The following is a 144,179-nucleotide window of genomic DNA, read 5'->3' as shown; positions in this document are numbered from 1 at the left end:
GAAAGTCAGAAGAACAAGATTCCAAACTAATTAGCTAATGTTAGGAAACTGGCTTTTGGCCTCCTGCCAAATCCTGCTCTCCTGCCCACTGCGATTCCAGTTGCTGGCAGGAGTGGAAAATTCCACCCAACATTTCAGCTCAATGACCTTTCATCGGCAATTCTGAAATGGCTTTGTCTGACATTGAGGTGACAATTGATTGAAAATGGAAAAGGTAACACTAAAAGTGGAAGAAAAGGTACTTGTGTCGATCCACGATTCTGCGCTGAGTTTATAGATCACAGCCAGGTGGCAGCTGAAGTGTTACAAATGGTCTCAGTGTTGAGAAAGGAAACATTGGCCATGCCTCCTGCTTCTGATCACGTCCAAGTCAACCCAGGAATTAGCTGAAACTAGCAACAGCTTCAAAAAAGCTGACAACGGCCCTCATTATAAGTCTATGGCATGTGAAAACAAGTAGATATAATGGCTTTATAACAAATTGTAGTGCACCCAACATTCCTTTACATACAGGAGGGAAAATCATAAGTACTTGAAAGCCTTAAGGAGGAAATAAAAACATTTAAGCTGAAAAATATATACCTGAGGAATTTCCAGGGCTATGTTTCCAGGGAAAAAGTGAGAATTTTTATGATAATAATGATGCCGAATGTTAATTTTAAGTACTTAGTGGTGAAAATTCATCTGGCGCCGTTTTTGGATCTTAGTTCTGCTCTGCACAGGAAGCATATATTGCAATGAAGAGGCCTGAGGCTGCCCTGAAATTGGGCCTAAGCTTTATTAACATTCTTTGCACAGGTTACCATCATCTGTTGCACCTCTATGTGCAGTTTATGAACTTGAAAAACTGAAATGTCAGGCCATTTGCCTTGCTGGAAACAACCTAGTGATCACATTGACCATGAAGTCGGGGAGCAATTCTGCACTTCCTGGCTCCACCGCAGCAAGTTATTTTGTGAAATAGTTTGCATAAAAAAAAATTCAGTGAGCTTATGGGCTTCAGAAGAATTCTGAGCAGGTTATACCCTGTGCCTACCCCACTCATTGCTGCTTGATGTTGCTGATAGAAATTAAACAGGCAATAGGCTCCTTAGACAATCGTCAGGGAAGCCTGAAAACCGTACAATTGAATTTCAGGTCCAACCTTTTTAGGTGTCCTTGGTTTTCAGGATATTCATCCATGCAGTATGGGTACGAGATGGTACAAAGATGAGAATGAGCGTGAATGTTAACTGTTCAGAAAAGGAGGTGAGAAAGTGCCTGGAGAGAGAGAGAGAGTGAGTGAAGTATCAAAATCTGAAGGCCTGAGGAGTGTTAAGCAAGAGGATACTCAGGAAGTCAGAGTCTGCATCTTGGCATTGGACCATTACTCTTCCTGAGATCTTTCAGCCTCTTGGAGTTCTGGTTCCAGGTTTGAGGGATTATACTCTTGCTGCTCATGTTCTCAACCATTCCAAACCATGACTGCTTAGTAGAAGAGTCTGGTCTCTTCTTCCCATCTTTGGAAAACAACATTTTATTCAGATTCCACAGCAGGGTCTCCAGGTAAAAGTCTGAGATCCCGGGAGCAGCCTTCCCAAGTCTCCTTTCCATTTTATCATTCCTAAGTCAATGAATAGTTCAATTGTTCTGATGCCTGCCAGCAACCCTTTAACTGCAAATATTTGCTTTGACAGATTTAACACTTCATCCTTTCCATCCTCTTTGATTAGTCAGGAACTCTGCAACTGGAATGCTAAAGCCATGGTTGTGTTAATTAGCCACTGCAAAGTCCACTTCAATTACAAGCGGGTTCTCAAACCATTACCAGCCTCCCTGCTGTGTACAGATCTGTTTAGTTAAATTTTGTCGAATCGTTGCCAGAGTTTTCATGAACAGGAATATGTGACTGATTTTGGTGAGAGTTTAGAAATCCATGCCAGTTGAAATCCTTTGCAATTGTTATTCCTGTTACAACTGTGAATGGAGGATTGCGCAGTTTATCGAGCTTCATTACTCCGCAGGTTGCAACTTTACTTTAGAAGTTTAATTCACTCACCAAAATGGCCAATTATTTGCCTTCTCTGATGTTAGATCCAGAAAGAAAGGGAACGTTAACCCGGTTTCTTTCAGTAAACTAGGAATGAATAATTTATTATAGAACAAAACTTACTTTTTTAGAAACAAATTTCAAGAACTGGCACACATAATTGTACTCTAGAAGTATGACTATCTATCCCTTTTTAAGAATACTCCAATGCACATGCACACACACATGCATGCATGCTCACTGAACAGATAGAATCACTGTGGAGATGGGTTTTGGAGGATAGGTTTTGTAAAATAAAGGATAATTTTTGCAGGATTTTAATGCTGTCAATCTGGAGAACCACATGTGAAGAAGACAGGTCTGGATTAATTCTTCTTGTGTCAGCTTTGTAGGTTTTCCAATGTAGACAAGTTATAATTGGATGGAGGTTCTCTGGCTATACATTAATAGTAAGAAGTCTGACAACACCAGGACTTAAACCTGGTATTGTCAGATTTCTTACTGTGTTTACCCCAGTCCAACACCGGCATCTTCACATCATGTATACATTAATAAGCACACACAGATTTTCAGGCAAGGCAAGGGGAGAGTCGGTTAGGGCAGCCTTCCTTCTCAGTTTCTTCCCCAAAGCTGAGTTTAAAAACAACAAGTTCAAAAATTAAAGCTTATTCTGTCATGATATCCAGTAAATTATTACTCTTTGCCTTTAAACCAGGTTTTCTCTCTCCATCAATTAAAATAATTGCAGTGCAAACAAACAACAGCTTGTCCCCTAAGCACCATGCTGGTCTGACTACCCCTTGACAAAGGCATTGTTGCCACCAGTCCTGAGGTGAGCATATGACTTTTAGTACAAAAATATCCAGGGGCCAAATAATGCAATGATCTTCTTTAAATTTTAAAAGTAAAAAACAGTTTACAAGTATACAGTTTTTCCAACATTTCCCACTGTGAAGCTTAAATCTAATATCGATACATTACAATGTTGAGGATATCTCATTCAGATCTGTGCCAGAGAAAATGAGTTCAACTGGAAAAGCCCATTACAATATTAAAGATGTAAAGACAACTTTTTTGCTTTTAGTTCTATTGACCCACATGAAAACCTATTTGATCCATATACCTAAATTAGCAAGATCAATTTCCCAAAAACTGTGCTAAGTTTGTAACTTTCTAATTTTTTTTGCTACATAAAGTTTATTTATTATTAAATTTATTTACTTGTCACAAGTAGGTTTACATTAACACTGCAATGAAGTTAGTGTGAAAATCCCCTAGCTGCCACACTCTGGCGCATGTTTGGATAAGCTGAAAGAGATTTTATCATGGCCAATGCACCTAACCAGCATATTCTTTGGACTGTTGGAGGAAACTGGAGCACCCAGAGGAAACTCACGCAGACACAGTGAGATCATGCAGGCAGCACACTGACAGTGACCCAAGCCAGGAATCAAACCTGGGCCCCTGGAGCTGCAAACCAGCAGTGCTAACCACTGTGCCACTGCACAATACTGCATTTAACATTCTACCATGTTAACAGTATTGTGAAGGAAAAATAATAAAATAAAATCTATTGTACCTTAATATGGTTCATAAAGGTTCCAATGTAACATAAAATGCCCTAAAATTATCATCTAGGATTTTAAAAACTTTGAATGGCAATGAACAATGAGTACAGAGAATAATACTCTTATGTGCAGTGTACATACTTATCTTTATATATATTCAGGATAGAAAAAGACTCTTTAAAGTTAGGATTGTATCAGATAACCCAAAAAAACACACATGTATGAAGCAATAAATATATATCATCAATTAAATGCTTTATTTTTCCATTTTAATTTGTGAAATTTGAGTTGCAGTTAAGATACGTGCACAATGTTGTTGAATTTTGCAACTAGATCAGGCTCAGAATAATAATACTTGACTTCTGTTTTGTATACTTGTTACCCAGCAACCTCTCATGCTTAGCGAAGTTTTTCAGTGATAGAAGGGATCTAATCTTCATGTTTGGAATTTATTTCTTTTTGAGACCAACTGTGGATTACACTTGAATGTTTTATGAACCATGTTTGACCCTGAATTGGCTTGATAGTCACTCAGACACTCAAAGTTTCTTGCTAATTATTCAAATTTTGAATTACTTTTTGAAGCCCTTTGATGTCAAAAGAAATGTATTACAATAAAACCATCTCCAATTAATTGCACTTTTGTCTCAGCAATTCTGCCAGGAACTGGCTGATATAGGTCAACTTGAAAGCTTTGGTGAAGACAGAACTCTTAAATATTTTAAAGCGCAGCACTGCTCTGATGTACGCAGAGATTAAAGATATATTGAGATTAAAATGCATTGTGTAACAGTAAAACTTTAAAAGGGATCAGTGTCACAGACACAGAATCTTAGTATTGAAATAAAGCAGCCGTAACTTTAAAAAATCTTTGGAAGTAATATTGTGGATTATGTTTTTTGCTGTTCCTGTAGGGTTTTGAACTTTGTATCCAAGTTAAAAGTAAGTTGCTGAAGAATAATCTAATCTAACAATTATACAGGTCAAACATCAACGTTGAATCCTCATGAGAACAATTTTGATTAATTGTAGAAAATCCAGTTTGTTATAAAATACCACACAATTATATACAGGTTTAAAAGCAAGTTTTCAAAAATGGGAACCTGATGACCTCACCTCTGAGGGGGAGGTCAGAGGTGAGCATGCAGGATGCCATTATCCATTAAGGAAGTACATGGGGAGAGAGAGGACTATGGCGTGGTGGGGGGGAGCCAGCTGAGGGGCTCACGCTGAAGTGAGGGGGTGGTGAGTGAGGTGCAAGTTGTGGGGGGGGGGTGCGGGGTGACAGCTCCATTCGGGACACTGGCAATTTCAGAAACCTGAGTGGCTGGCTCCACAGCAGGACACAAGGCATTTAAGTCTGCCTTGCCTTGGGACGGGTGGAGATTGATTGAACTGCGAGGGGAGTGGTAGACACCATGACACAGGGCAGCATGAGGGGTGGGCAATGTTCAGAAGTGAGGTTGGGAGGTTTATAGGTGGCTGCCAGTGGTGCTGGAGGGGTTGCCATTGTCCTGAGTCTGAGAGGGGCTGATGGTTTGGCCCCTTAAAGGAAACTGGACTCAGCAATGAGAGGGCAACAAAGCCATTTGTAAGATTCATCCAACCTGAGGGTGGAACTCACAGTAAAGAACCTCTGCCATCTTAAAGGGCTCTGGTACTGAGCTGGGGAGCCTGGGCAGCCAGGCTGGGTGGATGTCCAGAATACAAGGCTCATTGGAACCACTCACATTCCAACACTAAATAATAAAAAGCTCCTCCATGAGCTTTATATTAACCATGGGAAAAAAATAGCATCCATGGGTAACTAAGATTTGATTAATACTTGTAAAGCATGCAAAAAAAATCTTACTTGTTGTGGACTTTATTAGTGGAGCATAAAATCGTACTTTGGGGTTGAAATTGGGTTGCCTTGCATTGGTCTTTCAGGTGCAAAATAGGAATAAAGCATGCCAATTAAATAGTAGGACGGTCTGTTTCCAATCTGTGTGAGCCTTGGTTCCTTTGCTAAACTGCTGGGGCTCTTCTTTCAAGCATACTGCTAAGAAAGTAATTAAGTTGGTTGACAAGGGAAATCCAGAGATTCTCAGACACAATTTCAGAAAGTTTCTTATGTGAGTCCAAAATCCATAGATTAACTGGCAATTAGCTAATTGGATTTATAACTGGCTCGTCAGTAGAGGATGGTAAGTGAGAATAAATACACTTGTTGGCAATTAAAGCAGGAATTTGTTTTGCACTCTGTATTGAACTGATCAAATGTAATATCATCTCCATCTGAGCTGTATCATTTTATAATTCTATGATCTGCTATATTGTATTGATGTAATTAGCATAATAGGTTTTGATGGCATCCAAAGAGACTTTAATCAATTAACCTGTGAAAAATCAAGGGAATGCTAATGTTTCCAGCAAATAAGTGGATTATATATGATTGAATAAGAATAATGAAATAATGTGCAGACATTGAAGAAATGACCAATAAAAAAAGTTCAAAATATTTTTAAAATGGGTGTGATTATGCACCGTTCACCTAAAGTCTCCAGTTACAAAGTAACTAGACAAATCATGTATCTCAAGGGCATTAAATTATAAATCAAAAGCACATTACATATAATCTAATGTCATTGGTAAGTATCCAGTCAATGTGAGGCTGTTATCAGCAAGGTTAATCCTATAATGGAAGGCATCCCAAGGGCATATGATTAAAAAGTGAAACAAATTATTCTAGCCTTGAACAGATCATTGCTGAGGCCACATTTGGAATACTGTTTGAGATTCTAGGCACCAACCTTCAAAAGGAAATTGATATATTGGAGAGTGTTCAGAGAACAGCAACAACAAGGCAGGTTCTCGGACTTGAGGCTGTAAGTAATAAAAAGTGATTCACGGAAATAAACTTGTTTCCTTTGAGAAGAGAGATATATATTTGTAAAATGCTGAGGAAATGAATAATGCAAACAGCAGCAGGATATTTAACTGGCAAGAGCAACAAAACAAAACTAACTTGCATTTATGTTGTGTCTATAATGTACAAAAGACATCCCAAGGCACTTTATAGATCTAAAGTAAACACATGGTGAGTTGTGTGGTGATGGGGCATTTTGTCATGCTGTTTCCCAAATTCCCACCCCCACCTTGATTAAGTCTGTGATGGGAAGGCCCATGTACAGCCCTCCCACTCCAACACCAATTGAGGCCCTTGAGCGGACAATTAATACCGACTTAAGGGCCTCCTCTTGCTGCCAGTTTATTAACCTACTGGCAGATGGGAAGAAGCACAGCAAAAATAACCCTCACTTGGAGATTAGAGGATCCCTCATTCAAAGTTATTCTGTGCCTCCTCAAGAGATCTGACAAGGGGTAAGGGCGCCCACTGAGAGCCATTCTCTCTACCCTTGATGCCAAACCCATCCGTGCCTTGCAACAACCCTCTCCCACTATCACTCTCCTGGATCTGGGTCACCTCTCCTCGATCTGAGGTCTTTGGTGGGTGTCATACTGGCATCTTCCAACGTCTTTTTAGTGGGACTGCCTTTCAGTAGAACTCCTGGCCCTTGCTGCCAGGGGAAGGTCTGCCTGTTAAGTGACTGATTGACGCAAGATGCCTCAGGCAGTTTTGAAGAAAGCCAACCTGGGGCTCTCGCCAGCTCATCAGGCAGCTGCCAAGAACCTGGTGTGCTCCACAGGATTCTGTCTATTGATGCCAAGCTAATGAAGGTGATTTTTGCAGGGGTGATTAAAAACTTAGACAAAAAGGGTCTTAAATTGGGAGAGGGAAATTTAGAGGCAGAGGGAGTTTGGGGGAAAATTCCTAGACTGCTAGTGTTGGAGTGGGAGGGCTGTACATGGGCCTTCCCATCACAGACTTAATCAAGGTGGGGATGGGAATTTGGGAAACAGCATGATGAAATGCCCCACTACCATACAACTCACCATGTGCTTAGTTTAGATCTATAAAGTGCCTTGGGACATCTTCTGTACATTACAGTCACAACGTACATAAATGCAAGTTAGTTTTGTTTTGTTGTTCTTGCCAGTAAAATATCCTGTTGCTGTTTGATTTATTCATTTCCTCAGCATTTTACAAACATATATCTCTCTTCTCAAAGGAAACAATTTTATTTCCCTGGAGCAAAGGAAGGAACTTTGGCTTAAAACATTAGAAACAGCGTAACTGGGGTGGAATTTTCCTGTTGACCAGCCTTCCCACCCTCCCCCACAACCTCCATTCCGTAAATGCCTCTCCTGCCATCATTCGCTTTTTACCTTAGGATCCTGCAATGCCACTAGGCCTCAGCTGGCTGTCATACTGGTAACAGCCACTGTTCCCCAATGCCCCTGCTATTCAATTGATTGCCCTCTGATTGGCTGGCAGAGCTAGGTGGGCAGGACAACCACTTTCACCTTTCCCCGGGGAAGACTTGCTCTGGCCTGTCAAGTGCCTGATTGGCATTTGATGAGGTGGACCCTCCTGGCAAGAGGGGCGCAGAGCCCTAGCTGGCTTACCAGCCAGTGGCCAAGACCTGCCCCCCCACCCCCCACCCCCCGCACACCACCTCCACAAGATTTAGGCCCATTGAGTAGGAAACATACCTGCTGGATCAGCAACCAAATCAATATTTCTAACATTTTGAATTACAAGTGACCGAAGTTCTGCTGAATTAGGAGTTGATGAAATGTAATGGGTCAAATTTTACCAACTATGGAAAGATGACATTTGTGGGCAGAAGCAGGGGGGAGTTTCAAAAATGGCAGATCAGGTCTACCACCTGACATATTTCCACCTCTTGCCAACCTTGCCACAGGTAGCTGACCAATGGAAATACCTGCCGCCTGGCAGCAGCAGATAGTCAATTAGTGCCAATTAACTGACCACTTAGGGCTATTCAGCTGCCAATGGGATCTCACCAGCAATGAATAGGCAAAACACGGAGAGGGTCCCTGGAGGTTGCCTCTCAGTGATAGTCTGGAGGAGTCTTTATCATCTTAACTGCTTCAGCTTTTTTTGCCATAGGATCAGAACCCTAGCCGCAGACAATCCTGTGGGTGAGGTCTCCCTCTAGAATGATATCCTGGCAGCTGCGGCCACAGAACTTTTTTTAAAAATTCCTACATTTTAGCCTCCACCTCTTGGCCGTCCCAATGGCTTAGCTCATTGCCTGTTCAGTCCACTGTCCCTAATTGCAAAACTCTCTCACCTCTCTTATTCTGCCACCTCCAGTAAGATTACACAGTCTGGGCAGCCAGCCATCATAAGCAGGGTTGGGACACAATTTTGGTTCTGCCATCTGAACCTCTTTAAAAGCGGTAAGATTGCACCCAATTAATCAAATGAAGGGAATATGTGTCCTGACATTGCCAAGGCTGGGTTGGAATTGAAGTTTAAATGCAATTGCTTTCACAGTATTCAATCAGTAATATAGCAGACAAATTGGCAGACTTTAAACTTAAGTCCCTTTTTAAAGGGTTCTAAAATATTCATTAAAACTGCTAGCCCACCTGAGGCAGATGCCCCAGTGATAACATAAACAATTCTGTTATTTAACTGAAATAATTAAATACTTCTGATGCTGGAAAATGGGCTGATAGAATCATAGAATCCCTCCAATGCAGAAGGAGGTTATTTGGTCCATTAGGTCTGCACCGATTCTCCAACACAGCATCTTACCCAGGCCTTTGCCCCACAACCCCATGTATTTCCCCATTAATCCACCTAACTCTCACACCTTGGGACACAAAGGGACAATTTGCCATAGTCAGCCCACCTAACCTGCACATCTTTTGGACTGTGGGAGGAAACCAGAGCACTCAGAGGAAACCCACACAGACACAGCAGAAAAACTCCACACAGACAGTCACCCAAGACTGAAATCAAACCCGAGTCCCTGGTGCTGAGGCAGCAGTGATAATGATTGTGTCACCATGCTGCCCCAGCTGATGGCCAAGAAATGGGCAGAAGCCCTCTTAAAAGTCAGCTGTGGAAGTTAGAAATTTGACGTCCATGTGTTTTGTTGCATAGTCAAGCTTTAGATAGGGTTTGGAGATTGTCTAGTCTCCCAAAAGTATACAGTTTGAGCCATCGCCTTTTTAACCAGTTGCCAATCTTTAGTCTTTAATTTTGTTTTAACATAGAGTCATAGAGGTTTACAGAATGGAAACAAGCCCTTCGGCCCAACTTTTCCATGCTGCCCTTTTTTTTAAGAACCTCAAGCTAATTTCAATTGCCCGCATTTGGCCCATATCCAACTATGCCCATCATACCCATGTAACTATCTAAATGCTTTTCAATAGACAAAATTGTACCCACCTCTACTGCTTCCTCTGGCAGCTTGATCCAGACACTCACTACCCTTTGTGTGAAAAAATTGCCCTTCTGGACACTTCTGTTTCTCTCCCCTCTCACCTTAAACCTATGCCCTCTAGTTTTAGACTCCCCTACCTTTGGGAAAAGGTATTGACTATCTAGCTGATCTGTGCCCCTCATTATTTTATAGACCTCTATAAGATCACCCTTCAGCCTCCTACGCTCCAGAGAAAAAAGTCCTAGTCTATCCAGCTCCTCTTTATAACTCAATCCATCAAGTCCCAGTAGCATCCTAGTAGATCTTTTCTGCACTCTTTCTAGTTTAATAATATCTTTTCTATAATAGGGTGACCAAAATTGCGCACAGTATTCCAAGTGTGGCCTTACCAATGTCTTTAAACAACTTCAACAAGACACTGGTTATATTTAGGTTGAAGGATATCACTTGATGAGCATGGGGCAAAGCGAGGAGGCAGGCCTCCACAAACTACTGGACCTAAAGATTTATACAGAAAACAACCAGCAGTTAAAGGGACCATCCCTTTCATAGAACATAGAACATAGAACACTACAGCACAAACAGGCCCTTCGGCCCACGAGTTGCGCCGATCACATCAACACCTACCAATCTATAGACCTATCTATAACCCCCAATCCCATAAAACCCCATATACTCATCCAGAAGTCTTTTAAAAGACCCCAGCGAGTTCGCCTCCACCACCACCGACGGCAGCCGATTCCATTCACTCACCACCCCCTGAGTGAAAACTTACCCCTAACATCACTTCTGTACTTTCCTCCCCGCACCTTAAATCTGTGTCCTCTCGTAGCGACCATTTCAACCCGGGGAAATAGCCTCTGAGAATCCACCCTATCTATTCCTTTCAACATTTTATAAACTTCTATCAGGTCGCCTCTCAACCTTCGTCTCTCCAGGGAAAAGAGACCCAGCTCCCTCAACCTAACTTCATAAGGCATGCCTCCCAGTCCAGGCAACATCCTTGTAAATCTCCTCTGTACCCTTTCAATAGCTTCTACGTCTTTCCTATAGTGAGGCGACCAGAACTGCGCACAGTACTCCAAATGAGGCCTGACAAGGGTCTTATGAAGTTGCAGCATTACCTCCCGACTCCTAAACTCAATCCCTCGATTAATGAAGGCCAGTACACCATACGCCTTCTTGACCACCTCCTCCACCTGCGAGGCCGATTTAAGAGTCCTGTGGACCCGGACCCCAAGATCCTTCTGCTCTTCAACACTACTAAGACTCCTGCCCTTGATAGTGTACTCGTTCATCCCGTTGGTTCTGTCAAAATGGACGGCTACGCATTTATCTGCGTTGAAGTCCATCTGCCACTTCTCCGCCCAGTCCTGCATCCTATTTATGTCCTGCTGCAACTTTTGACATCCTTCCAGACCATCAACAACACCACCGACCTTCGTGTCATCAGCGAACTTACTTACCCATCCCTCCACTTCCTCATCCAGGTCATTTATGAAAATGACAAACAGCAAGGGTCCTAGAACAGATCCCTGGGGCACTCCACTGGTGACTGACCTCCATTCAGAAAAAGACCCATCCAAAACCACTCTCTGCCTTCTGCAGGCAAGCCAGTTCTGGATCCACAAGGCCAAAGTCCCTTGGATCCCATGCCCTCTCACCTTCTCAAGAAGTCTTGCATGGGGGACCTTATCAAACGCCTTGCTGAAGTCCATGTACACCACGTCCACGGCACTTCCTTCGTCAATATGTTCAGTCACATTTTCGAAGAACTCAACTAGGCTCGTAAGGCACGACCTGCCCTTGACAAATCCATGCTGACTATTCCTGATCATGTCAGGAATATTTCATTGGAGGTTTCATCATTTTAAAAGCACAATATAGCTAAGAGGGTAGCAGTGTTATCAGTTGCTTTATTTTCAGTACTCTTTAAATTTCTGTAGGTAACAGCACTTAGCACTTGGGGAGGTGATGTCTTAGTGGTATTATCACTGGATTATTAATCCAGAAACTCATCTAATGTTATGGGGACCCACATTCAAATCCTAGCGTGGTAGATGGTGGAATTTGAATTCAATAAAAGTAATTGGAATTAAAATCTACTGATGACCAGGAAACCATTGCCGATAGTGGGAAAAACCTATCTGGTTCACTAATGTTGTTTAGGGAAGGAAACCTGCCCTCCTTATTTGGTCTGGCCTACATGTGACTCCAGAGTTGCAGCGACTTGGTTGACTCTCAACTGCCCTCTTTAGGCCTGGTAGTTTGTGGAGACCTGCCTCCTCACTTTGCCCCATGCTCATCAAGTGATATCCTGTAACCTAAATATAACGAATTGAATCTCTCAGTTGGAGGGAGTTACCAATGTTCCTTTGTAGGCCGTAGCCAATTATCTATCTACTTATGCAACAATCCCAGGGATTCAGTGATGATATTTTCCACATAACTGTTAAAAGATATAAAAATAATCAAAATAATTGGTGGAGATTTTCTGGTCCCGTAGTGACAGGCTTGGAGGTATGGGAGAATGGTAAAATGGTGGGGAAGTGTTAGAATGGAACCCTTATGTCCTCCAAACACTGGATAGAAGTCTCAGGTAGCAGGATTGCAACTGTGCATAATGGTGCATAGGTATGGGCAATAATTGCTATCCAGCCAGTGGCACCTTTGTCCTACAAATGAATAAAAAAACTTACCATCAACAATACGAACAAAGACAAATGATTTTGCAGCAGACAGCAACTGACATGATTTAACCCAGACGAGACTTTCAAGAAATAAAAACAGAAAATGCTGGATAAACGCAGCAGCTCTGATAGCATCTGTGGAGACAAAAACACCACTTCAAGAGGCAATTTCATTGTATTTAGTATTCTTTCTATTTTTGCAATGACATCAGAAGTCTTATTGTTGAGCTCTCCGCATTCCTTCAAATAATTATAAAACTGCTGAACAGCTTCAAGCTTCAAGTTTGCAGTACACTAAAAAGGCCTCAGCTGTTGTCACATATAGAGACAGATGTGCACTGTTGGAAATAAAATGCCGCTGCAGCAGACATAAACCCTCTGTACTTTCAATGGTTCTTGTAATTTTTCAGACAAGGTCACATCTATTATTTTTCCCTTTAATTCTCAGTCATTGAGCAATTGTAGCAGCAATAATATTTCACATCTATAAACAATAAAAAATGACAACCTGCATTCATCACTTGCAGATGTGTAAGTCCCTGTGCTTAATCTAGCATTTACAACACAATCTGAAAGACTATCCTATCCTATAGATTGTGAATCATCCCCCAACTCCCATGAACAATGATAAAACTGTACACAACACATTTTTTGGTGGTGCAAAATGTTCTTTTGACAAAAGTGCAATATAGCTTTTAACTTGAGTGAAAAAAAGTGATTGGAAACTCAAAATTATATGGACTGTTTACCCATTGATTCACTAAATTGATAGTGAGAAGAAATCTGTGGTTTATTTTGTTGTAAATGGAGGCCTGACAATGATGCTGCACTAAAGCATCTCTTGAAGTGGTGTTTTTGTCTCCACAGATGCTATCAGAGCTGCTGTGTTTATCCAGCATTTTCTGTTTTTATTTCTTGAAAGTCTTGCCTGGGTTAAATCATGTGAGTTGCTGTCTGCTTCAAAATCATTTGTCTTTGTTCGTATTGTTGATGGTAAATTGATTTATATGATTCAGCAGCCTGGAGAAATCCAAAGTTAGATAATCAACAGAACTTAATGGGCTGCTATGCCAACAAACCAGAATACACTCAAATCACTTAAAACCAGTGACACTCTCAGCACTCTCTATTTATGAATGCTAAATGAAGAGATATGTCCGCATACTGTGGGTTTAGTTTTAATTATTGGAACATTCTGCATAGGAATGAGTTTAGAATCTTTGAATTTTACAATCTCAGGTTTTTTTTCTGGACAGTGAGACCAGTTTTGCTTTGTGAACCTGAGTGTTGCAGCAGTAGGACCCATCGGCATCTCTGACCCTGTGATCCAAGACACTCGTTCCCCCCAACCACTTCCTCAGACACTCTCTTCTCATGCCCTCCACATCTCCCCCCTACCCCTCCCCCCAATCTTGGACACATTTCTCTTCCACACATCCCCCAACCCTCTTACCTGGTTAGCCTGTCTCCTCTGTCCTGCCTTGTTACAGCTTTTGGTACCAGCATTCGAAATAAGCAAAGTTATGTGGGGTCTGCAAGTAGGTGAAATCAGCATCTACTGACTTCAAAGTCATGGAAGAAGTGAAGCTTACTAGGTGCATGCCACTTAAGATACTGTTGTAAAAATGAACATTCTACATTCCTGCCGGCAGGTAACTTAATTTGGAGGGGGAACTTAATTCCAGTGAAGTGTCCTTAATGAGGTGATAAGGCCCACAAATGGAAATCCAGGCATTGTTTGTCTGGAAGCTCATTCCGTCTTGAAAGTCAGGAGAACAAAATTCCAACAGTTTATTCTACAATTGGGAAATAGACTGTTTATGCTTCCTGCCAAGATTCCCACTGCTGGAGGGACTGGAAGATTTGTCTCTGTCACACAATCATGCCCCAACCTGAATTAAAGGCTTAAATTGCAGCCAGAACATTGAGTTCCCACTTCAACTAATATATTACCAGCCTTGTAATTTTCACTAAGATGCATTCCCCTTCTTGGTTTCTTTTTTTCTGAGTGATTTTTGATCTGTGTTCAAAACACAACCTCCACTGAACATATCCCTGGACTTATAACTTGGGCCAAAGTTACCCTGAAGGTAATTTCAGAAGTTAGTCGGAAAAACATAAGTATCTACATTGTGTTCTTATTCATTAACCATTCATTTGCAATGCAATGCCAATGTCTCCATGGATCCAAAGAAATTAACAGTGTTGACGGTGAAAATTTAGCCCTTTTTAATCAGTTTCAAGCCCTTTATAAAGAGCAATCTGAAACTAATCCCATTGTCATTATCTCTCCTGAAGTCTTGTATCTTCTTCTGCTTAATTTATCACATTTTCCCGTATAATAACCTTCTCTCTCTCAACCATTCTCTCTGGGAAAGTATCACACTCTCCAATAATCCTCTGCATTAGGAAATTCCTCTTGATAGCACTGCCTAAAGATCTTTTATTACTGCCTCACAACCAGAGGAAAGACTTGTTCTTATTTGCTCCATTCATCTTAATATTTTTTTTAAAAACTCAATTGAATCTTCACTTAGTCTTCTGTGCTCCAATAGAAATTGTGACAGTCCCACAACAAACTAAAGTTAACAACTCTTGGCATCTTCTGGCTGAATCTTTGTTGTTTGCCCTGAATAATAGGGTACTCAAAATTACACACAGTGCACACTCTGAACTGTTGCCTAACCAATGACTTATGGAAATCCATCTTTCCTTCTTGTACTACATAGCCCTCTTTAAAAAATCTAAAGCAGAATACCCAGAAGGTCATAAATGCTGTTTTTCACACCTTGAGGTCTCTCTGTACAAATGTTTCAGAATCTTCATATTCATTGTATGACAGGATTCTCCAGTCCAATGGAAATTCTTGCCCATAGTCAACAGACCTTGGGTCGGTACGTCACATTTTCCATCCCACCTGTGACAATCCCCGTCGCAAGAGGTACCAGAAATTCCTGGCCTATATTTCTATTCTCTGGCTGGAATAGAAATATGGGGCCCCCTGCAACATGTTTTCTGGCAGTGAAGACAGCTCCCCATTGAATTTTCTAATCCCACCAATGTCTCTGACATTTTGCATGGTTCGTTCCTCCTGTTGCAAGGAAAAGCCCATCCCTTGTTTTTCCTTCCCACATGTATTTGTTAACACATCTCCAAATTAAATTCCACTAGTTTGAGGTCTTCCACGCTCTCCTCACAGCCTTATTTTTAAAATTGTTTTCCTTACACTCAAATCCCAATCTCATTTATTGAAAAGGAAAGTGGATCCAGCATTTATCCCTTGGGGCACTCTTCTCCAATCAAATCTTTATTCTTTTCAGGTATCCAATAGTCAGCAGCCAGGTTGTTAGAATTACCCAAGTTACCTCCCTATCCTGGGGCTGTCTAGAAACTGAATAATTCAAATTTTCACCAGCTCTCCTGAGAAGCTAACAGACACCCAACCAAAGCCAAGTAATTGATATTTAGTGGCTGTTAATGTCCTGTTTTCTGCCTCTCTCCTTTCTTGAAGAGGGTTATATTTGCTATTTCCCAACCTGATGGAATTGTATCAGAATCTAACAAATTTTGAAAAATTAAAACCATTGCATCTATTATCTCATTAGCCACCTTTTTTAAGACCTTAGGATGAAGCCCATCAGGACCTGACAACTTGTCAGCCCACAGCTCCATCAGTTTTCTCAGTACTCAGTACTACTCAGAATCCTTTGAGATTCTGCTTCTTAATTTTTATACCTAGCTCCCAAACTGGGCCTGGTTGAGCCTGGTAATTCCGAATCTGGTAGGAAGGGTAGAGCCAATGCAGAGTTGTCAGAAAGGGAATGATAATTCATCAGAAGGAGAAAGAGCATTTGAAATAGATGATTTTCAGTCTTTGTGAAGAATTTTAGAAGATCAAATTGGATCTCAGGAGCTGTGGTGGCAAGAACGTGGTCATTGTCTTATGAAGTGAAAGTGCAGGATAAGTTAGTGAAGAAACACACAATCATTTGAGGAGGTGGGAGTCATCAGAACAGCCAGTGTTGCTTTCTGACCCAATTGTGCCAGCAAGCAGTCTTGTTTGTCCAAGGGATGAAATGGCTGATCAGCCAGTGGCAGGCCAAACTGCTGCTCACAATGCAATTGAGGAAACAGTGGGAGGTAAGGCACAGGTTCCAGAAGCAAGTCCAACCAAAACCACCTCTATAGTTGAATTTCAACCAGTTGAGCTATGTCGCTCCCAGAGAAAAACAAAGTCCCCTGACAGACTGAGTTTCCAATTATCTGTGTTAAACATGTTCATTATTGCTACTGTTTTGAAAATTGTATAAGTTATTCATGTATCGTACAATAAAAGGGGGATGAATGTGATAACTGGACCCTTTAAGGGGTGTTCATTGGCAGGGTCATATGACCTGATCACCCAATAGGGAACAAACACAGAGATCTTGGTGCAGAGTTTGAGCTTTTGCAGCCAGAATAGGTCCTGGAGCTGGAAGTGTTAACAATGTGAATGTACTCTGTTTATAGTATCTGCTTGTAAATAAACAATTATAGTTTATTATGCTAAATGCTGGTTTGCCAATCCTTGCAATTCCTACACTTATACTCCTATTTTTCCTTCAAAGGCAAGTGAAAGCAGGAGGCTAATTGCATTCTGAAGCAAATCTGCAAACATCTCATTCAAAATAGTCTGTTAATACCCAAAGAACCTAATATTCAAGTTTTAATACATGATCGTGTTTATTTTGATCAGCATTTACATGGCGCCACCCAAAGCATTTAGTGTGTAACTGCAGAAATTGTCCGAACGAATAGGTACATGGGCTGGTAATCGCCCAATAATGTAAAGTTAATCTATTTTCTGGTGTGCCTTCTAAGGGCAGCTCTCATGTTCTTCTGCAGTATACCTTTGATGATTTCTGACAGATGGCAGGAATAGTGACAGAGTCTTCTTCAGCATTGTCAAAGCGGTCTTCTCCACAATTCACAGCATCCTGGAAGAAGGAGCATGTTCAGGGATATCTGTATATTTACTATCGACACATAACTCCATAAATATGTTGAGGATCTTCAGGGCAGTACACTCTGTTAGCTAAGTATATATAGATATTTCTAAACCAATGTTCCTACTAACATGTTTTATTGTTGTTGTGCACAACCTGTTTATCTGACTGTGACATATCTTTAATCTTTTTCTGTGATCAGATGTGCATGGTATCTTCAAGGGGATAAAATTTGAATGACCTGAGCAGTAATGTCCTTAGAGAAAACATTACCTCTACACTCTTCCGCACGGTTTTGGTTTCTGTATTGGTTGGTCTCTTGTCACACACTAAATATTGCATCCACATACCTTGTTTCAGAATATATATATATCACTCTTTAAGAAATTGGCTATTGTCTGTTTGGTCTTGTTGTAACATTGTCTTTACTGTGAAGTAAAGAGTTAACATCAAGAGTTGCTGACACTGATGTAACTACTGGAGCAACTATGATACAATATCACATTATTAAGTAACCAAGATTTGAAGGGAAGCTGATGTAAAATATAAGGGGGCTAAGACCTCACATTCTCATGTATATTCTATGACTAACTTCTACAATTCTAAAACTGGACAAAGACCATTAAAATGGTTGAACTTTTGTTTGTCTGTGGTTCTCAAACAATACCGGCTAATATGGCAGTTTCTCAGAAGCTGACACCGCCTTATCTCTGAAGCAACCCTAACAAACCTCTGTGGGCTACAGAAACCAAATTCAGAGGGAATTATACAAAGACCATCCATATATCATGTACCAGACCTGGTCAAATGGGCCCATCTAGTTCACCAATGTCCTTCAGAGAAGGAAATCTGCCATTCTTACCTGGTCTAGCCTACATGGGATTCCAGACCCACAACAATGTGGTCGACTCTCAACTGCCCTCGGGCAACTAGGGATGGACAATAAATGCTAGCCAGCCAGCGATGCCCGTGTCCCACAAATGAGTAAATTTAAAAAATTTAAAGGGCCATTGTTTGGATCAGGTATACCTTCCTGCCAAACAGTCAATGGCTGATCACAAGAATCAGCTCTCAGGATCATGTTTTCTTTATAATTCCCTTCAAAGTTAATCTATATGAAAATGGGATCCTTTTAACACATAAACATTTCTTATTAAACAAGTTCATAGAATACAGTTAGGCACAGTTGCATTTGTTCATGATTGAATGGCATATATCTTTTAAACTAACCTGATTTATTTCTACATTTATGTCAGTTACAGTCAAGCACATAACATTGAAAAAAAAACATATAAATGTTGTTTATACTTATGGTCTCTCATAGTCTATCTCCATTGCTGTTAATTATTCAATTGAACTGTTGGGATTGATTATCTAAGCTTTCCTGTTCTGAAAAACATTTGCGCAGCAGTGATTCTAACAAACTATCTTGCTGTGCTTAACTTTACTCCTAATCAGTGGAGGAAGATTGTGTATTCACAACATGTACTTTGACTAGACTGTAGGAATTCATATAGAGTCACAGCTGTGGATAATATGACAGAATATGTAGCTTCTTAACCTTGAAAGAATATTTAGTCAGGATATGATTAAACATTGCTGATAAGGGGAAGTTAAGTGAATAGAACCTTTAATAAAGTCAAAGATTTTTTGTTGTTTATACTCATTGTATGCACATAAATTAACTGAGAACTTTCAGCTGCACATTCCTGTGAAATGAATACATTTTTGCTTAGATTCCAAATAAAATCATTTTAGAGAATAGTGGGCCATATATTCCAATTGTCAATAATATTAAAAAATGAATCAATGCCAGGCAGAAAATAAAAGGCTTGGCATGACAGCACACTCCCATGGTGCCTAGCCATGTCATATTTTCCGACATGGAGCCTTTTCTGTGGTAAACATTTATCATTAATGGACTTAAAAAACACTAATGGAGCCAATTAACAGAGGAGGGATCCCACTTAAATAAGCAAACCTTTACATCATTTGAGCTATCAGTCACATTTGAACCAGGCTTTCGTGCTGCTAAAAGTCTTAAGTCAATATGTTTTAAGTGTGAAACTCCTGGCAAGAGCAAACTATTCCTTTTATAAACACATTTCTTTCTTTAGTTGCAGTGCATCACAATGACCCAAGATGACTTGTATCTTTATATTCTTTGGTTCAAATATACACTTCAACTGTCTAATAAAGCTTGCTCTGACTATTTTATAAGCTTACTACTACTGTGCCACGTTATATGCATCTTAAGATGAATTCTGATATCTAGAGGGGACTAAATCGGATGAAGCCCGAAATCGGGCATTGGGTCATGTTGTGCAATCACCCTGTGTGCCTGTTCAATGTGATGGCGGCAGCATGCAAAGTTAGTGCAGCCTGTTAATTATAACAATTGTGGCATGCAGCCCAGCACCAACCACACTGCTAAATGATTGCATACTTCAGCAAGGGGCCCTTATTAATTTGATGCTCCCACCACTTAAAATTAGCTTGCCTGACTTAAAGTCAGAATCCACCTCTTCAAAGCAAGGTGCACTCTGGGTAAGCAGGAGCTAGAATTGCTTAAAAATGAGTGGAAGCTGCAGAAATTATGTAACAGGCCAGAAAGTTTGGCCCAAGATCCTTGGATGAAACACCATAGGTCTTAATGCAATAGGGACAAGGAGGAGAGAGTTAATTTCCTCCAGGGAGTCAGGAGGCAGAAACTGGGAACAGTGGGAGTAGGTAGCCATATTGGTCAATGTCAGTAGTCTAGCTCCAAGGACACACATGCTATGCAAAAATAAGTTTAATGACCTCACACAAGTGCTCAAGCTCAGATGCCATATTCTACTAACCTCACAAATTGTCCCATTCACCGTACCCATTTCATGCACTTTTCATAATATCAGCCACAATCTAAAGCGCATGTTCATTTGCATTTCCTAACCCTCATACAGTTAGTCCCATTGGAAACTGCACATTCAAACCTCACAGCTTGCACATGCTGCCAGCTATTCAACTGTGTCAGGCATATCACCAAAAATAATGTGCCACTTTCACAGACAGGCTGCCCTCTTTCTAATGGACATAATAGCTGCTAACTGGTGGGGTTAGTGATGGCTGCATGGCCTTAACCCTATGGAGGAATGCATCATCACTGAGGCCAAGTCAGCAGCTGTAGTCACCAAGGATGATGGTACGTCTCTGCCTAATGCACCTTCTTAAATCTCACATTATTCTCATCCCATAGCCTGTTATGATGTACAACCCACAGATGATGTAATCAGGCACCTCAACTGCACCTCAACCCCTCCTCGTCCCATTACCCCACTCCTGGCTTTGTGCCTTTATGCTTTCGAGCACCCGAGAACTGCTGTTTGGTTGCGAGTGGTGCAGAAGGCTGGAGACCTCGAAGGAGCAAAGGCTTGGAGGAAGGAACACTGTCACTCCATTTGATATCTGCAACTATCAATTCAGAAGCTGCAAAAAATTTAGAAGGTAATGTAGCGGTGTGATCAGCATGTGGTGAGTCATCAGCTAAGGGAAACATTAATGCAGGTGCCAGCTCCCAAAGGGCAAGGTCACATTGGAGTTGTGCAGCAGATGACTCAGATGAGGGCTGGAGCAGTATATAGGAAAGGCTAGAAGATATGAATTTGGAGATTCTTGGTGCATTGGCACACCTGCTGTTATTGTCACGGAGGAAGAGGTGTCCTACTTCAACTTGGCACAAGTATTTGCATAGAAGTTAGGACCCATCCTTTCCAGTGTTGAAGTGGCAGCCAATTCCCTGAGAACACTTACAGACAAACCATGATGCAGCGTCTAATGCTTCCATTGCAGCACATGCAGAAGCCAATCTGACTGCTGTCAGGGCTTTTCAGACCGTCACAACAATCTAAAGATCCGTCCTCTAGCAGATTACTGGATTGTTCTAATTCCAACCCAACGATGCAGTGGCTCACTGGTGCACATATCTGCTGTCCTCTCTCAGGATAACAGCTTTCACCATCACACCCTGCTAATCTGCCAATGCCCTTGCTGTTGTCTGTCAGCCAGTTAGTCCAGACTGCTACTATCCTTTCTGAGGTGATGCGTGTCCAAAGTTGGAGTTTCTAGGCCCAGAAATGCTTGAGGGTGTCCTGCAAGATAGAGTCTCCCCCATTGAATGTCAGCAGCTTTCCACCAGCCTTGCTAAAGCCACTGGGGTAATACTGAGGTGGAGCACTAATCCAGGAAAGGCACAGAGAAAAAAGGCAGGAGAGAACGAGCAAGGGCGAATGTATGGAATATTGCATGTTGGGTGTTGAGTTGAATGAAGTTAGTATGAAATGGTTGCTTTATGATGGCATTTCTTTGGGGATGTGACAAAGAGGATGTGATGGCTGCCTGTAACAGAGAGAAGGTAAGGAGTGGAAACGCTGAGCATTCAGAATCTGGGATTTTATTCAGGAAAGCTGGAGTTGAAGGATGCCCTCTGTTCCTCATCTTCTGCTTCCTCTTCCAGCTGAGGTTCACTGACTCATCAAGGCTGTGCCCTTGGTTTTGAAGGATGTAACAGGTTACTTGCTCCATTGATAAAATTTAAGGACAAAATTACGCATTTCACAGTAATATGAGTTATCCACTGAATTGTTTTTTCAGTAAAGTTTACACACAGAGCTCAAAAGTCTCATTGTCACTTTAACCTTGGCTTTGCGGAGAGGGTCCTGCTGCAACATAATCTGCTCCTCCAGAGGTGTTGAGGCAATGGAACCATTGCTGCAGAACGACACTTGTCTACTCAATATGATACCAGTCTGGATCTCATTACATGAATGCTGGCCACATATGGTTGGGTTGTGAAGGGGAGTCATCAGCTAAATATAGAATTGATAGTCCTTGTACTTGAGCAGCCACCATCTGGTTCTATGCAGTGATTGCAAGAGTGTTGGAACAATAGACTGATGCACGATGAACACATCATGACTGTTGCCAGTATAGCAGCACACACCAACATTGCATAATGGGAGATGACCTTTTTGGTTTTGGTACAACTCTGTTTTGAGCTCTTGTGTCCACAAAGCCATCTGCTGGTGACAGCCTGCATTGTAAGGAAGCCTGCTATTCTTGTAAGGTTATGAGCTGTGCCAGAAGTGGCACAGGTGCCATTTTTCAACTGAACTTACACTAGTATTTTTGGTATTGTGATGCTAGAATATTTTGGATTTATAGTAATAGTAAAGTCTGGATAATTACATTTTTTACCTTGAATGCCTACTTGTCCCAGGAGGCGAAGGAAATTCAGTATGTCCAGTACAATTCTTACCAATTTTTACTGATGCAACGTAAAAAGCATCCTTTCCGAATGTATCACAGGTTGGTATGGCTCCTGCTCTGATCAAGACGGCAAGAAACTACAAAGGGTTGTGAACGTAACCCAGTCCATCATGCAAACCAAAGATGTGCTATTAGGCTGATTGGCAGTAATAAATTGTCCCTAAATCAGATTCCCTCAATCTGGATGGCCATAAAACATTAGACAGGGGTCGTGGGTGGAGAGGGGGAGTGGTGGTGTTGAGACGGCGGCGCGGGCTTGTTGGGCTGAAGGGCCTGTTTCCCAGGCTGATTTTGTTCTTTGTTCTTTAAACCAAGCTCCAATCTATTGACTCTGTCTGCACTTCCCACTGTCTTGGAAAAGCAGCCAGCATTGTCAAGGACCCCACATGCCCCTGATATACTCTCTTCCACCTTCGTCCATTGGGAAAATGCTACAAAAGTTTGCGATAACGTGCCAACCAACTCAAGAACAGTTTCTTTCCTGTTGCCATCAGACTCTTGAATGGACCTACCATATATTAAGCTGATCTTTCTTTATACCCTACCTGTGATTGTATACCCTATCCTTTCCTTCTCCCTTATGTATTCTATGAATGTTATGTTTTGTCTGTATAGCACACAAGGAATAATCTTTTCACTGTATACTAATATATGTGACAATAATAAATCAAATTCAGATTCAATTAATCTACACTGTAAGAAGAAAATAATGTGTTATGATCTGATTCTACTTATGTTAAATAATTTTAAAATTATTCAAATGCAACAAATCAATATTTTGATGGAAAACAATAAATATTAGGCAAAATATGAAGGAAGTAAAGCTCATTTTGTTCATCAGGCCATATTTCTTCCAGAAATTGTACTCAATTTTATGCAGATGTAAGCATATTTAATTATTCTCAATCAGAGAGAATGCAAAGGTTGAATGCAAAGCTTGGTTAACTTTTTCCTTAATCATTCAAAGTAATTTTGTGAAACTCCAGCTTAGTAGTTCACCTTCATACACTACATTATTCAATCATTTGTTTTTACACAAAGCATTCCATGGTCTAAGCAACAATGTCTTATCAACTTTGACTATCTTACCTTAATAATGTTTATCTCATCCTTCATCGGATCCCCATCTATCTCTTCTTTAATTAATATATGGGAGAAATCATTTCTGTTTGGACTATTGGTTTGAGAGCTCTGGAGAGAAACAACAAATCTTTTTGCTGCTTGGCACTCCTTTCTACATGTGTCCTATATTAGCTTAATTGTTTCAAAGATTAAGATCCAGTCCCCTCTCAATTTTATCATTTAAAAAAATAAATTCCATGATATTCATAATTAGTGTTTTAACTGATTGTGCCAGTTACTCGCCTGCCGGATTATTATTGACATTATTATAGAATCATTTATGCCGTCAAATTGGCCATTCCACCCTTGATAACAAGGTGATTCTCGATGGAGCAATCCACCCCCCTTTCAATCCCTGTCACCCTGCAGATTTAATTCCTTCAAATGCCCAATAAATTTCCATTTGGAATCATTAATTGTTTTCCCTGATAGGCAGTGGGCTCCAGGTTAGTTTCACTCACTGCGCAAAAATGTCTGCCCTCACATCCCACCCAGTATCCCTTGTCCAAAACCTTAAATCTATGTTCCCTAGTTCTTTTACCATCAGCTAATGGGAAAAGTATTTCCTTGAATACCTTATTCAAACATATCACAATCTCGTAGACTTCTTTAAAATCTCCCTTCAATCTACTTTGCTCCAAGGAAAACAATCTCAGCTTTTCCAACCCATCCTTATGACTAAAATCCCCATCCATAAAACCATTCTGATAAGTCTCTTTTGCACCCCTTCAAGGAAACTCACATATTTTCTAAAGTGCGGTGCAATACTCTATTGGGCCTGACAGAGACATGTAAATGTTCGTATAACTTTCCTGCTCTGTATTCAATGCCTCTAAAAATGAAGCCTAAGATCCCACCTGCTTTGCAAACCACTCTCAATATGTTGTACCACCTTCAAAGATGAAGCACTCCCATGTTTGCCTTCCTTCCATTTGTGATGGATGATGGGAAAGCAATTTAAAACTTTGGCATGGTCAGATAAGATCATCTGCTGTACTGATCTTGATGGCTGTACAAGCTGATTCCAGAAAGTAAAGTCTGTCATAAGTGTCACACACAAAGCTGTCCCTTGGCGGCAAGGCAGGGTGATCTCTGCTGAACCCTTGTTTGCATGGATTGATGACTATTTTGTAGCTTCTGAAACTGGGGAGTTGGGAGGGGAGGCGGGGGAGGAGGAGGAATTCTACCCAAAGTGTTGAGTTGGTGAGAAAACTGGTCTAAATCACGACTGTTTTTTCAGTGCAGATTCAGACCTAAATTTCTCTACCCTGTGCACGGCAGAGGTCACAATTGGGAATATCATGAAAAACCCAGGGGACAGGGCCTGTTCACACGAGAGTCTGACAGTTCTGGTACTCTGCACATGTCCATTGGCCCTGATTTATCAGTTTCCCCATTTGCTGGCCAGCTCGATCCCAGCCCCCACAACAATTCCTGGGCAAGGCCCACCCCCCTCCCCCCACCGTCCTACAGAAGTCTAATTTCCAACCCACATCCCCCCCCCTCCCCACCCGACCCCTCACCACCACCACCCGCACCCCCCCTCCCGCCCCCCCCACTGACCCCTCTGGAGTCAGACCCCCTTCTGCGGTCAGTCCCCCCAGGAGGCAGACCCTCCCCCCAGCAGAGCAACCCATCCCACTCACCCCCAGCCAGTCCCAATCGCTGGCTTCCCTCCATCCCAGACCGATCCCCATGCAGAGTGGCAGCAGGATCCCCTACTCCCATCAAATGCCCCCTGGGCCCCACCCACAATAGGCTCAGTGGGGAGTGCCAAGGTGCCCTTTGGATATGGGCACTTTGCCCCTTGGGCAGTGCCGGGGGCATAGGCTGGCACTGCCACGGTGCCCATGCCCAAGGGGCACCACCCCCCCCTCTGCACAATCCCCTCGGGGGCCCCAATTGCCCCCCCCTTACTCTGGCAAGGTCTCTTGCTAGTTCCCCAAATGTGGGGAGCTACTTTAAAACCCCACCGGGATGAAGTACTCCTGGCGGGCTGGGGGTTGCTATCAGACCCAGCAAGTTCCTGTTGGACCCAATAATCACATGCAAAATATATTTAAAATACATTTTAAAAACATTTAAATCACTTACCTTTCTTCCTGTTGGTTTCCAGCACAGTGCCGACTGCGACTGTTCTCCAGCTCTGGGAGATGAATATGCATAGGGAACACATGCAAATCTCATGAAATGGCTGACACGTGATTCTCCCGACTAAACCTACCAGAAAATTTGCAGGTTGCAATGGGAGAATTGCCCCCTACATGTCATCATGGTTACAAACGCCTGCTGACAACTAGTGTTGACATTTGCACATTTCCCCCATGTCTCTCTCTTCTGGCACACGCTTTAGAATGATGTCATTAAATCTGTATTGCCTCTCTCTATTCCTTCTGCCAAAATATATTACCTCACACCTCATTATATTAAATTCCATTTGCCAGTTGTCATCTTGTTCTGTTAGCTTGTCAACCTCATGTTGTGGGTGATTCATATCTTCTTCACTGTTTGTTGTTACTTTTGGTTTGGTATCATCATAATGTTTTGAGCTTCCACTCTGAATTCTAAGATCCAAATTATTTATGGTAATAAAAACAGTGATCCTAGTACTGATCCTTGGGAATGCACTTTCTACCATACTCCAGGTGGAAAAATAGGCATTTATTACCACTTGCTGTTTTCTGTCTGTAAGCTAATTTTTTTTGTCTAATTAAACACAGATCTTCCTATTCCATGAGGTTCAGATTTGTCAACCAGTCTTTTATTTGGTACTTCGTTGAGCACTTTCTTAAAATCCATGTAGACAACATCCATGGCATTTTTTTTCACCAACATTCTCTGTTACTTCATCAAAAACTTCAAACAGATTAGTCAAGCATAACCAGTCTTTCAGAAATCTATGCTGGCTCTCAAAGAACAAAGAATGAACAAAGAACAGTACAGCACAGGAACAGATTCTTCAGCTCTCCAAGCCTATGCTGATCTCCTTGATTAACTGAAACCTTGGCAATTGCTTGTTAATTTTTTCCCTAAATATTGTTTCTACAGTAAGTAGTCTCACAACACCAGGCTAAAGTCCAACAGGCTTATTTGGTAGCATGAGCTTTCAGAGCATTACTCCTTCATCAGGTGTCCTGATGAAGGAGCAATGCTCCGAAAGTTCATGCTACCAAATAAGCCTGTTGGACTTTAGTCTGGTGTTGTGAGACTACTTACTGTGCCTACCCCAGTCCAACACCAGCAACTTCACATTATTGCTTCTAAAACTTGCTCACTATTGATGTTAAACTAACTAGCCTGTAATTGCTGGGATTGTTTTTCTCCAGCTTCATGACAGGATCAATGCATCGGTTTTGAAACATCAGTTCCAAGCTTATTTCTAGTTTTGTATTTTTTAAAAATATTTTGTTGCAACTACTTTAAGAGCTGAATGTTCACCATTTGCAATGAGACTGCATTATGGAGATAAATTTGCTTTGAATCGTGAAATATCATTAACCCATATTACGGTGAATACCTGCAGTACCAGTTATGACCTGATTCACTTAATATAATTGGTAAAATATAATGTTCAGACAGTCTAAAAATAGTGAACACACTGCATTATCCTGCTTTTGTGCCATGCTTTTTCTGGAAGTTAATTTTCTCATTCCTCTCGATTGTAGCCCATCTTTCTTTTTTAAAATTAAGTTTTACTCCATTCTTAAAGTTACAATGCCAATGTGTAGAGTGGGCCAGGCAGGCCCTTAATTCATCTCCTTGCTTACTCCAAAAACCAAATTCAAATTGGATCCAATTCATGGTCCCCACAAGAGAAACATACAAGATCCGAGCTGACATTGCATCCGATCTTCGGCTTGATCTGAAACTTTGACCTCAGACAAAAGGCCAAGAAGTATTCCATCTTCCTTGCGACATTTGCTGTTGGACTGACCTCCTTAAAAAAAAATCAGATTATCTCACTTGTTTTTTTTTTCTTTTTTTTCCTTTTTCCACAGGATGTTGAGACCTGGTTCCTGATCCTTCTTCACTGTCCAGAAATACACCCAAAGAGACTGCAAATCAAGTCTGCTACACCATGCTGTCTCTCTTTCAAACTGGTTTCATGTAGAAATCGACAAGAAAAAACATATATCTCCTGCATCATCCAAATATTTGTTAGACACCCTTGGGACGAGATACTGTTCTGGACAACACTATCAATATCAGATAAATGTCTACAGCTTGTCCTAAAACGAGAAAATTAATTTGTTTTTAAAACTGTCCTTTTGTCCCAAGTCTTTTCTGGATAATTGTTCAGAAAATCCTGAAACATGACAGAGATACAGATTTTTTTTAATTTTCAAACAAGGTCTGGATGACTTTTCCATGGAATAATAGATTTCCATGCCCAGTGTATAATTGTCTCTTTACCGAATGAAACAGAAATATATACAATTGTAGACTTTGAACCATTTCCTTCTGATGTATGAATGCACTGTGTTGAGGATTTTAAATATTTTTAACATGGCATCATTGTGAGTCACTACAAATTAGAAAAGTCTTCATCAAATGATTTATGTCTTTTCCAAAAAAATGCAGTTCAAAAAAAGTACATACAGTGAATGACGGCAATGCATGGTAGGTTTGGCACAGACATAGACAAAAACATTTCAATGCCCTGCTAAGCATCAACCTCTCGTGCCTTGCATTTTACTTCAATGGGTAACATAAAAGCATTAATCAGTAACTGAAACAAATCTGGATTCAATTTCATAACGTGCACGCAAGTAAATTTTTGTACAAGCAATCTTGCAAACTCACTGACAACAACTGGAGACACAAGTGCCTTGATTTTCCATGTGTTTGTGAACTCTGCAGGAAGTGTGGCAGAGGGTTTTTCACTTGCATTACATCACCTGTGCTGACCTTATTGGGGGTCAGCTTGCATTGAATAATAAAAATATTGGTAGTGGAAACGTTTGTCCTTGTTGTTTGAGTGAGTTGGGTGGAGACAGAAAATAATGCATTCTGCAGGATTTAAAGGACTGCAACAGCTTAAAAGGTCAGACATTATCAAGAGACTTTTTGTTGCAAACCAAGAAGTACAATGGTCAGAATGTCAAATGAACACATGTCAAAGGAGCTGGCCCATTCAGCCTGTATCATTTTGCCATGGTGCAACTCATGAAGTGGAGATGCCTTTTTTTTGCAAGAAATGGGGGTGTGGGGATGACCTTGACGAGATGTTCATCTTCATCAGTGATACGTTGAAGGTTCCGGAGAGGCCAACTCATGAAACCATGATTCCCTTTCATAAATCTGCTCTGAGGGCTCTGAATCCCGTTCTTCACCAGTGTGACAAACTCAATACAACTGCTGCTGATTCCGTCCTCTACATCAATCACAATCTCAGACAAATCAGACTGTTCTCAATGTCAACATCCTATTTGGCCTTGTGCTGAGTTTCCCAGCAATAGCTTTTCTATTACAAGGGCCAGAAATCTACACCACCATAATATTTCCCACTTCTATTCCTACTTCTGTTCATAAAGTCATAGAGGTTTACAGCCAAAAAGGCCCTTCAACCCATCACATCTGTGCCAGTCAAAAACAACCTAACTATTTTAATCTCATTTTCCAGCACTTGACGTGTAGCTTTGTATGCCTTGATAGGTCAACATGGTGGTACAGTAGTTAGCACTGATGTCTCAGAGCCTCAGGGACCTGGATTCAATTTTGGCTTGGGTGACTGTCTGTGTGGAATCTGCACATTCTCCCTGTGTTGTGTGGGTTTCCTTCGGGTGCTCCAGTTTCCTCCCACATTCCAAAGATATGCGTTTTAGGTGGATTGGCGATGCTAAATTGCCCCTTAATGTCAGGGGAATTAGCAGGGTAAATATGCGGGGTCACGGGAATGGGGCCTGGGTGGGATTGTTGTCACTGCAGACCCAATGGGCCAAATGGCCTTCTTCTGCACTTTAGGGATTCTATGATTCAATCACAAGTGCATGTCGAAATACTTCTTAAGTGTTCACCATCCTTTCAGGCATTAAGTTCCAGACTCCCACCATCCTCTGGGTGAAAATGGATTTCCTCCCATCCCCTCTAAACCTCCTACCTCTGTCTGTAATTCTATGCCCCCGGTCATTGGTTTTCCAAGGGGAAAAGTTTCTTCCAGTCTATCTAAGCCATTCAGAATGTTATGATGTGGAGACGCCAGTATTGGATTGGCGTGGACAAGATGAGAGGTCACATGACACCAGGTTATAGTCCAACAAGCTTATTTGAAATCACAAGGTTTCGGAGCTCTGCCTCTTCATCAGGTGAAGTGCAGAGAGGTACAAAGGCATGGAATACATGCTGTGCCTCCTCTCTCACAAACTTACTGGCCAACCATTCTACATACAAGTCTAAATCAGTTATATAAAATACAAACATCAAAGGTTCCAACACTGATCCCTTTGGGATCCCACTGGACACAGAATTCAAGTCAGCAAAACACCCCTCTGCTTCCTGCCACTCAGCAAAATCTGGATCCAATTTGCCATATTTCCTTGAATCCCATGTAAGACCTTATCAAAAGCCTTGCTGAAGTCCAAGTAGACTATGTCAAATGCATTATCCTCATCTACACATCTGGTCACCGCTTCAGTCAGGTTTGTCAAAACCATGGGCTGACTTTCTTAATTGAATCTACTTCTCTAAACACAGATTCATTCTGTTTTGCAGAATTGCTTCCAACAGTTTCCCCACTGTTGAGGTTAGACTGACTGGCCTGTAATTTCTTGGTTTATTCCTTCCTCCCTTCTCGAATAAGGGCTATCCTCCAATCCTCTGGCATCTTTTCTGGTGGCAAGAAAGGAATCAAAAATTATTGGCAGCCTTCATGCTATTTCCTCCCTTGTCTCACTCAACAGCTTGGACACATTTCATCCAGCCCTGGAGATTTATCTACTTTTAAGCCTGCCACACCACTCAGAACCTCCTCCTCATGTTCATTTCTTTAATTGCATCACAGTCCTTCTGCCTGATTTCTATACCCACTTTGTCTCTCTCTACTCGGGAACAGTGACATCTGCCTTGTTCGTCAGATGTCTTGCATTAAAATAAATACCACTCAATCTTACCAAATTCCCTTGTGCCTTAACTGGCCCCCTAACTTCTATACTCTCTTAACATACATTCTGTCTTCTAATTTTGGTTGTGGCATCCTCTCCTTGGAACTTTTTCTCAGGGTCCTACCTGCTCTGGCAAGTTCGTTTAAACCCTCACTGCAACATTCATTCATAAAAAGAAGTAATTAAGAACTTGGTCAAGGAAATGTGGTATTCTTAAAGACATTGAGATTTAGGGAGGAAATTCCAGGTCTAAGTGGTCTAGGTGGGTGAAGGTACCAGTGGTGGATCAAAGATAGATTGTTGTACATCAAAAGGTCAGAGTTAGAGGTACAAATAATTTGCAGTGTTGTTTTATATGGCTGAAGGAGATTAGAGAAAAAGGAAAATACAGAAGTTTTAAATGCAAGCAAATACTCAGCCCTGTGGAAGAGGCTACCATCAACATAATACACCATGTGGCACCAAACATTAGAGATTTAATAGATCCCTCTCCTCAGGTATTTACCTCTATCTTTATAATGTCCTGTCTTCATCAGCCCCCTGAAAAAATGCTCTTGAACCCATTGCGCTGACACACTTTTGCCCCATTTCCAACCTTATTTTCCTCTCCAAAGTCCCTGTTACAGCCTCTTAAATCCATATTTGTTCTTTCCAAAATTCTGTGTTTGGACAATAACAATATGAAGAAAAATGTCTTCATGCAGTGAGTGGATAGGATTAGAATGCACTGCCTGAGAGGCTGATTGAAGAGGAAAGAACATTCAGGACTATGGGGAAACGAGTGGAGGAGTGGGACTAACTAATTTGTTCCAAATTACTTCTTAAAAGTTTATTTATTAGTCACAAGTAAGGCTTACATTAACACTCCAATGAAGTTACTGTGAAATTCCCCTACTCACCACAGTGCAGTGCTTGTTCAAGTCAATGAACTTAATCAGCACGTATTTCAGAATGTGGGAGGAAACCAGAGCACCCAGAGGAAACACAAACAGACACGGGGAGAATGAGCAAACTCCACACAGACAGTAGCCCAGGCCAAGAATTGAACCTGGGTCCCTAGCGCTGTGAAGCGGTAGTACTACCACTGTGCTACTATGCTGCTCCTGTTATTGCAGGGAGCCAGCATGGATTACTTATAATGGTGCTGGTGTGTGTTAGAGTCCAAACTATTCCAAAATCATTCTATATATCCAACCTCCACATCAAGGACAATCAGAAAGAGAAAGGAAGAAATGCCACTGAACGTATTATAAATAATTCCAGCTACATACGCAGTACAATAGGAATAGTAAAGAATAATTTATTATGTAATATCCTAAATGAGGATACTTGAGAAGAAATAATTGAGTTTATCAGCAGAGGGCACTCCCATGCAAGATCAAGCACTTTAACTCTGTGTCAAATATTTACTCAGAGATCCTGCTCTGAATAGGTTTGATGTGGGTATGCCGGCGTTGGACTGGCGTAAACACAGTAAAAAGTCTGACAACACCAGGTTTTAGTCCAACCTATTTATTTGATAATATTCTCACAAGCTTTCGAGGGGTTACCCTCTTCGTCAGGTGAATGGAGAGTTCTGGCCTCAGACAGAGCATATAAAGCACAGACAGTTTAGAGATTACTGATTAAAATGCGAATCCTTACACCTAACCTGCTGTTCAAGACCTGAAGTGGCTGACAATGTGAGTGGTAGGAGCACTGATCACAGTTTAAAGAGATGTGTATTGTCTCCAGACAGTACAGTAAGTGAGGTTTTGCAAACCCAGGCAAGTCACGGGGGTTACAGATAGTGCGACATGAACCCAAGATCCCTGTTGAGACCGTCCTCATGTGTGCGGAACTTGGCTATCAGTCTCTGCTCAGCGACTCTGCGCTGTCGTGTGTTGTGAAGGCCGCCTTGGAGAATGCTTACCCGAAGGTCAGAGGCTGAATGCCCGTGACCACTGAAGTGTTCGCCAACAGGAAGGGAACAGTCTTGCCTGGTGACTGTCGAGCGATGTTCATTCATCCGTTGTCGTAGCGTCTGCATGGTCTCCCCAATGTACCATGCTTCGGGACATCCTTTCTTGCAACATATCAGGTAGACAATGTTGGCCGAGTTGCAAGAGTATTTACCATGTACCTGGTGGATGGTATTCTCACGTGTGATGATGGTATCCATGTCGATGATCCGGCATGTCTTGCAGAGGTTGCTGTGACAGGGTTGTGTGGTATTGTGGTCACTGTTCTCCTGAAGGCTGGGTAGTTTGCTGCGAACAATGGTCTGTTTGAGGTTGCGTGGTTGTCTGAAAGCAAGAAGTGGGGGTGTGGGGATGGCCCTGGCGAGATGTTCGTCTTCATCAATGATATGTTGAAGACTCCGGAGAAGATGTCGTAGCTTCTCCGCTCCGGGGAAGTACTGGACGACGAAGGGAACTCTGTCTACTGTGTCCCGTGTTTGTCTTCTGAGGAGATCGGTGCGGTTTTTCGCTGTGGCGCATCGAAACTGCCGATCTATGAGTCGAGCACCGTATCCTGTTCTTACGAGGGCATCTTTCAGGGTCTGGAGGTGTCTGTCACGATCCTCCTCATCTGAGCAAATCCTGTGTATACGGAGGGCTTGTCCATAGGGAATGGCTTCTTTAACATGTTTAGGGTGGAAACTGGAGAAGTGGAGCATTGTGAGATTGTCTGTGGGCTTGCGGTACAGTGAGGTGCTGAGGTGACCGTCCTTAATGGAGATGCGTGTGTCCAAGAATGCAACTGATTCTGGGGAATAGTCCATGGTGAGTCTGATGGTGGGGTGGAATTTGTTGATATCATCATATAGTTGTTTCAGTGATTGTTCACCATGAGGCCAGAGGAAGAAAATGTCATCGATGTATCTAGTGTACAGCATCGGTTGAAGATTCTGTGCAGTGAAGAAGTCTTGTTCGAACCTGTGCATGAAGATGTTGGCATATTGAGGCGCAAATTTGGTCCCCATGGCTGTTCCATGTGTCTGGATGAAAAACTGGTCGTTGAAGGTGAAGACATTGTGGTCCAGGATAAAGCGGATGAGTTGTAAAATTGCATCTGGAAACTGGCAGTTGTCAGCATTGAGTACTGATGCAGTCGCAGCAATGCCATCGTCGTGGGGGATGTTGGTGTAGAGCGCTGAGACATCCATTGTGACGAGGAGTGTCCCTGGTTCAACTGCTCCATGTGTGCTGAGTTTCAGTAGGAAGTCCGTAGTGTCGCGACAAAAGCTGGGGGTTCTTTGTACAATGGGTTTCAGGATGCCCTCGACGTAGCCGGAGAGGTTCTCACACAGAGTTCCATTGCCCGATACGATGGGACAGCCAGGTGTGTTTGCCTTGTGAATCTTTGGGAGGCAGTAGAGATCTCCAATGCGGGGAGTATGTGGAATGAGAGCACGGAGGGTGCTCTGAAGGTCCGGATCAAAGGTCTTGATCAGATTGTTGAGTTGACGAGCGTGTTCTTTGGTCGGATCTGTGGGTAATTGTCTGTAGTGTTCCTCATTGTTTAGTTGTCGGTACACTTCTTTACAGTAATCCGTTCTGTTCAGTATGACGATGGCCCCTCCTTTGTCTGCTGGTTTAATGACAATGTTGCGGTTTGTCTTGAGAGCGTGGATGGCGTTGCGTTGTGCTTGGGTGATGTTCGGGGCTGTCTTGTGAGTGCGGCTGATGAATCTGGTGTTAACGCACCTCCTGATGGTTTGGGCATACAAGTCCAGTCGAGGGCAGCGGCCTTCCGGAGGAGTCTCACACACCGCAAGCCCACAGACAATCTCACAATGCTCCACTTCTCCAGTTTCCACCCTAAACATGTTAAAGAAGCCATTCCCTATGGACAAGCCCTCCGTATACACAGGATTTGCTCAGATGAGGAGGATCGTGACAGACACCTCCAGACCCTGAAAGATGCCCTCGTAAGAACAGGATATGGTGCTCGACTCATAGATCGGCAGTTTCGATGCGCCACAGCGAAAAACCGCACCGATCTCCTCAGAAGACAAACACGGGACACAGTGGACAGAGTTCCCTTCGTCGTCCAGTACTTCCCCGGAGCGGAGAAGCTACGACATCTTCTCCGGAGTCTTCAACATATCATTGATGAAGACGAACATCTCGCCAGGGCCATCCCCACACCCCCACTTCTTGCTTTCAGACAACCACACAACCTCAAACAGACCATTGTTCGCAGCAAACTACCCAGCCTTCAGGAGAACAGTGACCACAATACCACACAACCCTGTCACAGCAACCTCTGCAAGACATGCCGGATCATCGACATGGATACCATCATCACACGTGAGAATACCATCCACCAGGTACATGGTAAATACTCTTGCAACTCGGCCAACATTGTCTACCTGATATGTTGCAAGAAAGGATGTCCCGAAGCATGGTACATTGGGGAGACCATGCAGACGCTACGACAACGGATGAATGAACATCGCTCGACAGTCACCAGGCAAGACTGTTCCCTTCCTGTTGGCGAACACTTCAGTGGTCACGGGCATTCAGCCTCTGACCTTCGGGTAAGCATTCTCCAAGGCGGCCTTCACAACACACGACAGCGCAGAGTCGCTGAGCAGAGACTGATAGCCAAGTTCCGCACACATGAGGACGGTCTCAACAGGGATCTTGGGTTCATGTCGCACTATCTGTAACCCCCGTGACTTGCCTGGGTTTGCAAAACCTCACTTACTGTACTGTCTGGAGACAATACACATCTCTTTAAACTGTGATCAGTGCTCCTACCACTCACATTGTCAGCCACTTCAGGTCTTGAACAGCAGGTTAGGTGTAAGGATTCGCATTTTAATCAGTAATCTCTAAACTGTCTGTGCTTTATATGCTCTGTCTGAGGCCAGAACTCTCCATTCACCTGACGAAGAGGGTAACCCCTCGAAAGCTTGTGAGAATATTATCAAATAAATAGGTTGGACTAAAACCTGGTGTTGTCAGACTTTTTACTCTGAATAGGTTTAACAGAGGGAATGAGCTGGTGTCCCACAGCTTCCTGTTGCTTCCTGCATGGCTTACATAGCATTCTGCCAGAGTAAGGTATATTTCCTGCAAGTGCTGGAGACTCTTACTCTGTACTACCTTGGTGTCACACAGTCCAACCAACTGATGTAACCAATGTCAAGATATTAAATTTGATCCATGAATGCCGAGACAGTGTCTCCAATATTTATTCAAGAAAAAAACAAAAACAGACCTCAAGCTTCAAGATGGACTCTGCAGTGAATTGACTTTAACGATCAGTCCATGTGATTACAGTGAATTTATTTTTTTAAAACATTTTAAATTGCAAAGTGTCAAGATGTACTATGGACATTTTTGAATGTGTCTTTGTGAGTTCGATTGGGTGGTATTTATTTTAATGCAAGGCACCTGATGAACAAAGCAGATGAGTTGAGCAAAAATTAAAACAAGGGTACGATGTAATTGCTGTCACTGAGACATGGTTGGGAAAGGGGCAGGATTGGAAGCTCAGTATTCCAGGATAGGATCTTCAGGCAAGTCAGGGAAGGAATGAGGTGAAAAAGAAGGGTGGACTGCCAGAGGACTAGCTGGCCTGAGGATAAATCAACTTGGGGGTCATGGATAGGGGTGGCAGTGCATCTAGGTCTGTAACACAATGGGGAGATAGAAGAGGTGGCAGAGAAGGCAATCCCTGCACCATCCCTTCTGCCAAGTTGAAGCCATACTCTTCTATGTCATATAAAGATCTGACACATACAGAATTAATGTGGAACTGAGTAGTCTGCCCTTGCAGATATGTAGCAAAGCACGTGACCCAGACTTAGGGTCAGTATGGCATTGAGCAGAGAAGTGCTAAGATATTGTTTATACTGTACATATGTATATAGTTACAAGCAGAGAGTAAAGATTTACAGTTAGCATATGGAAATGTTGTAGAAGGCTCCAGGTGCTCCAGTTTCCTCCCACAGTCCAAAGATGTGCATGTTAGATGAATTGGCTATTTTAAATTGTCCTTTAATTTCCAAAGATGTGTAGGTCAGGTGGATTAGCCATGGTAAATGTATGGGGTTACAGAAATAGGGTGGAGGGGAGGGCCCTGGTGGGAGGTTTTTTCAGAAAGTTGGTTCAGAAAGAGAAGAAGGAAGGCACATGAAATGCCAGTCCAGCCTCCAAGCCAACAAGAACTAGAACTAACAGGGCCTGCTATTCTCTCGACAAGATGTGGAAAATTATAAAGCCACCAGAACTGCCTGGACCTCTAATTTCAATGATATGAAAGGAGGAGACAGGGTAGTTAGAACATTGTTAATGCTAAGATGTAATAACAATAATACTAGAATAGCATTAAGGTTATAACACTAAAGTAAATACATAAGACTTATAACAATGTAAGACCTGAAGTAAACAAATATAACTTTATCTATGGAATAAAGAATTTTGGGAAGTGTAGTATAAGGATCTGGCATATGTAAGGTTAATGTGAGACCGTGTGTACACAGTGATGTAAAAAGGCACATGACTCAGACTTAAGTTTGTGTGGTTTTGAGCAGAGACAAATCAAGGTCCTGGAATTTTCTCCCTAACAGCATTGTGAGTGTACCTACTCTTGGGAATGCAATAGTTTAAGAATGCACCTCGCTACCACCTTCTGAAGGGCAACTAAGGATGGGCAATACATGCCGGCAACACCAGCATCCCAACAATTACCATAAAAATTATTCCATTAATGTATTTTCTAATTGTTTTACCTGCTGGGTTTTTAATTTTTTGTGAATTTGAACCCCCAAATTCCCATCATATAGATTCCCCATTCAAAATATTTTTTAAACTCAAATGTACCACTTGATTTGATTTGATTTTGATTTGATTTATTATTGTCACATGTATTAGCATAGTAAAAAATATTGTTCTTGTGCACTATACAAAGCATACCATTCAGAGAAGGGAACAAGAGTGCAGAATGTAGTGTTACAATCATAGCTAGGGTGTAGAAAAAGGTCCATTTAATGCAAGGTAGGTCCTTTCAAAAGTCTGATGGCAGCAGGGAAGAAGCTGTTCTTGAGTCAGTTGGTACTTGACCTCAGATTTTGTATCTTTTTCTGATGGAAGAAGGTGGAAATGGGGTCCTTAATTATGGCTGGTTGCTTTGTCACAGCAGTGGGAAGCGTAGTCAGAGTCAATGGATGGGAGGCTGGTTTGCGTGATGGACTGGGCTACATTCACGACCTTTCGTATGGCAGGAGTCATACCAAGTTGTGATATAGCCAGAAAGAATGCATCTGGTGATGGAGATGTTAAAAACATAAGGATCAATAATTGAAGAGCTTTCATTTCCAAAAGGACACTGTTTTTGTGAAATTAAGTTTTTTTTTAAGTTGGTTAGTCATAGCTGACATGCCAAGTTTCCTTAGTCTTCTACACAATAAAACAATAGGATGCTCTCCCCTTTAAGGGGAAGAGCTGACTGGTGGTGATTTAACTTGAAGATCACCACATCTCAGGCAAGAGGCAAGGTTGGGATAGCAGGCCTTCATGAATAACCTCAGACAGTACAGTAATTGAACCCATGCTCTTAGCATTACTCTGGGTCACAAACCAGGCATCCAGCTAGCTGAGCTAACTGGCTCCCCACACAATATGTTACTGAACAATTGAGAATTACAGCTATCCTTAAATTTTGAAATCTTCAACTTCCACCTAAAAGATCCATATTCAGCATGACCTTTCATTGACCTGAAATGTTGACGTTGCTTCTCTGCCTAGATCATGCCAGGCCTGCTGAGTGTTTCCAACATTTTGTCTTTATTTCCGATTTCAAGTATTTGCTTTGGGGAGAATGGGAATCATTGCCATAGTCAAATTATTATAATCCAGCAGATCGGAACAAATGACTGTTCGCTGTACAATGCCACCCAGTGTCCAGAGTCCAAAATTACAGATTGATTGAAAACATTTTTTAATCATACTGTAAAGCAGATCTTCCATTCCTCGGAGAGTCCCTAAAGTACTGCAAAAAATGCGCTGGGGAATCCCTCCAGAAATTCCCACAGGCATTGCCTAGGGAATTTCAGCTACTGTTGGGCAGTAACCCTGTGCCTGGAACGTGCTGAAAATTCAATTTAAAGTCGAAGACTTGGGATGGTTCCAACTCTCTTAGCAGAAAATGTATCCAGGAAAGATCAGAAGAACTAAAACAAGTTCTAGCTCCTAGGCAACTGCATTACTGACACCCCTGCAACCTCCACTGGAACCCCCACTCCAATGACTATCCTCCTCGTTCCTTGACTACCACCAATCTTGCCCCACCCCTGGCTAACTGGACATTCCCCATTGCCAAAGAAGAACAGTACAGCACAGAACAGGCCCTTCGGCCCTCTAAGCCCATGCCAATCATGATGCTCTAATTAAACTAAAAACAAAATTTCTGTCCGTAACTCAAGACCGTATCCCTCTAACTCTCCCTATTCGTGTACCTAGCCAAATGCCATTTAAAGGTTGCTAAGGTGCCTGCTTCCATCACCTTCTCTGGCAGCATGTTTCAGGCACCCACCACTTTCTGCATATAAAACTTCCCTGGACATCTCCCTTAAACTTTTCCCCTCTCACATTGAAACGTGCCCTTTTATACTTGACACCTCCAGATTATCTACCATGTCAGCATGTTTTCGGGCAGCATTGTCAGTGCAGGGCTGGAGGGCTGAAGGTCCTGTTCCTGTGCTGTAATTTTCTTTTTCTTTGTCTATGCCTCCCATAATTTTGTAGACCTCTATCAGGCCTCCCCTCAGCCTCTGTCTTTCCAATGAAAACAATCCTGGTTTATTCAATCTCTCCTCATAGCCACCACCCTCAAAACCAGGCAACATCCTGTTGAACCTTCTTTGCACGCTCTCAAAGCTTCCATGTTGTTCTAGTAGTGTGGTGACCAGAACTGCACGTATTACTCCAAATGCAGCCGAACCAAGGTTTTATACAGCTGCAACATGATTTTCCAACTCATGTCCTCAATGCCCCCGGCTGACGAAGGCAAGCTTGCCATATGACTTTTTAACCACCTTGGCCACTGTGTTGCCATTTTTAGGGAACTATGGACCTGCATGCCCAGATCCCTCTGTATTTTAAAGTTCTTAAGGGTTCTGCCATTTACAATATAATTCATGCCTAAATTTGATCCTCCAAAATGTATCACCTCGCATTTGTCCAGATTAAACTCCATCTGCCATTTCTGTGCCTAAGTCACCAATTTATCCACATCCTGTTGTAGCCTGTGACAATTCTCAGCACTATCAGCAACTCCGCCAATCTTCATGTCATCTGCAAACTTGCTAATCAGACCTCCTACCCAGCAACTCAAACCACCCCATCTACTAACTAATACCAATTGCATCTGACTACCTCCTCAACCTACGGATTAACCCTCAGATCACCCAACTAAACTCCATAACCACCTAACATGCTCAGATTAATTACCCCTGTCCTGATCACACAGCTAAACACCTGACCCACCATCTCACCATTGATTAAAACCCCACCCTGACATTCCCTCCTAATTTCTTCACTCCACTGACTACCTGCCAACCATCCAATTAATCCCCCCAACCTCCTCATCCTTGACAAACTCTCCACCCTGACTAACCCCCAAATTGCTGACCACCCAACTAACCTCCCACTCCCTGACCACCCAACCCCCCACTTCCCAACCAACTGCCCAACTAACCCCCAACTCCCTGGCCGCCCTACCCCCCACTTCCCAACCAACTGCCCACCTAACCCCCCCACTCCCCAATTACCCACCCCCCCCCCACTGCCCGATCATCCAACCCTCTCATTCTCCGACCGCCCAACTAACCCCCTAATCCCTGACCACCCAACCGCCCCCCCCCCAACAATTTCCTGATCACCCAACCCTCCACTCGACCACCCAACCTTCCGCTCCCTGACTGCCCAACTAACCTCCCACTCTCCAACTGTCAAACTGAACCACCCCCAACTCCAGGCTAATTTCCCTTCCCCCTTCCACTGAGAACAAAACTTTAGCTCCATTCTCTCTCCACAGATGCTATGAGATCTTCTGGCATTTTCTGTTTTTATGTGTATGTAAACATCTCCGCTTCCCCTCCTCCATCACTTGATTCACGAAGGAGAGGGGCTTGATGTCTAGTACGGTCATCGAGGGAGCGGTAGACCGATTGAAAGATCTATTGATTACGAGGGAAGAAGTGTTAGGGCTTTTAGAGGACATTAAGACCGATAAATCTCTGGGGCCTGATTACATTTATCCTAGGCTGCTTAGAGAGGCGAGGGATGAGATTGCTGGGCCTCTGACGCGAATCTTTGTCTCTTCTTTGGACACAGGTGAGGTCCCAGAGGACTGGAGGATAGCTAACATGGTACCGTTGTTTAAAAAGGGTAGGAGGGACAGCCCGGGTAACTATAGGCCGGTGAGCTTAACGTCAGTGGTAGGTAAGTTGATGGAGAGGATTCTTAGGGATAGGATGTATGCGCACTTGGAGCGTTGCGATCTGATTAAGGATACACAGCATGGCTTTGTCAAGGGGAAGTCTTTCCTTACGAATCTGGTAGAATTCTTTGAGGGGGTGACAAAAACGGTTAACGAAGGACGAGCCGTTGATGTCGTCTATATGGATTTCAGTAAGGCGTTTGACAAAGTCCCTCATGGTAGGTTGGTACAGAAGATTAAAGCTCATGGAATATGTGGTCAGGTATCTAGATGGGTAGAGAACTGGCTTGCAAAGAGGAGTCAGAGAGTAGTTGTGGAGGGGTCTTTTTCTAGCTGGAGGTCTGTCACTAGTGGTGTGCCGCAGGGCTCGGTACTGGGACCTCTTCTCTTTGTAGTGTATGTAAATGATTTGGAAGGTGGTGTGATCAGCAAATTTGCTGATGACACCAAGATGGCTGGATTGGCAGGCAGTGAGGAGCAGTGTCTGGCAATACAGCGGGATATTGATAGGCTGGTTGATTGGGCAGATACGTGGCAAATGGAGTTTAATCCAGATAAACGTGAGGTGATGCATTTTGGCTGGAATAATGTAGGGGGAAGTTATATGATAAAGGGTAAGCCTGTAAGGAGTATAGAGTCACAGTGAGACCTGGGGGTGCAAGTGCACAAGTCTTTGAAGGTGGCAGTGCAAGTGGAGAGTGTGGTGAAGAAAGCCTATGGTATGTTAGCCTTTATAGGAAGGGGTATAGAATATAAGAGCTGGAGTCTAATGTTTCAGTTGTACAGAACATTGGTTAGGCCGCATTTGGAGTACTGCATACAGTTCTGGTCGCCTTACTACCAGAAGGACGTGGAGACTCTGGAGAGAGCGCAGAGGAGGTTTACCAGGATGTTGCCTGGTATGGAAGGACTGGGGTATGAGGAAAGATTGAAGAAATTGGGGCTCTTTTCCCTTGAAAGACGCTGACTGAGGGGGGATCTAATAGAGGTATATAAGATTATGAAGGGTATAGATAGAGTGAACAGAGGTAAGCTATTTCCTATAATAGAGTCATGTAGGACAAGGGGCCATGGACTTAAGGTGAGGGGGGAGAGGTACAACACAGGGAGGTTTTTCACACAGAAGGTAGTGAGGGTATGGAATGCTCTGCCAAGTAAGGCGGTGGAAGCAAACACGCTAGAGTCCTTTAAGAGTAACTTAGACAGGCACATGACTGAGTTGGAGATGGGTGGATATAGGAGAACCTTTAATTAAGGGTCATTAGCACTGGGGTGTCCCTAGAAATGTAAATGGTTATAGTATAATAATGTTTTTCTCTTTTCATTCACAGGTTTTAAGTCGGTCCACCTCGTGTCCAACGAGGGGCATACATGCGATGGGTCGTACTTGGGCTGCTCTTGGTTGTTCGAGATTGGCCTAGTGCTTCATGTCATTAGTGTGTGCCTAAACTGGACCAGATACTGGGCAAGACGACAGCTCAGTGACTATCGCTGATTGCTGTGCAGACACATGGATTTGGGCCGGTGTCTGTGGGAGTTTGCGCATTCTCCCTGTGCTTGCATGGGTTTTCTCCGGGTGCTCCGGTTTCCTCCCACACCCCAAAGATGTGCTGTTAGGCTGATTGTCAGGAATAAATTGTCCCTAAACCAGTCTTCCCTCAATCTGGCTGGCCATAAAACATTAGATAGGGGTCATGGGTAGAGAGGTGGTGTTGAGACGGCAGCGTGGGCTGGTTGGGTCGAAGAGCCTGTTTCTCAGGCTGATTTTGTTCTTTGATTCCTACACGCCCTCTGCAAACACTCCACCCCCCGCCAAACCTCGATCCCCCACCCCGCGAGCCCCCAACTTTAGAACGAGAACCGTGCACGCGCTGTTGCTCAGTGACGCTCGTTGCGCGCACGCCCCGGCCGTTCCCGGGAGCGCGCACGCCCAGACCGTTCCCGGGGGCGGGCCCGCACAGGCAGTGTCCCGGGAGCGCGCACGCCGTGCGGGGTGACGCGGGCGCGGCGCGTGCCGGCGGTTTGTCTTGTTGTGATGGTGGCCCGCTCACGAGGGGAGGCCGGGCCGCCGCGGGGATGAAGCAGTCGGTGCCGGTGCCGGCTTTCCTCACCAAACTGTGGGCCCTGGTGGAGGAGCCGCACACCAACGAGTTCATCTGCTGGAACCAGGTGAGCGGCTGGTGCCCCTACTCCGTCCTCCTCCCCATCAGCCAGAGTCGGCCCCGTCCCCCCTGAATGATAACGTCCACTCCACGGCCTGGTGCCCGCTGGTGAGACTGGGAGGACAACACAAAGGCAACGGGAGCCTGCAGCAAAGGAGGAGGAGGAGGAGGAGGGGCGGGAGGCTGGCTGGAGAGGACCGGGCCTAGGCGGGCGGGCGGGCGGGCAGGATCTGGGGAGGGGGGGCCCTGCCGCTGAGGAGGAGTCTGCGGCAGCACTGCGGCTGCAGGCCGGGCCGGGCAGCCAGGCTGGATGTCAGGGGGAGTTTGTGAAGTTTGACTGTGGAGTGGGCCCGAGCTTTCTGATTATTTATTTATTCAATTATTTATTCTCTTGTTGCTGTTTCCTTTCTCCTCACCAGAATGGCCACGGATTCCTGGTTCTGGATGAGCAGAGGTTCGCCAAAGAAATCCTGCCCAAGTATTTCAAGCACAATAACATGGCTAGCTTTGTGCGGCAGCTCAATATGTGTAAGTATAAACACACTTGCATGGGGACTGAAGCACAGTAATAAGGACTTCTTACTACAGTTGTGCAGAACTTTGCTGAGGCCCCATCTAGTTACAGTCTCCACATTGAAGGAAGGATATACATTGGAGACAGTTCGACAAAGGTTAATCAGGCTAGTCCCTGGGATGAGGGACCATAACATCCATGGAGGGCAGTCCATTCAAATTGCCACTCTACACTGCACCAAATTTCTTCCATGCCTGATCTTTCGATTCAGGTTAGAACCAGGCAATGCTGCCCATCCCTGGGACCCAGTGTTGAAGTTTGAGGTTGAAGGAGGGTATGACTGCTTTTTTGCTACACTGGTTGTCAGAAAGCAAATAGGTTTAAAGATCTGATTGAAAATGACAGGCCTTGGAGGAGGTAAGTGGATGGATTGAGGGGGGTGGGGGGAAGGGGGAAGGGGTGGGTTGGTTGTGTGGTCTTGCCAGGTTGGGGGGTGGGTGAGTGAGAGGGCTAGGTATGGTCCTGTTGTTGGGGGGCTAAGTTTGATGCTTGGGTGTGGTACTATTGGATGAGAGTCTGGCTTGTGTGTAGTGGTGAGGATTGTCAAGAAATTTGCTTAATGTGAAGATTTTCACAAAAGCATTATTTAAAATGAAGTGAAAATTAATCTTTCAGTTTTGTACTATCTGGATCAGTAGGTGAACCAAATCATTTTTGTATGTAGCCTGCTCAAGTGCTTGCAGTTAACCAAAAGGTAGAGATAGTAAAAACTGATCAACTCTAAGTGTAGAATAGATAATGTGGCAAGTGTTAACATTTTGGAAGTCATGGCCTTACGTTTTGTGTACTGCAAGGGGGTTGTGGGGTGAATTTTACTACTGTAAGAGTGTGAAGTTTAGGGGTGCAAAGTAAGCACTTGCAATATAACATAGTCAGAAGTTGACTGAAATGCATGTCTCTGTAGCTGGGGTGAGTTGAAATTGTAATTACTCGCCACCGTGTTTTCCAAAGGAAATTGATACACCAGTAGTAGTTATCTATCCAGTAAGTTTGTAATTCATTTGAAATTGATTCTACTTCATTCAGTTCTGAGCTGAATCAAGCAAAGGTACCAGAGGGAACTGTGACATCTCAGTGGGAGATAGGGAAATAAAATTGGAACCTCATAGAGTAGTTATTTTGTATCTCGGAGGCCTGTTAAAGTGGATATTGGGTGATGTCTTCAAACTGGATGTCTACGCGTTAGCAGAGCTACCAGGTCTGGCTGGGTGTACTAGGAAGAAAATTGACACTGTGCCTTTAACTGGAGAAAACTTTTGATTTGATTTTATTATTGTCACATGTGTTAGCATATAGTGAAAATATGGCACCCAGATTTGGTGCACCATTAAGCCTGTCCCACCATGAAAGATGGCGCAAACTGTGCAAATACATAGTTAATTATGCCAGGGTGGAAGTTATGGCGTGGTTTCTGATTGAACACCCCAGTGAGGAACATTTCCCCAACCCTGCCACAGGACTTAGATCTGGATGGGAGAATTCCACCCAACATTTCAGAATTGGAAAGTTAGAGATGTAGTAGGTTTTTGATTTGATTTTATTATTGTCACATATATTAGCATAGTGAAAAGAATTGTCCTTAATTATGCTGGCGTTGGTGGGCTTTCTTAACTATAGTGTTCGCCTGGGGCATCCAGGATAGGTTGTTGGTGATCTGGACACCTAAAAACTCTTGATCCTTTCTACTTTGTCCCTGTTGATGTAGACAGGGGCATATTCTCCTTTACACTTCCTGAAGTACCAGTTCACCTGGGTGGTTTGCATGGTGGATTGAGCTACATTCATGACCTTTTATAGTTCCTTGTGATCTTGGGCAGAGCAACAGCCGTACCAAACTGTGGTACAACCAGAAAGAATACTTCCTATGGTGCATCTGTAAAAGTTGCTGAGGGTCGTAGCTGACATGCCAAGTTTCTTTAGCCTTCTGAGAGAGTAGAGGCATTGGTGGGCTTTCTTAACTATAATGTCGGCATTGGAGGGACCAGGACAGGTTGGTGATCTGGACAGCTAAAGATGCAAGCCCTTTCTACTTCATCTCGTTTGATATTGACAGGGGCATGTTCTCCTTTATGCTTTCTGAAGATGATGACAATGTCCTTCATTTTGTTGACATTGAGGGAAAGATTATTGTTGCCGCACTAGTTCACCAGGATACAATATACAGTAAACAATATTTGGTTCATTTTAGGTAAGTGTGGGTTATAGCCCTGGTTTTAGCACTTACAAACTTTTCAAGGTTGTGAATACTTGAATAATATTGTTGATCTGAACTAAATTTGGGTTTTTTGAAAGATAAATTTTACTTGAAAAATTAGTAAATTTCAGATTGATTTGGATAAATTGGATGAATAGTTCCATCTGTACAGATATCCTGGGATGAATAAATGTTGTATAATTTCAAGCCCAGAACTCCATACATTGGGAGGGAAGATTGTGCTGTTTGTACAGACTTTGAAAGTGTTTGAGCCACATGTTGGGCATATTAACAAAATTGAAGCCCATGGTATAACATAGCAAGGGATAGGAAGCAGTTATGGTGCATTGCTGTTTTTCAGACTGGAGAGAAGTATTGATTGGAGTTCCCTCATCTCTAGTGTTTTTGATATACATTAATGATTTGGATTTAAGAGTACAGGATATAATTTTGAAATTTGCAAATGAGATTAAATCTGAAAGCGTAGTGTTCAGTGAGGAAGATAATACTATGGTTTCAAGAGGACATTGACTGAAGGAATGGGCAGATAGATGGCAGATGAAATTTGTGCAGAACAATGTGGTTGGGAGAAAAAAGGTGAAACAATGCAAGTTAAGTGGCACAATTTTAAAGGGGATACCAAAAGAGAAGCCTAGGCATATCTGTGTACTAATCTTTGGAAGTGGTTAACAAAGCAATTAATCAAACGCATGGACTCCTGAAGCATATGGTGAAAAAGTCAGCAAGTTATTTAAACCTATGTAAGGCCCAGTTTGAGCCTCAGCTAGGGTATCATGTACAATTCTGGGCACCACTTCTCAGGAAGGATGTGAAAGCTTTGGAGAGGGTGTAGAAGAGATCTACTAGAATGGGATGAGGGATTACAGTTACAGAAACAGACTGGAGAAATTGGGGTTCTCCTTCAAGAAAATAAAGCCAAGAAAAGCTTTGACAGATGTGTTTATTAAAATCATGAAGGATTTAGATAGAGTTTAAAAAAAGAAACTGTTTCCATTGACTAAAGTCAATAACCAGAGAGTACAGATTTGAAGTGATTAGCAACAGACCCAGACTGGAATTTTTTAATGCAGTGATTAGCATTTGGAATGCACTGCCTGATAGGGTGGTAGATGCTGATACAGTTGTAGCCTTCAAAGGAGAATTGGATAGATACTTGAAAGATAAATTGTTTGTGGGTACGGGAAAAAGCAGGGGAGGGGACTTATTGGATAGCACTGAAAGAGATTGGGTGTCAGAATTGATCTCCTGTGCTTTTCTAATCAATGATTCAATGCTTAAGGCTGCACTGTCTCTCTGCCACTGCACGGATTTCCTGTATGGGCTGCTGCTGCTCACCTTCCACTACCGTGCTGTCGCCTGTCGCCCAGATGTGCCTTGGCGTGCCTTGTTGCTGTCTGGCAGCAGAGGTCCCTAGTGGAGTTCCCTCTTCGGAGGAACCCTTTCTTGTTATATTGGGGACCTAAGGTAGAAGGTGGCACATGTAGCAGTACCATACCGAAAATTGCACCAGTTTACAAACCGCCAAGAAACCTGCCCTCTTTGTTGCCTTGGGGAAGTCCGTGGACCATGTCAGTGTTAATTGTCTGAGGCTACACTCTCTTTTGGTTACCTGAAAAACCTTTTATTAATGTTTTGTTTGCAATTCAGTCCCATGCTCCTGATCTATGGGCAACTGGTACGGATGGGGACACTGAAGAAGGACCTTCTCATGAACCTGCTCCTTGGCCTGGCCATGCTTGCTATGAATAGGTCCAGCAGCAGGTGACCAAAGGGGCCATCTGACCTGACTGTCTGCCCCTCTATTGCAGCTATTCATGGCCAGATGCCCTTGGATAGGATGCATGCAGAGTCCATGGGCGTTGTTAAGGCCTTCCATGCTCATTGTGCCCAGCAGGAGCTGGAGTGTATTATTAACCCTTTTAATCACATTTTGGTTTGATGTTTTAAGTTTTCTTTATACTTTTTTTGTTTTGGTCTGTCTCTCTCTCTCTCTCTCTCTCTTCCCCCCCCCTCCCTTCGCCTGTCTTTTTAAGGGATTGTTCCTTTTACTTTGTCCTTCAGTTTATTTGATTTAGTTTGTTTGATTTGCCAAAAAGATTGGCAGCACCACAAGAGTTCTAGTCCTTGAATCTTAAGATTCATGAGGTTACTGAAAAACAAGGTTATAGCCAGGACAGTTAAATAAATAAAACCAGAAATATGATTGCATAAATCTCTGGTATGTCTGCTACTAGGATACAGAATAATTTTGGTTCCCTCTTAGAAAAAATGTGATACCAAAAAAGTACTATTACATTGATGCTTCGTGTTGGGTTTTTAATTGGCAGGTTGGCCTTGAATGTTGGGACTTTTTTAATTGGAGGAACATAGACTTTGAAATGACATGATCACCAAAATCTTTCATGGCTAATAGTCTGTTAAGTTTGCGAAGATTTGAGCAGCAAGTCAGTTTATTTGATTCAAAGGTTCTGGTTTAATTTTAATAAATTGTAAAACAGTTCCTATTGTAATGAATCTATAAAAGCATGATTGAAAATGGCTTTAACTTTGTGGTCTGAATATGAATTTGGACACAAATGTTTGTTTCCTGTACCCTTTGTTGTTGGACTGAACCTCTATATCTGGAACAAAGAAACTTACTGAAGCTTTGTGAAATCCTGCCTAAAGATGAAATAACCTATAATTGCATTGCAGATGGCTTTCGTAAGGTACTGAATGTTGATGCAGGCATAGTTAAACAAGAACGTGATGGGCCTGTAGAATTTCAACATCCTTATTTCAAGCAAGGACAAGATGAGTTATTGGAAAATATAAAAAGAAAGGTGAGCTCCATAACTTTGAATGCACTCCAGAAAAATGCTTTTGTTTTTAGTTTTCTTTTGTGCCTTGTCCTTTTTCACTTTACAGTTACTTTGTTGCATGCTTGCCTATTTTTATGCTGACTTTGTGCACTGTTCAAATGTGCTCTTTTCAACAACTTGTTTCTTAACCTATTTGATATCGCGAGTAGTTGACAGTGGGAAGGTAGGAATGGAAATAGAAGAAAGTGATAGCTGAGACTAAAGGCCTATAGTATCCAATGTGAACTCATGCTATAGCATCTAATCTAAAATGATGAGGGTTTGTCCCATGATTACATCAGTGACCTAATGCATTTTTACCAAAAGCTTAATTGAAAGAATGCTGTATTTTGTTGCGGATATTGATGAGGGTTATTTCTTATGCTGATAATTGAAAATGTAAAGACTTGAAGGAACTAAATTGTGAAATATCTTAAGAAAACTGATATTAGGACTAGGTTACACACTGGGATTAATTCTGACATGGGGTTTATTTGTTTTGCACTATGAAGTGAGTTCAAGTGCATTATTAAATTGTTTACACTATCCAATTTAATATACCTACAAATCAGACATAGCCAATGTGCCTGGTGGCATGATAGTTAGCACTGCTGCTTCACAGCTGCAGGGACTGGGCTTCAATTCTGGCCTTGGGTGACTGTGCAGAGTTTGCGTGTTCTCCCCACATGTGCGTGAGTTTCCTCTGGGTGCTCTGGTTATCTTCTGCTGTACAAAGGTTAGATGGATTGGCCATGCTAAATTTCCCTTTAATGTCCCAAGGGAAGATGGATTAGCCATGGTGAATGAGTGGGGCTACAGAGATAGGGTGAGGAAAAAGGCCTAGATAGGATGCTCTGTCAGAGAGTCAGTGCAGACTCAATGGCCGAATAGCCTCTTCTGCACTGTTGGGATTCTCTGATTGTATGTTGAACATACTGTGCTCCAAAGACTCTGCTTACATCCACATGGGTGGGACAGCAGCCTATTGCCCATCCAGTTATAATCGGAGAATCGCCTGTCGAGATTTCCTTTCCAACTCCTGCACCATTACTTGGGGTGTCTCCAAAAGATCTATTCTGGGCTGTTCATTACATGCTGCATATCATCCAAAAGAACAGCATCAATTTTCGCATGTATATTGACGGCACTCAGCTCACTATTTCCTTCAATTCATTGTTTCTAAATTATTACACTACTTCTCTAACATCTAAGACTTTCTAACTCCATAACGGCGTTCATCGCCACCCTGCCTTAATTTATCTACTGCTGAAACCTTCATCTATGCCATTTTTACTTCCAAATGCTACTATTAAAATTTACTCCTGAGCAGTCTTTCAATTTCTACTCCCGGTAATCTTTTGATCATGTAACATTTTGCTGCTGTGTCCAAAATACACCAAATACCATTCACCAGTCACATCTGTACTTGTTGACTTACAGTGGCCCCTAGTTAAGCAATGCCTCAATATTTAAAATTTTCATCCTTGCTTTTGATTTGCTCTGTGGCTTCACTCTAACCTTCCTGTCATGTAATTGTCTTGAAACCCTCTGACATATCTGTGTTCCTTCTCTTGAGCGTCTGCGATTTTGATCATTATTAGTGACCGTGGTTTTAGCTGCCGTAGCCTTCAGCGCTGGAATTCCCTCCCTGATCAGTTCTATGTCTTTTCCTCTTTTTAAGATGCTTCAGCGAGAGATATTAGCATATGTGAAGGTTTGTTTGAGCTTTTGCATATATTTGAATTTTTTTGTTTTTTCAAGGAGGATTGTATGTCATGAGTTACAAGCGCTATAAACTCTACATGTTCTAGTATTATGTCTAAACTCAGATATTGTATTCCATTGTATTATTGTGATGCTCGTTATTCTGACTTTTCCCACATCCTTTCCATTTGAATTTGGATCTCAGTAGTCAGTAAAGAAAGATAAACCAATGGAAATGTAGCTGTCAACAGTTTGTTTTTGATCGTGCTTATTCAACTTGTGTAACTGTGCTTATATTAGGTATCCTCTATTAAGCCAGAAGAAGCTAAAATACAGCAAGAAGGCTTGAATGCAATTTTATCCAGTGTTCAGGAAATGCAAGGAAAACAAGAAAACCTTGATTCAAGATTGACTTCCTTGAAATGGTATTGCTATTTGTCTTTTATGATTACATTCTAAATAAAAGTAACTTGTTGCTAGACATCCAAATGAGGGCAGAATTTTCTGCTTCTTGATTTGGGGCTTTTGATTCACTTGAATGCAGCAAATGCAAGAAGGAAATGAGAATTGTAATCCCCTAGAAGTGTGAACATTTCTCTGAATGCCTTTTCTGACCATTGGACACACGTTTATATTTGTCTGAATTTTACCGTTTAAAAAATCCAAGTATCAGCTTGTGTAGTTGAGCCCTTTCTGAATTTCCAATAAAGAGGCAAACACTTTTGTAAGTTTATTTATTAGTGTCAGAAGTACATTACACTAACACTGCATTGAAGTTAATGTGAAAATCCCCTAATCACTGCACTGACGCCTATTCAGGTACACTGAGGGAGAATTTAGAAAGGCCAATGCACTTAACCAGCACAGCTTTCGAACTGTGGAAGGAAACCGGAGCACCCGTCCACAGTTGGGGCAAGATTGTGCAGACTCCGCACAGACAGTGACCCAAGGCGGGAATCGAACCTGGGTCCCTGGTGCTGTGAGGCAGCAGTGCTAACTGTGCCACTGTGCTGCCCATATATATCTTGCAAGATTTACTTCATAATCCTACAAGTTACAATCAAGTTTCACAATAGGATGTGTTGCTGTGTATCAAGGTTTCCCAATCTCTAAGGTCACAGCCCAAATGAGTTCATTAAATCAATAGCAGAAGGTCTTGGGCTTGATTCCTAGGCCAAAATTCCCCAATCTCATCTGCCATGAGACCTGGCAAGACAAAAAAATTTGGCAGCCCCTTGAGCTCGAGTGGGAATTTATGGTCTTGGGCCATGCGTATCTGGAGAATACTGCCCCTAGTCTTGGTTGAGTTAGGCATTCTCAGCTTATAGAACCTAAATTTAAAATAGTGCTCTAAATCAGCTTCTGATCAAAATCTCCAAGCTTGCTTTCAAGTGGTATCTCATGTAGGTGTTGGAATTTGAATATTCACCATGGTAAAATAGACTACCATCATTTAGTCAAGGTTTGCAAAAGGATGATGTTAGGGTGTACTGCAGGATTATTAGTCCTGTGGAGTAGAAAAAATTAAAGTGAGGCAGGCTAGAAGTTAAATATAAATTTGTAAAATTGAAATCTTGTATTAACTAAGAACAATTTTTATTTAAAGGTACTAAATGCCTAATGACAGCTAGGCATATAGCATAGAATTTTATTTGATGTCAGTTTGGTATTTACAAGAGGCTTCTTAGAACATAACGGCGCAGTACAGGCCCTTCGGCCCTCGATGTTGCGCCGACCAGTGGAACCAATCTAATGACCCTCTAACCTAAACTCTTCCAATGTTATCCACGTGCCTATCAACTGACCATTTGAACGCCCTTAAAGTTGGCGAGTCCACAACTGCTGCAGGCAAGGCATTCCACGCCCTTACTACCCTCTGAGTAAAGAACCTGCCTCTGACATCCGTCCTATAATTACCACCCCTTAATTTAAAGCTATGTCCCCTCGTGTTTGCCATCACCATCCAAGGAAAAAGGCTCTCACTATCCACCCTATCTAACCCTCTGATCATCTTGTATGCCTCAATTAGGTCACCTCTTAACCTTCTCCCTAATGAAAATAACCTGAAGTCCCTCAGCCTTTCCTCATAAGACCTTCCCACCATACTAGGCAACATCCTGGTAAACCTCCTTTGCACCCTTTCCAATGCCTTCACATCCTCCTTATAATGCGGTGACCGGAACTGTACACAGTACTCCAAGTGCGGCCGCACCAGAGTTTTGTACAGTTGCAACATGACCTCACGGCTCCGAAATTCAATCCGTCTACCAATAAAAGCTAACACACCGTACGCCTTCTTAATGACCTTATCAACCTGGGTGCTAACTTTCAGGGATCTATGCACGTGTACACCGAGATCTCTCTGCTCGTCGACACTACCAAGATTCCTTCCATTAGCCCTATATTTTGTACTCTTGTTACTCTTAGCAAAGTGAATCACCTCACGCTTTTCCGCATTAAACTCCATTTGCCACCTCTCAGCCCAGCTCTGCGGCTTATCTGAGTCCCCCTGCAAACTGTAACATTCATCCTCACTGTCTATAACTCCTCCAACTTTGGTGTCGTCAGCAAATTTACTAACCCATCCTTCTACACCCTCATTTAGGTCATTTATAAAAATGACAAACAGCAGTGGCCCCAAAACAGATCCCTGAGGCACGCCACTTGTAACTGAACTCCAGGTTGAATATTTCCCATCAACCACCACCCTCTGTCTTCCATCAGCTAGCCAATTCTTGATCCAAACTGCTAAATCACCCCCAATCCCATGCATCTGCATTTTCTGAAGTAGCCTACCAAGGGGAACCTTATCAAACGCCTTGCTAAAATCCATATACGCCATGTCAACTGCTGTACCATTATCCATCTCTTTGGTCACCTTTCCAAAAAACTCGATAAGGTTTGTGAGGCACAGCCTACCCTTCACAAAACCGTGTTGACTATCCCTAATCAATTTATTTCTCTCTAGATGATTATAAATCCTATCCCTTAAAATTCTTTCCAAAACTTTGCCTACAACAGAAGTAAGGCTCACCAGTCCGTAATTCCCAGGATTGTCTCTACTCTCCTTGAACAAAGGGACAACATTTGCTATCCTCCAGTCTTCCGGCACTATACCTGTAGCCAATGACGACATGAAGATCAAAGCCAAAGGCTCTACAGTCTCCTCCCTAGCCTCCCAGAGAATCCTAGGGTAAATCCCATCCGGTCCAGGGGACTTATCTATTTTCATACTCTCAAGAATTGCTAACTCCTCCTCCTTATGTACCTTAATCCACTCTAGTCTAAAAGCCTGTATCTCAGTATTCTCGACTACATTGACTTTTTCCTGTGTGAATACTGACAAAAAATATTCATTTAGTGCCTCTCCTATCTCTTCAGGCTCCACGCACAACTTCCCACTACTGTCCCTGACTGGCCCTAATCTTGCCCTAACCAATCTTTTATTTTTGACATACCTATAGAAAGCTTTAGGGTTCACCTTGATCCTATCCACCAAAGTCTTCTCATATCCTCTTCTAGCTCTTCTTAACACTCTCTTTAGCTCCTTCCTTGTTAATTTGTAACTCTCCAGTGCCCTAACTGAGCCTTCACGTCTCATCTTTACATAAGTCTCCTTCTTCCTCTTCACCAGAGATTCAACTTCTTTAGTACACCACGGTTCCCTCGTTTGACCAGTTCCTGTCTGCCTGACAGGTAAATATTTATCAAGGACTCGCAGTAGCTGCTCCTTGAATAAGCTCCACGTATCAGTTATTCCCAGCCCCTGCAGTTTCCTACTCCAACCTATGTATCCTAAATCTCCGCTAATAGCCTCATAATTACCTTTCCCCCAGCTATAACTTCTACCCTTTGGTATATACTTATCCCTTTCCATCACTAAGGTAAACGTAACCGAATTGTAGTCACTATCACCAAAGTGCTCACCTCCTTCCAAGTCTTAACACCTGGTTTGGTTCTTTTCTGTGCACCAACAGGGAAAATGAAACACTTTGGAGAGAGATTGCAGATCTTAGGCAGAAACACGCACAGCAACAGCAAGTAATCCGACAGGTAAGATTTCTCCCCATGTACTGAACTCTTGCATGCAATTTGATATCTGACTGGAGAAAAATGTCCTCAGAATTAATTTTGTGCAGTCAGGTGACAGCACGTCTCACCACAGCTCTGTCTATAGCAAAATGTCAAGGGACCTGTGGAAAGGTACTTAATTGGTTTGCCCTGGTATTCTGCAACTAGAAGGCTCATTAATTGGGAGGTTGAGATTTGTGACCAAAAAATGATTTTGCTGTTGCACCAGAGACTAAGGTAGTACAGTTTTGTCCATGATAAGTTCGACATGTATGCTGGCAACATGCAGTTCTATCTCCCTACTACCTACACGATTTGCAAAATCAGTTTGTTTAATATCCAGTCCTGAATGGGCTGCAGTATTTTTTCTTTAAACCTTCGTTCCCTATTGACTGATTCCATCCCCCTCTGTGATCACCCTTAATGTAAAGGGGACTGTTTAATCTCAGCATCTTTCTTAACCCTCACCTGAACGTTCAACCTACTGTCCTCCCAACCACAAGTGCTCCTTGCTTTTACCTGCAAAACGTCACCAATCCCATCCCTGTCTTGGCTTTTATTATTTCCTGACTCTGCTATTCCAGTGCCCTGTTAGCTGGCCCTCCGTCTTTCATTCTGCAGAAACTTGAGCTGACCCAAAACTCTGCTTTAGGTTCCATTCAGTGTATTGCTGAGCTGCATATACACTTGCTGTGCTAGCACCTCCATTTTGAAATTCTCATTTTGATATTCAAATCCCCCATGTCTGCCCCTCAGCTTCAGACTCTCGAATCTCTTCCAGCTTTATAACCCTCATTTCTTATGTTCCTCCCTCTCTGGTGTATTATACACCCCCATTCCCTTTGCCCTACCATTGACAGTTGTATATTTTGCCATTTAGGCCCAAGCAATCTCTAATCCTGTAAAACCCTCCTTGTAACATCTGTTTGACTAAGTTTTAGTTATTGTTGGCTTTGTGCCAGCTTTGTCTGATTATGTGGCTGTGAAGCACCTTGGAATGTTTTAGGAAGGTGGTGTGTAAATGCCAGTTGACTGGAGTTTATGTATCTTTGAGATTTGTTATTATCCTGTGTTTAACTTCTAACACAAAAAAACCCCCAAAAATTGATTTTTCATAAAAGATATTAATTTTTTACTGTAATTTTCAGTAAGGTTCTACTTGATTGACCTATTGCATGATTTTCTGTTAGGTCAAAATGTTGATTTCAGTACAGACTTCATTTTGGGTTTGATAAATGGTTATACTCATATTTTTCAGATTATTAAATTTATCGTTAGTTTGGTTCAGAATAACCAAATTGTTACCTTGAAGCGAAAGAGGTATGAGTGTATTTTATTAACGTTCAATAATGTTGGAGCTTCATTTTCTTTGTTGTTTGGAAACGTTTTAAGTTTCCAATTAACTCATGTACTTAATTTGGGTAAATATAATTTTAACTTTGAATGTTGAGCTTCTCAGACTGCAGACAATTTTTAGAATGGGAGCTTTTAATTCATCTGGATTTTTTAAGTACTCCCTTCCTCGTCCGTCAAGTTTCCAAGATAGTTAAGTGTTAATGAATTTTACTATGTTTGCCTCATAAAGTACGAAGTATTTGTATAGCAAGTATTCTGTAAGTTATTTGGTACATTGTGACATTGTTCAAGGTTTGTTCATTTCTTGAAATTCATACAGTTTATGACTACATGCACACAACCAGTTTTGCATTTAAAAGTTAAACATTATTCTGCAACTTTTCAAGGCAATTGTAGATATGGTTTAAACAGTCAAACAATTGTATTATAAAAAAAAATCACCAATTATAAAACAAACATCTTATGACTTTTTTCTAGTTGGCTTGTTCCACTTTCCATCACTGAAATTATTTATAGTATATCTTAGTTTGCTCTGGAGTAAATGTTTGTAAAACTAATAATTATGAATGATCAGTTTCATTATTATACAATAAAAATTAGTCCCCTCAGATATTGGAGTTTGCCAACATAAAATACATGTGTAAAGCAGTTAAACTTGACAGACACATTTAGATTTTCCTTGTGTGTTAATTCAGAAAACAAATGCAGAGCAGTTTAATATTAAAGTTGGAAACTTAGCATCACAAGTTTAATCTTTGAAAGTATTTTATAAGCTCAATTGATGGTTATAAAACTGATACTGATTCTAATTGGGGTGTGTTATAAATTTGAGCAATAGTCTTTAGAAATCTCATTGATTACTTGATAATGCTAATGAATTGCCATTGAAGGTTGAAAATCCTGGACTATAAGTACACAGACTTTATAGTGTGCAACTGTTCACAATCAGCCAATTTTATCTGGATTTTGAATACCACACAACAACAAGTTTGTCAGACAATTAGTTCTGATTGCAAGTCAGTACTGATTTTTCCAAAATGTTAGAGATTTTGCAGGTTTGAGTCTTAGGTTGCCATTGCACTGCAGATTGCCACCTCGTGCTGGAACCTGTAAAATGCAATATACAGCCTGAGTTTATACTGTTGGCAGCATTGTGCTTGGAATTCCATTGGATTAGGTGCAGACCTATGTCTTTGCATGTTTACGTAGAAATTGTTACAAGAAATTAGGTGGGGGTTATGTATTCTGATAAATTAGAGATGCGCAAGCAAAATTATAATTTCCAGGAAGTCTAATGAATTATTTGGTCACTATTAAAACATATGTATCAGCTGTAGTTAAATTATATATGAAATGAGCTAGTAGCTATATTCTGTAGTTGAGTAATATCATCCTTTATAATTATCCACCAATAAGTTATTTTTTAATGATCAATATAGACCAGAGCAGCACTTCTGCAGTTTTTTCTCCCACAAGCATATTAATTAACTTATCAGGAGGCAAGAATCATTTAACATAGCTCTGTTTGACTTTGAGATATGACTGTATGTTTGCTTTGTATACATTCTTAACTTTATTTTCTTTGTTCCTAGGCCAATAATGATTAATACCACTGGACCTTCTAAGCCAAAATATTTTCATCATATTGTAAAAGAGCCAGATGATCCAACTCATGTAAATAAAAACCTTCGTATGTGAGTGTTTTTTTTTAAGAAAGTGATAAGAACTTGAAGATCATTTACCGTACATATTATTTTTCCTGGTAGGTACCTGTGCATGGACCTAATGGTGTGAAGCAATGTGTCAAAACAGTAGATGACATTGTTATTTGTGACATCACAGACACAGAAGCAGAAAAAACTGAAGAAGACGTATCTACATTTACTGTTAATGAGTATGAATTCAGTTTCTAAATTAGTTTGACCTTTCTAATACACTTGAGCATCAAATTATAGCATTCAATTATAGAAGTAAGTTCCAAATTATAAATGCTTTGCATTATTTTTGATAGTAGAAATATTGCCTTAAGAAAGCCAGCTGCTTTCAGTCATAGAATTTTACAGCACAGAAAAAGGCCCTTCGGTCAACAAACACCTAACTATTCTAATCTCATTTTCAGGCACTTTGTCCATAGCCTTGTATTCTTTGGAATTTCAAGTGCTCATCTGAATGCTTCTTGAATGTTGTGAGGGTCCGTTCAGGCAGTGAGTTCCGATCATCCATTGGGTGAAAAAGGTTTCCCTCAAATCCCCTCCAAACCTCCTGCTCCTTAGCTTAAATCTATGCTCCCTGGTTATTGCCTCCTCTAATAAGAGGAAAAGTTTCTTCCTACCCATCCTATCTATATCCCTCATAATTTTGTACACCTCAAGTCACCTCTTAGCCTTCTGTGCTTTGAGGAAACAGCCCCAACTTATCCAGTCTCTCCTCATAGCTGAAAAGCTCCAGCTCAGGGAACATTTTGATGAATCTCATCTGCACCCTTCTGCAGTTGCATCTTTCCTAGAGTGTGGTATCCAGAACCGCAGTCAGTATTCCAGCTGTGGCCAAATGAAAGCTCGACAGACTGGAGGGACTGATTGTGGACAAGTCCCCAGGACCGGATGGAATGCATCCAAGGGTTCTGAAAGAAATGGCGGAGGTGATAGTGGATGCCTTGATGATTATTTTCCAAACCTCGCTGGATTCTGGGGAAGTGCCGGAAGATTGGAAAACGGCTAATGTTACGCCATTGTTTAAGAAGGGTAGCAGGCAAAAGGCAGGGAATTATAGGCCGATTAGTTTAACGCCTGTTGTTGGTAAAATGCTCGAATCCGTGATCAAGGAGAAAATAGCAAGGCATCTTGAGCAGAATTGTTTGATAGAGCAGACACAGCATGGTTTCATTAAGGGGAAGTTGTGTCTGACGAATTTATTGGAGTTCTATGAGGATGTGTCTAGGGTGGTGGATAGAGGAGAGCCGGTAGATGTGTTTCTTGATTTTCAGAAGGCGCTTGATAAGGTACCGCACAAGAGGTTATTACAGAAGGTTAGGGGGCATGGAGTTGGGGGTAGGGTGTTAGCGTGGATAGGGGATTGGCTGTCAAATAGAAGGCAGAGGGTGGGGGTCAATGGGTACTATTCGGATTGGCGGTTGGTGACTAGTAGAGTGCCCCAGGGATCGGTGCTGGGGCCTCAGCTATTTACCATTTATATAGATGATCTGGAGGAGGGAACCGAGTGTATGGTGTCGAAATTTGCTGATGACACCAAGATTGGTGGAACGGCAAATTGTGCGGAGGGTGTGGAAAGTCTGCAGAAGGATCTAGATAGGCTGGGCGAATGGGCCAGGAACTGACAAATGGAATTTAATGTTGGCAAGTGTGAAGTTGTCCACTTTGGTAGGAATAATGGTAGGAAGGACTATTACTTACATGGCGAAAAACTGCAGCATGCAACGGTGCAGAGGGACCTCGGGATCCTTGTGCATGAGTCGCAAAAACCCAGCCTGCAGGTGGTCAGGAAGGCGAATGGGATGCTGGCCTTCATAGTGAGGGGGATTGAATATAAAAGTAGGGAAGTCTTGCTGCAACTGTACAGGGCACTGGTGAGGCTGCAGCTGGAGTACTGTGTGCAGTTTTGGTCGCCGCACTTACGCAAGGATATTTTGGCTTTGGAGGGAGTGCAGAGGAGGTTTACTAGGCTGATACCGGAGTTGAGGGGGTTGAGCTATGAGGAGAGGCTGAATAAACTAGGCTTGTACTCGTTAGAGTTTAGAAGAATGAGGGGAGATCTCATTGAGACATATAAGATGATGAATGGGATGGATAGGATAGAGGTGGAGAGACTCTTCCCGCTCAGAAAGGACAGTAGGACTAGAGGGCACAGCCTCAAGGGGGGTGCAGTTTAGAAGTTGAGGAGGAACTTCTTCACTCAAAGGGTGGTGAATCTCTGGAATTCTCTGCCCATTGAAGTGGTGGAGGCTGCCTCGCTAAATATGTTTAAGACGCGGGTAGATAGGTTTTTGATAGGCAAGGGGATTAAGGGTTATGGGGAGAAGGCGGGAAAGTGGAACTGAGCCACGACAGATCAGCCATGATCTTATTGAATGGCGGGGCACGCTCTAAGGGCTAGATGGCTCCTGTTTCTTATGTTCTTATGCAGCTCTATCATAATCTCTCTGTTCTTGCCTTTAATTGCTGAAGCATGGAATACACCATTTCTACCTGTACTGCTGCCTTCAGGGCTTTTTAGACATGCACTCCAAGGTCCTTCTGATACTTCCTATTATCCTACCATTCATTGTGTATTCCCTTGCCTTGTTAGTGCTTCAAAATACATCACCTTACAGTTTTCAGTGTTAAATTCTGTTTGCCACTGTTCTGCCCATCTGATCAGCTGTCTACATCGTCCTATGTGGTGGGGGGGATCAAATTTAGGACTTGTTCTGAATCTATTGAGTGAAGTCCATTGTATGGAACTGCAAAATTTAAAAAAAATTAAAACTTTTAGGAATGAAACAGTATAAAGAAAGTTTATCAGAAACAAAAGCACCTCAATGTTAGACAGTGGTATTAATTGGAGAATGAGTTAATAGTTTAGTCATTAATATCCCAAAGACTCAGCTAATGAGTGGGGACCGTGGTTTGAATCCCTCCATGACAGATTGTGGAATTTGAATTCCAAAAAAAAGAAAAATATCCAGAATTAAAGAATCTATGGATGGGAAGGAAATCTACTGTCCTTACCTGATCTGGCCTATGTGTGATGATGTGGAGATGCCGGTTTTGGACTGGAGTAAACACAGTAAGAAATCTCGCAATACTAGGTTAAAGTCCAACAGGTTTATTTGGTAGCACAAGTTTTCGGAGTGTCGTTTCTTCTTCAGGTAGTTCTTTCTTCTCTCACCTGAAGAAGGAGTGACTCTCCAGAAGCTTATGCTACCAAATAAACCTGTTGGACTTTAACCTACATGTGACTCCAGAGCGATAGCAATGTGTTTGACTCTCAACTACCCTCTGAAATGGCCTAGCAAGCCACTCAATTCAAGGGCAATTAGGGATGTGAAATAAGTGCTAATTGGCCAGTGACACCCACATACCACAAATGAATTTAAAAAATCTAAGAATTTCCTCCTCGCTATTTATCACCACCAATTTTCATGTGATTTGTGAACTTGTTGATCATACCCCCACATTTGTAGATACCCTATTCTCCAATTAATACCATTGTCTAACATTGCGGTGTGCTTGTTTCTGAAACTATCTTTATACTGTTTCATTCCTAAAAGTTTCAAATCTTTTTAAATTTTGTGGTTCTATACAATGGACTTCTTATAATCTATTCAGAACACGTCCTAAATTTGAATCTTCTATGATCCAATTTTTTATCAGTAATTTTGCTTTTTATTGCATTGCATGATTGGTTACCAACATGATGTACAAACAAAGCATCAGTATGATTTGGTTGTTAGCACTTTTGTTTCTACGTTTTAAGGGTTCATACCCTCAGTGGCTATGCAAGAAGATTGTGAATTCAAGACCTGCTCCATGATTGAACACAATCTAGGCTGATATTCTACGCGGTACTGAAAGAAGGTTGTTAGAACGTGCCCTCTTTCAAATGCATTACTAATTTGGGGCCATATTCATTCATATCCATAGGAGGATACAAAAGATTTAAAACACTTTTTGTATGTGTTTCAGTCAGCATTTCTCCCCATGATAGCATCACCAAAAGACATTTACCTGGCAATTCATCTCATCTACATTTTGTGCTGCACAAATAAGCTGCTGTGTATGCCTGCATAAATGGCCACAAGGTGCTTGAGATTTCGTAAAAGAGCACATAATTACAGCAAAGTACCCGAGCTGGGGTTTCCTGTTTCTGCATCCACCAGCCTTTTTTTTGCCCATAAGCCTATAAGATACTGGAGCAGAATTAGGCTTTTTGACCAAAGTTTTTGCTCTGTCATTCAATCATTTCAGAAGCAGGGTGCTTCTGAAAATGCAGCCAAACATTTCCCTATGTTACTGTTACCATTAGTCTGCTGTTTCAGTCTTTTTTTAATTAGGTGCCTCAGTCTGCATTAATTGTCTCCCAAAGTGAGATGTGTTCATCTCTGTCTGTAGATACTGTTCTTTCATTGGCATGGGATATTCCTCACACTTCAGTGATCCTCTACTGCCAAAAATTCAAATAAGGGAAACTTAATGGTGCTAGAAATGGTGTGTGGGAAGAAAATTTTTCAATGATTTGCAGAAAGGCTCAACAAACCCCAGAAAAATTATTGAGGTCCACGAAATGACATTTAAATTGGCTAACTTATTATCAGATTAGTTACCCTTTGAAGATTACGTTGTTGATAGATTATGGATATTGTTCTTTGGCTCTCTTGATGGAGAGATGACTTCTTGATATTAGTTTATTATGTTCACCATTTAGTATATCCTTTTTCAAACCATATTAAGAAACATTCCCTAAATTCAGCATTTTGTGTATTTTTAGTGACATATCCAGAACGGTAGAAGAGGAAAATTCATTGTATGAAGAGAATGCTAAAAATCAGGAACAGCTTGCATCGTCTGAGGTAATGGATGTATGCAGTACTGACCATGTTATGAACACTATGATGAATGATAATATTGAAACAACGAGCACTGAATCATCAATCAGTTCTGAAGATCCTATTTCCATGATGGACTCCATTTTGAATGAAAATGCAGTTATTTTGCAGAACATTAACCTTCTTGGCAAGTGAGTAAATGTGAGGAATGTTATGATGTATTTGTAATGAGTTCTTCTGATGTCCTGGACAATTTTTGCCTTTTAGTCAACATCTTTGAAAATAAATAATTTAGTCATCCATTAATTTACTGTATGGGAGATCTTGCTGTGTTCTTTCTTTAGTGATTGCACTCGTAAAGTACATTGAAGTGCCTCAAATTGGAATGTAAATTCTAGTTTGTTTTTTCTGTGCAGCGTAGTATCAGTGTGGGTGTCAATTTAGCTCAGTTGGCTGACTGGTGATGCGAAGTGAAGCCAACAGAGCAGGTCAATTTCCATATCGGCTGAGGCTATTCATGAAGGCCCCGCCTTCTCAACCTTGCCCCTCGCCTGAGGTGTGGTGACCCTCAGGTTAAATCACTAGTCACAGCCAACAGTCATCTGGGACAAGACGACTTTATCTTTTGGTTTCAGCTTACGTTGCCATATTCTGGATGTCATCTAAAAGTGTGTTCATTTTAAGATCAACGCCCATCTTATTTTGCATTGTACCTTAATGTAAGTGCTAAAGTCTATTTGAATTTAAGTTTATTCAAAAGACCAACATTCTGTGAATTGCCTGATTCTGACTCCAAATTGTTTGAGTATAGTTTTTCTGTAGCTGATTCATGCATTTATATATCCCTGCACCTTACTATTTGCTTAATGGTAATAGTCATTCTGGCTGCAATTTATTGAATAGCCAGTGAATTAGTTCTTGTTTGAAAACTAACTTGCGATTCTTTCAGTACAAGATTTATTTGAGTATTTAAACTTGCTAATTAATTAATGGTAAATCTTTCTGATCACAGTTCCTTTTAAGTAAAGTATTTAAAGAATTTCTGTTCTTACAGGATAGAGCTTATGGATTATTTGGACAGTATTGACTGTAGTTTAGAAGACTTTCAGGCAACATTATCAGGAAAGCAGTTCAACATGGATTCAGATGTTCTATCAGATGTAAGTACTCATCATTTGGTTAGGTCTTAGTTTAATCCTTGACTTATTTCCAAGTCTAATTCTAAGCTGTATTTTTTGTAGTAAGAGCTGTTGCAAGGCATGTGTGCTAAAACTACACCCTAAGTAATGGCTTTGTATATTTTAAATTATGGTATTCACCTCTTTTTGCCTTTTATTCAAAAGTGCTGTCACTTTACCTAATGTGTGAAAAGAAGCTGATGTGCTTTATTTAGAACCCAAATATACGGTCGAGAAAGAACAGAATTTTGCCATGTCCTGTATTCATGGGAGGTGTTTGAGTATAGTTTAAACTAGTTGAGTCTTTTTCTTTGCCATATATCCAATGTTGTCTTGTTGAGAAGTGCAAAGTAAAGAGAACCAGAATTCCTACAGTGCAGAAAGAAGTCATTCAGCCAACAAAGTCTGCACTGAGTCTCCACAAGAGCATCCCATAAAGCCTTCCCCTCTGCCCTATCCCTGTAATCACGCACATTTACCGTGGCTAATCCACCTAACCTGCACATGTTTGCACTGTGGAAGGAAACTGGAGCACTTGAAGGAAACTCACGTAGACACGGGGAATTTGCAAACTCCATACAGTCATCCAGGGGTAGAATCAAACCGAGGTCCCTGGCACTGAGGCAGCAGTGCTAGCCATTGCCACCATGCTACCTTAAAATATTCATGTAAACTTTGCCAATGGTGCATTTTTTCTTTAAATGCAAAATTATTTATTTGTGGTAAGCAACCGAGGGATGGAGTGGGCCCTTACAGGCAAACACATACAACCTTGAATATTTTTTATTGAAAACCTTGACAGTTATAAAATCCAGTTGACTGCATTCCTTTTAATAAATTGGACAATTTTCTGCTCGTAGTGGGGTTGGTATCTATGCTGCTAATGAAACCATTTAATATAAATTTGTTTCTTATGGAACCAGGATATAATTTTTGAAGTATGTCATGATGATGGAGAGTAAACCATGAATTATACATGGAAATATTGGAATTTAAAAAGACCTGCATTTTATATTATAAAATGGATGCAAACTCTGAAGATGGCTGAGAATCTACAGTTAGCCACTGACAGGAATAGCTGCAGGGTGTTTTATCTAAGGTATTGATCCCCAACCTATTATCTATCATGGCACACCTTTATACTATAAAAATCTTGAGGCACTCCTCTGATATTTTCCAACTGAGCTACTGTCAAACAAAAATCTTTTATCTCTAAAACCTCATAAAAGCACGTCAGGGCATCTTTTAATGTAATTTTCATGAGTTGAAGTTTTCAGTGGAAGTATTATCACCATTTGCGTGTGAAATACAACATTTTTATTCAAAGTGTACACAATTTAGAAGCCTTTTCCATTAAAGGTTTCAATTGTGTTCAGCTTTTAAGTCTGCATTCAAACCATCTGAACGTACAAAATACAGCGCCCCAACTTTCACACGGCAAAGCCCCGTAAACATCAAGGTAATAATGACCATCAGTTAATCTGCCATCTTATTTAGGTGTTCAGGGATAAATGTTGGACGCTACATAAGGAAGGGCCCGGGCTCTAATTACAAACTTCTCTGCAAGAGGATACCACTGGCTATGTAGCTCTCCTCTTAATCGAGCACAATTGCAGAAAACTGCAAAAGTTTTGACAGGTCTAAATGTGTATGAAAACAGTCAATAGTGCAATTATAATTGAGTTCTGAAATGCTGCATTTCTCTTACTGAACTACATTCTACCAGAATTTAACTGTTCCTAGGTTTATCTTGTTTTAATCGGAATGCAATTTGGTGAAAGGAGCTGAGCTATTTATCCTGCTTATTGAAGAGTCTGAGATTCTATCCATGCTTTTGAAATCGATTTGTTGTTTTAACTCATTCAATAAAAAACTGCTTGACTTGATTTTCTAATGCCAAGCCTGGGATTTCAATCTCTTCATAGTGAGAATCTAATCCTGGTGTCCAAGAATTGGTGGCACATAAGAACATAATAAGAACATAAGAAATAGGAGCAGGAGTAGGCCATCCAGCCCTTCGAGCCTGCCCCGCCATTCAATAAGATCATGGCTGATCTGTCGCTGCTCAGTTCCACTTTCCTGCCCTCTCACCATAACCCTTAATCCCCTCTCCTATCAAAAACCCATCAACCCGCGTCTTAAAAATATTTAGCGAGGCAGCCTCCACCACTTCAACGGGCAGAGAATTCCAGAGATTCACCACCCTTTGAGTGAAGAAGTTCCTCCTCAACTCCGTTCTAAACCGCCCCCCTTTTATCTTGAGGCTGTGCCCCCTAGTCCTACTGTCTTTTTTGAGCGGGAAGAGTCTTTCCACCTCTATCCTATCCATCCCATTCATCATCTTATACGTCTCAATGAGATCTCCCCTCATTCTTCTAAACTCTAATGAGTACAAGCCCAGTTTATTCAGCCTCTCCTCATAGCTCAACCGCCTCAACTCCGGTATCAGCCTAATAAACCTCCTCTGCACTCCCTCCAAGGCCAAAATATCTTTGCGCAGGTGCGGCGCCCAAAACTGCACACAGTACTCCAGCTGCGGCCTCACCAATGCCCTATATAGCCGCAGCAAGACCTCCCTACTTTTATATTCAATCCCCCTCGCTATGAAGGCCAGCATCCCATTCGCCTTCCTGACCACCTGCTGCACCTGCAAGTTGGGTTTTTGCGACTCATGCACAAGGACCCCGAGGTCCCTCTGCACCGTCGCCTGCTGCAGTTTTTCGCCCCGTAAGTAATAGTCCTTCCTACCATTCTTCCTACCAAAGTGGACCACCTCACACTTGCCAACATTAAATTCCATTTGCCATTTCCTGGCCCATTCGCCCAGCCTATCTAGATCCTTCTGCAGACTCTCCACACCCTCCGCACAATTTGCCGTTCCCCCAATCTTGGTGTCATCAGCAAATTTCGACACCCTGCACTCGGTTCCCTCCTCCAGATCATCTATATAAATGGTAAAAAGCTGAGGCCCCAGCACCGAGCCCTGGGGCACTCCACTAGTCACCATCCGCCAATCCGAATAGCGCCCGTTGACCCCCACTCTCTGCCTCCTATTTGACAACCAATCCTCTATCCACGCTAACACCCTACCCCCAACTCCATGACACTCGACCTTCTGCAATAACCTCTTGTGAGGCACTTTGTCAAACGCCTTCTGAAAATCTAGAAAGACCACATCCACCGGCTCTCCTCTATCCACTGCCCTAGACACATCCTCATAGAACTCCAGTAAATTTGTCAGACACGGCTTCCCTTTAATGAAACCGTGTTGCGTCTGCTCTATCAAGCAATTCCCTTCAAGATGACTCGCAATTTCCTCCTTAATGACAGATTCTAACATCTTACCTACCACAGACGTTAAAATAACCGGCCTATAATTCCCCGCCTTTTGCCTGGCACCCTCCTTAAACAACGGTGTAACATTAGCCGTTTTCCAATCATCCGGCACTTCCCCGGAATCCAGCGACGTCTGGAAAATAACCACCAAGGCATCCACTATCACCTCTGCCATTTCTTTCAGAACCCTCGGATGCATTCCATCCGGTCCTGGGGACTTGTCCACAATCAGCCCCTCCAGTCTGTCGAGCACCGCCTCTCTAGTAACAGTAATGTCATTAATACCCTCCAGTCCTACCACCTTTCCATCGCTAACACCTAATAATAACACCTTCTTAATTCACCCCTGTGAGTGAAATTACTCCCAAAGATATAAACATGCAGAATAGAAGCACAGTAGGTCAGATGCATCTTAAAAAGGAAGCCTGGACCCTTATTGGGTGAGCAGGAGGTATGGTTGTTGAAATCTTTTCACTTAGAGAAGAGGGATTCCAGAGAAGTCCCCAAATAGATACTCTATTAAGAAGGAAATTACCTGGCCCTGATTTAAGTCAAAAGAATCCTGTACCCCTCCTTTCGCAGGATGTCTGGCTACCCAAACCTTACTCTCTGAATTCAGAGGCAGACCTGGGATTTCCAAATACCTCCAGGGCCAGTGAGGGAAGTATCTTCCCTAATTAAAACCTAACGGGGAGTGTAGCTGAAGCTGAACTTCCACCAAAGGGCAGTGATGTTCTGGAGGACATGGAATATGTTAGTACAGCACCCCCTCCTAAGCCAAAGAGTTTGGCTTGGAAGAAGTCTCACAACACCAGGTTAAAGTCCAACAGGTTTATTTGGTAGCAAAAGCCATTAGCTTTCGGAGCTCTTGCTGCTCCTTTGTCAGGCAAGTGGGAGTTCCACTCATCTGACAAAGGAGCAGCAAGCGCTGTGAAAGCTAATGGCTTTTGCTATCACATAATCTGTTGGATTTTAGCCTGTGTTGTGAGACTTCTTACCATGTTTACCCCAGTCTAACGCCAGCATCTCCACATCCTGGCCAGGAAGCCAGTGATTGATTTTATTGACCGCTTTATAGAAAATTTAAATGTGGAGCAGAATAGTTTTCAAATTGGCCTTGAAAGAGTTGAGGGGAATGCCTCACCCAGTGGCTAAGCCACTTGGAGATACATCAGGAATTGAACGTCTACCTGAGAGTAGTAGTATCCGAAGATATTGGGCAGATTAGGGGAAGACCCTCGAACAGAAGAGGAAAAGATGTATCTACCCTAAAGAAGACAGACTGTATATCATGGAGAGAATAGCAGGGAAACCCATTCAGGGGCGTGCCGTGGTAAAGCAGAGGGTAATGGAATAAGCTCTGGACCCCAACGAAGGATATATTTATGAAAGGCTCGCATGCACATTGACAAGCTGGAACCAGAACTTTTAGAAGTCGGAGCACAAGCCAACAACCTCCTAGCAGTTAGACCTGTAAAAGTGCCTGGGTCTGAACCAGCCAATTCATGGGGTACCAGGGGAGGGAAAAAAGCTACACGTGATTGAAATGACTCATTCCAATAGTCAAGTAAAATATCAAAATCTCATCAGTGACACTTAATCCAGTGTCACAGCAAGAGATTGATGGGCTACCAACCTGAGATGACAAGATGAAGAACACTGAGATTTTAATACAGAGTTGTTCTGTAAATGAATGTAATCAACCACTTGGTTCCCAGTTTTGAATCGGATAAAAGCAGTTAGGATCACCTGGGTGTTGACTATTGCTAAGAGAATTAACGTGTATAGAGGGTTTCATTGTTTTAATTTATTTTTTCTCCCCTTTTGTAATGAAGACTGTTTAAATTGATGCCTTTTTAAACATTAGGTTTGGAAAAGGTAGCCAAGGGAAAGGGATTAAACCTTGTTGCTATCAGCAGAGGGTGGGTTAAAAAGGGAACCTCATCTGGGGCTAATTGTAACAAATTTGTATTAGGTTTGCTAAAATAAATAACAGGAGTACAGCAAGGTCTTGCCTCGGCCACCAGCATGTGGGAAAATATCGCCCCTCGCATAAGGTATAAGGCTACGCTGTAATTTTATATATGTAATGTTTGAATTCTGAAAATGAAATATTCTTAAATGCAATTTATTCTCAGATCTTACCTCTGAATTGTATATCTGATGTCTGCATATTTACAGAATAGCTATGATTTCCTATATATTTTACAAAACCACGTGTAAACATTGTTTATCTTAACCATACTAGATTATTTGATTTTTGATGTTCAAAGAATAGCATCTGCATGCCCTTTACGTTATATTATTAAAAGCCAGGAAAGCATAGTTTGGCAGTTTCTTTTAGTAACAATAATGCTCAAAGGGTGAACCTGTTGAACAAACTGAGATCCATGGATCTCAATGTTAATTCTGGTCATATTAGAGTCACTTAAAGCTTAAATGTAAATCTTAAGTCTTTCTTGAACAGAGTGGAATGTAACTGGAAGGTTGGTGAGTGTAATAAACTGCACTTTAAAATTGTCAGAAAAATATATATAATTCACAAAAGCATACAATCACTTAAATTTAATATATTCAGGTGTGAATTTCTTTTTCTAATGCCAGGTATCGGGAACTAAAGAAAACTGCAATGGAACAGAATCTAAAATGGATGAAAACAAGTCCTCTGATACTGGTTAGTGGTTGTAGGATTTGTGGTATATTAGTTGCCATAAGAGTGCTGTTGGAGCAGTTATGAGATTATAGGTGAATTTTCCTATTCCTCTTCCTGCCCCCCCTCCCCCCATTGCACAAATTCATCTAGGTGCTGGATAAGAACAACATGCCTGTACATTAGTTCTGAATATGCAGAACTTAGTGGAGCATTGGTGAAACCCGTTCATACTCTGACCATGGTTCCACCTCCAGATTCTTAAAATCTCTGATAAAGCTGGAATAGAAAGTATGTCTTTTTGGACCTCCCTTGCCTTAAAATCTGAGGGGCACCAGCTGCAATGGCAACTTTTTCACTCACCTGTATCAGGACAATCTTTCTGTGAGATACAGTCCTGTGTCTTCCTGGTGACGTGCACTTTTAATTCTGTACTTCTAACTCTTGGTCCTGATCCAAATTATCTTGAATGGACTTTATTAGACCTAAAGCATTATATCATCTACAAACATCTTAAGGTGTGTCCTTCCTCCCTGGCAGAATGCATCATCTTGAGCAAGTCTTGAGATTCCTTGAATTTTTTTATTTCATTCATGAAATAGTGCATCCCTGGCCAACCCATCTGCAATTGTTCTCGAGAAGGTGCTGGGGAGCCATCTTGAACAGCTACAGACTGTAGTTCAGGTGCAGCACCAGTGGTGTCAGGGAGCAAAGTACAGGCTTTTGAAGGAAGAATGATATTTTTCCAAATTGTGTTGTGTGACTTGGAGTGGAATTTGAAGGTGAGGGTGTAACCATGTGCATGCTGCCCTTGTCCTTTTTAGCATTAGAGGTCATGGGTTTGGTTTGGCTGCTGTCAAAGAAAATCTGAGATATACCATGGTATATCTCGTAGGTGACACACTCTCTCAGCTGCTTTGGTCTGATTAGTGTCGAAGTTCAATTGTTTTTGGCAAGGCACAGATGGAGGCAAATGAAGAATACCTCATCACAGTTCCTAACTGTACTTTGTGGATGTTGGAGTCGGGATGAGTAATCTGCTGCACAATACTCTGCTACCGACCTTGTCCCTGCAACAATAGCCAACCTACAGCAGACACCTCAAAATACTGGATAAGTACCAGCAGTAGTGCCTTTGTAAGGTTCTCCAAATCTGACAGCAAGAGAGGCTGTCCAATAATAGTGTTGTCTCCCAAACCAACATGCCAAACATTGAGGTACCCAGCAGCGCTGGGCTTAACATGTAATTTGTAGACCTAACACAACTTCTGAAACAACTGCTTTACTTGGAACTCCATAATGGCAAGAGACTCCCAGGAGAACAATAGAAATGTTTTAAGGACACCATCGAACATCAAGAGGTCTAATATCTTCGCCGACTCATGGGATTCCCTGATTTGTAACTTACTAAAATAAAAAAGGCTCATTTGGGAAGGCGTCAAACTTCATTGGGAACAAGCAAAGGCAAAGTTGAGGTGTTGGAGAGAGCACACAAACCTCCCAGTAATTCATCTGCCCGACCCTCTGGGACAGCCTATCCTGTGTGTGGCAGAGTCTGAAGATCTCAGAACCCATTGAACCAGTGTGGAAACAAGTCATCCTTGATCCAGAAGGTCTGCTTAAGAACATGCTTTATCTGGCTGATCAAGACATGTTTCTGGCAGATGTGAATCCCCATGTTAATGGGAAATTCACTGATAGCAATTCCTTTGAATGTCATGGGGAAATTGCCTACAAGGGATTCTAACTAGTGGTCAATGTGTAATGTGGTGCAAACATTGCTTGTCACGGATCAGTCCAAACCTGAATGTTCTTTCTAAGTCTTGCTGCTTGTAGGCACAAACTGATTTATTATCTGAGGAGTTGTGAACTTTTTGCAATCAATTTATGGGGTGTGGGTATTGCTGACTAAGCCGACATTTATCGCCCAACCCTAATTGCTTTTGAGAACTGAACAGTGAAGTCATCAAGTTAGCATGACACCTTCTGACTTTGACAGAGGAAAAGTCATTAATGAAGCAGCAGCTGGCTTAGCTCATCTATTTTGTGTATTTTCATACACTTTTTTTCCCTTGGAGAATGGCATGATGTGTGGAAGGACTTAGCAGATTGCATAACAACTTTTTTTGAACTGCGTGAATGCTCTTCCATGGCCTATGGCTGGAGTGGGATTTCAGTCAGCTTAGATAGGAGAAGGAAAGCTGCTGAGCCACTTGAGCTCAATCAGCTAATAAAAACTTCATTTGTACCATCATTTCCTCTGGAGTCAAATATTTTGATGATCACTAACCGTTGTAAACTGCAGACCATCCAAAACTCACCAGCCCCTGCCTTAAGTTGCAGCAAGTTTTGTTCTCCTTCTATCCTGTATTCTCCGCCCTTATGTCCTCTGACCTCTCCAGACCAATTATGTCCTTCCTGTAATGTGGTGACCAGGACTGTCCTCAAGTGGTGGCCTATCCAACATTTTATACAGTTGCAGCATTACATCCCTGTGTTTGTATTCAATATCTTGCTCAATGAAGGAAAGAATTCCTTATGTTTTCTTGACTACTTTATCCATTTGTCCTGCCAGCTTCAGGAAGCTGTGGACATGCACTCAAGGTTTCTCACTTCCTCAACCCCTCTTAATATTCTACTATCCTGTGTGTTCCCTAGCTTTGCTTGCCCTCTCCAAATGCATTACCTTGTGCTTCTCTGGATGAATTCCGTTTGTTACTTTTCCACCCATTCTAACAAGACACTGATATCATTCTGGAGACAACAGCTGTCCCATTTAGTATAAACTACATGGCCAATTTTGGTGTCATCTGCAAATTTCCCAATCATGTCTTCCACATTCAAGTTATTTACATATACAGCAAACAGCAAGGGCCCCAACACTGAGCTTTATGGAACGCCACTGGAAACAGCTTTCCATTTGCAAAACCATCCATTGACAATTACCCATTGTTTCCTGTTGCTGCACCAATTTTGGATTTTCCTCTGCGTCACATGAAATTTCATGTTTCTGTCGAGGCTGCCATGTGGGATCTTGTCAGGTGCCTTACTAAAATCCATGTAGACAACATCCACTGCACAACCGTCATCAATCCACCTTGTCACTTCCTCAAAAGAAATCAATTAAGTTGGAGACAATCTTCCCCAAATAAAACAATGCAAACTATCCCTGATCAATCTGTGCCTTTCTAAGAGATAGCTTATGTCTCAAAACTGATTCCAGTAATTTGCCCACCACCGTAGTCAGACTGACTAGCTTATAATTTTCTGGCCTATCCCAAGCACCCTTTTTGAATAACAATGTCGCAGACCTGCAATCAGAAAACAACAAAGACCCTTTAGTACCTTGCCTTTATCTAGTGAGAATTGGAAAATAATTCTGAGTATCTGCTACTTTCTCCTTGGTTTTCTTCAGCAGCCTGGGTTACAGCCCATCCAACCTGGTGATTTATTCACCTTCAAGAATGTCAGTCTCTCTCGTAGTTCCCCTCTCATATTGCTTGTTATATGTAATATTTCACCCTGGTCTAATTAGAATGTCCGCACTATCCTCCTTGGCGAGAAAAGAAACAAAATACTCATTGAAAACTCTGTGTACGTCTCTGAGACCCTATCCTTTCCTTAGTTATTCTCATGCTCTTTATACTGCCAATATTCTTTCATATCCTCGCCTTGCTTTTCTAATTTCCTTTTTTACTTTACCCCTGTACTTTCTATACTCCTGTAGACTTTCTACAGTATTAAGCTTTTTGTGACTGTCATTGGCTTTCTTTTTCTGCTTTATGTTGCCGAGTATGTTTCTGAATAATCAAGGGGCTCTAGATTTGGCAGTAACATCCTTTTTCTTTGTGGGGATATGTCCTCACTGTGCCCATAATTGTTTTCCATTCTAGTAGCTGTATCTAGACAACTTTTGCCAGATGACACCTCAGCTTGGCAAAATTTGTCTTCCCCTAATTTAGAATTATACTCCTGTCTTTGTCCTTTTGCCATAATTACACTAAATCTAACTGTTGTGGTCAGTATCTTCAATATGTTCTCCACTGCTACTTCATCCACTTGTCCAGCTTCATTTCCTAGGACTAAATCTAGAACTGTGCCTTATGTTGCTGGGTTTACTATGTGCTGGCTAAAATAGTTCTCTTGAATGCATTCAGGAATTTTTTGCCCCTCACTGTTCATATCCTAATTGATGTTAGGATGGTTGAAATCCCCAACTATTACTACCCTAACTGCTGGCTCTGATGAAGGGTCATCCAGATTCAATGTTCACTTCATTCTCTCTCCACAGATGTTGTCAGACCTGCTGAGATTGTGCAGCATTTTCTGTTTTTGTTTGATTCCAGCATCCACAGTATGATGCTTTTATGTTATTACTGCCCTATTGTTTTTGCACTCAGAAATTTGCTTATACATTTGCTCTTCTAATTCCCTTCCAACATTTGGGGGTCTTCTGAGGCCAGCTAAGAGTTGTTGATGATCTGGGATCTCTCACAGGCCAGACTTCATACGGATAGATTTCCCTCTCTAAAGTACAGTGGTGAACCAGGTGGATTCTTATGACAATCTTAATTACAATGCCCTTAACATTATAAACACCCTGGAAGGATTGTGTTTAAGTAATTGTCTGTACATACAAAATATTGTTTATGCTAATTTGTTTATTAATGCTGTTATATGAGTTATGTTGAAAGATTGCTGCCTGCTTAGTTTTCTGACCTCTCTTTAAAAAGCTCCATTTGCTTTTGGTTTATTTTCAGGAAAGCAGCTGATGCAATTTAATATGTACCCTGTACTAACTTTCTTGGATGGAAATGCATCATCTATATTAGAAAAGGAACACACTACTTCTTCAGGCCTTAACTGTACATACGAAGACAATCACCTACAGAGAAATGAGATAGTAGAAGGGGTAAATGAGAAAAAAAAGACAAGTCAACTTTTTAAATTGGAACCTCTCACAGAAGAAGAAGCAAGTGAAGAAACACTGTTTTATTTGTGTGAATTGGCTCCCTCAGATTCTCTAGATGATGAAAATTCTTTACTGGACAGTTAGCTAATATGTTAAAGGTTCATATCCATATGTCCTGCTAATGACTAACTTAAAACTTGAAACATTTAATTTATACTGTAAGAATGGTTTGTGTAGTTTGTCCTGTATTATGTTTCATGTAAATATGTTGTATTCAATTTTTGCTAATATATACAAAGTACTTTGTTTCCTGTATTCTAAAAGATCCATCAGAAATGCAGCTTTATGTATGTCGTGATTTTTTTTGTACTATTGCTGGGACATTCCATGGCATTGTTTTATTTTATTACAGATGGAAGTAATGTGTGAAATTGAAATCAATATCTTGCACTTTTGTATTGTGCAAAATGTCACATTTGCCCCAAAAGCAGATTGGGACAACTGAAAGCACCACCTACATTCCATGACCATTAAAGAAAACTTTACTATCCTTGGGCATTGTTCAGTGACCTGTATTATAGCTGCTGTAACCAGATTCTCCTTCGCCTCAGCAATCATTTTTGAAGTGCAGAAATATTACATCTTACATACAGGACATTCTTACATTTCTTTAAGACTGTTAATCTCTTTTATTTTGAGAGATGTACTTAAGGAAATAAAAGTAGGTATAAGATTGCTCAAAACTGTAAAGAAAATAACATTCTAATGTAGTCCACAGTAAAATTCTTACTTAGTGTGTTTTGGTAGTCAGTTACTTGAGCGATTATGAGTAGTGCTCTTCTGTCAGTAAGAACTATGCATTTGTCCTGTGCGATATAAGACTTTAATCATAAATAATGTAAACCAAAAAACAGATCAGGGGCATTCAAAATATTATATAAACTGGGAATAAAGGCTTTAGCACCAGAGTTGACAATTGGACCTGTTGTAAGTGAGCAACACCACAATAGAATGTTAATTTTAAAATGATTGCATGCTTAAGCAAAAGCTAATTTTGTGCTTTATAGGACTGCGACAGAGTCAAAACGAATTCAGATTTGAGAACAAAGGATTTTGGAGAATAAAAAACTCAATTGCTTTGTCAAGGTTTATTTTGAAACAGTTACAATACATGGTTTACGTTAATAAATAAAAAACAAAAGTCTCAGTCTTAACAATACACAATAAATCTCCATCTCCATATTTTAAAGTGGCTAATACTGGTGGTGTATAAGTTCCAAGCAGGTACCAAAGTGAAATTAGAAACCTGACTGAGAAGATATTTTAAGAGTCATTCTCTTCATTAAGTGATAACTAAAATAGGCCAACTGGAACAGTAATGGTGAATTTTATAAATCAAAGTGGAATGAATGCTAGCGATACAATATTCAATACAATCATTGCCAGAAGTCCTCAGAAGCATCAGTAACTTGGAGATTATGCTTTAAAACTATAATTGTCATAGCTTATGAACAGATAGTTATTGCATGTGATTGTGAATGATGTCTCAATTACCAAAATGCATGCAGCAAAGCCAGTAGTACATGGAAGCACAAAACAATAAGCTACATTGAATTCCCATGTCTGAAGATCTCATAATACACCAACCAATAATAGATTGCAAATTTCTATTACTGAAGCTAATAAGGCTAGGGTCAGATGATCAATGTCAACATTGGGAACTCTAAATTCACTCAATACAGTTTATAAATTTATTAATACTGTTTACGTTAAACTCCACAATCAAATTCACACAACAAAAAGGTATTTTCTGCAAAACAGATAAAAGCAAGGTGAGTCAATTAAATGTTATCAGTATGAGCTGTCTAAACTTACAGGTTTAGTAAGCAGCCAAAAAGCCAATAAAACAAGTTCTACAATACTTAAAAGTGTTGCATTTGTAACAGTGTAGCACTCTTAAACTTACTTTGCAGAGTGCTCTATTGTATACAATGCTGATGACATTTTAGACATCACTAAGCCAAGCAGCAAACTTCTATAAAGACCAGTTACATGTTTCTTAAGACTGGCTGTATCCTAAAGCAAACAAATCGCTAAATGTATGCACAACAATTCACTTTATTTGGAGAGTCAGTTACGTTTTCTAACATCTGTACAGATGTGAAAGATTTGATCCATGTTCTTATTTCAGTCATCAATACCAGATTACAAGGATAATTAGCGCTTTGGGTGGAGTTAAGCAAAAATCCTTTTCAACATTAAACAGTTGTTATTCCAGTTAAGCAATAAAATGGAGGGAAAAAATTCTACCACATGGTAGCATACCCATATTTATATAGTCATCTTCAAATACTGCATTTAATTTGAATTTTAACCACAAGACAAACCTAAGCATTGCAACAAAAATCACATGCTTCTTAAATTTACTCAATCAAAATCACGCGTTGTCAAAACAAGTGGGGCAATCAGGGTCCATCCATAGAGCATGATGCAGATCCAGCTAGAAGAAATCTTCACCCAAACCGATGGCCATTTACTAGTCATTGTTTCATATGAGGAATCAGGGCTGAATAGGAGAGAAAAAAAATTCAATATTTATGATTAAGTTGCTAATGTACACTATGCTAGATTTAAAAGTAAACTTCCTTAATATGCAGAACCTTATGAGTGTCAGTTCTGGTGAGTAAACTGACATGGAGCACCCCAGCTGGCCAGTTCTCTCCAGATCTTGTTCTGCTAGCTGACAAAAAAAAAGTGGGTGTGGTTTATGCCATCTGTCTGGCAAGGTGGGGCCTTTTAGAGCTAAGACCAGCTCCACTAAATCAAGATACCTTTTAAAACAAAATTAATCTGTCCCACACCACCTTCCCAAGCGTCCCCCCCCACTCCCCCGCCAACCACCATCACAGAGATAGCTATAATCTCCCCTGATCATCGTCACTGGCATTGGCCCTCTTACCTCCAATCATCTTGGCATTCTGCCCTTCCCCCTGGACATCAGCTGCATCCCCATTGCTTGCATGCCTGCTCCCTCCCCTCACCCCAAATGAGTCCGTACAGGTGAGGCTTCTTTTAGTGCTTGCCCTTGGCACTAACACTTGTAACAGGTTGAACCTCCAACCTGGCAGTGGCAAGGGATATTACCAGGACACTACCTGACCATATCCCTCTTCCTCGGGGGCTACAATGATCATTGTGCCCCCTTAGAGGAATTCCATTTGCATGAACCTGTTGTAAACCTCACTAAAGTGATGTCACATCAGCAAGATATGAAAATTTAGTGGGGAAGGGAGATCTGGTGAGGAGGTCTTTAATAATATTTAAATTTATTGAAATGAATGCAAACCGGGTTTTCACCCATTATGATCGGCTGATTATAGCACTGGCAAAATTCGTGATATTGAGTTTTATTGCATCTTGACAAAAAATGATGGGAAATGCAAGCTCGTATCCCACCCAATCATTTCAGTTACTTATCCCTATCTAGCACCTATCAAGTGTGACGGTGGGAAAGTTTGTATGGAACTAGAAGAAATAGCAGAGGTACTTAATAAATACTTCAGTATTCACTATGAAAAAGGATCTTGGTGGTTGTAGTGCAGGATTGCAGTGGACTGAAAAGCTTGAGATGTAGATATTAAGAAAGAGAATGAGTTAGAGCTTTTGAAAAGCATCAAGTTAGATAAGTCGCCGGGACCGGATGGGATGTACTCCAGACTACTGTGGGAGGCGAGGGAGGGGATTGCTGAGCCTCTGGCCATGATCTTTGTATCATCATTGGAGAAGGGAGAGATTCCGGAGGAGTGGAGGATTGCGGATGTTCTTCCTTTATTCAAGAAAGGGAGTAGAGATAGCCCTGGAAATTATAGACCAGTGAGTCTAACCTCAGCGGTTGGTAAGTTGATGGAGAAGATCCTGAGAGGCAGGATTTATGAACATTTGGAGAGGAATAATATGATTAAGATTAGTCAGCATGGCTTTGTCAAAGGTAGATCATGCCTTACGAGCCTGATTAAATTTTTTGAAGATGTGACTGAACACGTTGATGAAGGAAGAGCAGTAGATGTAGTATATATGAACTTCAGCAAGGCATTTGATAAGGTGCCCCATGCAAGGCTTATTGAGAAAGTTGAGGGAGCATGGGATCCAAGGGGACATTGCTTTGCGAATCCAGAATTGGCTTGCCCACAGAAGGCAAAGAGTGGTTATAGATGGGTCATATTCTGCATGGAGGTCGGTCATCAGTGGAGTGCCCCAGGGATCTGTTCTGGGACCCTTACTCTTTGTTATTTTTATAAATGACCTGGATGAGGAAGTGGAGGGATGGTTTGTTAAGTTTGCTGATGACACAAACGTTGGAGGTGTTGTGGATAGTGTGGAGGGATGTCAGAAGTTGCAGCAAGACATTGATAGGATGCAAGACTGGGCAGAGAAGTGGCAGATGGAGTTCAACCCAGATAAGTGTGAAGTGGTTCATTTTGGCAGGTCAAATAGGATGGCAGAAGATAATATTAATGGTAGGACCCTGGGCAGTGTGGAAGATCAGAAGGATCTTGGGGCCCGAGTTCATAGGATGCTCAAAGCAGCTGTGCAGGTTGAATCTGTGGTTAAGAAGGCGTATGGTGTATTGGCCTTCAACAATTGAGGAATTGAGTTTAGGAGTCGAGCGATAATGTTGTAGCTGTATAAGACCCTGGTCAGACCCCACTTGGAGTACTGTGCTCAGTTCTGGTCACCTCATTACAGAAGGATGTGGGAGCCATAGAAAGGGTGCAGAGGAGATTTAAAGGATGTTGCCTGGATTGGGGAGCATGCCTTATGAGGACAGGGTGAGAGAGCTCAGTCTTTTCTCCCTGGAGAGACAAAAGATGACGGGTGACCTGATTGAGGTGTATAAGATGTTGAAAGGTACTGATTGAGTGGATAGTCAGAGACTTTTTCCCAGGGCTGAAATGGTTGCCACAAGAGGACACAGGTTTAAGATACTGGGGAGTACGTACAGAGATGTCAGAGGTATGTTTTTCACTTAGAGGGTGCTGGGTGCATGGAATGGGCTGCCAGCAACGGTGGTGGAAGCGGATTTGATAGGGTCTTTTAAGAGACTTTTAGATAAGAAAATCGAACTTAGTAAGATAGGTAAGCCTAGTAATCTCTAAGGTAGGGACATGTTCGGCCCAACTTTGTGGGCTGAAGGGCCTGTATCGTGCTGTAGTTTTTCTGTTTCTATCTGTTCAATGGATATGTCAATAGTTGCAAACTCCCTCCATCACTTTGACTCAGTGGTCACTCATAAGAGCATTTTTCAAACTTCCCTTAGGATAGCACATAGTAGAAATTCTCAGCCTGATTTTCCAAGTATTAATGTTTAGAGGACTACAGGACGTGCTGGAATTTCAGATACATGACTTCAGTGGATAACGTTTCCCATTAGGAGCACAGTAGGAAATTATCCTTTCAAGTAAATCAATATGTTAAACCAACTGTAGGGAAATCACCGGACAGGATTCTCCGATCTCATCTGTTCCTGCCCTGATGTAAATGAGAACAGCGAAATTGGTATTCCAGCCAAACCTCCATTCACTTGAGCAATACAGGAGAATCCCAGCCCCAAACGAGGATGGAGATTTTTAGCGATTATCACACAGTCAATTTTCACCCAAAATCCACATGTGCATTCTTTCCAGCAGAATTGCAGATAGTCATCAACAACTGGAACTACGGTCAATTAGGACCATGAAGACAAAATACAGCAACCCTGTTACAATCCCAAGATTGCATCTTGGTGTAGCATATGCAGTTTTGGTCACCTTATCTAAGGAAAAACTTGCCATCGATGAAGTGCAAATGATGTTCACCAGGTTAATTCCTGAGATGGTTGGATTGTCTGATGAGGTTGGGGAAACTGGGTCTGTGTTCCCTAGAGTCTTGAAAAATGAGAGATGATCTCATGGAATTTACACAGTTCTTACAATGCAGATGTGGAGGTTTCTCCTGGCTGCTGAGAGCAGAACCAAGAGACACAGGGCCCTGTTTCAACATTTTGATTCTAAGTGCTGGGCAGATTTGAAACTGGGAGTGTTTCAGGTCTGACTTTTACACCCGTTTTTAGGCGCCCCCATATGCGCTCTGCCTTAATAAATATCAGCAATCGGGCTGCATAAGCCTGTGGGCAGGGCTTAACCCACCCAAAACCCAGCAGCTCCGATTGGCACCTCCAGCTGCACATGCGCAGAAAAATGATAGAATGCTGCTCCCCTGCCACTTGCACCAGGGCCTGATTATGCCTCCTCCTAGCCCATAGACATTGCCCCACCCCTACATCATTGCTGACTCCCTTATCCCTCCACCCCCTCTGCCATCCAGACCAATCGCAGGCCCCTCCCCCCTTCCCAATCTCAGGCAGAGTGGCAGCTGACACCCCCTTTCCCACTCAATGATCTCAGGTAGAGTGGCAGCAAACCCCCCTGTTTCCCCCTCACTGATCACAGACAGAGAGCCATTGGACCCACCTTCCCAACCGGCCTCAACCAGAGAGCCATTGGACGCTCAACATTTACCTCCTCACTAACTGGAGCACCCAAATCGGATTTTTGTGGAGCATTTCTGTTTCGCTCCGAATCTTGATTGGCAAACATGGTGGTAAAGGGGTAAGTGCCAGTAAGATTGGGCGTGCAGCCCATTAAGTCAATTTAAATGCATGCAAATGCATTCAAATGGCTGTCGTGCCCATTTTGGGTGCAGTCCCAATCGCGGCCATTTTCAGGCCTTGGTAAAGGAGGAAGTGGTGCGCAAGGGGGCATGGATCGCACAACTCACCTCATGCCCGACTTTACCACGTTTTTGCACCCAAAAATGGGCACAACTTGATGGTGAAATCAGGCCCACAGTCTCAGAATAAGGGGCAGGCCACTTGGGACTGGTGAGGAGGAATTTCTTCACTCAGAAGGTGGTGAGTCTTTGGAACTGTCTGACTCAAAGAGCTGTGGACTCTCTGTCATGAAAGGATGTTCAAGACATAAATCAATAAGTTTTCTGAATACTAATGGCGTCAAGGGATATGGGAACAGTGCAGAAAAATAGCATCAGAGATAGATGATCAGCCATGATATATGTGAATGCTCGACAGGCCGACTAGCCTACGCCTGCTCCTATTACATATGTCCCCAAGATGAAATACTTTGCACAAACCATGATCAAGTCTGGGAATTCATTCATCTTCATGGCTTACAATGAACAGTTAATTTAACAACTAAACCTTTCAGGAACGAGATTCATTTTTTGCAACAAAAGCTACAATCGCAAAATTTATCATGTTTCATTGAAGTTATCATGCCTATTCATTTAATTTTTAAGCATCTCCTAATGTACCAAAATGGATCATAGTTTTCAAGTATTAGCCAACAATTTCTAATTCTTTAATGCTGGAATTCCATTTTTATATTTCTCTTTACTGTACAGACAATGCTCACAATTTTTGCTAGAAAAATGAGCAGAGTACTAAACCAATGACTACCAATTGTTGATATTAGTTTATCAGCAGTCAGGATTTTTGACTGAAAATGCTTACTCACCTGTACCAGTTGGTTAATGTCATCATGATATAAAGAGAAGCCAAAAACAGCATGAAGTGAAAGAAGGAGTAGCTGTATGTGACACCATCTTTCTCATTGTCCTCTGCACGATGTGCATTGCTGCTGTCATCAAGGGAACCATCACTTCGACCAACTCCTTCGTCTATCAGTGTAGATTCATCACTAGTTAGAGTCAATTTGTTAACCTGGCTATTGTTTGATGTTCGGATGCTGTGAGAAAATCAAAATGTTTAAAATCAGATTAAGGGATCATTTAAAACCAATATTCTTCCGCTGAAATTTCATTTTGAGAGCAGATCAAGGCAATCATGGAATGATCATAACATTGGAAGAGGACACTGGACCCATCATGTCCATGCTGGCTCTCTGCAAGAGCCAATCAGGTAGTCTCACTGCTCAATCTTTTTCACATGGCATTGCAAATGTTTTTTCTTTGGACAATATCCAATTTTCTTTGAATGTTATGATTAAATTTGTCTCCACCATACTCAGGCAGTGCATTCCCAGTCCTAACAATCACTGTGCAAACATGTTTTGTTCTCAAGTAGGCTTTGGTTCTTTTGTCAATCAGACTGTACCTATGTCCTCTGGTTCACAACCCTTCTGCTATCGGAATAATTTATCTCCACTATTTTATCTAGATCCTGCATGATTTTGAACACCTCTATAAAATCTTCTCTACTTAGAATTATAGAACAGAATCATAGAATACCTAAAGTGCGGAAGGAGGCGATTCGGCCCATCAAGCCTGCACCAACAGCAATCCCACCCAAGCTCTATCCCCATAGTCGTACATATTTACCCTACTAATCTCCCTGACATTCCCCAAGGAGCAATTTAGTATAGCTTATAACCTAACCCGCACATTTTTGGACAGTGGGAGGGAACCAGAGCACCTGGAGGAAACCCGTGCAGATACGGGGAGAATGTGCAAACTACATACAGACAGTGACCCAAGCCGGGAATTGAACCTGGGTCCCTGATGCTGTGAGACAGCAGTTTTAACCACTCTTAAAAAGCTCCAGCTTATCCCATCTATCCCCATAGGTGAAAGCCTTGATCCCTGGAACTATTCTCATAAATCTTTCCTTTATCTTCTTTGAAGTTTTTATACCCTTTCCAACCTGAACTGTATTTTACTCCAGTTTAGGCTAAAAAGCATTCAGTAAAGGATTGTCATAACTTTGCTTCTGTTAACTATGCCTCTAAGTCAAGGATTCTTTATGCCAAATTAAGGTCACTCTCAATGTGTCCTGTCATCTTCAATAATTTGCGTCAATCACACCCAGGTCTCTCTGTTCATGCAGCTCCCTCAGAATTGCACACAGCATTAGACTGCAATTGCCATATGTCCACCAATTCCATCAGCCCATTTCTCCAGTTTATCTACATCCTCTTGAAGAATATAATCTCCTTCTCACAATACTTAAGTTTGGATAATTTGCAAATTCTGAAATTCTGCCCTATACACCCAAGTCTAGGTTATTAATATTGATCAAGCAAAGCAATGGTTCAAGTACCAGCTTGGGGACCCCCCACCCCAGTGCATACTTCCTCCTAAAAATAACCATTTGCTACTCTCTTGGGTTGCTCAGCAAATTTTGTACCATGCTGCCATCTTCCCTTCAACCTGCTGTCAAGCCTAACATCTGCAACTTTATCAAATACCTTGTGGAAGTTCATGTACACCACATCAACCCATTACCCTCACCAACCCTCTGTTACCTCATCAAGAACCCAAGATTAGTTATATACCATATGCCTTAGCCAAATTCACACTGGCTTTCTAAACTGTTCATCTTGCACTCATCAGGCCAGATTGCAAGATTACAAACACGAAAGGGAGCAACAATTTATATTGCATGAGAAGAGTGCTGATTAGTTGGCAAGTAAATTCAGATCAGTAAATGTGTTGCCATGAAGAATCCAGCAGGAAACAGTTGACTGTCAACAATTTATCAAATTCAAACCAAGCAGGTCAACAGTGATCAGTCAAGGCATTGCCATGGGGAATGAACCAGGGAATGGCTGTCCCCCAAGGCGTTTGTTTAGTTGAAAAAGGCACAATGCAAAGACATCTTTTTTCAGTCTGCAAAGGACAGGGCTCTGTCTGTGAATATATGTGGCTTCTAGCATGGGTAAGTGAGACATGCTGCAAGTCAAATTGATAGTCTTACATTTGTTTTCAGTATAATTCTTAACACAATCAGGATTGTTTGAAGCAAGCATCCAATCACGGAATCCCATCAAATGTTGGACACAATGTTTTCAGTTTTGCAAACATGGGTGAGGTGGTATGGTCAGTACTTTGTGTTGCAAACAGCTAAAGATATGTGCTGTTTGATATAGTCTGCCAATCATTGGGACATACAGCCTACATATCTGACATCACTACAGCAAGGAAATTCACATACCACATGTGAATTTCCACATTTGCATGATAGGCAAAGCATCTTTTTTGTTTTGTGGTCAAATGGATAAGATCTGAGAAATTAGGCCCAGCATAAAACGTCTAAAAACTGTTTCTATAAGGTTACCACAGGTCAAAAGCCAACAGGGATACATATCAGAACTCTCATACATTCCAAACCGAGGTACTTCACTTTAATAATAGGGAGTCATCATGGCCTGAAGCCAGAACTCTTACATATTGAATTGAGAGGCTCAAACTTCACAATGGAGAGCTGTAATAGCCTAAAAGCCATCAGGAGGTGCTCAGCTAGAAGACATTATGATTGTGTATTCCCTAATTTTAGCCAGACTACCTGCTATTAATGAGAGATGTGCAACTGGGATGACCTGGCCTAACCTCACTGGGTGCTGTGACCACCACAACTCCCACGACCCCCACCACTCTCCCCCCAGTACCCCCCCCCGCCCCCCCCCCCCAACCCCCCACCGTGTCACCCCATTGGCTGAAAATCAGGGAAGGGAAGAGATGGATAAAATAGTCATATTCAAGACAAACTCCAGCGAGCAAGATCCACCTTAATGCTAAGAGGACCCTGAGTTCATCTGCTGGTGTGAGCAGAGTGAATTAAATCCAACAACCCACTGATTTCACAAGACCAAGTAGTATCTATTTCTCAGGCAATTAGTCTAGTTTGGGGAAAGTTAACTTATTGTGTAAGAATTGTTACTTTAAATCGGCGAGTGCTTTTAATAAAGCTAAGTTTTGAACCAGAGTCCTTTGTCTGTATCATAAAATGTGTAATGAACTGGTCAAAGTATCTATATCGAATATTTCACAGACAATAGCTTTATGGCAGCGTCCTGTATGTGAAGAATTCCACTTACATCATTACCGCATAGTACTAGTGTGAAACAACTAGTTGCTCAAATATTTGAGGCACCTTACTATTCCTGAGTAATGTGCAGTAAACTGGGCATTTTTCAGGACCACGTATGGTGGCCTTAGGCCTATTCATGAGCCTGTGCGACATACAGTGAGCATTAATCTGATCAGGGTAGCCATTATCCTGCAGGATGTACCCTATTTCAGCATTAAACGTGCATCGTAAGCTACTGACTGATTGTGCTAAGAATTACACTATAAACTGATGTAACGTTATCAGTTGTGTTCTCAGCGTGGCTCACTTATACATACTAGAAGCTACACATATTCACACACGTGACCCTGTCCTTTGCAGACAGAAGGAGCATGTCCACACGTAGCACCATTTTCAACTGAACAAAAACTTGGGCGACAGTCATTCCCTGATTTATTCTTCATGGCAATACCTTGATTAGAGTTAATCTGCTTGATTTGAATTTGAGCGAAAGATTGTCAGTTAACTAATCTCTGCTGCATTTTCCATGACAACGCCTCTGCCAATCAGAGTCCATTTGCCAACCAATCAGCCCTCTCTTCTCATGCAGTATAAGTTGTGTTCCATTTATTGTTGGTAAACCAACGATGGTGTCCTGGTGAATGCAGGACAAAAAACTTAGGCAGCATGTCCTTTTTTTCAGCAATACTCATGTTCTGTACTACCATACTTCTCCAAATCTGGACATAAACAAAGAAACCCAGTTTGTCCAGCCTTCCCTTACGAGTATAACATCACATTTCTGCCATCGCCCTTAGAAACTGTTTTGCACTCAGTGCCTCTATATCATTTTTATAATACGGCAATGAGAATTGTACACAGCATCTCAAGTTAAGTCTATGAAAGGTTCAACACAAGTTCAGAATAACTTTTCTATTATTTAATTGTATCCCGCTGGAAATAAACCCTAATGTTTGTTTGTTTTTTAATGCTTTAGTAATTGGTGCATTTACAGTCCCAAATCCCTCAACTACTCTATGCAATTTAGATTCTTATTTTCCAAATAATATGATTTCCTTAGTTTTATAACCAAAATGTATTACCTCATATTGATTTGTTTTGAAATTCATTTGCTAACTCTATGCTGATTCTGTAAGTTTATTAACATCTTCTTGCAATCCTCTTTAGTATTGATTGCCCCCACCTCAGTTTATTGTCAATTGCAAATTGAGAAAATGCATTTTTGGTTCAACAGTTGAAAATCTCAATTATCAAATGTGAACAAAATCGGTCCCATGGCTGATACATGGCAGTGGACCCAGCTAGCAGACATCTGGAAAGTTCCCATACAAGCCTCTCACCATCCTGACTTGGAAATATATCACTGTTCCTGCACTTTGCTGGGTCAAAACCCTAGAACTCTCTCCCTAAAAGCAGTGTGGCTGTACCATCATCGCATGGACCACAGGCGGATCTGGGCATGCAGGTCCACAGTTCCCCAAAAGTGTCAACAGGTCAAGGTGATTAAGAAGGCATATGGCATGCTTGCCTTCATCAGCTGGGGCACTGAGTACAAGAGTTCGGAAATCATTTTGCAGCTATATAAAACCATGGTTAGGCCACATTTGGAGTGTTGAGTGCAGTTCTGGTCATCACACTACCGGAAAGATGAAGAAGCTTTGGAGAGAGTGCAAGGAAGGTTCGCCAGAATGTTGCCTGGTAAAGATTGAACAAACTAGGATTGGTTTCAAAATTATGAAAGGCATAGACAGAGTGGATAATCAGAGGCTTTTCCTAGGGTGGAGTGTCAATTACAAGGAGGCAGAGGTTCAAGGTGAGAGGGGGAAGTTTAAGGGAGATATGCAGGGGAAGTTTTCCACAGAGAATGGTGGATGCCTGGAACATGCAGCCAGAGGAGGTGGTTAGAAGCAGGCACATTAACAACATTTAAGAGGCATCTGGATGGGTACGTGAATAAGGATGGATAGAGGGATATGGATCAAGTAAGGGCAGAAGATTTTTTTTTAGTTAGGGCATTATGTTCAGTACAGGCTTGGAGGGCCAAAAGGCCTGTTTCTGTGCTGTACTTTTCTTTGTTCTTTGTTCTAGAGTAGTTCTAGAAGGCAGCTCACCACTACCTTCTCAAGGACAATTCAGACTGGGCAATAAATGCTGTTCTAGCCAGTGAAGAATACATCCCTTGAATGATTTTTTTTAAATGATCCTTGAGACTCCACTTTTCAGCTGCACTCACCCTAAATTATTTCCATCTACTCTTACTCTGATTTCTGGCTTGCAACGAGCACTCAGGCCTGTTCTGCAACTTGTTCCCTGATTCTGTATGTATCATTAATCAATTATGTGGTAATTTATCACAGAATTTTTGGAAATCAGCTACGTTACTCCTGACTACTCTTTGTTGCCTCTTTAATGAGATTGGTTCAGCAGTGCGGGATCTGTCCTTTCTGTCTTTCTAAAATGTTCTCTTTTAGTAGGAATTCCATTATTTTTCCTATTACCCATGTTACATTCACTGGTGTATAATTCCCTGGCCATGGTCTATATCCCTTCTTAAATACAGGTACACATTTTTCAAACAAATTACTAAATATATATAATAGTGTCTCTACTATCGCTTCTCTAGATTCTTTTAAAATGTTCGGATGGAATTTATCCAGACAAGGGATTTTATCCTTTGAGTTTGATTAGTTTAATATTTTGCCTCTTTTTATTCTAAATGCAATTATAACATTTCTAATCTCATTTCCTGATATGACTACTTGATCTGTATCCTTAGTATATTAAAGCTATTTTTTTAAAAAACTATTTCTGCCATTTTGCCATTGCTATGATTTTATCCTGTCCACTCCTTTGTGTCCCAATCACCAGAGAAATTTTCCTTTGGTTTCTGTAGGTTATTTTACTATTTTATGCTTCTTGATGATGTGATATATTTTCTCACTGTTCTCTTTTTAAAATTTCTCTCCTAGTCTTTCGTACTCTCCCTAGTTATTCCCTCATTGCTGTTCATGTAGCTAATGTACGCCACTTTCCTTATCCTCAATTTCTACCACATGTTTATATTTATCCATGATGCCTGATTAATGTTTAGTTTGTTCTTGTTTTTTTTTAGCTTGGATCTGTTGATCTCAGTTTTAAATATTTTCCATTGCTGCTCTGCATCATTGTAACATTCAGTGGCTACTTAGGTGCTTTATCCTGCTCAGCCTCAATTTTTAGACGGCAGGAGCTGGTGCAAGTAGGGTGCGAAAGTGACATTTACCCTTTTCTCCATCTTGGGCAGACAAGAAGCCTCATTCTGAAGGCCATCTCACAGTTGGGACACCCGAGGTGCTGGAGATCCAGACACCCCCTGCCCCGCCCCCCAGCGTGGCTTACCTCCCAGTGCCATGATCATCCCCCTCCTGACTGCCCCGCCACTGGGTGTCCCTTACCCTCTTGCCCCTGTTCCAAGCAGAGCACTGCAGTACCACTTCTGGCTACTGCAGCACTGTGACTGGCGTGCTTGAAGAGCTGTTGGCCAATCCGACTAGCTGTCAACTCCTAGTGGTGGGACTTCCCTCCGCCATTGCCATCAGTGCTCAAGTGAGTGTTGAATGGCAGCGGGAGAGCGAGTGCCAGCGGTTGTGCGTTAGGCACTGATTCTCGAGATGGCGAGCACTGATCGCCTGCCATCCTTAAAATTCTACCCTACGAGACGCCATCAGCAAATCCTCCATCCTGTCCTTAACTATCTCATTTGTTCTGACAACTGGATTTTCCCCTCCTTCTCCAAATAGGTAGGCAGCACATCTTTCAGGACACTGGTTTTCCTTTCCATAATTATGGAATCCTCTATCACGGCCACATTTTTATTCTATTCTGTTCTGTTCTTCCCCCTCTCCCCACTCAGCATAACCTTCTGAATCCCAAATGTCCTAGTCTTCCGGCCATAGACTCTCCCCGTGCCCTTATGATACTTCCAGTATAGATCAGATGAAAACCTTCTCTGACTCCCTTTATTGAATGATTTATATACCATATACACTAGAAATTCAATCAGATTTTGGAACTTCCATACAAAGAACTGCATTGTGTTCTGCAAATATGTAGCAATCATTTTATAATGACAAGAGTATGTTACAGACTGAGATAAAACAAACTGCACAAGAGGAGGAAAATAAATCCGTCGCTATAGTTCTTTTTAATCACGAATTATCTGGATTTCACATCTTATGTCAAAAGCATTATTTTACCATGAATTAAGTTTAAGAAATACAAGGACGTACGTGTCTAAAATTAGTCAAACTCGAGATTAAACATGCATGTCCCTAGATGGATTAGCAAACAAACTAAAAGCAAAGTAAAACAAAAAAAAACTAGAAATCCTGCATAGATAAAGGAAAAGGAGCTTGCTGAAATTGATTTAGGGATAGATGAAAAGTAGTTAAAAAATTGATAAGCAGAACAAAGGAAGATTTAGGAATAAAAAGCACACTAGCAGAGTCAAAATATAACGGTATAACATGATTCCAGTAAGGGGACCAACAGAGAAGAGGCGAGAACATTAAATGATGCAAGTGGCCTTGAAGCCAACGAGCAGCACATGCAGTTAACGTTTTGACTGATTGCTGCCTCCAGTTATTTAAAATGAAACACATAATGGGCACCCATTTGGGAATTTAATAACAATGAGAAGAAAGCCTGATACAGGCTGAAATAGATTTAAACAAATATTCAAACTGATGGCATTTATCCTAGGGAATTACGTGAGAAGAGTACATGATTTTACAAGATACCGACAATGATTACAATGGATAAATGGACACTAGAGATGAATCAGCTGATTGGAAACAAGTTAACATTACGTCTGTGTTCAAAAAGGTGACAAGACAAATACAGATAATTACAGATCTACAGTCCTTGCTTGTAATTCCATGTAAAATAATGCTACTGGAGGATTATCTACACAACTGCCTAATCAGCAGCAATTTTTTGATGAAGAAACAGAGAAGGTTAATGAAAGAAACACAGTGGATGATGTCTATAAGCATTTTAAGGAAGTGTTGGACAATGATTTTTTATTTGTACCAGGGAAATCCTGTTCTTCCCCTCTGCTCCCTGCTCAGAACAGCCTTCTCAGTCACAATGTATTGTGACTATCCATCCACAGACTCTTTCCTTGCCCTTATTGCACTTTGAATACATCACTGACAAGGTTGCTCCCCCCATCCCCCAAATTACCCCCGAGATGCCTCCTTAAACCACTGCAGTCCATGTGGCATAGGTACACATCCATAGCAGTGGTTTGGTACAACTGAGTGGCTCACTGGGCCATTTCAGAGGGCAGTTAGGAATGAATCAGTTTGTAATATATCAGATAGGATCTTCTCCGTGTGAAGTCATGTTGTTTGAGTCATTGAGCATTTGCAATGCAGAAGAGGGCCGTTAGGCCCATCAAGTCTATGCCAGCACTGTGTAGAGCAATATTGTTCATCCCATTTCTCTGGTCTAACCTTGTAGTCCTGAATTTCCCTTAAATGCCTAACCAATTTCATGTTGAAATTATTGATCATTTATGTTTCCCACCACCTTTGTAGGCCTGGAATTACATTCATGCTGGACAAGGCAGATTTCCTTCCTGAGAGGACATGAGTGAACTAGAAAGACATTTTAACAACAATCTAGCAGTTTCATAATTATTGTTAATGACTACCTTTTTATTTCAGATTTATTAACTAAATCTATTTAAATTCCACCAGCTACAATGGTGGAAACTGAACTCATGTCTCCAGACATTAGCCCAGGCTTGTGGATTACTCACTCAGTTGTATTACCGCAGTGTTATTATTCCCGTAGTACCACATAAAAGGCTGGTTAGCAAAATTGAGGTTTATGAAATAAGAGGGTCAGTGTCAACTTGAATTAAAAGAATTAGCTAAAGGACAGAAAACAGTGAGTGGTAAAAGATTGTTTTACAAACTGGGGAATGGTAGCCAGGACCATTGCTCAGAATTCTGTGTTTATATATGTAAATTGCTCAGACATTGTCACACAGAGTAAAATTACAAAATTTGCCAATGATACCCAGTTTGAAAGTGTGGGAAACAGCAATGATGATACCAATCAACTGCAATAGGATATCGACAGGCTACGAAAAGAGAAGTGGCAGATGGAATTTAATAAAGAGAAGTGATGGCTGAAAGGATATGGAGAGGCAATCCAGGTTTAATGACACAGTTATAAAAAGACAGAAAGGCCTTAGGGTGCATGTGAACTGATCTTTAAAAGTGCAAGAACATACTGAGGGTAGATGGCAAAGCATATCGGATCTCGGGAAAGTAAGTAGATAACAGGGAGGTTATGCTTAACCTTTAGTAAGCTTTGGTTAAGCCACAACCAGAGTATTTGGTCCAGATGTGGTCGCCACACTATAGGAAGGATGTGAGGGCCTTTGTGAGGATGCTGAGAAGATTTACCAGAATGCTTCCAAGGTTGAGGGAATTTAGTTGAAAAGTTAGGCTGGAGAAGTTGAAGTTATTCTCTTAGGAACAAAGGATGTTGAGAGAAAACTCTGTTAGAGATGTGCATGAGTATGAAAGATTAATAAAGCTGTACTCATTACTAGTTCTACAAGGACTACAGGACACAGATTTATGGCCTTGAGCAAGAAATACAAGGGGGATGTGAGGAAGCAGTTTTTTTTTATGCAGCAAGTGGTAATAACCCAGAACTCTTTGCCTACAAAGGTGGTGGGAAACATAAATGATCAATAATTTCAACATGAAATTGGTTAGGCATTTAAGGGAAATTCAGGACTACAAGGTTAGACCAGAGAAATGGAATGAACGATATTGCTCTACACAGTGCTGGCACAGATCTGATAGGCTTAATGGCCCCCTTCTGTGTTGCAAATGCTCAATGACTCAAACAACATGACTTCACATGGGGAAGATCCTATCTGATATATTGCTTGCTTTCTTTGAGGGAGTGACAACCCAAATCATGGATGGTAGAAAGTGAGTATTTAAATTACAAGTGAACTGAGAGCCCCCTCTCCTTCCAAATTATTTATTACAGCAAGTAGTGCAAGTACAATTCACATGCAGCAATGACTTTAGCTAACATTTACTGTTGTTACCCTTCTGACAAATGGATTTTGTTTAAAGGTGCCTCCTAATCGAAGTGACATACTGGGAAAAAGGACAGCTATTAACGAAAGGATAACCTGATGGTTACTCACCTTGAATAAAGAACACAGAGCAAAAATAGAATCAGTCCGACAATTCCTTGTGCATCCCACCACTGGATGACCTGACCAGGGACATGGGTTCCTGTGCTGTTGTACCCAATCATGCTCAGCAAACTGGGATTGCATTTTCGATCTGCAAACAATGAAAGATGCAAAAGTAAATTCCCCTTGATGTGGCTAATTCTCAACTTACTGCAATTTTTTAACTAAACCTAGATAGTCAACTACATTGTATTTTCTTTTAAAGAACCATTATTTTATAGGCAGGGTGATTTAAAGATTTGACTTGACTGAATTGTGAACAAGGCAAAGCATTCGCCTTCTGCCAATGTTTTTAATCTGCCATGAAAAGTAAATTATTCATGAAGTTTGTTAATTTAATTGAAGAGAGAGAACAGAAGGCCCTGGACTCATGCCGATCCATAAAGCCTGAGGGGTAGCTGTGCTTTATTCACTCGGCGCAAACAAAATGGCTATAATTCTGAAACGTACTTCCATCTGACTTCCAGTCACATTTTCTATCCAATTCAAATTTGGCCCTTTGAGACTGCACCAATCCAAATCCCACTCCAGCCCCTACCCCCATAACCCCACAACATGTCTGTGTGGAGTTTGCACATTCTCCTCGTGTCTGCCTGGGTTTCCTCCAGGTGCTCCTGTTTCCTCCCGAAGTCCAAAGACGTGTGGGTTGGGTTGATTGGCCGTGCTAAGGTTGCCCCTTGGTGTCCTGAAATGCGTAGGTTGGAGGGATTAGTGGGTAAATATATAGGGAAATGGGTTAGGGCCTGGGTGGGATTATGGTCGGTGCAGACTTAATGGGCCAAATGGCCTCTTTCTGTACTGTAGGGTTTCTATGATTCTATTTGTGTCACAAGTAGGCTTGCAAGTAGCCACTGTGAAAATCCCTTAGTCGCCACATGCTGGTGCCTATTCAGGTACATGGAGTGAGAACTTAGCATGACTAATGCAACTAACCAGCATGTCTTTCGGACTGTGGGAGGAAACCAGAGCACCCAGAGTAAACGCACGCATACACCGGGAGAACGTGCAGGCTCTACACAGACTGTGACCTACGTCAGGAAGCAAACCCGGATCCCTGAGTCTGCAATGCTAACCACTGTGCTGCCCTCACAATATACATTACAATGTACAAAACATATTCAGCTTTACACCACAGTAAATCTTTGCCACCAGCCCATTCATTTTAATGAATTATTTAAGAATTTTTGCTTTGCTGATGGAAGTTAAAATTATCATAAACTTGTATGATCATTTTTTTACCAAAAATATATTCTATTCACAAAACTTGTAAAAAAAAAATTTGCAAAACATTTCAAACTGGACATTGCAAAAAGTGCAATAAAATTTAACTTTCCTCTACAGAGCATGTTAACTTTGAAGTGCCTCAAACAACTGTACTTCATGTGTTAGATACTTTTCATGAAAAGCATACAGCTCGATAAGTTGCGCATGGTTTACAGACCATTAGCGTACTAGGCAAGCAGACCTTAAGTCTGTGACCTATATTAACAGGTAACATAAGCAAATTAACAACAAAACTGCTTTGACCAGCCAAATAACTGCTCTAACTACCGGGGCAACAAAGTTTTTAATATGTGATTGTTCATAAAATTCCTACAATGCAGAAAGAGACCATTTGGCCCATTGAGCCTGCACTGACAACAATCCCAACCAAGCTCTATCCCCGTAACCCCTTGTATTTACCCTTCTAATCTCCCTAACACTAAGGGGCAAATTAGCATGACCAATCCATCTAACCTGCACATCTTTGGACTACGGGTGGAAGCCCACACAGATACAGGGAGAATGTGCAAACTCCACACAGACAGTCACCCAAGGTCAGAATTGAACCCGGGTCCCTGGTACTGTGAGGCAGCAGTGCTAAGCACTGTTCCACCATACCAGCTGACTGCTTTTAGCAATAATGAGATCATATAATATCATAAGACCATAAGACATAGGAGCAGAAGTAGGCCATTCCGTCCATCGAGTCTGCTCCACCATTCAATCATGGCTGATATTTTTCGCATCCCCAGTCTCCTGCCTTCTCCCCATAACCCCAATCCCCTTATTCATCAAGAACCTATCTACCTCTGCCATAAAGGCATTCAATGAACTGGCCTCCACAGCCTTCTGCAGCAAGGAGTTCCACAGATTCACCACTTCCCAGCTGAAGAAATTCCTCCTCATCTCTGTTTTAAAGGATTGTCCCTTTAGCCTGAGGTTGTGCCCTCTGGTTTTCGTTTTTCCTACTAATGGAAATATCCTCTCCATGTCCACTCTATCCAAGCCTCACAGTATCCTGTAATAAGATTCCCCTTTATCCTTCTAAACTCCAATGAATACAGACTCAGGGTCTTCAACCTTTCCTCATACAACAAGCTCTTCATTCCAGGGATCATTCTTGTAAACCTCCTCTGGAGCCTTTGGAAGGCCACCACATCATTCCTTAGATATGGGGCCCAAAACTGCTCACAATACTCCAAATGGGGTCTGACCAGAGCCTTATACAGCCTCAGAAGTACATCCCTGCTCTTATATTCTAGCCCTTTCGACATGAATGCTAACATTGTATTTGCCTTCCTAACTGTCGACTGAACCTGCACGTTAACTTTAAGAAAATCTTGAACAATAACTCCCAAGTCCCTTTGTGCTTTTGATTTCCTAAGCATTTTCCCATTTAGAAAACAGTCTATGCCTCCATTCCTTCTTCCAAAGTGCATAACTCAAACTTTTCCACATTGTAATCCACCTGCCACTTCTCTGCCCGCTCTAACCTGTCCAAGTCCTTCTGGAGCCCCCCCCACTTCCTCAATACTATCCACCACGAGTTCCAAAGAAAACAATTTTTCAAATTTAATGGGACTGAGTTATTTCAACAAGCACCATTTTTCGGTGCAGACAGGTCGAGGCAGCACCAGCTGCAATTTTTCCCCACTTATTTTCAATCTGGCATCACTTCTGAGAGCAACGCATGAAACCTCGACAAGCTTGACTGCAGATTTCCAAGAAACAACTAGATACAAGCATTTTAAAAAAGGGACCATCTGGAGGAATGAATAAATTTACATTTTAAAAGGCAAGGTAAAATAAATCCCACTGCTTCCATAAATCTTATGTGCCAAAGAGGAAAATAAATGGACAGAATTCCAGTACCACATTATGTGAAAACAGTTAAATCGATGCAATTTTTCAATGCCATCTTTGTGATCTAAATCAGATAAAAATGAAAAGGCAATCTAACAGCATCCTGGAGTAACAAAGTGTCATAATACAAAATAAAAATGCTGTCCTTTGCTGCTAAAAGACAATCAGATCTGAGAGGTCATTTTCTCCCCCAAGTTGTATTAGATTATATCATGGGGTATTATTCACAACGTGCACAAAAATAATCTATCTCCTGTGTGACATTATTTATGGATAGTGGAATTAGGAATGAAACCACACTAAAAATGAACAAAATACCTGGCTCGTTAGTCATAGCGGACCATGTTAAATACATGGTATACAACGTGATGATGGACGATTGCAGCAAACCAGATCGAGGTTGGGACTCCTACAAAAACATGAACAACTTCTTCAATATATTTATAACATGCATTCCACAAAGATGCATAATTTATTTAGTTCCAGCAGTCTTTTTATATGCACACTCCATTCATTCTGATAGCATACATTGTTGTCTGATTCTATTACATAACCTAATTTGTCATTTGTACCTCACCTGTCACAGCCTTGTCTTCCTTAGGTCTGTCTATGTTTCACAAAACATCTTTCACTTGCACATTTGTGAAAAGTGGGCCATGTCTGACTAATCTAGTTGAGTTTTGGGAGGGAGATCACTGGCAGGGCAGATAAGATAACGTTGTATAGATATTTTTAACACTAACTGCCAGAAGGCATTCAAAAGGGCTGTGGATAAGACAGCATCAAAAATGATAACACACAGAATTTGAGATGACCTTGCAGCACGGATTGATAATTAATTGGGATGTTGGAAACAGAGCAGGGATAAAGGGAACATTCTTTGCTTCGCACTGGCTGGATGTATGATTGTGCTCAGGCCTCAGCTATTCACCATATAAATAACTTGGATGAAGGAATGGAGCTGCCGACACATATTTACAGATCACTTTAAGTTAGGAAACACAATAACTTCTGAGGACGGGAGATGGAAGTTCCATAGTGACTGAGCGGACTAAACTGTAGATGACGTCCAATGTGGGAGGGTGTAATGACAATCACTGGATCCAAACAAGCCATTTAGGAATACTTTCATCTGGGGTTGTTTTTGATTGTCAATGTACAAAAATGACTCAAAGTTCGTACACAGGTACCTTTGACCTTTATCTCAAGGGAAAGATGGAGGAGGAGAAAGTGGGTTCCCGGACACGCGTACTTTGTTTGAATAGAGGGGAGTACGGTAGGATGAGAGAAGAATTGGCGAATGTGGACTGGGGGAGCGCATTGGAAGGTAGGTCTGCTGAGGAGCAGTGGAGGATCTTTAAGGAGATCTTTCTTGGTGCTCAGCAGAAATTTATTCCGATGGTCAAAAAGGACCGTAGGAGGAGAGGTAATAAGCCGTGGATAACGAAGGAGGTGAAGGAAAGTGTTAAATTAAAAGCAGAGGAATTTAGAGTAGCTAAGAGTAGTGGGCGAGAAGAGGATTGGGAGAGGTTTAAATGTCAACAAAGATTGACAAAGAAGTTGATAAAGGAGGGTAGGAGAAACTATGAAGCTGGGCTAGCGCTTAATATAAAAAAGGATAGCAAGAGTTTTTATAAATATATAAAAAGGAAGAGGCTGGCTAGGGTGAACGTTGGTCCTTTAGAGGATGAGAAAGGGGACCTAGTGGTAGGGGATGGGGATATGGCTAAGGTATTGAATAACTTTTTTGTTTCTGTCTTCACGGAGGAGGACGTGAATAATTTGCCGGGTGTTAGCGATGGAAAGGTGGTAGGACTGGAGGGTCTTAAGGACATTACTGTTACTAGAGAGGCGGTGCTCGACAGACTGGAGGGGCTGATTGTGGACAAGTCCCCAGGACCGGATGGAATGCATCCGAGGGTTCTGAAAGAAATGGCGGAGGTGATAGTGGATGCCTTGGTGGTTATTTTCCAGACGTCGCTGGATTCCAGGGAAGTGCCGGAAGATTGGAAAACGGCTAATGTTACGCCGTTGTTTAAGAAGGGTGCCAGGCAAAAGGCGGGGAATTATAGGCCGGTTAGTTTAACGTCTGTGGTAGGTAAAATGTTAGAATCCGTCATTAAGGAGGAAATTGCGAGGCATCTTGAAGGGAACTGCTTGATAGAGCAGACGCAGCACGGTTTCATTAAAGGGAAGTCGTGTCTGACAAATTTACTGGAGTTCTATGAGGATGTGTCTAGGGCGGTGGATAGAGGAGAGCCGGTGGATGTGGTCTTTCTGGATTTTCAGAAGGCGTTTGACAAAGTACCTCACAAGAGGTTATTGCAGAAGGTCGGGGGACATGGAGTTGGGGGTAGGGTGTTAGCGTGGATAGAGGATTGGTTGTCAAATAGGAGGCAGAGAGTGGGGGTCAACGGGCGCTATTCGGATTGGCGGATGGTGACTAGTGGAGTGCCCCAGGGGTCGGTGCTGGGGCCTCAGCTTTTTACCATTTATATAGATGATCTGGAGGAGGGAACCGAGTGTAGGGTGTCGAAATTTGCTGATGACACCAAGATTGGGGGAACGGCAAATTGTGCGGAGGGTGTGGAGAGTCTGCAGAAGGATCTAGATAGGCTGGGCGAATGGGCCAGGAAATGGCAAATGGAATTTAATGTTGGCAAGTGTGAGGTGGTCCACTTTGGTAGGAATAATGGTAGGAAGGACTATTACTTACGTGGCGAAAAACTGCAGCAGGCGACGGTGCAGAGGGACCTCGGGGTCCTTGTGCATGAGTCGCAAAAACCCAGCTTGCAGGTGCAGCAGGTGGTCAGGAAGGCGAATGGGATGCTGGCCTTCATAGCGAGGGGGATTGAATATAAAAGTAGGGAGGTCTTGCTGCAGCTGTATAGGGCATTGGTGAGGCCGCAGCTGGAGTACTGTGTGCAGTTTTGGGCGCCGCACCTGCGCAAAGATATTTTGGCCTTGGAGGGAGTGCAGAGGAGGTTTACTAGGCTGATACCGGAGTTGAGGGGGTTGAGCTATGAGGAGAGGCTGAATAAACTAGGCTTGTACTTGTTGGAGTTTAGAAGAATGAGGGGAGATCTCATTGAGACGTATAAGGTGATGAATGGGATGGATAGGATAGAGGTGGAGAGACTCTTTCCGCTCAAAAAAGACAGTAGGACTAGGGGGCACAGCCTCAAGATAAAGGGGGGGCGGTTTAGAACGGAATTGAGGAGGAACTTCTTCACTCAAAGGGTGGTGAATCCCTGGAATTCTCTGCCCGTTGAAGTGGTGGAGGCTGCCTCGCTAAATATTTTTAAGACGCGGGTTGATGGGTTTTTGATAAGAGAGGGGATTAAGGGTTATGGGGAGAGGGTGGGAAAGTGGAACTGAGCCACTTCAGATCAGCCATGATCTTACTGAATGGCGGGGCAGGCTCGAAGGGCTAGATGGCCTACTCCTGCTCCTATTTCTTATGTTCTTATGTTCTTATGAAATGGAATTCAAAAGTGAGGAAATGATCTCTTCGTTCGTAGAGTGACCCAGAGTAATGTCTTCAATTCCAAGCACTGCACCACTGGAACGTCATAGTGGCCATGGAGGGAATTTTTTCAAGGGATATGGGCATCACTGGCTGGGCCAGCATTCATTGCCCATCCCTAGTTGCCCTTGAAGAGAGTGCCACAATATTTCAAAGAGCTATTAAGAGTCAACCACATTTCTATGTATCTAGAGTCATATATAAGGCCAAGTAAGAATGACAGATTTCCTTCATTAAAGGACATTAGTCAACCGGATGGGTTTTAATTACAATCAATAACGGTGCCATAAACCAGATGCCATGGTGGGATTTGAACCCTAATTTCCAGAGCATTAGTCTAGCTTTCTGTCCGGTCCAGTGACATTGTCACTATGTCACCACCTCCCTTTGTGGCACAGGTTAACCAGAAATAAAACAAGGCCTGAAAGTTACGAGGTCAAGTAGTATACACTTGGATTGTACTGTCTTGCTTTTCAAATGTATTTAATTTTTCTTTAAACATTTGTCAGTGCGAACAAAGAGGAGTTATTTCTTACAGTGGGGGAATCTACAAGCGACCATAATCTTAAAATTAGAGCTAGGATAGTTAGGACTGAAAAAAGGCAGCAGTTTTCCCCCATGCAAAAGGTAGGGGAAACCTAGAACTCACTTCACTCAAAAATGCTGTGAAGTCTGGACCAAATGAAATTTTTAAGCCTGTTGATAGTGAATATCAAGGAAAATGAACAAAATGTAGGCAAGTGGTGATGCGCACAACAGTCATGATGTAAGCAAGTGAGAGAAAGCTCGGAGGTTGAATGGGCTTTCCAATTCCTATAGGGTGTGGACAGGAGGAGAGGTTGGAGAAACTTGGTTTGTTCTCACTGGAATGAAGGAGGTTGAGAGGAGATCTGATAGAAGTCCATAAGATTATGAAGGGCATGGACAGAGTGAACAGTCGGGAGCTTTTCCCCAGGGTGGAAGAGTCCATTTCTAGGGGGCACAGGTTTAAGGTGCGAGACGCAAGGTTTAAAGGAGATATACGAGGTACAGGAGATGCATGGAACTCGCTGCTGGGGGAGGTAGTGGAAGTAGATGTGATAGTGACTTTTAAAGAGCATCTGGACAAATGCATGAATAGGATGGGAACAGAGGGGTATGGTCCCCGAAGGGTAGGGGGTTTAAGTTCAGTTGGGCAGCATGGTCAGTGCAAGCTTGGAGGGCTGAAGGGCCTGTTCCTGTGCTGCAAATTTCTTTGTTCTTTGTTCATTGGTCACTACAAGTCACAACTGAGTTCACTAAGACACCAAAATATAATAACGGTCCATGTTTGAAAGTAGTCACAATGAACAGTCTAAAACTATACTGATTTAGTACATTTCTTGAACAATATTCGTTTGGCATTGTTTTAGATTTTTTTTCTATTAAAGTTCTGTTAGTGCAGTGAATATATTTACAACACAACATCATTGATACAGCATCTATCCAGGCAAAGCAAAACAAACTTAAAAAGCTGGACATTTATGATTCAATCCCCAAATTTTAGGTCAATTGTTCTAAAGTTTCTGGATTATACCTGTATCTTTGGAAGGATGGACATGACAGAGGCAGCTATGCATAACAGCATATTTAAGCTGATGAAGGCCTTGTTCTCAGTGCAGCCCTCAGGATGTGTGTAGTAACAGTAGAAGAGGACTACAGCAACCAGCGATAGCAGGTAGTTCATTCCTGTTGCTGACAGCAGTGCTGTTGGAAAAATTGTGCAAATTGTGAGCAATTAGTTCTCTAAGATTCAAAACAGTAATTTCAACACACTATACATATTTTTTTAAATCACTGTGCTGTTGTTGTTTTCAGGTAGACATATTCCGAGACACAAGGCAAGGGAAGAAGGGTGGCATGGTGGCACCATGGTTAGCACTGCTGCCTCACAGTGCCAGGGGCCCAGGTTCGAATTCCGGCTTGAATCACTGTCTGTGTGGAGTTTGCATACTCTCCTTGTATCTGCATGGGTTTCTTCTGGGTGCTCCGGTTTCTTTCCACAGTCCAAAGATGTGCAGATTAGGTTGATCGGCCACGCTAAATTGCCCCTTAGTGTCAGAGGTATTAACAGGGATTGTTGTTGGTGCAGCCTCATTGGGCCAAATGGCCTCTTTCTGCACTGTAGGATTCTGTGATTCTATGAGCACATAGCCTGGGTGATAAGAATGACTATGTCCTGCAGCAGGCTCCCAATGGGAAACAACAGGCAGAATTCTCCCAGAAAACCATGTCATAATGGCAAGAAAGCAGGAGCGATCTGTGCCTGTCTCTCACGCATGCCCAGCTCTGCTATTGTCCCGCACTCAAGTCACTTCTTTGGAGAGTGGTGCATCAGTTATGGAGGGTGAGCACTGCCAGAATTGCCATGCTCCTGACCACTGGGGACTTTGATGGCCTCCAAGCCTCCACTACAGCTTGGCCAACTCTCCGCTGGTGGGGACCAGTAGTGATTCATGCTACAGTGACCTTCCACCAGAAAGGTAGGAACATTCTGGTAGAGGAGATGATCATGTGCCAAACTCACTAATGAGACTGAAATCCAGTCAATCTCATGCTAGTCAGTCTTGCGCAATCCGGTTCATGCCATTAAAAAGGGGCTGGGAAGATTGCAAACTGTTTAGCGCCAGGTGCGAAACCAGTTTTTAGGCCCACACGCTATTCTCTGGAATCAGCGCAATCTGCCCCAGGCGAGGTTGGAGAATCGCCCCTAATCTTTCAGCCATACAAGTAAATAAATAAAGAATGCAGCATCAGTATGCAACAAAAATTCTTAATTGTTGCCACCCCACCTCAGCCAAATCTACATAATACCACCACGCTCAGGAGTTACTGTCGTTTACTTCTCCTACCTGCATACCAGCACCTAGAGTTGCCTTCTTCCATTTTTTCAACCCACGATTCATTCCAGGAGTGGGCAAAGTCAATGAGTAGCACCAGTTGGATTAAGATGAAGCAAAATGCACCAGCCATGCCAACATAGAACCAGACTGCAAGTAAAATAAAACAAATGGTTTAGCTTATGTTTCATTTAAAGTATAGAAATATGTAATATCATTTCAGCACATATTTTATTTTCAAAAATCTGTATTTTGAATATATTACCAAAGTCACAGATCACTAAACATGAACTTTATAGTTGAATGTAAAAAGTCTAACAATATAAAGTATTCTGAGTAAAACCGGGCGTCTTTTCATCTTTTATAAACAAAAAAAAAATCACAATATTGAAATACAATACTTAACGAAAAGACAACAAAAATACAGAAAAGTTCCAGCATAGAAAGGGGTTTCTTGATTTGTTGAGTTGAATTTCATTCTCTGCAAGAGTAATTTAGCCAGTCCCATTCTCCTTCTTCTTACCATCGCACTTTCACTTTTCAGTTAGCTATCCAACTCCTCTTTGAAAGCCATCTGTCTTCGCCAACCACCAATCGTAACCAGTCACTGCACAAAAATACTTTTTCTCATATCAGCTTCAGTTCATTTAGCAAGTACCTTAAGTTTTTGCCCCCGGTCTCTTCCACACCAATAGGAAAGAATTCTCTCTATCTAAACCACTCATGGTTTTGAGCACCTCTATCAAATCTACTCTTAAATGTTTCTTCTCTGAAAGCCACCCAAGCTTATCCAACCTATCCACGTAACTGAAGTCCCTCATCCATTCATTCATGTATCATGAATTTAGACCTGCAATGGTTCTTAAAAAAAATCACTTTTTCTGCCAAAACATCATCTTATTCATCGTCAGCGAGCCCCAAGGCTGTCCTAACGCCACTACTTCTGCTCTCGCTGCATCTTCCCAACTAGCCAATCATCACTGGTTTTCAAAATTGAAAACCAGGCATGATGAGCATGCCAGGGGCACACAATTAGACACTGAAGGCTGGTAGGGAGCATATCGGACAGCACCCTCTGCGAAGCCCCACTGGGGGTCGGGGAGAGTGATGCCTCTGAAGGAACATAAGAACATAAGAACATAAGAAATAGGAGCAGGAGTAGGCCATCTAGCCCTTCGAGCCTGCCCCACCATTCAATAAGATCATGGCTGATCTGTTGTGGCTCAGTTCCACTTTCCCGCCCTCTCCCCATAACCCTTAATCCCCTCTCTTATCAAAAACCCATCAACCTGCGTCTTAAAAATATTTAGCGAGGCAGCCTCCACCACTTCAACGGGCAGAGAATTCCAGAGATTCACCACCCTTTGAGTGAAGAAGTTCCTCCTCAACTCCGTTCTAAACCGCCCCCCCTTTATCTTGAGGCTGTGCCCCCTAGTCCTACTGTCTTTTTTGAGCGGGAAGAGTCTCTCCACCTCTATCCTATCCATCCCATTCATCATCTTATACGTCTCAATGAGATCTCCCTTCATTCTTCTAAACTCTAACGAGTACAAGCCTAGTTTATTCAGCCTCTCCTCATAGCTCAACCCCCTCAACTCCGGTATCAGCCTAGTAAACCTCCTCTGCACTCCCTCCAAGGCCAAAATATCTTTGTGCAGGTGCGGCGCCCAAAACTGCACACAGTACTCCAGCTGCGGCCTCACCAATGCCCTATACAGCCGCAGCAAGACCTCCCTACTTTTATATTCAATCCCCCTCGCTATGAAGGCCAGCATCCCATTCGCGTTCCTGACCATCTGCTGCACCTGCAAGCTGGGTTTTTGCGACTCATGCACAAGGACCCCAAGGTCCCTCTGCACCGTCGCCTGCTGCAGTTTTTCGCCACGTAAGTAATAGTCCTTCCTACCATTATTCCTACCAAAGTGGACCACCTCACACTTGCCAACATTAAATTCCATTTGCCATTTCCTGGCCCATTCGCCCAGCCTATCTAGATCCTTCTGCAGACTCTCCACACCCTCCGCACAATTTGCCGTTCCCCCAATCTTGGTGTCATCAGCAAATTTCGACACCCTACACTCGGTTCCCTCCTCCAGATCATCTATATAAATGGTAAAAAGCTGAGGCCCCAGCACCGATCCCTGGGGCACTCCACTAGTCACCATCCGCCAATCCGAATAGCACCCGTTGACCCCCACTCTCTGCCTCCTATTTGACAACCAATCCTCTATCCACGCTAACACCCTACCCCCAACTCCATGTCCCCCGACCTTCTGCAATAACCTCTTGTGAGGTACTTTGTCAAACGCCTTCTGAAAATCAAGAAAGACCACATCCACCGGCTCTCCTCTATCCACCGCCCTAGACACATCCTCATAGAACTCCAGTAAATTTGTCAGACACGACTTCCCTTTAATGAAACCGTGCTGCGTCTGCTCTATCAAGCAGTTGCCTTCAAGATGCCTCGCAATTTCCTCCTTAATGACGGATTCTAACATTTTTCCTACCACAGACGTTAAACTAACCGGCCTATAATTCCCCGCCTTTTGCCTGGCACCCTTCTTAAACAACGGCGTAACATTAGCCATTTTCCAATCTTCCGGCACTTCCCCGGAATCCAGCGACGTCTGGAAAATAACCACCAAGGCATCCACTATCACCTCCGCCATTTCTTTCAGAACCCTCGGATGCATTCCATCCGGTCCTGGGGACTTGTCCACAATCAGCCCCCTCCAGTCTGTCGAGCACCGCCTTTCTAGTAACAGTAATGTCATTAAGACCCTCCAGTCCTACCACCTTTCCATCACTAACACCCGGCAAATTATTCACGTCCTCCTCCGTGAAGACAGAAACAAAAAAGTTATTCAATACCTTAGCCATATCCCCATCCCCTACCACTAGGTCCCCTTTCTCATCCTCTAAAGGACCAACGTTCACCCTCGCCAGCCTCTTCCTTTTTATATATTTATAAAAACTCTTGCTATCCTTTTTTATATTAAGCGCTAGCCCAGCTTCATAGTTTCTCCTACCCTTCTTTATCAAATTCTTTGTCAATCTTTGTTGACATTTAAACCTCTCCCAATCCTCTTCTCGCCCACTACTCCTAGCTACTCTAAATTCCTCCGCTTTTAATTTAACACTTTCCTTCACTTCCTTTGTTATCCACGGCTTATTACCTCTCCTCCTACTGTCCTTTTTGACCATCGGAATAAATTTCCGCTGAGCACCAAGAAAGATCTCCTTAAAGATCCTCCACTGCTCCTCAGCAGACCCTCCCTCCAACGCGCTCCTCCAGTCCACATTCGCCAATTCTTCTCTCATCCACCGTACTCCCCTCTATTCAAACAAAGTACGTGTGTCCGGGAACCCACTTTCTCCTCCTCCATCTGCACCAGAAACTCCACCATACAATGATCACTCTCCCCAAGAGGATCCTTCACCGCAAGGCCCCTAATTCTACCCGCCTCATTACATAACACCAGATCCAAGATAGCTCGCTCCCTCGTCAGCTCCAACACACACTGTTCCAGGAAACTATCCCGGCAGCATTCCAAGAACTTCTCCTCGAGCCCACCGCGTCCAACATGGGTCGACCAATCAATATGCAAATTGAAATCCCCCATAACTACGGCCGTCCCATTCCTGCACGCTGCACTTATTTGCGCGTTAACAGCCCGCCCCACCTCCAGATCATTATTCGGGGGCCTATAGACGACACCCAACAGCGTCTTCCTCCCTTTGCTGTTCCTAATCTCCACCCACAACGATTCCACGTTCTGCTCCTTGGCTCCAATATCATCCCTTGCTACCACCTTGATGCTATCCTTAATCAGCAGAGCTACGCCCCCCCCCTTTTCCCTCCTGCCTATCCTTCCTAAACACTTGATAGCCCTGTACATTCAGCTCCCAGTCCCTGTCACCCTGCAGCCACGTCTCTGTAATGGCCACCAGATCGTATCCATTTGTGTTGATCTGCGCCACCAGCTGATCCACTTTATTCCGAATGCTTCATGCATTCAGATAAAGCGCTTTCATCCCAGCCTTCACCTGGACCCTATTTGCCGTAACGCCACCAACTATACTCACGCCCCCTACTCCCTCTATTATTGGGACATCCTCGGCCTCTTCCCTTACCTGTACCCTATCCTTAACTTTAGACCTCGTAACGTCACCTACCCTCGCACCCTCCCCCCCCAATTAGTTTAAAGCCCTGTCTACAGTCCTCTCTACTCGATTCGCCAGCACTCTGGTCCCAGCACGGTTCAGACCAACCCCATCCCGCCCGAACAGGTCCCACCTACCCCAATACAGGTGCCAATGCCCCATAAATTCAAACCTATTCCTCCCACACCAATCCCTGAGCCACCCATTCACTTCCTTAATCATGTCAACCTTACGCCCGTCTGCACTCGGTTCAGGCAGTAGCCCAGAGATGACCACCTTGTCGGTTCTACTTTTTAATTCCATTCCCAGCTTTTCATACTCCCTCCCCAGATCCTCAGTCCGCATTTTGCTTACGTCGCCGGCACCCACATGTACCACAACGACTGGATTCTCACCCTCCCACTCCAGGTTCCTCTGCAGCCCAGCTGCGACATCCCGGACCCGAGCACCAGGCAGACAACACACCCTTCTGTGCACTTTATCATTGTGACAAAGGACAGTGTCAATACCCTTCACCCCACTATCCCCAATCACTACTACGTTCCTTTTCCCCTTCTCTTTGCCTATGTCCTGCTGCATCACTGTACCGTGTGCAGCTTGCTCACCAACCTCACCTGCCTCGTCCTCTTCCAGACTGGAAGCAAGAACCTCAATCCTGTTACGCAGATTAAGAGGCTGAAGCCTCCGCTCCCCACCCTCCTTCCTCCTCTCCCCACTCTCCTTCCTCCGCTCCTCACCCCCCTTCCTCCTCCCAGCAGCCCCCTCTTGTCCCTGACCCTTAGAGTTAGCCAGTCTAGGGAGGGGTGGATGTCACTTGCACCCCATTGACAATGGCACCCTCTCTCCCCCTGATGAGCCTCAGTGTCTGTAGCTCCGAGGCCAGCTCATCTACCTTGAGCTGGAGCTCCTCCAGCAACCTGCACTTACTGCAGACATGGTCACTGGGATGGACCCTGGAGTCCACCAGTTCCCACATCATACAGAAACCACACATCACATGCCCCTCCATTATTCACTGTAGTAGTTTTGAAAAAAAATTTTTTTTTTGTTTTTTTTCCTTGTTTTTCAAACGAACTCACCTGGCCTTTTTTCCCTCAAGCCCTTTTTGATATTAAGCCCTAATAGCTCACTCTACTTCCCTCTCACTCCGCTGCCCGCTCAGACGCTGCCCGCTGTCTACACCACGCCTCCTTTTAAACCTGGCGCTGATTTAAAGCTGTTGGCCCACAACTGCCTTCTAGCCACTCCCTCAGAATTCTTAAAGCAGTAAATACAATAAATAAATGCTTTAAACAGTTCTACAAAGAACAAAGTGCTTTAAACTTATTTTAAACAGGTTTTTAACAGGTAAAATCTTAGCTCTCTCTCTGCTCCTTCACTCGTCTGCTCCAGCAAACAATGGAAGGCTTCACCGTGTTGGAAGATACTGCTGTCATGGTAGAGGGTAGAAGAGTGTCTTCCAACACTTGTTTTGTGGGTGTGGGGGTCACCCTGATGCTTGCTGGAGGCGGGGGGAGGTCTTCTATATCCATGGGAGGGTGGGGGGGGGTAGTGGGGTGGAAGTATATTTTAAACATGCCCCAATCTCTGTGGAGCCGGCCTTATTGGGTCTATCAGGCTGTCACAGTGACTGCACCATATCCCCAGATTTTCTGTGCACTTTGCCAGAAAATCTGGTCTGAAAACTCAGCTTGTTTTTGAAGAGATACACATTGGCTTTCAGTCTGACACTCTTGACACATTCTGGAAAAATTCCACCCACACAATCAAAATGCTTAGTCTGAGGACACTTTCAAAAATCTCAGTACAGTAGCATTATCATCACATGCCTGATACGAACCTGTGGTAAAGGGTCCCTCTGGAATAAAGAAAGCACTCACTGTGAAAGCAATCACTGTGGCAAATTTAAAAAACCAAAACCTAAAAGAAAAGAATAGTTGGTCAGGTTGCCATTGATAATGGATATTTCTGAAGTATAAGACAATACTGTATCCTTATCATCACCGCAGCAGAGATTGGAAAGCAGCAAGGAGAAATTTAATGAAGAATTTCAAAGTGTTTGCACAGCTTATCACATCTCTCATCAATATTTTCATTCCCATCTACAGCACATATTGTTAATGTAGTCAAGTATATTACATACCAAAAGCTTGACAGTATCAATGCAATGTAAGAATGTAAGAGGGTAGGAAAACATAAGATCAGAAGTTAGCAGTACATCCTGTTCTTTAATCAGTGCTGTTCACTTTATGTTTCATTATATTGTTCATCCACTTCTAAAAATGTTAAGACTTCCTAACCCATAAATTTTGATACAGATGGAATCAACTTTTGGAAGGATAAAAGTTCTATCTCATTTTATTTGCCTGTAAGTGCAAAATAATCAATAATGAGCTTCTATCTGAAGGAAGATTCCTACCATGTCAAATGTTATGGGCATAAACACACTTAATTGACCAATATCAAAGTCTTACTGTGAAAAGATAAATGCCTCAAAATAGAGAGTACTCATTAAGCCTGGCAACAGTCGCTCAGGTCAGATTGCCCCTTAACTACTGGTCACCAAGGAACAAAGGAAGATATTACAGCAATAGCAGGGAGCCCAGGGAAGAGCATCAAGGCTGATCAGTATTGTCAGAGGTCTGAGCTACTAGGGAGAGCTGAGGGATTCTGAACTTTATAGCCTGAAAAGAGGCATCTTCAAGGTAATCTGAAATAGCTACACAAGGGGAAAAAAAAGGCAGCTTGTAAAATGCAGTGCCTTGAATGTAGAAAATGTTCCAGAACGTCTCATAAACATGTAAAGAACAAAATAAAAATTAAAACAAATAAATAAAATTGGATAGGGGCAATCAAAAACTGTCAAAGATGAGGGTTTTATGGAGAGGTGAAAGGAAGTATTTCAGAACTTGGGACCAAGGTGGGTTGAAGGCATAAACACAGATGAGGAATGCACTAGAGGCCTAATTCAAGCTTGTACTTTCATTGTGTTAATTTACTAATCTCCATTATTCAAGAAGACTTCATTACAAAACAAGTTTACATCATATTTCCAATCCTAATGGCATTTGGAGTGAATATTGTATGTACTAGATGCCCATTTCCAACCCTTCTTACAGCTGGAACTGAGTGGTAATGGCACAATCTGAGAGTAGATCTCTCTACCTGTTCACTGCATCCATGATTCAGGAAGTCAAGTCAGATATTTCATGTCAAAAAGTTGGAACATGGTAAGAAATTTTGGCTCAAGAGCAGATATACTGGCTGAATCGCAACAAAGTTACTTCCTATCACCTGACTAATGAAAAAACTACAAAGTATATCGCTGATTACTCAATTGTTGGATGTAATCAAATTGCTAATAACGGAGTCTCTGAAGTATGCAATGGCTAGCAGCCTACAGCTTTTTAAAATGGGAATGGTGCATATTACCCATTGTGTACTGCAGCCCTTGGATCCTGACTGCTCTTCACTTTAATCATCAGCAAGGAAAAAAGAAGGAAGAACATTGCCATGCCAAAGCAAACCCGGTACACCGCCTTATATCCAACCAGAACGTCACAGTTCACCTGACCATGGACTCCAGGAACAGATACGTCCATTCCACCATCACAAAATCCAGGAATCTGCACAGGAAAGAGGTGGTGATAGGAAAAATTAAAACTATTGAGGCTGGTTTTATTTACACATATTATAGCACCATCATTCAAAAAAAAACACTTCAGTGCAAAAGTAGAATGAAAAACACATTTTTTGGATCTCCATTGGTCTGAAGAACTTAAATGTTCATTCAAATAAGGGCTTTGAATTTTAATTTGTGTCAACCAGCATTCTAGAACACCATGCAAGGGTGACCCTTGAAGTAACATAGAGCTCTCTTAAAACAATTCACATTCAATTCTTCTACGCAGGTTGTTCCTCCAGTTGCATGGAAATTGCACAAGATGTTGAACTCAAGGAAACAAATAAAAATAGCCACTTTAAATTTTCTAAGAATGAGCAAATGATCCAGAGGAACCTAACCCAGTGTAACCCTCAAATTTCAGTTCTATTTCTACCCACCACCAACCAGTACTTCAAGCTGATTTGTTGGGACTATAAAATTACTGAATGGGAATTATCCAGTTCAGTGCTACTGGAGTTTCAGAAATAGAACTCATCCAAATCTTGTGCCCCATTTAAAAGTCCTGCTGTTGATCCAACAACTTGCCTTGATCTAGCACCTCTAATGTAATAAAGTATCCTAGGGCACTTAACGGGAGCATTCTAAAATAAAATGATATCGAGACGCACAAGCAGATTAGAGATGATAACATAAGAACATAAGAAATAGGAGCAGGAGTAGGCCATCGAGCCCCTCGAGCCTGCCCCGCCATTCAATAAGATCATGGCTGATCTGAAGTGGATCAGTTCCACTTTCCCGCTCTCTCCCCATAACCCTTAATTCCCTTGTCTATCAAAAACCTATCTACCCGTGACTTAAATATATTTAGCGAGGTAGCCTCCACCACTTCAACGGGCAGAGAATTCCAGAGACTCACCACCCTTTGAGTGAAGAAGTTCTGCCTCAACTCTGATCTAAACTGCTCCCCCCCCTTATCTTGAGGCTGTGCCCTCTAGCCCTGCTATCTTTTCTAAGCGGAAAGAATCTCTCTACCTCTACCCTATCCATCCCTTTCATTATCTTATACGATGGGCCCAGCAGCAGTGAAGAAATAATGACCAAAAGCTTGGTTGAAGAGGTAGGTTTTAATGAATGCGTTAAAAGAAGCAACCAAGGTAGCAGGCAAATGGAAAGTTGTACGGAGGGCATTCCAGAACTTTGGGCCTTGGGAACTGAAGGCACAGCCTCCAACAGTAAAATGATTAAAATCAGGAATACTCAGGGTGCTGGAATTAGAGTGCAAACACCTCAGAAGGTTATGGGATTAGAGGAGGTTACAGAGCAAGGGAAGGTTGAGGCCATGGACGGATTTGAAAATAAAAGGATAAGAATTTGAAAAATGAGGCATTATTTGAGTGGGGACACAATGAATGAAAGAAGTCCAAGCAAATAAGGGCATTGGCAGCAGGGATTTGGATGACCTCAAAAGTTCATGGAGAGTAGAATGTGGGAGGCAGGTTAGGAATGTCTTTGAATATTGAAGTCCAGAGGTAACAAGGCATGGGTGAGGGTTTTAGCAGCAAATGGCTGAGGCAGGGACAAATTCAGGCAATGATATGGAGATGGTCATAGTGATGGCAGAAATTTACGGTTGGGAGATCATCTTCAGAACAAATATGAACCAAGATTGAATTCAGTGTCAGACAGTTGTCAGGAAAGAGATCATGGCTGGACTCTTATCACCGTTCACATCAGCAGAATTTTCTCCTCCCGCTGCAGTGAACGGAGATTTGGTTAGCCCCCAAATTCTTTGACCTCGCTGCAGCAGGAGCATGATGTGAATGACAGATAAGATCGCACCCAGAGTTTGTGGTGAAGGGGCAGAGATTCTGTCAAGAACCAAAGGAAATGGCTTCCATCTTCCAATTGTCGAATTGGAGGAGATTTCTACTCACTCAATACTGATTACCTGACTTGTATTCTCTGACCAATTAGAGACAGTGGAGGAGATGGGAGAAGTAGCTAGTTGTCATCAACGCTTATATAATTGGCATTGTGTTTCTGGATGGTGTTGTAGATGGGCAGCACGTAGATGAGAAAAAGGGGTGAGGCAAGGATAAATCCTTGGGGAAACAAGAGGGAACTGTGCAGGAATGGGAAGGGTAGCCATTGAGGGCAATTCCCTGATTAAAATTAGATAGATAATAATGGAATCAGGTGACTACAGTTCCTCCCAGCTGAATGATGTTGGAAAGGTGTTAGAGGAAGGTAGTGTGAACAACTATGTCAAAAGTCGCAAGTTTTTTTTAATTCATTCACAGGATGAGGGTGTAGCCAGTTAGACCAGCATTTATTGCCCATCCCTAATTGCCATTAAGAAGGTGATAGTGAGCTGCCTTCTTGAACTGCTGTAGTCCAGTGCATTTAGGGAGGGAGTTACAGGATTTTGACCCAGCGGCAGTGAAGAAATGGTGATATATTTCCAAATTAGGATGGTGAGTGGATTGGAGGGGAATGTCCAGGTAATGGTGTTCCCAAGTATGTGCTGCCCTTGCCTTTCTAGATGGTAGAGGCTGTTGGTTTGGAGATGCTGTCTAAGGAGCCTTGGTGAGTTCCTGTAGTGCATCTTATAGAAGGGAGACTGCTGTCATTGTGAATCGGCAGTAGAGGGAGGGAATGTTTTTGGAAGGATGCCAATCAAACAGGCTGCTTAGTCCTGGATAGTGTCGAGCTTCTTAAGTGTTGTTGGAGCTCCACTCATTCAGGCAAGTGGTGAGTATTCCATCACAGTCCTGACTTATGCTTTGTAGGTTGTGGACAATCTGTGGGGAGTCAGGGGGTGAGTTACTCAGTGTAGTATTCCTGGCCTCTGACCTGCTATCTTGCCCACAGTATTTATACAGTTAGCTGAAAGATGAGGAGAGATGTCACAGTCACATCGAGAAACAGACATGATTTTGATAAGAGCCGGTTCACCACTGTGACAGAGGTGGAATTCTTACTGAAGGGATTCAAAAAAGAGGAGCACGAATTAAAGAGGTGACACTATTGCTCAAAGGTTTTGGCAAGGAAACTGAGTTTGGATATGAATAGGATTGAAAGGTTAAGGGTTGATCTCTTAAGGAAAGGCATGACGATTGCAGGAGGGACAAAACCCAAGGATAGAAAATCATTAACATTACCAAGAACGAAAGTTGGGTGATCAGTAACTTAGTGAGAATAGGGTCACAGACAAGAAGAGCTCAGAGGTGGCATGAGCAGGGATAGGAGAGAAACTAAAAGAAAGATACAGGACGTGACAAAAAAAATCCATGGCCTCCTCAGACTTGCTGTTGCAGGTGAGAGTGGAGAAGACAGGAGGAAAGGGTTTAGTAAGATAGTTTGGAGTACATTAAAGAATGCTGGGGTTGCCTTTTAGACTAAAGAACCCCTTTCAGTGCCCACATTTAATAATTTACAAATAGAAAATGCTGGATAAATTCAACAGATCTGGCAGCATCTGTGGAGATGGAGACAGAAACAGTTAATGTTTTGAGTCTATGTTAATAATTGAAGACTTTTTCTGCAACTACAGCAGACTTAAACCAAATCTATTTTCTATCAAAATAGAAGTCTAATCTCAATTCTTTGTTTCTACTTAGTAAGAAGTAGAAATAAAACGATATCAGTGTTTGGTAAGTAAAGAGCACACTAACATTGTGGTCATATTACTGGGCTGGCAGTGCAGAGGTTTGAGCTAATAAACCAGTGAACAAGGGTTCAAATACAAACGTGGCAGTTTGATCATAGAATCCCTACATTGCAGAAGGAGGCCATTCAGCCCAGAGTCCGCACCAACCACAATCCCACCTAAATCCTAACCCCATAACTTCACATATTTATCCCACTAATCCCTCGAGCCTATGCATCCCGAGACACAAAGGGGCAATTTAGCATGGCCAATGCTCCTAACCCACACATCTTTGGATTGTGGGAGGAAACCGGAGCACCTGGAGAAAACTCACACAGGCACAGGGAGAATGTGCAAACTCCGCACAGACAGTGACCCCAAACTGGGAATCAAACCTAGGTCTCTGGAGCTCTGAGGCAGCAGAGCTAACCACTCTGTCACCCAGCTGAACATAAGTAAAATTAATATTAATGCTACGAAGTCCCTACACAGAATCAATGCTGATTATGCTGGTAGAATTTCTAGAAGTGAAAGGGGGTTCCCTTTCTACCTGAGAATGCTAACCAACCAAACCACTAACAGTGCATACAGGGCACTCACAATTATTAAGATATTAGTGTATCTAGTGGAGATAGCCACATTTTGCATTTATACCTATCTGCACCCACACTCATCCACCCCATCCCTCACCAAACCCCAGTTACCCACCACCTCACCCCCACTATCCTTCCTCATCTAAGTATATCAAAATAACCTTCTATTCCCTTCTCCCACAATGCATATCTAAGCTTCTGCTTAAAGACTTACTTATTATTTATATTATTTACCTCAACTATACTCTGTGATAGCAAATTCCACATTTTCACCACTTTCTGGGTAAATTGTTTATTCTAAATTCCCTACATCTAAAACATTAAGATGTATTTCTATGCCTTGCACTTGCAATGGAATACACTGCCAACAGGTACTCAACCTTTTTGAGCTGCTCCTCCATTCCTGGTATTAACATAATACAAGCCACTCCCACTCCAAGCAGCAAAAAGGATGCGAAGATCAAGCGAGTTACTGTTGAATTCTTCCCACTTGGGCAGCATCCACAGAGAAGACATGGTGCACTGCCACATAAACAAGGTATCTGCAAAGAGAGAAAGAAGCAATGAAACTGCATCTCTATATAAGCAGATCATGAAACAGGTATTTAGTGTTGGTTTTTTTTCCAGCTACTTATAACATGAATATTTGAGGACAGCATAGTGGCACAGTGGTTAGCACTGCTGCCTCACAGCGCCAAGGACCTGGCTTTGTTTCCCGACTTTGTGTAGAGTCTGCACGTTATCCCTATGGGTTTCCTCTGGGTCCACCAGTTTCTTCACGCAGTCCAAAAAATGTGCTCGTTACATGTGCTGGCCGTGCTAAAATCAGCCTGTCTTCACACACGGGAGCTCCAGGTTGACAGCATCAAAACCCTGCAAGCTTTATCCTTTATATTATTAAGCCTGTCCTCCAAAGCCCATCTCTGCAGAGACCCTATTTGTTTGTCATTTGAGTGCTAAGGTATTCATTAAAAAGGAATAGATAGTTATACTTGCAGAGTACAATTGTGTACTAACCAGTTCTTGCAACTTCTTTTTAAAGAAGTTTTGTTTTGTAATTAATCAATCCTTATGAGTTTATTGAAAGAAGCCTGGTTACAGACTTTTATGCTGGGTCCAACAACAACAAAGGTAAATAATTGGCTATTTTGGTCTATTCTAAATATTAATCAATCTCTGTGTCAAGAAAAATTTCCTTTTTCAGCCTCAAACTGATCTTTAACTTTGAACTTATGTTTCTTTTCTATAATCTTACAACGTAGCTTAACTTAATATCCCAGATGTATCTTCTTTTCCCGTATTGCTTTCCTTTATATTTCTAATACAAAAATCACACAAGTTTGTAATATAATATTCATTCTTTGGAATATAGCAATGACCAACTGATATCAGCAGCAAACTCATTGTTTTAACATGATATTCTAGTGAATAATTCACATTTGGCTAGCCTCATATAGAGATTTGACATCTCACAGCCATCCATCATATTTGATCTTTCAAAATATATATTGTGACACCACACCCCCCCCAAAGAAATCACCTCCCAGTTAAAACAAGATATTTTTTCTTATATATCATTTGGTTTATTTAATATTGCACCTTGTTAGCTTTTTCTCTTCAATATAAATACATACGCAAACACCCCCATTGGGACAATGGACCAGTCCTCCCAGAAGAGGGTCACACTGTACCTTGGAGTAGAAACTTTATCATTCCTTTATGCTAACTGAATTAAGCTCCTGATTTTGTTCTGTTTTGGGTAAGATGATATATTTCTATTCACAAATTGTTGTTAAATACGCTGTCATCATAGCACACCTTTTGTGTGAAAGCAAGAAGATTATTAGAAATATTGAAATTGGAGACAGGATGATGTCTGAACTGCACAAATGAAACTCATGAGGTATCACCATAAAAATGTTTTTTTTTCGAAGAATGAAAGCTTCAATTTTTAGAAATCTATTTTTTGTATAGTATAGCCGCGCAATGAAGGACACTTATGGGATATAACTGTGACTACGTTTTTATGATATTCTGGCCAGTTGTTAACTTATAATTCAAACTTTTTTATTTAGAAAACACATAAGAATACAAGATCTGGGAGCAGGAATAAGCCCTATAATGGCCCTGCTCTCTGGGGAAGAGAACTACACAGACTAAAAACTAGTATTACTCTATGCACTGAACCAAGTTACATTTTTATTATATCCAACAACAAGAATAACTGTAATAAATGTAATAAAGTAATAGTTCAATACTGGAATATTCGTTTAGTGCTTTGTGTGGTATAGTTTAGTCCTTTGTGATCTGTTGTATGTAGTCTGAAAACTGAATAAGCCATGAATGTGATTATTTGGTATCAACAGAAGAATATAATTATTAGGTGAGGTTGTGCTAGATTTATTGTTCGAGCTTGGGCTCTTTGGAAGGATGTATAAAATCACAACAGAAATTAGTTAGCATTTTTGCACTTGACGAGTTATTTAATACGATTGTACTTAACGTGAATGATTGCACTATTGTGCGTTAAATCAAGGTTTACTCCTTTATGCTACTTCAACCTACAAACAATCACTCATAGATAAATACATCTCCCCACACCTCCCACCCACCTGTTGGACCAATGCACAAGTATCTAGGAGCAATTAAAGGAAACCAATCGTTCAGCTAGAATTTTTTTCAGGTAAGCGCGATCTACCAGGTCCAAAAATAGTTCAATTTGCATCCAATCGAACTGGCTGCTGGAGAGAGATTTATTGCTGAAAACGTTACATTTGCTGTAGTACAGTCATTTGACACAGTTTTCATAAAAGCCAAATAAAAAAGTAAACATGTAAGTACCAAGACGATATCATCCGTCCCCACCCCCAACTGTAACGGAGACGTGTGTCTGGCAGCACTTCATCATCCATCAAGGTGGCGCTTTCACGGTTTTAACGCAGGCCAGCAGTGATTTACAGCTTGCCAAGAAATGCTGTATAGAGTCAAAATGACATCCTTCAGCAGGCACACCTTTCACTGCAACACTCAACCCAGCTTCTTGCACAACTTGTCTATGGGTGGGGTATGTGTGTGGGGACGGGAGTGGCATTAAATGTGGGGGCTTGCTAGACATTTGGAGCAATGCAGGCACTCTCCCCCCTGACCGGCTGTCAGCTTTTTTTTAAAAAAGAAAACAGATAGCAATCTGCAATTTTATATAATCGGATTGAGACAGTTCGCTATTTAAAGGCCTCCATGCACCATGACTCAGATCTGTATCACAAGTCAGTGACATCACTGGGTCAGCACATCTAAAATAAACCTCTTATCAGACCCAGTAACAGGCCTTTAAACAAGTCCTGTGCCCTCCCCGCCCCCCACCAAGGATACCAGCTGAAATACAAAGAGGAAAGCGCCTCAGGCAGGCAGCAGTCAGGCTCTGGACACAAGCTCTACTTTCCCTCTTTGTTATCCGCTCTCTGTGCAGTGATGACAGAAGGCAGCCGCTGTATTTCTCCCGCACAGCGATCTCCATCTGCAGCCGGTTTGGGACGAGCACTTTCGCTAAATTATCTGCGGATCACTGCGCTGGGTCTGTGCACCTACCCAGCTGGCTAACGAACAAACTCCAAGCACGGCTCCCATTGCCGCTGCTCCTGCTGCCGCTCTGGCTCCTGGCGCTGGGAATGAGTGGAAGCCGCAGAGTGAGTGACAGCTTGTTTACATCCGCTCTCAGTCTCATCCCCCAGCCCTGATTCAGCAGCACAGCCCCTTCCGGAGCTGGCCAAGGCTCAGCAAGATGTTACCAGAATTGCAGAGATATGGTTCCCTACTCGATACAAGTAGCTACTTTTTTTTTGCATTATTCGAATATTGTTAACTTGCAAATTGTGAAATTAAACTATTTTGTTGATGAATGTTAAATCTGCTGCTTTCAATAAACATTCACCAGGATCTCCAAAACTCTCTCCTCTGTTGTGTCCAGAACCATTATAAATCCCGTCTCCTTTACAAATCCTCAATTTATAATAAAGCTCTTGCGACGCACATTCCTGCCACTTTAGCGAGAAGCTTAGAATGGAGGGAGGGGGAGGGACGGCCTGTGTGGGTCAGGTTGGTGTTAACAGCACAAGGTCCAATCTTTGTTCCAACTAAGATGAATTTGGGACCTTCCTCCTTGTCCTACCAGAGGTGGAAGTTGTGGCGCTGTTAGTGAGACCTGCCTTCAGGCAGAGAACTCAAGAAAACAAATCTGCCAAAACAAATCCCTCAGTAGTTAGTCGACCGTCTCCTTCAGCATTACATTTGGCTGGAGATGAATAGGTTTATTCTTAGCATTTGTTTCCATTTGCTAGTCTCATGACATTGCATTTGTCCATTCCATTAATTGTGATTTACCATCGAGCAGTCTACCTTCCCACCCTGTATAGATCCTTCCGTATTTGGTTTAGTTATTCTATATTTTTTGTTTTGCCTTACCTCAATTCATTCAAGACTATCTTCCTTTGCTTTCCTGTTCCGGCAATGTTGTATTCTCCATTTTCTACCAGTGAGCTCTATTCCCAGCTGTTTCCTTCTCCCTAAATTACTTCCAATTCCCTGTCATTATCACATTCCCCATTCCCTCAATTGCTATCCATTTCCCATTTCACTGGCATCCATAATTTTCTTTCTGATTGCCATCCATTTTGCTGATGACACCATCGTAATGGGTCTGATATAAAACAATAGTGAGACAGAATACAGGAAAGCGATTGGGGATCTGGTAATGACAATAATCTCTCTCAATGTCAGTAAAACGAAGGAGATAGTCATTGGCTTCAGGAAGCGTAGTAGAGGATAAGCTCCTGTCTACATCAATGGAGATGAAGTGGAAAGGATCAAGAGATTCAAGTTTCTAAGTGTCCAGATCACCAACAACCTGTCCTGGCCCCTCCATGTTGATGCTATAGTTAAGAAAGCCCATCACTGTCTTTACTTTCTTAGAAGACTGCAATTCTCACCAGTTTTTGCAGATACACCACAGAAAGCATCCAATCCAGATGTATCACAGCTTGTTATGGCTCCTGCTGTGACCAAGACCATAAAAAACTACAAAGGATCATGAATGAAGCCTAATTCATCACCCAAACCAGTCTCTTCATCCATTCACTCTGTTTACATTTCCTGTTACCTTGAAAAAGCAGCCAGCATAATGAAAGACTTCATGCATCCTGGACACACTCTCTCCCACCTTCTTCCAACAGGAAAAAGATACAAAAGTCTGAGATTACATACCAATCAACTCAAAATCAGCTTCTTCCCTGCTGCCATTACATTTTTGAATGGACCTACCTTGCATTAAACTGATCTTTCTCTACACGTTAGCTATGCCTGTAGCATTACAGTCTGCACTCTCTCCTTTCCTTCTCTCCTGTGTACCCTAGGGACAGTATGTTTTTGTCTGCAAAGCACACAAGAAATACTTCTTACAACATCCCCAATACAGATGGCAATAATAAATCAAATCGAATCATTTCTTTCACACCACCAGCCTCCGCATGCAAAACATAATCCTCTGCCATTTTCGCCAACTCCAGCTGATGCCACCACCAAACACATCCTCCCTTCACTTCCTCTGTCAGCATTCTGCAGAGACCATTCACTCTGGGATAATCTAGCCCACTCCACTATACCCAACTCCTCTCCCATCACCCATGGCACCTTCCCATGAAATCTGTCCTTTTATCTCTTCCATGATTACCATCCAAGGTCCAAAACATTCATTCCAGGTTCAGCAGTGCTTCACTTGCACCTCTCTCAATTTGGTCAATTGCATTTGCTGCTCCCAATGTGGTTTCCTCTATATCGGAGAGACCAAAGATGGACTGGGTGATTGCTTTGCTTAGCACCTTCGATTTGTGCACTATCAGGACCCTGACATTCCCATCGCTTGTCATTTTAACACACGATCCTGCTTCCATGCCCATGTCTGTCCTTGGCCTGCCTCAATGTTCCAGTGAAGCTCAATGCAAACTGGAGAAACAGCACCTCGTCTTCAGATAATTAGCTCTACCCCACCTCGATCCCTTTGCTTTCATTTTATTTTATGTTTACCGTTCTCTACCTTTTACTGTGGCATGGTGTCACAGTGGTTAGCACTGCTGCCTCACAGCGCCAGAGACCCTGGTTTGATTCCTGTGCTTGGGTCACTGTGTGGAGTTTGCAAGTTTTCCCTGTGTTTGTGTGAGTTTCCTTTGGGTGCTCCGGTTTCCTCCCACAGTCCAAAGATGTGCAGGTTAGGTGAATTGGCCATGCTAAACTCTCCCTCAGTGTACCCGAACAGGCACTGGAGTGTGGTAACCAGGGGATTTTCACATAACTTCATTGCAGTGTGAATGTAAGCCTACTAGTGACTAATAAATTAACTTTAACTTTAATTTCTTTGTTGCCTTTCTTTATTTTTCTTCCCTCAACTCTACCCCCTATTCTAGCTACCCCTTTCCTTATTTTTTCTCCCTCTTTGCTTCCCTTCCCCCCCTTTTTCCCAATTTTACCTTTCTCCCACCCATTCCCCTCCCCCCACATCTTCATCTGTCACAGCTTACCCTCTGATTTTACCTTTGTTGTTTGACCATTCACACTTTTCATTCTCTCTGTGGACTGTCATTAGTTGCATTTTCCCTTGTTTCTGTGGCTATGGCTCATCTTTCATTTCCTCACTCTACAGTATAAATATCGTCGACTTTCTACGCCTTTTAGCTTTGACAAAGGGTCATCTGGATTCAAAATGTCAGCTCTTTCCTCTCCTTACAGATCCTGCAGCACCTGCTGAGATTTTCCAGCATTTTTCTTTTGGTTTCGGATTCCAGCATCTGCAGTAATTTACTTTTATCATTTCTTTCTAGGTTCTCCCATCCCTATTCCTGGCATAAAATTCCATTGTGGCTTATTGCCCTCTGCTCACAAACTGATGCCGGATTTTCCTCCATGTACTTTTCTCGGCGATTTCTGAGCACCTAAAATGGAAAAATTTACAAATGAGAAAAAATGTGGCAAGAATCCTAGAATTCAAGTTTAGATTTGGTGGTCAAAATTATCATAATGCCAAACAAGAATATTTGAAGAGATATATAAAGAACCAAAGCATAGTGGTTAAATAAAAGTCAGTTGCGATGCACTTAAAGATTCATTAGAAGAGGTCAAATGACAAACAAAAGACTTTGCTGAAAATAAACATGTTGCTGAAGTTTTGCTGAAGTTGCTGGAGTGCAGAGGAGGTTTACTAGGCTGATACCGGAGTTGAGGGGGTTGAGCTATGAGGAGAGGCTGAATAAACTAGGCTTGTACTCGTTGGAATTTAGAAGAATGAGGGGAGATCTCACTGAGACGTATAAGATGATGAATGGGATGGATAGGATAGAGGTGGAGAGACTCTTCCCGCTCAAAAAAGACAGTAGGACTAGGGGGCACAGCCTCAAGATAAAGGGGGGGCGGTTTAGAACAGAGTTGAGGAGGAACTTCTTCACTCAAAGGGTGGTGAATCTCTGGAATTCTCTGCCCGTTGAAGTGGCCGAGGCTGCCTCACTAAATATTTTTAAGACGCGGGTTGATGGGTTTTTGATAAGAGAGGGGATTAAGGGTTATGGGGAGAGGGCGGGAAAGTGGAACTGAGCCACGACAGATCAGCCACGATCTTATTGAATGGCGGGGCAGGCTCGAAGGGCTAGATGGCCTACTCCTTCTCCTATTTCTTATGTTCTTATGTTTTTTGTCTTGATCGGGACAAATGCAAGAGTGCCAAATTTCAAATGCTTGCAACAATTTATACCACAGGAGAAAAGAATGCTGATTGATTAGCAAATGAATTCGAATTCACCAAACCATCACCATGGAGAATGGAATGGAGAACTGTAGGTTCCCCAAATTCCAACCTAATTCAAAAAAAGCAGAAGACTTGAACATATTCCTTTCATCTTCAGAAAACAGATGCCTGCATATTAATGTATGTCGCTTTGAGCAAACATACATGAGCCACATAACAAACTCAACTGATTGTCTTAAATTAGATATTAGTGTAGCTACTTGCACACTGAAGACTGTTCAGCTTGCTGCCCAATCATGGAATCACATCTAAAACAGCAGACATTTGTCTTGGATTTTGTAAACTTAGGTTGGTTGTGTATGGTACATCACCAACCTCCTGCAAATATCCAAAGGAACATATATTTTTCTCTGAAAAAGATTGTAAAATCTGCAAAATATATTTTTAAATTTAAATGCTTGTATTAGGTAGCATGTTAAACATCAAATTGATCATTTAAGCTGTAAATGTGATCAGGAAACTACAACTTTTTTAACAACAATTTTTATAAGTGAAGATTCCATTCAAATTCCAGATGCAGTCTTTAAAGTAAACCATCTAAAGCATTTGCAGTTGTACCTGTGGGTTGAAACATTATGATTTTTTTGAAGGACTGAGGCATGAAATCACATTGAAGTTTGTTTGTTTTAAGGACAATGTTTCGAATTATTTTATTGGGGGCTATCAACATTCATCCAAAGGAATCAGATAACAAAATAAGTAGTCAGCATTGATTTGAACATACTGTGCTGGATTTTTTGATTCAGCTCTGAGCACTGACCCCATAGGATTTTTTTTGGCAGTTTCCCAATATATCATCATCTCCACTGAATCACAGCTTTAAGATGAGGATGTCAGTATAATCACTGCAATAACTATGTGACCAATCACCTCCACTGTTATCATGAAAGGATAATTATTTGTGAAAATTGCTTTTAAAGAAAAAACAAGCATTTACGCCAGGAAAGATAAACTTCTCATTTTTAAAATTGTCTTTCGTCTGTTTGGCACTGTTGGATCCTGGAAGCACTGCGATATTCCTCATGTTCATCAGTGATAAAACATTGATGATTGGAAATGCGTCATTAACCTATCAATTGAATGTATTTACCCAGATATGAATAGATCTAATCATTGATTGGTTAAAAAATCCAGAAGGGTGATAGATGCTGAGTACCTGGTGGAACAGTACCTTACCATATTTCCGCTGCAGCTCCATAGAAAATCCAGCTTAAGAGATCATCCTTAACTTCATTGTTTTGTGACAAATCAACTAGCTCTGTTGAAACCTAGCACAACAGTTGGAAGGCAGGAGGTGATTATAAATTTTAAAAATGCTCTTTTTCTCATGTACTTTTTTTGTATTCCTTGCATTTTAGTGTGATTTGGAGAAGATATCATCAGAGACCTGTCCTTTTCCATGTCAGAAGAAACCCCATGTCCTAGATTTTTTTTGCATAAAATACTTACCGGAAAAATAGAAACTGTGATTTACAATATTAGGCCAGTTTCCTGCTTCTGTTCTCATTCCTGGCCACCCAAAAATGTGAAGGAAAATTTATGTTGAGATTTTCGACATTTTCTCTTGAGGCCCACCTGCATTGTTGTTAATTTAAAGTAATTATTGCACAGTTGGGATTAGCCAATCCAGATGCAAAATTCAGATGGAGTGGCCTGAGTCTTTACAAGAGCTATTTATCCCAAATGATGCCAGAATTGAATTCTGGAGGTCCCATGCCCAAACCTAGCCCTCACCATTTTTGAACCTGTTGGATTTTAACCTGGTTTGTGAGACTTCTTACTGTGCTTATCGCAGCCCAATGCCAGCATCTCCACGTCATACTCACCATTTTTGCCTGGGGAGATTTGGCACAGATTATATTTTGCAAATTTACGCTTCACGGATGCAGCTGCAAATGTTAAAGTGCTACTGCTTTAAAACAGATCAAATGCTCGCTATTGGAATGTCCAAAACAAGATTTGTGTGCTTTAGACTTTTCATGGGAAGATGTAAAGTTATCTGAGTTATTCGGAGAGGTAGGACACCTTTTGGATCATTCCAGGAACACACTTGGGAGAACTCAGGTGCCCTTTTGGGGAGTTCAAGTACCCTTTTGGAGAGTTCAGATACTCTTTGTGAGGGGTTAATGCATTTGATATTGTTAAAAGTAGGTAGGAATATGCATAAAATGTAGATAAATCAAACTATCAAGGGAATTGTCAAACTCTCAATGCATTTAAATCTTCAGACTTCAAGTTTTTTGAGAAAAATATCGTTTGCAGTTACAAAAAATCAGTGGTTGCTATTTCACTTTGTTAACATAAATATGAGGAATATCATTAAAGGATTTATGCTACATGATTGGTTTCACAGATGTCATTATCACAGTGAGCTGCCAGTAAATTCACTGTTTCATTGACAGGCTCAAGTTGTTATAAAATATTTGATGTGGGACTATGAATACAAATGTTTCTTTTTATTAGGGATTAAGTTACTGAAATAATTTAAATGTAGTGAATGTTGTTTTAAATTAGTGAATGTTTTTGTAAAAGTTAAATGATCAATAGATTCTTCGAACCTAATTTTACTTAATTATTGCATGGGGCCTGGGATCTAACAATGTTGGATACTGGGTGTGTTTGCATTGGCAAAGGGTGGCTGTGTGGACATGTGTTTACATATGTTGGCACTAAGTTGGCATGAGGCTATAAAGAACCATTGGTTTGGGTAATGTGATATAGCTTGACATGGAGGGTATGAGGGACTATGGGGGTGGGTAGAGGGGCATAGCTTAGCTTGAAGGATATGAGGATCTATGGCATAATGGGATTAGCCAATCCAGATGCAAAATTCAGCCTGAGTGACCTGAATCTTTGCAAGAGTTATTTATCCCAAATGATGCCGGAATTGAATTCCGGAGGTCCCATGCCGAAACCTGGCACTCGTCATTTTTGCCAGGGGAGATTTGGAACAGGTTGTATTTTGCACATTAGCGCTTCACGGATGCAACTGCAAATGTTAAAGTGCTACTGCCTTTAAACAGATATGAAGGTCTATGGCATAATGAGTGGTGGAAATGTGGTGGCATGAGTTAGCATGGGAATGTACGGGGGTGAGGCAGTGTGGAAAGTGTGGGCTAGAGACCGATCTTTTTTTATTTTTACTACTGGGACAAAGTGCCAGAGCCCTAAGGTGGGCCTTTTAAATCATCCGTCTGGTCACTCAGCAGCAGCTGTGGCTGCCTCTGAATTCTTCCCTGTGGCATAATCCAACCTCAGTTAACACCTGCTACCCTGAAACAAAAATCATTTTCTCCCAATCAGGTTAGTGGAGCTAGGAATTTTTCTGCCTCTGTGCTCCCGGTGCCAGTGTTTTGACACCAATGAGGTAGAGGTGAAATGAGACCTATGGTAAACTCACAACAAACATTGTATTATATAACAAACTGAGTCTATTTACACAGCAAACCATCTATATAAAAACTGCTTTGGAGCAAGCTGTTTACATAAACAATTTATTCTGTACAAATTATGGAACAAGTGACCAAAAATGCATTAATGTTGCTTGATAAAAAAAAATGCAATGAGTGGAGAATAATTAGATAATTCCAAATACACACATTTAACCAATCTCTGTCACTTACAGTGCGATCTTCAGGTGTGACTGATAGAGGAATATTATTTCCTTCTGGCTGGGAATAATTCTGACAATAAATATTGTTTTATCATAAAGACAGAGGCAGTTTAAATATAGAAGTACTTGATGCCAATTTTAAAATTTGCATTTACTTTATCTAAAGTGAAAAAAAATTACAAAACTTCTGATGCAGTGATGAAACTTTGCTTTCATCACAACATGCAAGATATTTACTGTCGATATCACAGTAACATTGGGAAAGCTACAAAGGAAAGTGGCCGTAGCAAGGAGCAGTATTGGATTGGGGGAGTTGGGTTCGGGGGGGTGGTCGGTGATGGAGTGGGACTGTTTCAATTGTTCTCTTTTTTGCATAAGGGCGACCCCATGCTTTAAAAACCTAAGTTGCTGGTGGGATGTGGTGGAAGCAGCCCTTTTTTTTGGCAAAAGAGTTTTAAAAATATGACAGGAAAATATAGCTTTGCCACCGGCAGGCTACTCTCCACTTTTCCTGTCTCGGATGCTGTCCAAAGAATGGCAAATTCTGCTCCTTAATTCTACTTCTCTCTTCACAGATGCTTTTCCAACACATCCTGTTTTATTTGAGATTTCCAGCATTTTGCTTTTCTAGTATTTTGTTTTTATTGTAATTCCTTTAGTTTGTCATGTATACATTTTTCATGTTCTACTTTGCAAAATGAACCTAGAGTTTCTCTTCAGGTTGTTAAAGCAATAATTATCTTCCTACTTGACTTTATTCAGTCTCCAGCTATAGCTGGGTCCTATCTCGCATAACTATTACCAGAACAGAAAGTTCCACCCAGGTTGATGCCGTGTTGATCTTTTTCGCCAATTACAATAAAACCTGTTGGCAGAATTACATATTGACAGTGCTCTCCAGTGAGAAATGCACTGTATATAAGTGATCTTGATTTATTGAGCATGGAATGTATAGTTAGGATTTTCATTATAAGGTATATATCATGCTACCAAAAAAATTGTGTCCTTCTTTCATCATAAGTTCAAATTCGTTAGTTTTATGAAAAGTATATTTTACTTTCTGTAAGTAATCTCAATTCTCCTGATTCCATTATCACCCAGAACCAATCTGGTGGTTCTTTTTGTCTGACACATGCTGTGGCTTTGCAACAGTGACAAAATTAGTTGTGTTTGTTTCTGTCTAAATCAATATAATGTTAGTGCTGAAAAACATGCTGACACATTGTATAATTAGTTCATTGCATTGTTAAGTTCCAGGCCAGAAACTACAAGGTGTTCTGTGAAGTTAGCCTTGACCCTAAGCCTTACATTTGATTTTGGCATTGGTAAGCATAAGGTATTTCTTTCCAGGTATGATTCAAGTGACCCACTAGGAAGCTTTTATCAAACAAAGTTTATTTAAGAACACAGAATATAAGAAAAAGATTTAACGTATCTTTTACCAATCACAAGCCTTAAACATAACACAGTATAACTCTTAACTCTTAGCTATCTCAGTTGTTTCAAAGTAAGCAACATCGCACAGACATTCACCCTTCTTCAGACTCACTGCAAAAACAAGTGTGCTCACGTGATGCTAGATTTTCAGCTTTGCAACACTTATGGATAGAAATCCAAGTCAACAGTCTTCAGAGGAGGCTATATCCTCAAAACAACCAAACTTCAGAAAGTTAACTCAGTTAACTTGGCAGTTTCCAAAAAGAATTACCCAGACAACAGAATTTCCAACTTCAGGGAAAATATTGCTGTCTCTCGCAGCTTTAAGTAGCTTCTGAAAAACAAAACTAAAACCGGAATTCTCTGTGAAAATAGCTGACCTAGTCACGTGACCTGGCTTGTCAGTCACCCCAATAAGCTTTATTCTGTAATCCGAGGGGAACACTGAAACAACAGAATACTGTATTAGTAACAATAAAGGAGGCTAGCTACAATCAATACGGCATTGACAAAATCCCAGGAACTGCTATAACATCCTGCAGAGAAGCATGATTAAAATACATTCATTAAAAGAACAGTACACTCAAAGCGTACAGAATTTTGCAAAGCTTAATATGAACATTACTTAATAAATAAACTTCGGCATCAATGTAAACACAAGCTTTTGACTGTTTGAGTTTTGTAATGTTCTCCGTTGGAAATCTCATCCTCCAGGTGATTTTGTTCAAAACAGCTGTGAGCTCAATAATCAATTAACATTCACCAAACAGCCACCATTTTATCTCTTGAAGATCTTCCATGAATTTTCACAATATGCTCAAACCTTTGCTTTCTTGCTTAGTGCGAAAGATTAACTTCTACCTGATTATATGGCTTAAATAGATTTACTGAAGCCCACATATATTTTCTATTTCTTGCTTGTTGATGTATTTTGTTGTGTAAAATTGGCATAAATGACCTTTTATGATGATAATAAACATTTAGATGATTTTGGATTTGCAATCCAATTCAGATCCTCCACGTATAATATTTACCTTTCAAATTTCGAGGAATTGTTCCAAAATAAGAGGAACCTATCAGCAAGAATTATTTATTTGAATATTTTGAATACTTGGTGGCAGTGTGCAAACAATAAAGATCAATGCCACAAAACTGACTAAAATAGCTTGATGGCCAAAAATTCCAATAACTTTGAAAAATAAACTTTGTTACAGCTTCTTTCAGGAACAGTTAGAATTTCCACAAGAGGGTGCTATATGCATGTCATCAACATTAGCCTCACTGCAAAAAAAAGGAACATTCGTGTTGCTCTGTTTACTTGCAATAATTAGATTTGGAATTTTTTTAATAAGAAGAAAGTTGAAGTTTAATTTGAGAAATATTGATTTTATACAACAGACTCATTATCACAATCTTCTAGCAATTGCTTTCAAAAGCTACAAGGTAATTATGAAATCTTGTAGTAGCAGAACTTTTCCAGACATTATCCAATATCATATTTTGTTGTTTGGCTACATTGAGCCCCTATCTTCCCCATATATCTACATCCTTTTAAACCTTTAACACTTCATTCTTAACTCTGTGCCATTATACTTTTCAGGACAATGCTAAATTTATCTAAGCTGCAATTTTTAAATAGAACATAGAACATTACGACGCAGTACAAACCCTTCAGCCCTCGAAGTTGTGCCAACGTATGAAACCAATCTAAAAGCCCATCTAACCTACACTATTCCAATATCATCCATACTATATCTTGTATACTATGCTACATACTATACTGTATACTATAGCCATTTTTCTCTATGACAGCCATACTGGCATAAAGATATACATTGATGTCCCGTTGTTGCCTTTATTTCTCCCCTTTATAATAAATATATAGCGCCTTGCTTTTTCAATAAGAGTTCAATGTATTTATCCTCTAATATCTTCTCCACTATAGATTGCCTTCTTTGTTCCTTACTACCCTCACAATTTCTTTGAATTGCTTCTAGCATGTTATTACCATTTATATTGATCTCCACATAGTTGATGTGATTTTTTGGATCAGTACAAGGCAGAAGGTACTTTGGGACAGCAGTTTTCAAACTGGGGTCTGGAAAGCACTGGACATTCACAGAGGCATTTCAGTAATCCACAAAATAAACACAGATATTAACAACACATTATCAAGCCTCTGGTTAAATTGTTTTTCCAGTGACCATGTATTTCTCCCAACAGTGCTTCTTCAATCACCACGCTTGCACAAAAATATTTTAAATGTGCATGAACACATTGCACATGACTTAAGTGTTAAGCAAATCATAGAATCCCTACATGCAGATTCAACCCATCGAGAGCATCCCACCCTATCGCTATAACCCCACTAATCCCCCTTACTTAAACAAGTTGGGACACTAAGGGGCAATTTAGCATGATCAATCCACCTAACCTGCACAGCTTTGGACTGTGGGAGGAAATCGGAGCCCCCCGGAGGAAATTCACACAAAAACATACCTCACCTCACAGCGCAACTTTCAAGGTGCATTTTGGGGAACTGAACCCTGGCGTCTTGCATGACAGGCAGGTTACTAACCATGATACTAACAAGGAACTCCAACAAGTAACACCCTTTCCTTTAGGCATGAACTGCAACAAAATAAACTAAAGTGAAAGATTCGGCCTCAATAGCTGATTGGAAAATAGCTGCTTCACTACAGAATGTTTAAACATTAGTTATCCAGGATCTTTGGACTAATCTGGCGTTATTCCACATGTTGTGAATTTAATTTGATGTCTTGCATCTGGGGACTTTACTGTGAAATAAAGCCAGCTGCTGCTGATTATCTGTAAAGGGAAGAGTGCTTAGCTTTCTGTGGGAGGCCCTTGGCCAGGACTTCACAGTGCTTGGAAGCTTGATGGGTTATGACAGCGTGTGAGTAATTCATTTTAAGATGGAGAAGTATTTGAAATGACCTCATTCTGTCATTGTAAGTACTTCACCTGAAGTCAAGGACAGTTCTGAACCCAATAACATGAAATAAACAACAAAGAAGAAAATATGAGGAGCATTATGTAGAATTTGGGTTTATGGAACTCAGTGATGGATGGTGACAATGTGTTGTGTCCTTACAAATTGTATTGAAATTAAAGAAGCAAAACTAAGACTGTTTGGGTTTTGAAATGTAACCAGTCTGATTGGCACATCTGGCTTTCCATATCCATGTCACTATGTGATGAGGCAGTCTCTGGAGGCAGACATCTTAAGACCAGATGAATGAGGACTCTCAATGAGACAAGCCACTAATTAAGTTGTGATATCCTTTTTGAAAAATAATCCAGAGTTTTACAACAATGGGATCTTATGGTCCTGTCAAAATCAATGGATGGTCAAATGGCTTGCTGCATTTTATGGGCTCAAACTCACCACAATAGTGCATAAATTTCTGCCCATTGCGTCAGGTAGTGAGGAGAACATTGATTTTTGAATGCTAGAAATGGAACAGAAAAAGGCACAGCGATGAAAAGTGCACGGAAAGATTCAAAGCTGCAAAAAAGTTGTTGAAAAGGAAAGAAAACAGACAAAGGCTGTGATTAAATAGTGAATGAGTAGAAAATGGCTGCATTAAATTTTCCCATCCCATCTCCAGTAACATTGGACAGTGATATATGGCAAAATTGGCATTTTTTACACCTACAATGGCAAAACGTGGAATTGCAACAGGGTGAATTAACATGCCTGAAACAATAAGAGTAGCCACATGTCTAGTACTGCTGGGGAGGGACGAGTGCAAAGTGTATATCATCCTAAATTTAATTGATGAGCAACAACGACAGATGGCAAAAGGCAATAGACATGTGTTGAAGTTTGAAAGTTATGAAATGTCAACTAGAGCATATATATGGTGGAGCAGACCTGGAGATATATTATGCTGAGGGTCAGTCCAGAAGCAATCATAGACAAACGGCAGGATTTAAATACCGCAGAGGAAATCATACACAGGAAAAGAAAGATTGCCCAGCATTGAAAAAAGCAAAATTTTGGTGGCAAGAAGCAGAATTATTTCACACGTAAGTGCTTGACCAGAAAAAATATGAAACAAATATACAGATGGCCACTTGAAAGATTTCAGCAGATGATGCTGATGAAGTGCATACAACAGGTTGATTCAGTCAAGTCAATGGGTGACAAATGGTTTGTAACTGTTACCATGACAATGGCAGAAGGAAAGTATCAAGTGAACAAGAAGTGTCAGATAGACACTGGTCCACCATGCAACATAATGACTTTCACAGATCTGTGTGAAGTAGCTCAACATGGTAATTGGAAAATGAAACCCTCCAAAGTAATGTTGAGGCGACAATGACCCTCAGTTCACAGGTGAAAAATTCAGCAGATTTACAGCAGATTAGGAATTGCAACGCCATTCATCATCATCATGCTATCCCCAGTCAAATGGAAAGATTGAGGTGACAGTGGAAATTACCAGAGGATTTGTCAAGAAATTGAGAAAATCCAGCACAGACGTATATAAGGTAATCATTGAGTGGAGATACAGACTGACTGAAGACATGAAAAGTAATTATGGCCAGAAACTAACATCACACTGCACGCAAACAACTCTTCCAAGAACAAGAAAACTACTGAAACCAGGGGGATGATTCTTCATCCCCACCGTGCTAATTTTGCAGCATAGCAGGGTGGGAGAATCTCACGGCTGGGCATGTGCGGGATTCACGCATATGTTTCGGTCACGCATATATCTCTCAGTTCCGGATTTCTGCGCTGGAACCCGGTGGGAAGACAGGTAAGTAGTTTACATCATTATTTGAATGTAACATAAATGTGATTAGAACATAAGAACATAAGAAATAGGAGCAGGAGTAGGCCATCTAGCCCTTCGAGCCTGCCCCGCCATTCAATAAGATCATGGCTGATCTGTTGTGGCTCAGTTCCACATTCCCGCCCTCTCCCCATAACCCTTAATCCCCTCTCTTATCAAAAACCCATCAACCCGCGTCTTAAAAATATTTAGCGAGGTAGCCTCCACCACTTCAACAGGCAGAGAATTCCAGAGATTCACCACCCTTTGAGTGAAGAAGTTATAAGAATAAGAACATAAGAATTATTTCTTATGTTCTTATAAGAAGTTCCTCCTCAACTCCATTCTAAACCGCCCCCCCTTTATCTTGAGGCTGTGCCCCCTAGTCCTACTATCCCTTCTGAGCGGGAAGAGTCTCTCCACCTCTATCCTATCCATCCCATTCATCATCTTATATGTCTCAATGAGATCTCCCCTCATTCTTCTAAACTCTAACCAGTACAAGCCTAGTTTATTCAGCCTCTCCTCATAGCTCAACCCCCTCAACTCTGGCATCAGCCTAGTAAACCTCCTCTGCACTCCCTCCAAGGCCAAAATATCCTTGCGTAAGTACGGCGCCCAAAACTGCACACAGTACTCCAGCTGCGGCCTCACCAATGCCCTATACAGCCGCAGCAAGACCTCCCTACTTTTATATTCAATCCCCCTCGCTATGAAGGCCAGCATCCCATTCGCCTTCCTGACCACCTGCTGCACCTGCAAGCTGGGTTTTTGCGACTCATGCACAAGGACCCCGATGTCCCTCTGCACCGTCGCCTGCTGCAGTTTTTCTCCACGTAAGTAATAATCCTTCCTACCATTATTCCTACCAAAGTGGACCGCCTCGCACTTGCCGACATTAAATTCCATTTGCCATTTCCTGGCCCATTCGCCCAGCCTATCTAGATCCTTCTGTAGACTCTCCACACCCTCTGCACAATTTGCCGTTCCACCAACCTTGGTGTCATCAGCAAATTTAATGGGCCTGGGCCTGGGACTGAATTCACCAGGCCCATTAGCATCTCCCAATCCGTCAGAGTGTTTCACTCTATGGGTTTACGGTAGGTCTTCACTTTTGGGGAATTATTGGGAGGACCCCACTGGCGTGCCCAAAGGGATCAGGCAGTGTGGGGATGGTGCCCCCAGACATGGGCATGAGACAATGCCAAGGGGAATGGGGCCTAGGAGCAGGACCTAAGGGGCGGTCGGTGGGGGTGGAGGGTCCCGCTAACACTCTGCATTGACATTGGTTGGGGCATGAAGGAGGCCAGTGATTGGGGCAGGCTAGATGGGGTTCAGCTGGGGTGGGGGTGTGGCTGTTTGGGTGGGGTTTGAGAATGGGACAGGGGGGATTGGAGCTGGTCCAGGAGTGGTCATGGGGGGGCCATGATCGGGCCATGGCAGGTTGGGGGACAGCATTATGGAGGTTGCAGGGCTAACCAGCAATCGAGCTGGCCAGCAAACGGATGCTGACTGTACGGGAATGCAGATGCTTCCTGGGCGGGAATAGGCCCCGCTCCCTGAAATTTAAAGATATTCACACTGGAGGCCCCTGCAGTGCACAGAGTGTGGGAGATTCTAGTGTGAACTCCCACTGAAAATAGAGTGTGAATTACTCCAGTTTTCCCATGAATTCAACACTTAGAATTTATTAGGGAGAATTCCGCCCCAGAAGAACAAAGTACCCCCATGTATTTTATCCTGCTAATCCCCCCAACACGAAGGAGCCATTTATCATGGCCAATCAACCTAACCCATTCACCTTTGAAGTTTGGGAGGAAACCAGAGCGCTTAGAGAAAACCCATGCAGACATGAGGAAATGTGCAAACTCCACACAGTCATGCAAGGCCAAAATTGAACCCGAGCCCTTGGTGCTGTAAGGCAGTAATGCTACCCATTGTATGTCGCCCATACACCTACACAGTTTAAAGACTCAATGCATGTGCAGAAATGGACTAGTAGATCAAGCAGTTATCGATGAATGAGAACAGTAGGTGTATAGTGGAGAACTTGGGTAACTCACAATCACATAAGATCGGCATGCAAATGTATCTTTTCTTCACAAGGAGAGGGGGATTTTTGTATCTTTTGTTTGATATGAAAAGGGAGGTGTTTGGGTTTTGAAGTATAATCATTCTGATTCGTATATTTGGCTATCCATGATCATGTGACTAAGCTATGAAGTTGCCTCTGGAAGTATTCATCTTAAGACCTGTTCAATAAAGACTCGCACTATGACAGGACACTAATGGAGTTCCACCGTCCTATTCGAAGATGATGCCTCATCACAAGGTACCCAGACTGTAATGATAAATCAAAAGATTGTTTCAAACAAACAGAAAAGACAATACTGTTGCCAGAAAATTCTATTACCAAATACAAAATTGGACTTGAAAAGGCCCTGAAACACCTTGGTTAGCATCTTTTCAAAACATTAATAGTGAAGATGCCCATATTATTGGATTTTTCCAGCTATGGTAGAAGCATGTGAATTGATGCTGAGTGGAGATGTGGTACAACAGTTAAAGGTCCAATCACCTTCTAATGACAGAGATAATAGAAGCATTGAGGAACTTTAAAGCAGTTTGAAATGTCAGTTGACAGAAAGGCTTTGTGAATGTGAATGGTTTGCATTTCAGCTCAATAAGAGAACAATTTGGTAGTGCAGCAGAATTATTATTTGTTATTAAATCATTATGTTTGTTGAGAGTAATTTTGGAAGATTTTCTCTTTTCTCAGCCATTACATGAGGAGCAACACGGTAGGGAAAATTCAGGTTACTGGATAAATTCCTAAAATCAGAACTGATTCCATGGAAGAACGGTGTTTCTGTTTGCGCATGTGCCGCTCCAACTATGTTAAGCAATATGAATGTTGCTGTAAAAATAAGAGCTGCAAGCTCACAGATAATGGTGACCCATTGTACGTTGCATTGTGAAGCCCCCGCTTCAAAAAGAATGGAAACTGAATTACATGCTGTGTAAATGCAGCCGTGACAGATGAGAATTTTGTAAAACCCAGCCTGTGAATTTGCATCTGTTTGCAAGATCAGAAATGGATACAGAACATGAAAGATTATTGTTTCACACTGAAGTGCTTTAGTTATCCTAGAGTCCTAGAAAACCTTTTCGAGTTCAATAAAAAGCTTTCAGATTTTCATTCTGTCCACCATCCTGCATCAGCTGAAACCTCTCTGACCAATTATGGATAACAAACTTGTTGGCATTTTTAACCTTAAAATATACCAAGTCTATTAATTCAGTTGGAATAGGACCACAGAAACTCTGCAGTGCCGAAAGAGGCCACTTATCCCATTGAGTATGCAAGGAATCTCTGAAAGAGCATCTTCCTAGGCCCAGTCCTACTCCTGCTCCATCCCCATAACCCCACACATTTATATAGTTAATCCCCCTTTCCTACACACCTTTGGATACTAAGGGGAAGTTTAGCATGACCAATCCAACAAACCTGCACATCTTTCGACTGTGGAGGAAACCGGCACATCCAGAGGAAACCCACGCAGACATGGGGAGAATGTGGAAACTCCACACAGACAGCCTCCCAAGACTGAAATTGAACCCGGTTCCCTGGCACGGTGAAGCACTGTGCCACTGTGCCTCCCCCAATTAAGTGGTATTATGCAAGAATTTTGTTCTTCCTTTGCCTGTGTATTGATCTATACGATAGAATCTGTAAAAATATTGCCATGCTTTAAAAACCAGCTTGTACTTGTTTAAAACTGTGACATAAATAGAACTGCCAAACGCTGTATGTTATCACTGAGGAATGCTTGTGTGCTATGCACAGGCGAATGCTGTTCACATGAAGGCCCCTATGTTTGGTCAAGAGCCATATGATCGTATAGTGAAATGTACATGGACAGTTCTAATTGCTAGGTGCAGGAGCCAGCAGGGGGAGTGCCAATATAATAGGGGCCTTTTTGGGGATGCTGTAAGTTGGAGAATAAAATAAAGGACTGCATAAAAGCAAGAAACAGGACAGAGGACATTGTAAACTCGGAATAAAACTACGTGAAAAGAAGTGCATTCAGCCTTGAGATATTTCAAGTGAAGTATGGACCTCATGCTCTTCTGTCGAAGTTTGTCCTGCATCATTCTTAATAAAACTGGTCCATAACTGAACTTTGTCACATCAGATCCTATTGTAAGTAATAGTGTTAAATCCCTACAATTATAAACACACCCAAAGTGAGTGACAAGATTTGCAACATTTAGAATGAAGGTCGAACTGTGAGGCTTCAGATATGTTCCTGCTCATTACTGAATTTCTGGATGAAAGCACAAATACAATTGAAAGGATCATCGTTCACTTTTGGAAGAATACTTCAGATTTTGTTTTAAATATGTATAAACAGGCAAGAAGGATTGGTTTTGGGAATCATTTTCAACATTTGTTACTTCACCTTGTTTTCTTAGAGGCAAAAGAGAAGAGTAGCTGGCGAAAGTGTCCAGTGGTTGCCTGCCCTATCGCAATACCAGTGACAGAGAGGGATTTTATGAGTTTTGGTCTCACTTCTTCAGTTGCTTAAAGATATGAGGTGACTGCCTTCTGCATTCCTCCATGAGCATTTGAAACTGGTAGGGAGAAAAATACAGCTCTTCAGCTACAGTGTACTTCAGTCTTTCACTCTTAAGAAAATCAGATGAAAACCCTTGAAGTTTCAGACAAGGCCTTCATTGCAAACTATAGTATGGACTAGCCCCCAGTGGTCCAAATAATGGTTCACCAGGAAGATCCTCCATCCAGGGGTTCAACAGACATTTATAGTTAAGGTCCAGTTACAATAAATTAGCATATACCAAGCAAAGATAGTTATCCAATTACAACTTGTGCACATCTACCTAATTATAATATCATAAAAGCACATATTTCTTCACATACAAATATGAAGTTACCTTTCCAACCGTAATTCATCAACTTCTCTGTCCCATTTTCTCTTGTTAGAACAGACACTGAACGCCATAGCTGCAGACAATTCAATGAAGGTTTTGTGTTTGGTTTTATGATCTTTGATGCTTATCTGGTTCTGCTTTAATCAAGACCTATCGTTTTCTCAGCCTAACAGCTTACAGCTGATGTGTGATTATTAACTCTTTTAGAAACTGAGAATTAAATTTCCTGCACAAACACCTTCTTTGTTTTGGTTACTTGTTGCTTCAGGATAGTTAGGATTTGGTAAAAGAAACAAAATTATTGTTACCTTTATCAACTACATTTGTGAAACACCATTTTCTGCTATGATGGTCTTATGAACCACTGTGTGTATGGGTCAGTGATTACTAATCAATTTAAAAACCTTCATTCATAAAGGTTTGAGAACCATAACTTTGGAGTTTAGCATTAAAGTCTACATTAGAACATTGCATACACTGTAGAAGAGGGACCCCATTAGTGTAGTCATTCATTTGGTAAATTCCAAGAACAAGGAGTATGTGATTAGCAAATTAGGAATGTAGCACCAGGAAGCAAAGAAATAAAGACTTCCCTGATTGGGTTATGTTTTTTTCAGTTTAATTCAGATTCTTGTTGTATTAACATTAGCAATCATGATTGCAAAGAGCTGGTGCACCAACTAAGAAAAAAAATTCAGGCAAAACCCACCACCTCATAAATCAAGAAATAAACTCTTAAAAACCAAGAGATTTGCTAAAACGACACCCTTCAGGTCCCATCTCCTTCCCTTGTAGGTAGGTCCAGCATGGCTGGGACACACTAAAGCCTCAAATATCCCAGGGTAGGTACTGGCTTGTTGGGCTGATTGCCTTCTACTTGTTTTTTCACAATCAGCTGCAGTGCTTCTCTCCACTGTGTCCTCCCCGCTCCCAGTCCCATTTGAGAAAACTGACCTTTCAACCAGAGACCAGTCATTGACTGTGCCTAGAATGCTTTGTACATGGTAACCAGGTGGCAGGAGCATAGACACATCAAACAGCTACTCCTGTCTGCAACATTCCCACCCACCCTGAGCTGTGTGTTACAGACCAACTAAAAAGAGCAATTTCTGGAGTAAAGGACATTTATAGAATGTAGCCCGCCATTGTTCAGTTAATTATTTATTGTATCAGAAAACCGCCTTCCATAGCATAACAAAGATCCTGAGATTTCAGACAATAGTGAGGCTCAATTTGACTTTGAAATCGCATCTCCCGTGATAAATTCACAGGAATTTTGGATATGCATGATCTGATTGCTAGCTTAGTGTTCTATCTATATTTGATACAAATCTTTCAGTAATAATCATAAGATTAAAAGCTTTAATATACAATGGTAAATTTGATATTATTGCACTTAAACTTGACTGAACTATAATGGATTAACAGGGAAAGAAATGGTCATTTCCACCATAGTTCTGAAGTAACATCTACCAATGACTACTTTGCCAAGAAGAGCTATTTATAAGAAAATCATATTTCATCATGTTTGATTTTTTAGATTTGTGAGATCATCAAGAAATAGTTAAAATTCACACTTCCAAAAAGATCACTGTTGTCACCTTTGTCATCTGCTGCCTAGGTTAGTTCTCTCAATAGCTACACATATATAATTAAAAATCTCATGTCTAACATGCGACAGTAGCATGCTGCCTTTCAAAGGCACCACACCTAGAAGTAGATTCTATCTACATCACAGAATTTTGATTTGTATAATTTAGAAGCCTATCTCCTAAAACAGGTGTACTCCAACTTCTCCTTTTCGAAACGTTGGTAACCAGAATGTCGATGTTAGGTGATATAAGCCAATAGACCCCATTTTTATGCCCGCAGAGCTCTAGTAACAATGATTTCAGCTCAACGATCTTGAATGGTAATAGTTGAGTCGTAAAGTTGGAATCAAACAAACATGAACAAATTGATTCAATCCAAAGCAAAAATGGCTCAAAATCAAGATTGAATGTCAACAAAAGGTTAGGATAAATAGTTTATTGGTGCATCTCTAGGAGGCTGCTTTTAAACCTGCCGAGTACTTTCTTCCCTCATGAAGTCGATGTGAGAGACACAACTTCTCGGTCAAATTTAGCCTCTCTCACAAACTCGTGAGAGGTCTGTTATATCTCAGGATTTTCTGTTGCTGACACTCAGAATCACAACATTGTTTCACAGCAGAAAAAGACCATTCAGCCCATCATGTCTGCACCCGGCCTCCGAAAGCATTGCATTGGGTTCTATGTTCCTGCCTTCACCCTGTTACCCTGAAGATTGCTCCTTTTCAAGTAATTACCAAATTCTTACTTGAAAGCCCTGATTGAACCATTTCCTTGGGGGGCTAGCTTAGATGACTTTGCTGAATATTTTCTGATCTGCAACCTGTAGAGAGCAGGCTCTGGAGGCCTCCAATGCTGTTACTGGTTTTTTCATATTTCTCTCAGTCCTAACCACTTTTTACAAAGCAACACTCATCACTTCTAAAGAGGTAGCCGCCCATGATAGAAAGGCTGGAGAGAGTGATACAGAGGACCAGAGTGCTGGCAGTGCTTTTCTTTCTCTCTGCTTGGGGATTATGGAAACCCTTTAGAGTAGACTTAAATTTTTAACCAAATACTCAAATTCCTGTATGCCCCCTCTACTTATTTAACACGAAACATCTTATTGTTTTTTTGCTTTGTCATAATTAATCGCTGCTTACTTAGTCACTCTTTATTTACTTCTTTCCACCCTCTCTGCTTTAAAAAAAACCACAAAACATTCTTCCATTGTGCCACGAAAACAGAAGAATGCTGGAAAATCTCAGCAGGCCTGACAGTATCTGCAGAGAGAGAGTCTACATGACCCTTCGTCAGAGCATCTCACTCAGATCCTATCCCCGTAACCGCATTAATCCCTCTAATGTATACTTTTTGGGACACTTAAGAGGCAATTTATCATGACCAATCAACCCAATCTGCACATCTTTGGACTATGGGAGGAAACTGGTGCATTTTGTTTCAGATTCCAGCATCTGCAAAATTTTGCGCAAACTACTCTTCATTTTTAAAATGACCATTCTTAATTAGCAGCCATTGTTTTGTTGTCTTTAATGTGAAACACTTTGTGATATGTTGCTGTGTAAGGCTTATTGCAGAATTGCAAATTGCTGTCAATTAGTACTAAAAGAGCAGTACATGTGAACCATTCACTAAGTATTCTATATAAGCATATTCATGTGTTATATTAAAAAAATTGAAGATATTGTTCAATGTTTTGAATCCAGGAATACCTAAGTCAGGTTACGTACAATAATCACTATTCTGTTTTTAAAATCTCAAGGAAACCTGTCTTTTATCTTTTATTTTTAGTTACGCATTCACTGAATTTGTAAGCGTATTCTCTACAAAAACTGCTGTGGCCAAACTAGGAGTGGGCAAAGAGGTAAGTCATCCTATCCCTCCTTCTGAATATAACAAGATTGTAAAAGAAAATGATGATTAAAAATAATCATTAGAACTGATAATTGAAACCTTTACATTTTATGAGTGGGAGGTGTTTATACATGATACACAGATTATGACAAATGTCTAGCATAGACTAAACAGATCAGAACGTCTTCCCCTGTCAGTTATTTATATAATTGTATTAACTTAACTGCGGTTATTTTGATTAATTTAGTAGTTAGGTTGATTGCCCTAATATCAGGGGATTCACAGGGTGAATGTGTGGGATTACGGGAATAGAGCCTGGGTGGGCTTGTGGTCAGAGTAGACTGGATGGCTGAATGGCTTCTTTCTGCACTGTAAGGATTCTATGATTCTAATTTGAATTTGGAAATGATGAAAGTTACTCTGCTGTCGATAAATGGATTGTTGATGTGTTAAATTGGGGCAGATAGGTTAGGTTTCATTCTATCAGGAGATTATTGTTTCAGCCAATAGTGACTGTGGTGGGGTGGAGGGAGGGGGCGGGGGCAGGTCTTTCCCTAATTGGTGCAGAAATAAGAGGTAGGATTTTTTAAATGATTTCTAAAAACCTTTTCAGATGCAGCAACATAAAATTGTAAAGAGTTAGATACTAAATAAGACATTGAGAAGATTTATAAACAAATTGTCAATCTATATTAATAAGAACATAAGAACATAAGAAATAGGAGCAGGAGAGCAACTCTTGATTTTTATACCAAATTTCTTGATTTTTAGAAGTTTGTCTCTTGGTTTAAGAGATGGTAGTGCTAGCATGTCTATGTCCTTATGTCAATGTCAATTCTTTGCAATTCTCAGGATAGCAATGACAAGCCTGAACATGCCCTCAGATTGAATCCACTAATGAGACCTGTGCCAGTGTGTGACACATGCCTCCTGTGCTTTCAATACAGGCCCATTGGGAGAAGCAGAGAATGCACAAATCTGTAGCATAATTTCAGCCTCAAAAACAGCAACAGCAAATTCAGACACAAATAAATGCAGATTGAGTGAACTGACAACTTTGGGATCCATTTTCATGTCCCTGGAATGCACCAAACATGTACTGAACTCCCCAGTATTTCTGAATCCATGTCACTTATGAAGACTACATGTTTTCCCAGTGCAGTCATGTTACCAGCAGCACCTACATCTTGGAAACTGTGAGAAGAGAATTATTTCTTGGAAGGGGGCAGGTACGTCATCACCGTCTGGCTGTTATCCGAAAACAACAGCCAGATGACCCCAGTGGCAATTATTGCATCCGGAAAATAAAATGGGACTCACTTTAAGTTCTGTTGTCATTTTAACTTTGTTTGGAGAATTGTCTTTCAATGCTCCAAACTTGCAATGACTAGCTAGCCTGTACAGGTCAATAACAAATGATTGGACTGATTCCTCTGATCTTTGGGATCTATGATTAAATCATGCTTGCAGACAATGAGGTTCAGACTAAAATACACATTGAAGGCTTTTAGGTCAAATTTGAAGTCTGCAGAGGTCACCTATCTTGTCTCAGGAGGCCTATATCAGTGATAATTACTACAATGGCAAGGGTGAACTGACCATGTGCTTTTGTTGTTTGGTAAGGAGACCTGAGGCTGCCTGATAGCCACAACTTCCAATATTGGCCTCTGTGCAGGCCTTGAGATGGAAAATCAGGTAGATTAGAAACAGTGATTCCTTGTCTGATACTGTCATTGCTACTGCTTTCCTCTTTGCATCCTCTATAGGTATTTTTGCAGATGGCCGCTTTAATTAAGTTTTAGCTTCACTCTATGTTTGCTCTGCCAATGGTACCAGTGATTTGTTAGATTAGCTTCACCATTGGTGCTATCATGTTTCATAGCCTGAGATATCTGGAGCAAATGAAATTTGACTCAGGGTGGCACAGTGACACAATGGTTAGCACTGCTACCTCACAATGCCAGGGACCCAGGTTCAATTCCAGCTTTGGGTGATTGTATGGAAGTTGCACCTTCTCTCCGTGTCTGTGTGGGTTTCCTCTGTGTGATTTGGTTTCGTCCCACAGTCTAAAGTTGTTCAGTTAGGATGATTGGCCATGCTAATTTGCTCCCTTACGGTCTCAAATACAAATACGTGGAATAATGGGGTAAATGGGGTAAATACGTAGGGTTATGGGGATAGGGCCTAGGCAAGATACTCTGTCAGAGAATCAGTGCAGACTCAATGGGCCAAGTGGCCTCCTTCTGTACTATAGGGCTTATTACATCAAATGGATTTATTTATACTTTCTACACAATATGCATGATGAGTGTCTAGGTAAGCACATCTCCCTTGAGTGCAGACTATTTCTTCTGCTGTGTCGAATCTTTTGCACATAACTTCTAACGTCACTGTCACATTGTGATCCACATCACTTATTACCATAACTATTCTGTAAAGCCACCATAGAATTTGAGTATTCCTGAAAAAGACACATATTAAATCTTTTTCTCTTGCGCTCATCAGGGTATTTGCAAAAGTACCAAATGTTAAAGGAACATCAATTTATACTTCATTGGTTGGCAAATGGACTGTGATTGGTAGAGGTACTACATTAAGAATACACCAATAAATTGATGACTGATAGTTAACTGCCAAGCTTTGTCTAAATTCAAACCAAGCAGGTTGACTCTGATTGGTCAAGGCATTGCCTGGAGAATGAACCAGTGAATAGTTTCCAACTATTTTGTTTGTTGTACATGTTCTTTCTGTCTGCAAAGAATAGGACCCTGTGTTTTAAGGTATGTAGCTTCTAGTACTCTGTACTGTCCCGTCCAGTGATATCCCTTAACCAACATCACTAAAACAGGTTAACTGGTTATCATCACATTGCTGTTTATGGGATCTTGTTGGGCACAAATTAGTTGCCATATTTCCTACAATAGTAGAAACACTTAAAGTATTTCATTGGTTGTAAAACATTTAGGGAGGTGCTGAGTTGTGGAAATGCTATATCAATGCAAATATTTTTCTTTTTCATTTTATCCAGAATCACATCTAAAACATCAAAATAATTTTTTGAAAACAAACCATCAAGTTAACGAGGAATTTAAATCAGAAAACTGCAATAATTGAGCCCTGGATCATTTTTAAATGTGATTCAGTCTGAATTATCCAATAATTTAAATTAAGATCCTTTGAATTACAGAATGTAACTCTCTCTTGATTCATTAATGCTACCTGTTTCAAAGGTATATGGGCTGATGATTAGCCTGACTAGATTCTTACATGAAACTTATTATTTTTTTCCTTTCCTCCCTGG

At 41.6% G+C, this 144,179-nt stretch overlaps 2 protein-coding genes across 3 annotated transcripts; one reads left to right on the top strand and one right to left on the bottom strand.

Moving 5' to 3' along the window:
- The first annotated feature begins 43,554 nt into the window (after nucleotides 1-43,554).
- hsf2 (heat shock transcription factor 2) lies at nucleotides 43,555-75,635 on the top strand. Of its 2 annotated transcripts, XM_080192526.1 has the most exons (12): nucleotides 43,555-43,712; nucleotides 44,125-44,233; nucleotides 49,189-49,316; nucleotides 51,339-51,463; nucleotides 55,016-55,091; nucleotides 56,368-56,429; nucleotides 58,058-58,139; nucleotides 58,232-58,359; nucleotides 62,952-63,200; nucleotides 64,064-64,169; nucleotides 70,128-70,197; nucleotides 74,934-75,635. In XM_080192526.1, exons 1-12 carry the CDS (start codon nucleotides 43,620-43,622, stop codon nucleotides 75,227-75,229), a joined length of 1,524 nt encoding a protein of 507 aa, XP_080048652.1. In that variant the 5' UTR covers nucleotides 43,555-43,619; the 3' UTR covers nucleotides 75,230-75,635. The 2 variants fall into 2 exon arrangements, with proteins under 2 accessions (XP_080048652.1, XP_080048653.1); XM_080192527.1 differs by lacking the exon at nucleotides 58,232-58,359 and having other exon boundaries at nucleotides 58,058-58,159.
- Nucleotides 75,636-76,214: 579 nt separating this feature from the next.
- On the bottom strand, nucleotides 76,215-118,576 carry serinc1 (serine incorporator 1). The gene is made up of 10 exons (XM_080192528.1): nucleotides 118,370-118,576; nucleotides 115,162-115,323; nucleotides 110,347-110,540; nucleotides 108,755-108,834; nucleotides 102,763-102,900; nucleotides 101,448-101,617; nucleotides 96,685-96,775; nucleotides 93,190-93,331; nucleotides 82,657-82,887; nucleotides 76,215-77,651 (listed from the first exon to the last, which is right to left on the bottom strand). The coding sequence occupies exons 1-10, from the start codon at nucleotides 118,406-118,408 to the stop codon at nucleotides 77,513-77,515; spliced, it is 1,386 nt and encodes a 461-aa protein (XP_080048654.1). The 5' UTR covers nucleotides 118,409-118,576; the 3' UTR covers nucleotides 76,215-77,512.
- Between the last annotated feature and the right edge of the window lie 25,603 nt (nucleotides 118,577-144,179).

The sequence above is a fragment of the Carcharhinus amblyrhynchos genome, chromosome 7, assembly GCF_965287045.1.
Source record: "Carcharhinus amblyrhynchos chromosome 7, sCarAmb.v2.hapA, whole genome shotgun sequence".
Lineage (NCBI taxonomy): Eukaryota > Metazoa > Chordata > Chondrichthyes > Carcharhiniformes > Carcharhinidae > Carcharhinus > Carcharhinus amblyrhynchos.
The sequence above is the reverse complement of the archived record's forward strand: the minus strand, read 5'-3'. Positions and strand labels throughout refer to the sequence as shown.

Coding starts and splice junctions, on each gene's coding strand:
- serinc1 (XM_080192528.1), bottom strand. CDS start 118,408: ATGGGAGCCGTGCTTGGAGTTTGTTCGTTAGCCAGCTGG. Junction 115,324..118,369: donor TTTGTTCGTTAGCCAGCTGG/GTAGGTGCACAG, acceptor CTCTCTTTGCAG/ATACCTTGTTTATGTGGCAG. Junction 82,888..93,189: donor CTCTGTGTTCTTTATTCAAG/GTGAGTAACCAT, acceptor ATTTTCTCACAG/CATCCGAACATCAAACAATA.
- hsf2 (XM_080192526.1), top strand. CDS start 43,620: ATGAAGCAGTCGGTGCCGGTGCCGGCTTTCCTCACCAAACTGTGGGCC. Junction 55,092..56,367: donor AACAGCAAGTAATCCGACAG/GTAAGATTTCTC, acceptor CATATTTTTCAG/ATTATTAAATTTATCGTTAG. Junction 58,360..62,951: donor TCTACATTTACTGTTAATGA/GTATGAATTCAG, acceptor GTGTATTTTTAG/TGACATATCCAGAACGGTAG.